This window comes from Indicator indicator, chromosome 1, assembly GCF_027791375.1.
Source record: "Indicator indicator isolate 239-I01 chromosome 1, UM_Iind_1.1, whole genome shotgun sequence".
NCBI lineage: Eukaryota > Metazoa > Chordata > Aves > Piciformes > Indicatoridae > Indicator > Indicator indicator.
The window spans coordinates 75,011,533-75,155,711 of NC_072010.1; positions in this window are offsets into that span (position 1 = coordinate 75,011,533).

Consider the following 144,179-nt stretch of genomic DNA (forward strand, 5'->3'; position numbering starts at 1 on the left):
TAGTACAGAAAAATAATAATTTCCAGTTTGGCAGAGTCTTAGAAGGATGACAAAACTAACAGTAATTATTAGTGTTCCCTACAGCATGAAAAGAAAGTTTACCATAAATCCATTCTTGTAACTGATGCATATTTTAATCACTGAACTGTTCAAAAAAACGCACACCGTACAGTTTGTGCCTGAGTTTGAAGTTGGCATACTTGAGGAGACGTGTCTTTCCCTAGTTTGAATAAATTTGGTTTTGAAATAACAATGATCTGGAGGAGTGAAAAAAATCCACTTAAAGCTAATAAACCTCGAGAGTATGCAGAGATGTCTCATAAGCACATTCTGTATGCCTAGCAGAACTTGTTGTTCTACTCCCACGTGATTAGTTGTTCTCATGGGAATAAAGGCAGCGAAATAAATGGTTCTCCCTCCCTATCCCTCCTTCCCCAGTGTATGAGACTTGGAGACGTGTTTTAAAATGTAGCAGACAAAGTAAGAAAAGTGAGAAGATCACAAGACTAGGCCAAAATAGCATAGTGACCTTTGAATCTTTTCAGATCTATTGAAGAACTTCCCACCAGACTGGTGACTATGTATAGCTTTCAAAAGCTGAGTTTATGCCACTTAGCAAATTTCAACTGTATGATAAAACAGTAAAGACATGATTTTCAAGACAGGGGTATGAAGCAACAATAAAATCATTTGAAGAGTGGTAGAATTAAATACTCTTCAGAGCTTCTGAGATTCAAATGTTCAGATCACAGGGTCACAGGATGTTAGGGGTTGAAACGGACCTCAGGAGATCATCAAGTCCCACCCCCTTGCCAGAGCAGGACCATAGAATCTAGCACAGGTCACACAAGAATACATCCAGATGGGTCTTGAAAGTCTTCACAGAAGGAGACTCCACAACCTCTCTGGGGAACCTGTCCCAGTGCTCTGTGACCCTCACAGTGAAGAAGTTCCCGCTCACTGTGAGGGTCACAGAGCACTCTGGTTTTCTTGTGATCTCCAGAAGCAGAGCTTGCAGGGTGGAAACTGCAGTGGAATAAGTGGTGTCTGGGAGACACTTTGTGGCTGTGTATTATACTGTGTCTTCGTGTGAAGCCATAGCTGCCTCCAGGCAGGGATATGGTCTCTGTAGTCACTGCATGAATTCAAACCCACTTCTGGTTTTAGCACTAACAGTTTCATTTTTCAAACTAAATTTTTAATGTAATCTAAAGATGAGCATTTTGAAGCTTCAGCTGACACAGCAGTTTTGTTTCTGGAGTACTGTAAAATACCTGCAAGAAAAACAATTAACTGTATTGCTTGAATTTAGTGTTTGTTAAAGACAGGGAGTTCTAACCCTGATTTGCACTAACACACAGTGCAGCCAGATGTCTACAAATACCTTCACACTGCTGGTCTACAGATGCTTCAGTACAGGCAACTATGGAGTGTCAGGGAATGACACATACCAGCATGCAGGGAAAGTTCAGGCTCCATACTAGGAAGATTAGGAGTGAGTACAAACAACAAACGAATACAGGACTCTTTCAACAGGGTCAGTGATAGCCACTAATCTTGATCTTAACTGGAGACATTTTTGCACCCATCTTTCTGCTCTGCTATCAATCAGTTATTTATGATCCATGTTAGTTCAGTGGAAATAACCAGTCATCCACAGTGAATTATTTGATTAGTTTTAATACATTTTTTAGACAATCAGCTCGAATATCTCTAAGACTTGAAATCTACTAGTAAAGTAAAAGAGTATTAAGAATTTTATATTTGACCCAGAGAATTATAGGAAATACAGGTACAGATTTAAGAGCCCTAAAGAGTTCCAAAAAGTGAAATAACTGTCATTGGACTTCATAAGGTAAATAACAAGATCCCACAATGTATGTATGATTAATATGAATATTAATAATTAATGCAGAAGATACTTGATATTCATAAAAATCAGAGTGTAGGTAGGGAGATATTGGTGAATTAAACTTTATCTAGTTAAGTAATTTGGAGAACAAATTGCCTTTTTTTCTGCCCTCATTTTGGCTGTCACAATGGGTCTGCTACCCATTTTAGCCTTCTATCTTTCCACAGACAGTTGTTAGTCAGATAAGCTCTCACCATGCTTCTTGTTTCCCACCCTCAACTGAGACAGGGAGAGCCCTGCAGTTCCTTCGCATTCAACAACAGCATCAAGTTAGCACAAATGAAGGGAGCAGGTCTTATTTATGCTCTTGTGACATTTTCAGGAGCCTCTTTGTGAATCTGCATTGTACCTTCAGACAAAACCTGCTTCCAGGGCTCTGACGGTGATGACTTTTTCAGTTGAGTTGCACTAGAAAGGCATTATAGGATTGTGGCACTTAGAATTTACATTGGAATATAAAGATGAAAGAAAGGAAAGTTACAAAAAGTCAGTGTGGTGTTTGTAAGAACGCAAAACCCCCTAAGAAATGGATTAAAGATAATGAGAATGAAAATTGAAAAGAATTACTTTCTTTTGGAGAATTACCGAAGACAAGTTTTCCTAAATCCTATGCAGCCATTCAAAAATGGTTTCCAAGCAACCAGATCATGTAGATAGTCCCAGATTTAAGAGTTATTATGAATGCTTGGTGACATAAAGAAGAAACAAAAGATAAAACAGAGCTGGAATCAGTCTGAAAGATGCTGGAGTGGAGGACTCTACTCACACAGCACCAGCACTGCAGCTGGTGTGGCAGAGGCTGAAATGCTTCCTCCTGAGAAGGTCCACCAAAAGAAGGAAAATGAAGGGAAGAAAGCATACAGGGAATGTAAGAATCTAGAAAGCAGATGCTTTCTTTCGTTCTTTCAGACCCCCCCATTAAAACAAATAGGCAAGAACACATATCCTGCTGGATATAAATATCTGTGTTTTGTGGAAGACCAACATTTACAGTTCCTCTGTAGAGCATAGTTCTGGGTACTCTGAATTATTGATAAACACACTGCAAACCTCTATATGTCATCCTCGTGGGGAAAACTTGGCCTTGAGCACACATCTTACAGGGAACAGCCAAAGAAACTGGGTTGTTTAGTCTTCAGAAGAGGAGGCTGAGAGAAGACCTCATTGCCTGCTACAACTGCCTCAGGGTAGGTTGTAGTGAGGTGAAGGTCAGTTTCTTCTCACATGCAGCAAGTGACAGGATAAGAGGAAATGGCCTCACGTTGTGCAGGGAAGGTTCAGATTGGATACTAGGAAAAAACTTACAGAAAGGATTATTGAGCATTGGAACAGGCTGCCCAAGAAGACACATGGATGTGGTGCTTAGGGACAGAGTTTAGCGGTGGTGATTTGGCAGTAGTGGTGGGACTGTGAGCTCTAGGTGAGTGGCTGGACTTGGTGATCTCAAAGGTCTCTTCCAGCCTCAACAGTCATAGAATCATAGAATCAATCAGGGTTGGAAGGGACCACAAGGATCATCTAGTCCTATGATTCTATGACAAAAGCCTCTCCAAAGCTGCCCTCAGCTGAATCCAGTGGCAATACAGCTAACCACTTTTTCCACATCTCTTCCTTGATGCATCAATCAAACTCAGAACCTACCTTTGTTCTTGAGTTAAAACTGGTGTTATCCATGCATGTACTTACCTAAGTACATTTTCAGCCAATTTTATTATGGCAAATTTCTCCAATCCACTCGATGTTATATAAATCCTCACTGTAAATAAAGTAAGTACTGTATGTCTCAATACTGGTGCACTGAACATCACCCACACAAATCTAAGGACTGCCTATTTTCTCACATTTGTAGGAATAAAATATTGCTGTGTCTGCTGTGTCTAAATCACTTTCCTTTAATATAGGAAAAGTAGTTACTAGGGAAAAGGACGATCTGACATACTGCACACAAGCTATGTGAGTGAGAGTTTATTCTCATTTCTTCATGAAGTGAGGATAAATGATGGTTTTATGGGAAACGGAAACTTGTGACATTTTTTTTTTTCGTTTTCTTTTCTTTTTTGTTTTTCTTGGAATGCAGTTTAGAGCTGGGTAATCACCACAAGCAATTTACATTTCAGTCCTTATGAAAAGGGGTAGGAGCCAGAGGAAAATGTCTTCCAGCCTCAGAGGAGTCCTTGTAAAATGTCTGCTAATTACTCAGGCCACTGCTACAAAGACTAAGACCAACAAATTGTATCTGAATGAAGAACTACCTCAGAGAGGATGGAAACTTCTCTACAGCATTCATTATCTTGTGCTTTACATGATACCTTGTCAAATGTCTCAGGACATGTTCCTAACATGGAAAAAATGTAGTTATTCTTTAGTTAATATTTTTCAGCAAAATGCCATTTTTGAAGCTTGTTATTAGTTAAGAGCCCTAGATAACTCTCACTTTATGGGTAAGTTTCCCATGTCTACCTGTCTCAGAGCCCTAACACTCTTACTTAGTAAAACTGTTCTGAAAAATTAACGTTTTCCTCTTTTCTAGTGTCCAAATAAGGAACTGCATTGGAAGAGGTTCAGAAAGTTAAAAGAATAGACAGGTTTAATTTATTAAAGAGGCAGATAGCACCGATTTGGGGTTGCTGGTGATAAATGTACTAACTGCAAGTGATTGAACTGGAGTTGATAAATTCCAGAGACATAAATCTTTGCAATAGCATTAATATATAATAGTAATAGTAGCAAAAATTATGCTGTATACTGAATGCATAATTCTTACCAAGAAGTCATCCCTGGCTTGGGTAGAGGAAAAGGAGCACAGCCTGTCAACTGTCCTTGTCTCTGCTAAATCCACAGTCTTTCCTCCTGTAGAGAGCTGCTCCTCTCATGTTCTTTTATATCTTAACCCCAGCTGTCTCTGCCTTCTAGATGTTTGGCATGATTTGAGTGGAGAATTGAGTAATATAGTCATATATGTTTAGCAGGTACTCCATTTAGCTCATCATCATTCTGAGGGGTGTCAACTTTAATATTAAAATTGCAGATAATTAGGCAAAGGTCTTATCTTAGGCAGTACAGCCTTCAAAATCTCCTTTGAAGCTGCATGTTTTCCTTTTTTAGCCTTGTTTCATTAATTTTAACAGAAATGGAGCATCTTCACAAGACTCTCTCCTTTAGCCACTTGGCAGGTGAATTCCACATTCATTTCAAGAGATAACATAAACATCTCTTGGTTGTAAGCATCTTGACTCTTCTCCTGAAGTGCACTAAAGTAAACTATATTCATGTCCTACAATGAGCTAGGCATTTATCCCACAATAATGAAAAAAACCATGCAACAAAACCCAGCAACCCTAAAAAGAAACCCCAGAATATTCTAATGGAGTTATATTGACTATACTAAAATTGAATGTCTTTGAATTAGTGAAATTATGCACAGCTGAAAAAGATTTCAGATCTTGCACTATGTGTTTGCAATCAGAAAAAAGTGAGTAGGGAATTCAGTAATTCAGTAGGGAAAAACATAGATGAAATTCTTCATCATCCAGATTTCTTTTTGAAGTCATGTATTCCTTGTATCTTTCATGAAAAGAACAACACAAGGCACATGCAGTATCAAATTGGTATCCAGAAGCCACCTTTTACCTGAAGAAATGTCAACATGATCATCTTTGAGGCTTTCTTATGATTCCTGGCACAGCAGCAGAATTTAACCTTAAGTAAATCAATGTGACTGTAAATCACAGAGTCATGGAACCATTTATGTTGGAAAAGACCTTTAAGATCATCAAATCTGACCATTAACCTAGCATTGCCAAGTCTAGCACTAAACTATGTTCCTGAGCATCACATCTACACATCTTGCAAATCACCCCAGGGATGGTGACTGCACCATTTATCTGAGCAACATGTTCCAATGCTTTACAACCCTTTCCATGAATTTTTTTTTCCCTAATGTTATCTCTAAACCTCCCCTGGTGCAATGTGAGGCCATTTTCTCTCATATTGTTGCTTGCTACTAGGAGAGGAGAAGACGACCCATCTTTCTATCTACCTTCTTCTTCTTTTCTTCTGGAGAGAACTATCCTGAAGAAGGTAGCTGTAGAGAGAGAAAGTCTCCCCTGAGCCTTCTTTTCTCCAGACAAAACAATCCCAGTTCCTTCAGCTGCTCTTCACAGGACTTGTTCTCTAGACCCTTCACTATCTTTAGACAGAGTCCAACATCTGAATGTCCTTCTTGTATTGAGAGGCCCAAAACTGAACACAATATTCTAGATGAGGCCTCCCCAGTGCTGAGTACAGGGGGGGCACAATCACTTCCCTACTCTTGCTGGCTACACTATTCCTGATACAGGCCAGGATGCTGATGACCAGCTGAGAACTCTACTGGCTCATATCCATCCAGCTACTGACCAACAATCCCAGATCCTTTTCTGCAAGGCAGCTTTCCAGCCACTCTTCCTGTGGCATTGCATGGGGTTGCTGTGACCCAAGTGCAGGACCCAGCACTTGGCCTTGTTAAATCTCATACAGCTGACCTCAGCCCATCGATCCAGCCTGTCCAGATTACTCTGTACAACCTCTACCCTCAAGCAGGGTAGAGATTTACTGCTTAACTCGATTTCATCTGTAAATTTACTGTGGGTGCACTCCATCCCCAGATTCAGATCACTGGTAAAGATACTAAACAATACTGAGCCCTTGGGTACATGATTTGTGACTGACCATCAACTATATTTAACTCTATTCACTACCACTTTTTAGGCCCAGCCATCCAAACATTTTTTAATCCAGTAAAGAGTGTACTCTGCAGCACTTTTATTTACTTATAAGTTTTCCTGTCAGTGGCCAAGAACCATTTGAACAGCTAATGGAAAACATAAATCACATCCTTCTTTGATGTATCTGTAATGTGTATCTAGACAATTATTTAATTACCAAAAAAGCACTCTGAGCCTCTGATTCATCTCTAACTTGTTTTTCAAAGTCCTAGGATTTTTTACTAGATACTCTTGAGTAAATGAGTGTTGATCAGCTGTGACTTACATAGGCTGTTAACCTGTTAATGTAGTTTGACTTCCATATCAATTTCATGGTAGTTACTCAACAATGAGTAAGAAACTTCATACAACCACTTCAGCTTATATAACTCTGTTTCTGTCTGTCCAAAAGATTTTTCTCCATTCTGGGAGTAATGCACCACAGGCATTTCTCTAAAATGCTGCAGGAGCACGGAAGTGGCTGAGACATTTACAAGGTATCCTGCTTCTAATATTTCAGTTGCAGGTTCTAAATTTGAGATAATAATTTGGGAGAAAAGAAATGCTGAACACCTTGAAGTAAGTTAGAAAAAGATTTGGCTTTGCAAAACAAAAATTAATATAGTCCCTATTCTCCAATCTGTCATCCCATTTTTTTTTATCAGTGTAACCTCATAGACTGGCATGGAGTTAAACCAATATGTAGCTAAGACAAGGGAGATGAAAGATGGGATCTTGTGAGTTTTGGGAAGTGCATTGCAGTGCAGTGCCTGATATGCAGTGTTAAATTCAACATGTAACAGAAAAAGCACTCAAGGTAAACTGCCTAATCCCACACCCTCATCATCTTTTTACACTAAGGAGAATACTTTGATCAGGAAATTTGAGGAAGGAACATTTCAACTGAGGACAAGTTACAGAAGATGTCCCATTTCTGTTGGGAGCAAATGTACTTAGTTTTGAACTGCTAAGGATTAAAACAGATTGAGAAGATGTTGGATTAGTTTTTTTCATTATTATGAAAAAAAAAAAAAGGAAATTTAAGTAGGAAAACTAGCTGTTTGGGAGAAAACCAGAAAACTAAGGAGGCTGGGAAAATAGGCAGTAAACTACCCATGAGAAAAGAGCAGTCAGATTAAGGGGGAAAAAAAGGCACAACCCCCCCACCCCAACCTTAGCACACAGTTATTTTTTTTCCTTTGATAAGTAACAGTGGAAAATTAGGAACTGGACCAGAGGATGCAGATCCAGGGAAAGCTGCAGATCTTTGCAATGATGTGAAATGTACAGATTACAGAGAGGCTCTGCATAGTTACTATAATTTGCTCTGGCAAATCTGATTGCAGGGTGAGCCCTACATGTGGGTATTCACAGAATACTGAACCAGGACAATGGTGATGTGCATTATAAAGTTTGTGGTGTGATCGGGAGAACTGTGGGCCTTGTGCTTAATGCCAGGCTACTGTAAGGACACCAGGTAGAGGGAGCACTCTGTTCCTTTTACTTATGTTTTTCAAAGGTGTGTTGTTTCCTAAGACATTTGGGAAGAAGGGGTTTGTGGGCAGAAATAATTCAGCATGAGAAGGAAGATCCTAGTGAGAAACTATTTTTATATGGGCAGATGGATTTGAAGCTGCAGTTGGCTCAGTGCTGTTCCTAATCTATTATAAGAAACTGTTGTTCTGTGTGATATTCTGGCCATATGCTAAAGCCAGAGGATAGTCTATTATAAAAGAGTGAAGAAGAGTTTATCCTTCTGAATTTGTTGATACACTCTATGGTTCATGTCTCTTCATCAGACAAGGAAAACTCAGAGGATGGAAGCAGATATTCCCCTTGATTCTCATCTTTATCATAATTGGAGCATTCTCCATTTCTCCTGAAATATATTGCTTTCAAAAGAGGCAAGAAGGCACTGACCTTTCAGGTCTCTCAGACCTGTACTCTCTTTTATGCCATGATAGTGGGAGGGGGCATGAAACACTTTAGTTAGATGTAAAATGTGCAGGTGGCCATGGATAAAAGAAAAACCACAGGGTGTTTCCTCTTCATGTAGGTACATCAGACCTTTTCACATGTACTGTCCTAGAAAGCTGTCACTCTCTTGTCCACTCCTTCCCAAGAAACAGTCTTGATTTACAGCCTTTTTTTACCTTGGAATACAGAATCAATCCAGACACAAGAATGAGGTCAATGAATGAGAGAATATTGGTACCTCTCATTGAGGAAAACAGCAGGACGAAAGCAAAAACTGGATTTGTTAGAGTCAAGGGAAAAGACCAAGATCATGCACAATTATGTCATCCTTGCAGGATAAGAAGCTTCTACTATTTAGCAAGTAGAAAAAAAAATACAGGAAAACATCATAGACTCAATCCTTCTTTGAAAGATACTACACAGAGCCTGGAAACCGAATTGGTATGTAAAAGTGAGTATACAGATGACTGAAAGAAAGATGTAACATAAAAGGGCGCTCAACAGAAACTCCTTATAGTCCTTCTGGTTTGTTAAGGAGACTACTTGTAGAAGAGAAATTTGTACATCACCAGTCCCTCACTATTAGAGTCTGTAAATAAGTCAAGGAGATCACAAAGTTGACACCTATTGACAGCCTATGTACAAAAGTGGACACTGTTCCCTTAGCTAAGGACACTTGCAGAGCAGTGTGGTCAATGTGACATTGCAAGGAATATGGCAGAGTACCTCCATTTCTGTGTATTACCACTGCTTTCACATTTTTGTAGTTGCAAATTGCTTATTGAGATGGAGTGATTTCTAGAAGCTGCAGATGCCATAGTTGGTAGACAGTATGGTTAATATGTCTTTACATATATTTATTTATCTTGTTTGGTACTGTCATGGCTGTTTTTATGGAAGGGAGACTAGATCCTTAAGAAGAGTAAGAAAATCTTAGGTAGGATGGAACTGCTACTCCCTGCATCAGATATCTTCTCAGATTTCCCAATAGTAATGCTAAATGTCCTTCTTAGCCAAACGATAAACTTTAGGAAAAGGTATGAATATTGCCAAGACATGCCAGGAGGAACATAGAACTGGTTGAAGTATTTCCTTTGAGCTATAAAATCTATGCTTTTTGCTTGTGTTTTGCTGGTTTAACATCCATTTTCAAAGTGATATATTTATTGAAACATATCTTAAGAATCAGAAATGCATATACAAGTTCAGATGATCTAGGACTTACTAGAGTTCTGATATCACATCACTGCTCTGAGATTCAAGTGAGATGGCTGAATGTATGTATTTCAAAAGGTAGGCAGCTCTAGACATAGATTGGCACATGCCTATTCTGTCCAGAAACACATCTCATTAGAATTTCCAAGCCAGCTGCAAGCTAAGTAGTGCATCCACACTCTGCAGGACAATGCACTGCAGGTGTCAGGACCAGTCCCAAGGGTAGAGGAGCTAGCACAGTGCTGACCGTGGGCTAATTCACCCTATTTCTCAGGACAGCTTATTTGTTTAGGCAGCACATCTCACGGACAGTGTTATTCTCCTTCCAGGCCAGTAGCTGACTTAAGAAACTCAGTGTCCTTCTCTGTTTTTCAGGGCACACAAGTGTTCTGCAATTGCCAGTTTGGTTTGACCTTACCATGTTTTACTGAATCTCTTATGAACACCAAACAACACTTAGTCAAACAAGTTTTTTTTAAAAGGGTAATGTATATCCTTGTCACGGACCTAAGAATGGTTTGATTTTCTTGACAAAATCTGTTCTTCACTTTCTAGGAATAACCATTTTCAGTGAAAATGCAGGAACTTTATAATAATACCTGGCCTACCTTTCAGGCCGTTTTGTCTGTAATGTGAGGTTTTTTTGCATAACGAGTGTGATTTGCATTTATAAAGGCTGAGGAATCCACCATATTCTAAATGAAATTGTTCATACACAAATAAGAATTAGCTGTGATAGTGGATTACAAAGAATGCCTCTTTATTGCCTAAGGTCCAGAGGAAGCTCTATCTAGCAAAAAAAAAAAAAAAAATAGAGGAAAGTGGTTGTGAATATCCATAATTTTTTTTATTCCAGGAGTCTGCAAAATGGTTGCTTAAACAACTACAGCTTTCCATTGTGATTTTACAGAAGCTGATTTGTTTTCCAGACCCATTTCTACTCTCCTCCTTGCCTGCCTGTTTCTTTAGTACTTTGCTGAAAAAAATACGCTGCAAGAGAGTCAAATGACAAATTCAGTTTTTGTGTTTTCATTTTCTTGGGAACATGTGACATAGAAATTTTTACTTTAATGTGAATATAATGTAATGTAAATGAAGTGCAACTACCTTCAGAAACAGTAAAGAGCTAGCTAGTGAAAACTGCCCCAACTTTGGTTTGCAGTGAGGTAACACACCATTGCATGAAATTACTCATTTAGTGGGCTGTAAGAAACAAAGGCTGAATATCTCTGCTCTTGTCAGACTGTTGTGCCAGAGATCTTGAGTGCCATTTTGTTCCCAAATGAGACTCAAGATATTGTGAGATCTCGTCTTGAAAGGCAACACATGAAGCTTATTATGTTAAAGCAAGGAGAAAAGACATAAAATTAAAAGTATTTGGAGGAGGTGGAGGATGAGGGTGGGTGGTGGTTTGCTCAGAAAGAGGTGTGCGCTTCATTGACAGTAACCAATGAAAAGGTAGAACCAAATTAAAGTCAAGTAGGTACGAACTGCCTACAGCTCTGAAACAACAGGAAGGGTTCTTTGATGTGATGCTGTATATAATTGGTTAGATATAATTAAGAGAGATGCAATACAATCTAGAAGTTATCCTAAATCTAGAAAAGACGAAATTGGCTAATGGCCTATTTATAGTGTAGAGAGTAACGAATACATCATCAGACTGTGCAGAAATGGAAGAAACACTTAAGAAACAAAAGCCTGAAAGGGATGAATTGGAGTAAACCCCATAGATAAAAAATAGGTGGTCTGACTTTTATGTTTCTGTCTTGGATGTGAAGCCATAATCCTTTTGTATGAACTATTCCTGACCAGACCTATCAGGTTTTTGATGGAAGACTATCAGTCTTTTGCAAGATCTGGTAGAGAACAGTTTCGAGAGAGTAACTTGAACGCTTATGGAAATGAATAAAAGATAAGTTGACATCCAAACCAGACATTATCATTCTGTCAGAGGAAAAGTCTTAAGATTAGAGAACGTGAGAGTTACATGTAGAAAGGCTTCAGCTCTGGAGGACTGAAAAATATCAGTTGTATTCTGTAGGAGAAATGTTTATTGTGGTAATCATACCGGACCAGGAATTCAGCTATATAAAAGACACTTCTAATGAAAACAGTAAACAAAGAAACATTTTTAACTTGGGAGAAATAATTTTGAGGCATTGCCCTCACATAGACATCCAGGTACCTGAAAATACTGAATATTTCTGGCAAGAACTGTTTATCCCTTTCACAGATAAAAAAGAAAAAGAAGTCACATAACAATAACTATACCTTGACAATAACTTTAATCATATGGTTATGTTATTCTGAAAAGAAAAACTTATGTGTTGATTGCCAGAAAAGCCACTGTTTTTATGACTCTAAGTCAAGGATGCTCATGAAACCAGGATGATCTTAGGAGATGGTGGTAGTGAGAGCACCACAAAAGCAATCACAAATTCCCTAGTCTGACTACAGTGTAGAAGCAGTTACACATTTATTAGTCTGACCCAGAGAAGGATAAAGTGCTCTAGAAAAAAGATGAGATTAGATTCAGTGATCAAAAATATAAAAGAATATATTCAAAGAAAACAGTTAAGTCAATACAGTGTTTTCCCAAAATTTTAAATTACTTTCCTGCACCTGAAGCAGTGTTTGCTTATTTACATAGTTGAAATTGCCAGCATAGATGAGACAAGACATCACTTTAAACTGATTCTCCTTACTGTAAATCCTTAGGGCTGGACACAGATATGCTTAATTAAATGGGTCATGATTTCTCTTTCCTAGTTTTACCATTTAAAATGTGTTTTTATGATGGGAGCTATTTCCAGAACTGAGTATACCTCTACAGCATTTGAAAATGTCCATGAAATGTAGAGGGAAAAGAAGCATGAGAAATGTTCAATTGCATAAGTTTTCCATATTTTCCTTCTTCTTCCTTTTTTTTTTTTTTTTTGTGTGCGTGTGTGTTTCTTTGATTTGTTTCGTTTCTTATGGAAATTCATCATATTTCTCTTTTCTGCACAGCGTAATACTTCTATTCCCTATTTAAACATTCCTTCCTCAGCTCTCTCCTCTTTGTAAACTGCAATTAAAAAAAATATCTAACCTTCTGTTCTTGCATTGATATTTTCAAACGTGCCTAAGACAACCTGAACTAGTTTCTGAATGGAGGCTAGTAAAACCTCAGGCATAATTTACAAGATGGGAGCAAATAAGAAAATTCATTAAAAATTAGTCTGGTGATGAATTCTGTGAGAGCTAGATTTTTTTTTCTTAATGATGTGAAAGGAAGAAGAAGAAAAGTACTATTCAGAAGAAAAGAAGTAAAAAGAATATAAATTCAATATTTTTATTAACTTAAAATAATAGTGCAACAGATGGAAGCATTGGTTGAACTACTTAATCAGCCATGCTATATACTGTACCAGGGAGAAATAAATGCAAGCAGATATGCCCAGATTCTTACTTCTTGCCATTAGAGCTTAATCTCAAGTCTTCCATTGTTTCATGTATCTGCTTGCTGGGAACCTAGTCATTCAGCAGGTGTACTTGTTGGTCTTCTACAGCAATTTGTTATGTGTCTCCTTTTGCTTGCCCACAGCTTCTCAGCAAATACCTCTGAAAACCTCCATACTGGACTGCTGTTTAGCATGTCCTGGGGGCAAACACAGATTTACAGGCTCAGAAAACTGTGGCTGCAGAAAGCATGGGCACGCAGACACTCTGCCTCTTCTGTCAACACACTCATATTCCTACTGCAGCTGGGTTCTACTGTTTTGAAATAATATTGTTTCAGCCTTCCGATGGGGCCAGTATCCAGCAGAAGTTGTTCCTGAGGGTCATCCTGTCCTTCCCCCCTCCAAGTAAAAGTAAGCACAGGGGAATCAGCTCTAAAAGCAGATGGTGAAAGTGTGGACAGTGTGGATATTGGTTCAGTAAAGGTTGATGTGACAAGGAATGAGAGGGGATGGGTGTCTCATACCTCCTCTTTTTCAGACACTCAGGAATTGGGCTTATGTCAGGAGCTTTATTCAGACATTATTTATCTTAAACATTGCCCTTCCCTGTTACTAATCATGCAGTGACACTTCATCTGTCATGTCTTAGCAAGCTGTGACACATTTCTCAAGAACACTGAAAAAATTATTTGTAAGACTGTATTTTCAGATTCATCATAGTGTTTTCACTGATTAACATACAGACTGACTGCTATAGATTTTGTAGCCTAACATGTATCATCTTTATCTCATTATCTGTCTCCACATAGTATTTATCATCTCAGACATACTAACAGTTTACAAAACGATGAAATATGCTTTTAAATGAACACAAATTATATGAAAAGTATTACAAGCCTTTTATCACCTTGGTTATTTATCAGCTCTCTTGTAGTTATTATGAACACATTTACCCTTCAGACAAGATACCTCCTATGACATATCAAAGCCAATGCCTGCAACTACTTCAATAAAATCAGCCATTAATCCCAGTCAATTTTTCTGTCTTTCCCTATGTAAAATCCATACAGTAACCTCTGGGAAGAAAATGGCAGTGCAGATGCATTAGAATCTTTCCAACACTTGCCAGTTGTCAGATCCTGTGCTCTTACCACACTTTGATGAATCCTTTTCCTGCTGGGTACAGATAAGAAGGAAAATCTTGGAGGAGCCAGTCAGCTCTACCTTACTCACAAGCCCATCCCAGGCAGAGAGCAGGAGAGGCTGTACCAACAGGGCAATATAAAGTTAAACACTGCTGCTTCTGACGGCCAGAGGAACCGTATGGCAATATGCCAGAGCACCGTTTCCCTTCCTCTCTTTTCCTCTTTGAGGAAACTGTGATAATAAAAGCAAGAAAAAGTTCTTGCTCTCTCTCTCTGCAGGTACACTTGCTTGTTTCAGAGGAACCCTCACCAGAGCACTTCAAACACCTCTCTTCTTTGCACTGATCTAAAGAAGATGAAGTCAGCAGTAGATCTATGTTATAACGGCTAGAAATTTTCTTTTTTTTTTCCTTCCTTCTTCTATTTTTGTTGTTATATGACAATGAATCAATACCACCAAGCTGCAAATTCCTTCCTTTTGTTTTGCTTTCTATTTTTCTCTTGAGTGGAAGTGATGGCTCATTGGTGCAAGGCTAACAATTAACAATAATTTGTCCCTGAAGCATTTTAAGATCATATTCTTTAGAGATGAAGCTTTTAATTTTATGGCTTTAAAGCTGTGTTTTCTTGGTTGTTGATTTTCTTTTTTTAATTAAAGGCTTCAACCCTTAAATTTCATCTTAAATTTGAGCCATTGTAGCATGTGTTAGAAGCTTGCAAACTAAAGTACAGAGAGCCTGTCTCTACTCCCTTTGAAGTCATGACAAATCTCCTGTTGATTGCAGAGAGGGAAACTGTACCAAAAGTACAAAGCACATTTATTTCCTTCTGATTTCAGTTACCCTGCTATTGTACCATGTATCAGAAGAGCTGCAGACTTTAGTGGGCAAACCAGATATATCATTAAAACAACTTCCCTAGCAGCAGATTATTAAATTGCTACTTAAGTACAGTTGAGGGTCATTCAGTGACAACTTTTTGTTTTGTGAGTCTCTTTTCAATATGACAAAGGAGGAAGGCGCACCGAGGGACTGACATTTCCTGAATGTTCTGTGCTACATACTGACATGACTCCTGGTTAAGTTCCTCAAAATGCATGCTTCTAAAGTTGTACCAGTCTTACTGAAGTGCTTGATAAATTATTTTCATCTGTGTGTCACTCCTTTTTCCTATATTCTCAGGTCTTCATATTGCTGACATTCCTTATCTCTTTTTGTCAGATGAAAGTGCAAAAAAATTGTCCTGATGGGAGAGAATAAAGAGACTGTGCAGTCAGGAATGTGTCACTGGGGTAGTGACTGCCATTAGTGGTTGACTTATGAGGGAGTTATGGATTTCCAGGAGCTAGTCTGGCAGTACTCCACATGGGAGAGAGAAAGGCGCAGCATCTTATCAAGACTGTATGATATTTGTCAGGAATATAAAACTCTATTTTAAATCTAATTCTGGTAAAGAAGGATGGCTATAATTTATCAAAGATGCCATAGATGGGGTCCTTCTCACCTGACAAAACTGAGCCATGCACACTAAACTTCCTTAATTGCGGAAGAAGTAGGAACATCCTATTGTATGATTCCTTTGACCTAGGGAATTTTGGTTGGTTTAGGATAATTTCCTTTCATTATCTTTAGGATAAGATTGGTTGCAATCTAGTTCCTACTCTCTGTTGGTTATAAATTTGCAGAAAGTGATCTGCATCTACACAAGCAGAATCAGGCATTACCAGCTGACAGTGCAGCCACATTGATCGAACCCAACAGCCATGATCAAGAAGTGAAAAAAACAGGCCTGGAAATTGCTTAAGATGTTAGAATTAACAAAGGGATCTATCTTCAACAGATGCTCCAGGCCAGATTTGAGCATGGTTCAAAGCAAATCTCTAATATGAGTATTTGCTTGAAGACAATTGCGTAGGATAAGACGTTTGAAGCCAGTCAGTTTATAACTAATTCTGTATATGCTGAATTCTAGAGTGGTTACTACTGGCTATGGGCTGTAAATGGTAACCTTTGTTGTGTAAAGCAAAGAAGGAAGCAGCATCAGACAAATAGCAAAGTCACACGATGGTTTGGTTTGGTTTGGTTTTTTGTTCAGTGACCTCCATTACTGACATCTGATTTCTGTTTATTGAAAAGAAAATTCTTTCCTTAAAACCTAAAAATTCTGTGGAAAATAATATATGTATTATAAATTCTGCTATGACGTCAGAAGTGTTTCGATGTATGTATGCTACAGAAGAATTTTCACCAACATATAACTTCCTGGGCACATGTACAGAGTTCCAGCAGCATTTTTCATTCAGCTCTTTAAGAAGGATGTGTGGTCCAGTTATTAACAAGAGAGAGTATGAGACAAGTGCCTGGTTTGTACTCAGCTTTGCATGCAACACTAAGCAAATCCTACATTGTCTCTGTGGCTTAGTGTTCCTGTCTGTAGAACAAGAGTGATAGCACTCGTTTATTTCACAGGAGTGAGTCTTACTTACTGCTTTTAGAACACCTACTAAGCTGTATGTGAATTCCTTTTTCTGCTGAAGCCAGTGCAGGTTTTGCTTTGTGCAGTAATGAAGAAAGTTTCTGAGATGCATTTGGAAACTCTTCTCATAGATACCTCAACAATTCTGTGATAGTACACTAACTCAATTTATGAATTTATACTAGAGAACCATTTAAAATTAGGAATAACAAATGAGTTTTCTGGTTTATGGTTTTCATTTCTGTTTTCAACAGGGCTGACTAAAGATGGCTTATCAACCCTGAATTTTTTTAAGCTCTCAAGAAAACTGACTTTTAGGAACCACAGAAGATTTGTTATCAGTAAGACATTAAAACTCCCTTCCCCGCTGCTGCTGATCCTGTCATTAACAGCTGCATCCTTCCGGCTTTGTCTATCATTCAAGATACATTATTCCACAAAGAGTAATGGGAAACTCAAAATTAAGGAATTTGATTATCATATCACCTGTTTCCTCAAATCCTTTATAAAAATTTAAGGAGGCAAAGCTGTCAGTCATCTTTTATGCATCTAAGATGACTGGGCAGAGAAGATTTACAGTTGTCATGGAGAGAAAATCACAGTCATATAAAACATCAGGAAAAGACAAGCATTGAGAAAATATCCAATGACATAGATTTTAAGTAGACTTTAAAAATATATGAGGTATTAACTCATAAAAATTGAGAAACACCTAGATCAAAATATTTCAAGGAAGAATTTGAAAATTAGCATCTTACCAAGAAGATAGGAAGAACCATCAAGCAGTAAAGAAGGGCCATTAGAATAATGCATGGCAATTTCTTTTGATGCTGAAGGAACTGTGAGAAGGAAAAATTAAAAACTGATGATTTTCTTCCAGAAGAGAGGATTACTGGGATTTTTAAAGCTTAGGTCTCTCTTTACTCCATTAAAGCTTAAATATCAAGTAAGCTCACCAGCAGACCCTGTCTTCCAGCTCTTAGTGAATCCTGCTACTGCAGAAGGCATTATCTACTGCTTCCCAAAGATTGGCAGCATCTTGTCCCACTGGCAAGCAGCATCTCCCAGCACTCAGGGAAACAAATCTCCTTGGAGCAGTGAAATAGACTTCCTGCATGCAGGTTAGAAGTGAGAAGGCAAAGGTTCTGAATTTTTATTTGAAAAAGAGAATTTTTACTTCCTGAGCAATTTCTGAAATCCCACCAAAATGTAATGAAGAATCACTATTGGCCAAGAAACCAACCAACCAACCAACCAACCAACCAACCAACCAACCAAAACTTTCTATAAACGTTGCAAAACAGCTTCCATCTTCTAAAAAGTATTGCAAGGAAATAAGGCAAAGCAAGCCCTCTCTCTTCTTGATGACTTATTTATAGGGGTTTTATAGAATTCCTCATCTTTACATTCTAGTGTGGGAATGAAGGTGGCACAGAGAAAAGACGTTTCACATCTTGACCTGAAGGAAACTTTAATTTTTCTATTCATAAGCTGGGGGAAATAAAATAAAATTAAATTAAAAAAAAAAAAAACAAAAAAAAAAACCACAAAGAAGCAGAGAAGCAGCCCTGGGCTTTTAAACTGCTGTTTCACCAATGTTAACATATTTGCAAAATGGTGATTATAACCTTTTTTTAAGAAAAAAATACTTCAACTGTTTTAACCCAACCACATCAGATTCATTCCTCACAAAAGGCCTGGACTAAACCATACGCTGATGAATGATAGAGAATTTCATATTTGTCCTGCAAATCAAGATGCAGTCAATTAATTTGAAAAAAAGTAGTTGTTTTGATGGGAATAAGCTATGTTAACTCTAGTTTGTAAAAATCTGGGCTAAGATTTATTGTTTTAATTGCTTTCATTATCAAAAAGCTATTACATTTAAATCACAATTTAAAAATTGTAACAAATATAAAAATATTTCCATATTGCATTTGAAAAATTAGACAAGAATATCCATTACATTAAGTCACCATGAAAGCATTTAAAAGATCTGAAGAAAAAGTCATCAGTTCAGACAACACATCTGATTTTATATTCAGGTAAGATTTTCCTACTTCTAATAAATCTGGATCAATTATTTCAAATATCTTATAAATAATAATTAGCTTTGGCAACTTCTCCAAATAAAAGACAGATCATGGTGAATTAGAAGTGGTGCAGTTTGTTAGAGACAGAAGAGAAACATTCAGAATGCAGAATACAAGACAAACATCTAATATTTAGACATCCTATTCCCCTTAGGAGCAGGAACAGCCAAGGTTAATGCAATCCTAGCAACTGCATATTTAGCAAATGAAATAAGTATATGGCAGGTACTCATATTTCCTTTTGGGAGAAAATAAGCATATTTAAAAAGAACCGTCTCTAGCTTGATGTTTATTCTGAATATTGCTATTATCCCACATTCTTACTTTTAATGGTAATTTTAAAATGCTCTCTATTGAAACGTTTATTGGACAGAGGGGTCTTACAAAACCAGAATTTCCTTGCAACAATGCAAATATCCAAGTATAGGAACTATTTATGGGTTTCAGTAGTTCTACATGTTCCTGACAAACAGTTTTAATTCTGGGCACGCAAACCCCTAATTTAATGTCCCAGGTCATAAAGTGACAGACCTGCTGTAACAGACTTGTCTTTACTACACGGGGAGCTCAGCCTGTCACCAAAACCCTGCAGTGGAAGGTCAGCCTCAAGAAGCAATGTGGTCGCCATTATCTTAAAAAATCTTCTATTTCTGTCTGTGATGGTTTTAAGACTGTCTTTTTATTTTTTTCTTCACAAAGTTCATAAGCAGAGAAAGTGAAAGAATGTAAATAAATCACTATTGGATGTAAGAAAGCAAAATAATGATTATTCTAAACACTTCCATTGGAGAGAGAGAAATGTCCAAGAATCTCTACTCAAAACAAGATTGGGGAGTTTGGGCAGTTCTTAGCTTGCTTGAATGACTTTTATCTGCTGTTTCTTCTTTTCTGGCTGAAGATAACACACTGACCTTGGCAAGCTAAGTGTAACAGCCTCTCTGCTTCTTGACTCTCTGCCTTCTGCCAGGGAGGCCTGGGGGGATTCCTTCTGCTTGAGGGGGAAGCCCCTTGGGGGAAGCAAATGGGGCTTGGTTGTGCTTTTCTGTTGATCGTACATACTTGTAAATGTTGTGAATATTGTATATTTGTACATATTCATTGCATTTCATCATAGATTGTAGATTTGCTTGTAAATACAGCTTTCATTTGCTTCCAGACCAGGCTAGCCTGATCATTGTCGGTGTGGGAGGGGGATTTCAGCTCTTACACTGTTACAATTCATTCTGCGAAAGCAGAATGGAGAGTGGCGTCTGACAGTTGATTTCTGTGCCTTGAATGAAGTAACTCCGCACATGAGTGCAGCTGTACCAGACATGATGGAGCTCCAGTATGAGCTGGAATCCAAGCAGGCCAAATGGTAGGCTACCACAGACATTTGCAATGCTTTCTTCTCTATTCCCATAGCAAAGGAATGCAGGCCTCAGTTTGCCTTCACCTGGAGAGGCCTACACTGTCTGTTAGGGCAAGCTTAAGTCTGTATAGGAGGTGAAAGTGCCTTTTGTCTTATGAAGATCCATTGTTCAATGAAATTGAACAGAGCAATTGCTAAGCAATGTATTGGAAAATATGTCTTCCATTTGGAACAGTAAAGGAAAGATTCTATCCAGAGAATAGCAAGAAATAGCAATATATCCAACAGAACTAGGGTGTCATGTTTTCAATAGCCCTGACACTTGGATTGTCACAGTGTCCTCCAAAATGACCTTTGCCATCCACTACAACCCATCACATGGGTTACCATGGTGTGCAATAAAATCACACATTGCTCAGCAGAAAATTTGAATTAAATACAGATTTTGTAAAAACAACATTTGGGAGAAGAATTGCTAACACCCCAAAACTGTTGGAAACACATTTTCACATGAGCTCTCACCATTCTTTGGAGCTTTGCTTAAGAGTAATTCAGCAGAAAATTGCTTGCAAAATTGTATGAAGCTCCCTATTGACTATTTAAAACAGGTGGTGCTAATCACACTGAGGCTAATGCTGTGAGTTGGCAGGTGCTAAGCTGCTATAAGATCTCTTTGCTAAAAGTGGAGCTGCATGACAGGTTTATATTTTCACAGTGACAACAATGGTATTGCAGTACTGCTATACATCCCACTAAATTGAAGTTAAACAAGAGAAGAGCTGGGCTTTTTGTGTTTTGTTGGTGTTCTCTTTTTAGCAAATAAATTATTTAATCCTGTCCTTTTATCAACAGCATGCATTTTCTCTGGAGAGCACAGATTTTGGCATTAATGCCTCAAACTGAGAATGACCACAGCTTCTGAATCCATGTGTGTGGAAGTAAATGAGCATGCACAAGAAACTGAAAGATGCTACCACTTTCTGAATGAAGTATGGCAATTTTCTTCTACACTGGACAGCTTGGCCTCATGATTAGCTGCAAGAACTGACTTGTCAAACTACACCTATGCTTTCCTGTAAAGGTGCAGATTCAAATTAGACAATGGGAAATCCCAGATTTTTTTTGGAGGGGTGGTGAATAATCAAATTCTGAGAGCAGAAAAATTGGTATCCTTATCTGGAAAGATGCAGGAAAACAGAACAGGAGATGACTACCTAGTTGTCTGCTAGACGAGGATTTGGATAGATGGCACAGGTTCAAAAGGTCTGGATGTCCTGGGAATATGTTGTGAAATCAGGCTGTCTCTTGCCCAGCGAATACTGAATCAGCCTCAATAAAAAAATATTAAAAGAGAACTCTGGCATATCCAATTAGTGGTATAAGAAAACCAGTAGGATGGGAAATCAAGGTGCTGTGTCATCTAGATTTACATTCCCTAATAAAAGTGTTATACTGCTATGAGGAGAAAGGAAAACTGTTCCATTATTAGGTAAGATTTATACATGGCAGTAGTTACAAGAACTCTTGCCGTTACATTTGTGGCATAGCTCTTCTGTGGGATGTGTAAGTAATGCTAGACATCATGGAAGGATCCAGGGGTATAACGAATAATGTTATAGTCATTGTTGATATAAAAAAGAAAATACAGCAACAAGAAGTGTCAGTAAACAGAGAGCAGAGAATAAGAAAGTCCTAAACAATTTGTCTTTGATGAGAAAGCAATCAATTCTTGTTCTTGGTGGGCTAATGTTCTATTTCTGAAGTTTCTGCCTGTAGTCAGGAAATGTTTTAGTTGTAGTAGATGATTGCAATAGAAGTAGATGACTAAGGGTGTCAAAATGACCCAGTGATGGAGCCTGTGCTCTGCTGCCTGTGGACCTGTTGTTCTGCACTTAGAATCATAGAATAGAATCATAGAATCAACCAGGTTGGAAGAGACCTCCAAGATCATCCAGTCCAACCATTCACCCAGTCCTAAGCAATCAACTAGACCATGGCACTAAGTGCCTCATCCAGTCTTCTCTCAAACATATCCAGTGATGGCAACTCCACCACCTCTCTGGGCAGCCCATTCCAATGAGCAATCACACTCTCTGTGAAGAACTTCCTCCTAACATCCAGCCTATAGCTCCTCTGACACAACTTGAGACTACGTCCTCTTTTTTCTGCTGCTGGTTGCCTGGGAGAAGAGACCATTCCCCACCTGCCTACAACCTCCCCTCAGGTAGCTGTAGACAGCAATGAGGTCACCCCTGAGCCTCCTCTTCTCCAGGCTAAACAACCCCAGCTCCCTCAGCCTCTCCTCATAGGGTTTGTGTTCTAGGCCCGTCATCATCTTCGTTGTCCTTCTCTGGACATGTTCCAGTACCTCAACGTAATTGCCACTATCCCTCCCTCTGTGGGACTGCATTTTGCAGGTTGCATGCATTTTATTCTGTTGTCCTGCAGCTGGACTCTAGCCTGTTGGCCTGCTGGAATCTTCAGAAGGGAGATCCTATATTTCCATGGACATCTCCACACTCAAGTCGCCCACTTTCCTTGCCTCAAGATTTCCCTCTGTTTCAAAGCTCATAGCATGGGATTCAGGGTGTGTTTCTCCAAGGGAAAGGTTTCAGAGGAGGAGGACTTCTGATAAATGACCTCCACTTAAATTCTTGGAGAAGGGGGGTACAGGAAGAAGAAAATCTTGTAAAAAGGAATATAGCAATAGGTATAGAGGAGAAAGTGGAAACAGAGTGCTGGTACTGGTGCAAAGATGTATACCTGTGACCAGGGAAGTGAATATGATGTATCATGGAGGATGAAGACCTGATTAAGCCAAAGGAAAAAGCTGACATAAATATAGAACAGCAAGTTAAGTCATGGGGAAAAAAAAATCCCGCCTACTCATTTATGGGAAGAGAGTTTCTGTGTACCAGAATGTTAAGTTGTGGGAGGTGAGCTTCAAACTGGCAAAGTTTGTGTGTGGTGCCAGTCTCAGTGAGTCCTCAGCCATCTCCCCTTCAGCTGAGTGGACACAATCTCAAAGGCCCCTGCTCCTTGGAGGCAATGGAGGATGGATGACCGTTCCCACCCGCCACAGTAAGTGACTTGTGCCAGAACAAAAACTCTAAGATGAGAAATAAAGGATAAATAACATCTTGTACTTAAACAAGAGGGTTCAACGGCTAAAGTATAGATTAAAAAGCCGAAGCATTCAAAGCCAGAAGGGTAATGCAAATAAGATGAATCTAATGTATATCTATAATTCCTAATAACATTGGTTTTAACCAAGAGACTGGACAAATGCCAGTGTGTCTTGACAGCAGGGATGGTTGGTGATAAAGAAATGTACCTCCTAGAAAGGAAATGGTATAATTTGCCTGGTCTTCATTAGAAGTGTGTGGTGGTTTGAGGCTCTAAACCAGGACAAAGTGAGAGGTGATTTTGAACTGTGCTTGCTTCTTACTATAATAGTATTGTGCTGATCTCTGATGATGAATTAATTTGAATATGCATTTTCCATTTCAAAGGAAAACCAAACATCTTCTCATCTGTTTTACTGCATTTTTCTATGAACTCTTCCTCTTAATAATAGTTTATTTTATCATTATTTAGGCAATGTAAAAATAAAATAATTTATGGATGTAGTTGCATATTTCATACTATTGTTGGTCTTATTTTTCATATCTTCATAATAAAAAGACATGGAATACTGCATATGTTGACAATAATGTATTTTTTTCTTTTATGCATCATACTTCCTTTTGCATTTGCTGAAAAAGATATTTTTACTTTTCTTTCATGGAATATCCAATGTTCTTTTAAAATTCATTTAGCAGCAGATCTCTATGGAGTTATTAAGAGTATATACATAGGACAAATAGTCTATTGTGAATAATGTCTAAATATTTCTCTTCTTTCATAGACTTTTTACAGCTGGGGTGTTTTATACATATACGTATATGTATTTTACATATAAGCTTCTAAAATATATCAACTCCAAAGTAACTTCCAGTATATTTTTAAATTGTTGGGGAAAATAAAACAGAGACATTTTTGTGATGCAATTCAACATTTTCCAGAAAATTGTAAACCAAACTGCTACATGAAACTGCCCATAAAAATTTAGTAAGCTCTCCAGAGCATTTAAAGTTCTGTACAGTATTATTTTTTGTTGCAGAATTGAGAATAGTATAATATCTGTATTGCCATCTCAGCCAAGTTCTTCAACACTTTTCATAGTTTTATGATCAAAAAAACTTACTCCAAAAGTCCCAGATAATAAAGGTATCACCACTGATATTTTGATGTGGTGTCATAGATTCTCCCCACTCCCAGCATGAGATACATTTTTGTCCTGACTTTGCCAAGCTATGGCAACCTAGTAGATTTCTGTTAATTAAGGGAAACATTATATATTTCATTAGTGTGGCCTCTTGAAAGGTATGCTGTTGCTCAGTAAAGGAGTAGCACCACTAAGTAACTTCCCCATCCATGCTAAAACTGAATGAAGCTCTTCTTTCCCATCCACAGAAAATATCTCAGATCCACTGGAACTCTCTTAACCGCTCACAAAGTCCTTAGAACTTGTGCACAGAATATAGCTGCTACCTGTGAGGTAAATAAAGTGTTGGAAAGATCAGCTGATTTTTTAAAACTTTTTTTTTTTTTTTTTTGTCCTGCCAGCTATAAATGACATCATTGCAACATGGCTTTGAATCTCTGGGAAAACTAGCTACCTCTGAGTGCACAATACAGCACTATAGGTACAGACAGAAATACTGCCTACTCACATCAGGTGACTGCAGGTCCAGCATGATTTCCACATAAGCCTGCTTTCACTCATCCCAGAAAGTTTGCTTTCACTCATCCCAGAAAACTTGCTTGCTGCAGTGGCACTCCTAGTTTCTGTCTTTCCTTTTAAATCCACTTTCACATTGTCTCTTCCCAGGTACATAGTAGTGTACCTATGTATTCATCTTCCTGGGAGAAAGAGATAAAAATGGACATTCTTTCATGTGCTTATTATGACTCAGGGATGTCTTACAATTGAGGTCTGATTGTGAGCTGCCTGAGCACTGCTCACCAACATCTCTGATCTTTCCATCTAGCCCAGGTGGAAGAAGAGGGCAAAAAATGTTCAACAGATACGAAGAGGAGGAGATCATTCCTTCTTTTCTGTGAAGAGGCCAGACATCAGCATCAGCATGAAACCAGACTATGCTTTTTTGACTAATCAAATCCTAGACTCCTTTATTAATATGACTTATTTCCCCATTCTTTCAACAACTCTGGCAGCCAATATACCAGACATACCCTTTCTGCAGATTCTAAAAGTTAGAAATTTGCATTTAATTTTGCCAAACATCTACTCTTAATTCATGACAGCTTCAGGCATGCTGAGGGTCATTCAAAAATGAAACATGAAAGTACATGTTGTACAACAGAAGCTTTGGAATAAATGTAATATAATATCACGTCATCTTTGAAGAGAAATTATATAAGTTATGTGACAATGACACAATTTATTCTGCCATTATTTTCTTGTTACTCTTCAACTGTTGACATTGAGCTGACCTTGCTGATGCCAGCGTTGTATAACATTCTTCAGCATGCTCTTATGTTTTACTGTACTTTTACTTACATGCAATAAATGATGTCTCTTGTAACAACAAGAGTTGAAGAAGCGACGCTATGTCACAAAGCCATAAAATGGATTTGTAGTTTGATAGAAGAGGTTAGTAAATAGCCAACATTTTGTAGACTTGTATTTCTGCAGTGAAAATGCTGAATTTGTTCAGAATAAATTTAATTACTTCTCTGACATCCTGAGTACTCATTCTCCAGAGAGAATATGCTCTTCCTGCATATGGTACCTTCTACTATAAATCTTTTTCATCATGTCTTCATTACATGTCATCTCTCCCCCTCTCTTAAATCCAATAAACATATGAGTGGTAAACATGAATATTCTTTTTAAAGGAGATGCAATCTAAGCATCAGAGGACTCTTGTGCTGTCAGCTACAAAAAGGGCAAAATAAGCTTTTGTATAACTATCTTATTTCCACTTTCTGAATGGGTTTGTTCTGATGAGATAATTGAACTTCTTAAGGTAAAGCACACTGGAAGACTGAAGAAAAAATACAGAGATCTTTTAGAAGCATATATTTTGAATAAGCACTTTCATCAAGGAATTCTTACCCTTTTAAGTTGTGGCCTATCTCCTGGATAATTCCCTCAATTAATGATTCATTTGAAATCAAATCAGCCTTATCTGACACATGAACAAGGTAAGTTTTCAATTCTTCACTACACAGGTGGTTTTTTTTATAATGGCATTAAGGTTGGGTAGCTTAGGTTGAGTAGCTTAAATATAATGGTATTGAGGTCAGGTAGCTTAAAAGGATCCCTCTGCACTTTATAGCTGTGCTGCAGTTGTTCTGCATACCTCACCTCGGTATTCGTGCTTGTCAGCATGGAGAACTTAGTGCACAAATAGATCCATAGCCACACTCTTTGCTGATTCATTCTGTGGACCATAAGTGCACATCAAGCACATGGAAGCATTATCCTGTCTTTGAGAGAGCAATATACCTTATAAAAATCATTATTTGGGTATCTTGTAAAAGACCTTGACAAGGACAGTGCCCAGACTCTCCTATTGGATATTATTCCTGACAAGAATTGAAATCAAAGGACCAGATTTGCTTTGGTCAGTTTTTCATTATAATTAAGGCCATAATCAAGGACAAGATTCAGCTTTTTGGTGAGCTGTGGAGATGTAATAGTCTTCAGGAGGGCAAGCAGATACACAGAAGACTGCAACATTTATACTTAACATACATTTTCAACATTCTTGCGAAGTGTTAAATACCCAAAGAACAAAGGTATGAGATCTTCACAACTCTATAGAAATATTTTAACAATTTCCTAGCTGTTCTATAATTATTACTGCAGTCCTAATGTTCCTAAGGTTCAGTAGCAGCTTACAACATCATTTCTTCAGCATTAGGGGAATCTGGTTTTCATTTGATGGCAGAAAAAGAAATTTAATTCTTACTGTAGGCTAATATATATTTCATACACCATTAGGTAACAATCCACATGGAGACTTGGTGCTGAGTTATTAATTTGCTTTGAGTTGCATTCTAATTTACTCTGTGGTAATAAGAACAGTGTTATGTAGACAAGCCTCATATAGCTTCAGGAGTGGAAAGTCCTGGTTGTAAGGTTATATGCATCCTGTATATAAACTGCAACACAATTTAGCATAGCCCTTAGCAGAAGTTTACAATAAAAATACAATAAAGCTAATCATAGAATTACTAACACTTGTTTCCTTTCCAGGAGCATACCTTTAGGAAAACATAGACTAAAGTTCTTTTATTTATTATTTTTGCTATTCATGTTTTATAGTTCCACTGAGACAAGGAATGAAGCTTTTTTCCTGGAGCACTTACATTGCCTAAGAAAAAAGAAGCTGTGTGTAGAAATACTATCAGTTGGCAGTGGAACACAGGCAAAGCTGGTATGGGTTTTTATTGTTAGTGAGCCTTACCAACAGCTGAGGCTTCATATCAGAATTCACCATTTATACTCATCTTCACAGAATCACAGAATCACAGAAGACATCCAGTTGGAAGAGTCCAACCCTCGACCCAGTATTGAAGGGTCAACACTGTAAGCTTGCCATGGGTGTAGGACCTGGCCATTGTCCATGTTAAACTTCATACAATTGCCTTGACCCATCAATCTAACCTGTGCAGATCCCATTAGATGAAACCCAACTTGGTGCCATCTGCACATTTGCTGAGGATGCACTCAATCCCCTCATCCAGATCACTGATAAAGATATTAAAGAGGAAGGCACAGTATTGAACCCTGGGGAACACCACTAGTGACTGGGCACCAGCCAGACTTAACTCCATTCACCACCACTCTTTGGACAGTTTTTTATCCAGCACAGAGCGCACTTATCCAAGCTGTGTGCCCTGAGTTTCTGAAGGAGAATGCTGTGGGAGACAGTGTCAAAGGCTTTACTAAAGTCTGGGTGGACAATGTCCATAGCACTTCCCTCATCCAGTAGGCAGGTCACCATAGAAGGAGATTAGATTAGTCAGACAGGACCTGCCTTTCATAAACCCTGTTTATGCTGACTGGGCCTGTTTGCTTGGTTGTCTTGTAAGTGCTGTGTGATGGCACTCTGGATGACCTTTCCTGGCACCGAGGTCCGACCGACGGGCCTGTAGTTCCCTGGATCTTCCTTCCAGCCCTTCTTGCAGGTGGGTGTCACATTTGCCAGCCTCCAGTCAACTGGGACCTGCCTGGTTAGCCAGGACTGTTGATAAATAATGGTGAGTGGCTTGGTGAGCACATCTGCCAGCTCCTTAAACACCCTTGGGTGGAATCCATCTGGTCCCATAGACTTTTGCACATTTAAGTGGCGCAATAGGTCATTGATCATTTTCTCCTGCTTTGTAGGGATTGCTTTCTGCTTCCCATTCCTGTCTTCCAGAAACATCTCCAAACTTAAATCATATGGTATTTTCATGCTAGCCTTCTGACCTTAACAATGGTCTCTTGGAATGTGAAGAAGGTTTATGTATGAATCGCCTGTCTTCCTCCCTAGGACAAGGCTTATAAGCTCAGAGGTATATGTGATATTTTTATTAGTTGGAGAGATGTATTTACAGGTAGGAATAAATAGCCTTTTGTTAGCTGATTTGTCTTCCTTTATTTGTTACTGCAAAGTGTTGTTGGAGAAGGGCTTATGAGGAAATAAAACACAGTTCTGCTGAAAGGGTATTTATTTTTTTAAAAGATCATATAAACAATCATTTTTAGGATTTTCAATTGCTTATCTACCTGGTTCAGTGAGCTTCCCCAAAGTGTCAGGCATGTGGCTATGAACAAATGCCTCTTGGGCTCAAACATCTGCCCAAGCACAAGACCCTCATCAGTAGGGGTGAGATGTGGGTGTGGAAGGCTGAAGTGAGAATGGGCAGTGCATCTCTGAACTCATGTAGGTGAAGCTTACTTATCCTTAGAGAGTGCTAGCGGTGTTTTAATTAGGGTGATAAACACTTGACTTACTATTATTCCCTCTAGACCTCCTGTTTGCAGGACATGGATCCAACAGCTATCAGCAAATAGGTGCCTACTCTAGCTGCACCTCCCATGGGTAGGGTCATTTGAGTTTAGAATATGTGGGAAAAGCAGATCTAAGTTACCAAGGTATTTTCTCTTCACAAGTGCTTTCAGTCTTCCTCCTACGCATGAAAATACTTCTCTGTAGCTCTGTGCCAGAGTTTTTTTCCGGTCTTCTTGCACTACACATCAAGGCTTACCAGTACATCTGCTCCATTCTGCTATGCCCTAGCAACTTGTGTAATAAGCCATTATATGACTCAGGATGACACCAGCAGCTGTGGCTTGTTCTCCCAGATTGTTTTTAAAGGATTTATTTGATTTACCAAATTAAATGGGTTTTATCTCGCTTATTCTACTGTTTACCTGGGAAATACTTTTAAAGTTTATCCACCTTTACCCTGCTCATTGCTGCATTTTTTTTTTTATTTGATTCAGAAATTTAGAGAATTCTGCATGAGTAGTTCTGACTTCCTAGAGAGATTTTAATAAGCATACAAATTTATGTTTATGTATTTATGTTACTATAAACCTTAGTCACAATGAGTTCTAAGTGTAGATCTCTTCTCAATTTTTCTTACCACTCTCTTCCTGTTACTATTCTTCTTCAGTAACATTAATCCTTTGACATAGGCATCATTAGTTTGCAGGACCTGTAAGAACATTTCCTTTATGTCTCTGTGCTAAGCAAGACTAATTCATCTATTGGTCTGATTGTCAGGGTTAATATGTTAGTATGAAAAATGCTTTCTGAGAAACATCTGCATTATTAAAGATTATGAATAAACTGAAATGAGGGCAATTTATCTGATGAAGAATAGCAGCGCGGTCTGTGGAACAGCTTTCCTTTTGAGTTAAGACCTGAAAAGGAGACACTGCTGGTCAGCCATAGTAAAGACTCCCATGGAAACTTGCTGAGAGCAGTTGGAGAATTGGGGCTTTCTGGGTCCCTGACATACACTCTTACTCTGAAAATTTTCCTCAGGCTGTTTCAGACCCCAAAGCATTAGACCTGGCAGTTCATCCTGATATTTACTTGCCATTTCCAGAGCAAGCAGGCTACCCGGGCAACTGTGTTGCTTGAAATCTAGGGTCATGGGGTCCTGGGAAAGCCCCTGCTGCATCAGCTCAGTGAGACAAGCTCTGCAGGAATGCCTGACCATCACCTGTCCTGTTTCCAGTACATGAAAATTTTTAAATACATCTACATAGCCCTATGCCCTGGAAACACACACTGAGAAAAATCTTTTAAATGTGATGATAAGGAATGAACTTGAAGATGTAGGGGCCAAGGGGGACAACTTCTATCTGTTTGACTGATAATGGCCAGCAGAGCATTCTGTGAATGTTGCACACTGTGTCCTGGCCTGGCACAGCCAGGTACTTGACTGAATTCTTAGTCTGGACATCTCTCCTTTCTCAGGGACATGTCAGTCTGTCTTATACAGTAAGAGTGAATAATTATACTTTTTATTGAAGACCAACTGAGTACTTAAAAAAATAATTAGGTAGGCAGTCAGGTAAATGGATCTGGGACTTTGCCAGGGTTGACTACTGGTATATTTTTACAAAATAATCTGCAAGCTCAGTCAGACCAATTACTACGTGAATGTTTTACTGAACACATCATGATTGAATTTCCCACTCATTTTCCATATCGTCTTATATGCTTCCCATGGGAGTCAGCATGAACCATTGTTAACATCAGGTAAATGCAAGATAATGAGAACATAAATGTAATCTATGTTTGCCCATGTATACACTGTATTCTGTAAATAGAACACAGAATACAGCCTATTATTTCATTACAGCCTACTGAGTATATTTTATAAGCCTAGAGCCCAAAGGGGTAGCATAGGATTAAAAAGATTTATTCTATCACCTTATATTTGTTCTCTTCTAATCCTGATGTATTTTAAATTGTCTGCTATGCTCCATGATAAGCCATTATTTTCATCCTCTATTTTTTTCCTGCTTTGCCATTATGCATTTCAGTCTCTTCTACATTCTACTTGTGTTTCTCATGAACTTCATTGGTCAAAATTTTCAGTGGTGGAATTTAACTGATATCAATGGATTCATGTCAGCATGTAATTTTTTCCCAATATCAGACTAGAATCAAAGAGCCTTACAAAATCAAAGTTAACACAGAGCAGGCTTTGTTTTTATCTGTTCTGCAATTACTATGCACATGAAGTTATTTTGCAATTGTGTGGTGAATACCCATGACAGCCAGAAGTTCAGACTTTTCTTTCAAGCTGTGTTTTTGTTTTTTTTCTAATGTACAATTTAAAAAAAATAGTTTTTAGAAAAACTAAACAAGTATTTTTCTAGTTGTCTCAGCTATTGTTGATAACTACACAGAACAGACTGATTTTAACTCTAACTTTGGGTAACTACAAGAAGATCATGTCACATGCCAAGATTTCAAATGTCAAACTCAAAGGTTTTGAGTGGAATTGAGTTCTCAACAGAAAATCAGGTTGTTACTTAAAGAACTCAGGTAACTTGCTAGTATCAGATAGATCAAGACTCCCAGTATTCTCCATCTCAGTGAAATTTCTGCTTCCCTTTCAAATATAACAAACCAAAGATGTTCACAGCATTAACAGCTAGATTTATTTTTTTTTTCCCTGGCAATGTAAGTAGCAGATTTTAGTGCAAAACTGCTCTAATTATACATCTAGCAACTATTCACATACCTCTGTATCACTGGCAGTGCTTTAACAATGCTTTAACTAGTATTATCTGACTGGACACTGCCTATTTACATAGTCTTTTTTTAGTCATGCAGTGGAAGCTTTTCAAAACCTAGCAGTCTTGCTAATATTCTGTCAAGTAATTGTGTAAGGCCTCAAGAACAAATAACACAATGAGACAAAGGTTATCAGGCATCTCACAGTCACAAATGACACTTATGGATGCATTTTTCCATTTTATGATTACTTCTGCATTATGTCCTTACAAGGTGACCCCTGACTTCAGGTAGTTCCCAGCTATTACAGATAGCAGCATCATTTAGTTTTATATCTTCCTAATTGAGGGCTGAAGCACTGGTTCAGCAGTATGTGGTTTACTACTTCATGCCAGCTCCAGAATTCACACCCCTCAGAGCAGGTGCCCAAAGAGCTAATGGACCTGGAGATTTTTGAAGTGCCCAAACAGAGCCATATGCTGTTGAACAATTTGTCTCAGATCCATTTTAGCAGGATGATGAAAGCCAAGACATATTATTTGAGAGACTCTCTCCAAATGATAGAGTGTGTTGCAATCTTTGCAGAAAGGCCTGGATGAACTGCCACAGCCACAGTGGATGAGAACGGTGGAAAACCACATAAATGGCTTACTTTACATTAAAAAAAAAAAAAAAAAGAAAAAAAAAGAAAAAAGCCTCCTAAACCCATAGCTTTACACTGTTTGATTCTCTGGAATTAGCTTTCTGTAACGGTACCAGACTCAGTCCTCAGATACAAAGAGAGAAACTGGTGCATTTCTAGGAAGTCTTTCTGCCAGACTTCTCCTGACATTGCACCAAACACAGCAGCTTGACCAAGCTCTAAAAATATTTTGAACACAGGTGCTGGTTGAGTCCTTCCACTTTCCTGTCTCGGAAAGCACTTTGTACTGTAGAATACTGCAGGTGTCAGCGAACAGGTTTTAAATGTACTATCATTACTGTCAGAAAACAAAGACTAATTTTCTTTAGAGCATAGCATCTTAGGAGACATAGTCTTGTAGTGCAGTTCAATCAATGCTCTGAATTATGAATCTATACAGATTCATAATAAAGAAACTGTACTTTTCCTTTTTTTTGTTTTTTTTTTTTTTTTAACGGAGAAGCCACTTTCTGCTACCAAGTAGCCTGAGGATATGCAATCAAGCAACTACAACTGTTCCTGAGAGAGGATGCTATAAAACATGTTACACATCCAAATTTAAGAGCGACTGCTTAAGAGAACACCTTGAGATGTGTGAAATTCAAACATTTCTGAAAAGGCATGTTTGAATAGAGCAGAAAAAAATAAAATGTTGATTTCTACTGGAAAAGGATATATTCAAATAGGGGATTACATGGTGCTGCTCCTTTCTAATAAGGCAACAAACAGAAAACATTAACTGAGATGTAACACCTGCCTGCACAAAGCCCCTTAAGTACTGAATTTGCTTAGCAATGTTTTCTTTGCCTTATTGCCACACGTTAGGACTAACTTAAGAATATTTATTTTTTCCTTGAGCTAGAGAAAAGAGAGAGTTATCCCATGAGCTTCTTTCCAGAAGGATTTTCCACTGATTCTCTGGGATTTTTAGGTGCATAGAGAGGAATGCTTGTATGAAATTGTATTCTCAAGTGACTCTGATATAGAATATGGTTAGAGAAACAAAGTTTTGTTTTGTGCATCAGATAACTTGATAATGGGAAAGTATTGATCACACTTAACTAACTCTTCCTGTATAAGAGTTTATCCAAGTTCTGTATATGAAGCAAGAATGTATTCTGTACACATGGCAAGGTGGAAAAGGCTTTTCACATAAAAGATTACCAGACTGCAGGGTAAGAACTGCTCAGAAAGGACAGTCAAGGATAGAGGGTCAGAGAAGTTGCCCTCTGTGCTGAAGAAGGGATTGACTGAACAGAGCTGCTTTGAGAAACTAGTGACAACTGAAATGGAGAAGGTTAAGGTACTCAGCAATGATTTTGTTCCGTTTTCAGGGGTAATCTCTCTCTCAACATATTTTAAGACCCTGAACCTCAAGACAGGGACTAGGGCAATGAAGTCCCATCCATTACAGATGTATCTAAGATTCAAGGCCAACTGAGGAACCTTAACATACGCAAGGTCATGGCACACAGGTCCTGAGAAAATTTGGTGATGTTCTTCTCAAGCCATACTTGAAAAGTTATAGCAGTCAGGTGAAGTCTCCAGTGACCAGAATAAGGGAAACATCAAACCTATTTTTGAAAAGGGTAAAAAAAGAGGACACTGGGAACTACTGACCGGTACACCTAAACACCTTTCCCGGTAAGATCATGGAGCATGTACTAGAGTTAAATCCCCAAAGAAATCAGAGATACAGATATGTAAGGGAAGGACTCAACATTTATCTTGTATTCTGGAGCAAATAAATTACCAATCATCTTTTCGTCTTCTGCTACACACATACCATGCATTAAAGAATAGTTTCTAGGAGTTTAGGATTGGGGATACACAGAATTTAAAATCAAATTACTTTCAGTGAAGTTCCACCCTTCCTTTTCCCCCCAAAATTATAATATGCCAAAATTACACACTTTTTTTTTTCCTTTTTAAGGCATACTATGCACAGTACTTTCTATCCCCAAGTCAGAAGAAAGAAAGAAACTTCAAAGGCATCATACTTCAGTGAGTGCCAGAATTAAACATTTCCTACCATGATCTTGCACTTTCATTTTCTTTTCCTTTGAGAATATGAGTGTGTGCCCTCAAGGCAATGAAAATACATAAAGAAAGTTGATCAGAGTAAATTACTTTCAACAGGACTCATCTGTTATAATCTTAGGTCTACATTTGAGTTATCTAACCTGGGTTCACTTTATAGTAAATGAAGGTAGATTTTCAAGTGCATTAAAAAGATATTTAATACAGGGTAGATGATTGCACACAAGAAGTGCCACTTTCAACTGCCTTGAAGGGGAGCTTAGCTCATATGTATCTTTGCTATCCCTGCAACAGACAGTAACTGTTTTCATGGCATCTACAGCAATAATAGCTCTCCAGAGGCCACTCTGGAGGCGTTTTAAGACAAGTTCATACTCCAGCTAGAATGAGACAATCAAAATTGCCTTAATTTTATGGAATGGTATGAACACAGTCTTTGTCTTACAGTCTTTACAGTCCTTGCCCCAGGAAGCATGCCCTCATCCTATCTCAACTGTGAGAGTTGATGAAACCCAAATGTGTTTAGATATTTTGCCTGTTACAATTCCTGTTAGAATAAACTTGTATGCTCCCAGGGTGTGCTTCACAATGGTTCTCTGTTATGGCTGATCAGGGAACCGGGGATGCACAATGAAATTCAATGTATGCACAGCTAGGTATGTTGCTATTAAAAAAAAAAAAAAGTAGCTCTTTGAATGTATGAAGAGAAAGAAATAGGAATATTAGTGACATCCTACCATTTGTGACGCTGACACCAGAATACCACATATGAGTGTAGTGCCACAATCCCATAAAAGAGATTTTCAAAACTGGAGAAAGCCCTGGTGGAGGCATAAATGGCATCTTACAGAGACCGTCATATATCAGCTGTTAAAAATAAGACTGCAAGTTGCAAGTCACATTAATTCTATTAAATCAATATTTGATAAGGAAAAAAGAAGTCAGGCAATAAGAACTCTCTGTCTGAGAAGGCAAGGCATTGAAACAGACAGTGGCCCTTTTGAGAAGTGCCAGCCTTGTTTTTAAAAGTGCACTAACATGATAAACTACTGAAACTCTGAGGTCAGTGACTGGTTCCTTCTCATCATGCCTTCAAAGACTTTCTGGAAGACTTTGTAAACTTTGTCTTATATTGAGACTAGAGAGTCTAGTGGTCCTCTCTAGCCTTAGAATCAGTGAGCCCATTAATGACTTAATGTGTCAGAGTTGACATGTCATCCTGCCATCAAGCTCCAGAATCATGCACTGCAATCTAAGTCCCTGCCTCTAATTTCAGGTTATCTCCCTGACGAGCCAGGCTACTTTTTCTGCTCACAGAACAACTCAGTACCAGCAAACAGCAACTGTTGGTCATGTGCTTCAGCTGGTATTAACCAAAAAGGAGAGTCTGAGTGGCAGCGAATCTCTAATCTGATATTTCCTGGAGATGCTGTCTCCATTAATGAACCTTTATTATTTACATTTTTTTTAGCTCAAAACTGAAATAGTTATTAGGTTTCCTGTTCATTGCAGTGGAAGAAGAATTGCCTTTCTGTTAAGGAAACCGAAACAATTATGCAAGGACTGTTCACAATCAGCAATATACCCTGACCATCCGGACCTTTGTCTGTCATCTCCTGTTTTTCATACCACTTTCCCATTAATTACACATTTCTATTAATTACAAATAATGTCCTCTGAAGACCTACACTGCCAGCCATGAGAATTTGCATATGTATGAAGTTTTGCCCAGTCATATTTTCAGTGAAGGAGAAGGTCTGAAATGAAAAATCTTAAGGGCAAAATCAAATTCTAGGTTCTTGAATCTCATTAAACGAAGGAGAGATCCAGCTGCTATGGAGTTATTCAGATCATGCTAAATCAGGTATGTATGTACATGGAGATATCAACATCATGGACACCTAATCTGAATCGCACCCTTACTGTCATTTTCCTGTTGGCATTTTCTTTGAATTCTTTACACAATGGCTTGGATTTCAACAGGTTTGAAAACTACCTTCATTCAGACTCGTCTTGATGACAGACACCTCTGGTAGGAAGGGAAAGAAATTGGAATAGAGTTGCTCAAGATAAAGATGGTGATAGATTCAAGTTTTTCACTTTCTGGGTAAGAACTCAGACCATTATTTTGTAATAAGAGAGATATAATACCACCATCTCTGCTTTTAAAGAAAGCTCCATTTTGCTAGTGCTGTGATTCTGCTGATGTATGTTAGGTACATGAATTCAGCAGGCTCTTCAGTTGACAGATAATTGGAAACAGCATGCTCTTTGGAGATACATGCTGTGTTTGTCTTAGGCACTGAGCTTGCAAAGATGGATACTAAACCTATTTTAGCATCTAAAACATGAAGTCAGTTTAAACTGGTCCTGCACCAGAAGCTAGCTCAGTGCAAGGATCCAGAAACTATTCTCTTCTATAGATTGTACCTATTGATGTCTCAGTTTCATGCCCCTCTTTTTTGTCACATTGCTATGAGTCTGAGTCAGTAGCATATTATCTTACTCATGAAGGGAAACTACTTTTATGCATTCTGCAGAGAACTATTACAATGTTACGTGTTTTAGGACACAAATCACAGAATAACAGAATGCCTGAGGTTGGAAGGCATCTCTGGAGGTTATCTTGTCCACTTTCCCTCCTCAAGCAGGGACACACAAAGCCAGTTATTCAGGACTATGTCTAGACAAATTTTAAATATCTCTAAGCTAAGAGACTCTACAACATCCTTGGGCATCCTGTGCCAGTGCTCAGTCACCCTCACAGTGAAAAAAAATCTACTCGTGTTCAGACAGAACCGCCTGTGTTTCAGTTTGTTCCCATTGCTTCTGGTCCTATTACTGTGCACCACTGTGAAGAGTCTGGCTCCATCCTCTTTGCAGTCTTCCTTCAGGTATTTATTTCCATTAATAAGATTCTCCCCTGAGCCCTATCTTCAGGCTTAACAGTCCCAGTGCTCTCAGCCTTTCCTCACATGTGATGTATTCCAGTCTCTCAATCATCTTTGCAGGACTTTGTTGAAATCTATCAACTATGTCCTCATCTGTCCCAGAAGAGGAGCCACTAAATGATAGGTTCTCAGTCATGCTATAGTGGCACAACTCTGGAGGACTCAGCTGTCATCCATTACAACTTATTCCCTGGAAAGTTTCAGGTCTTTGGTTCCAGAATTTACTGAGGTAGCATTTGCCAAGCATTATTCCACTTTAGTTTAGTTCAGCTTTGTTCAATCACTGCTCTGCTGAATGGTGCATCAATGTCGGAAGAGGTTTATGAATGTAGTGGCAAACTGCACATTGGTTAATGAAAGGGAATGAATAGATAATCAGGTTATAAATCAAGTCAGAATTTTAGACAAAAATAAAACTGTGAGAATAAAGCCTGGATGGTTAGTCACAGCTTCAAAAACTCATCTGTAGCTATCACTTTTTCAAAAATTCAGTTATTGTTCTTTGGACAGACTTGTGCTTGTGTTTGTGTGTATGGGCTGATATTTTCTGGCCAGATTCCAATCTAAATAATTGTATTTGCATACATCAAATTTCCTTCAATGTTTCACATTGTTCTGCGTTTCCCTCTTCAAAGTTTTCATTATCATGAGAAAATGACAAAGTGCTCTTGTATTGCTAATGCAGTCTAGCAGCTGTAGTTCAAAGATGAACAAATCATGTTTTCTGATGGGTATAGACATAGACATAGATATAGATCTACCATTACATTCTGTATACCTTGCTGGTGAAAAGTATATAGAGTCTGGTCATTATTAACACATACTTATGTAATTATTGAATTATAGGACAAGTCAGTATATCCTAGCCTTTGATTGCCATCTTCACATTTTGCCCACTGATTTATTTCCCAAAGATGTATTTTAACAGTTGATGCTAGTCTGACACAGTGGAATCTTAAGGTCTAATATTAATATTTCTATTTTTAGAATTTATTCTTTTTTGGCAATATTTTAAAGTTAAAGTCTTACCATCAAGGAATATATTACCTCCTATCCTACCACTAGTGCCAGCTATGTTCCATGTATCTCCTAAAGGTAGGTAAGATTTGTTCATCTGTGATATAAAATATATGACTAGGATTTATGGATATGGGAAATCTCCCTGACCATAACAGGACTGAAATAATCATCATTGGTGCAAACATTTAGGATTTGTTCATTTTTCCATGGAAGTAAATTGAGCTACATTCCAAGTGATTTCATAAATATATCAAGTACTAGAGACAGGATTTTCATGGTGGGGTTTTTTTGCTTGCTGGCTTTGTTTTGGGTTTTGTTTTCTTTGTTTTTGTTTTATTTTGGTTGGTTAGTTGGTTTTCAGTTTGCTTTGGTTTGTTCACAGAATCACAAAATTATGGAGGCTGGAGTAGACCTCTGAGATCATCAAGTCCAGCCTATGACCTAACACCACCACATCAACTAGATCATATCACCTAAGTGCCACATCCAATCTTTCCTTAAAGACCTTGAGGGACATCAACTCCACATCACCTCCCTGGGCAGTCCATTCCAGTGTCTAATTACCCTTTCCATGAGGAAGTGCTTCCTAATATCCAACCTAAACTTTCCCTGGTGCACCTTCAGGCCATGCCCTCCTGTCTTGTCACAAGTTGCCTGGGAGAAGAGCCTGACCCCCACCTTACTACAACTTCCCTTTAGGTAGTTGTAGAGTGTGATAAGGTCCCCCCTGAGTCTCCTCCAGGCTAAACAACCCCAGCTCCTTCAGCATCATCTCATAAGACTTTCCCTCCAGCACCCTCACCCTCGCTCTCCTTTGGACCAGCTCCAGCCCCTCAATATCTTTCTTGAAGTGAGGGCCCCAGAACTGCACACAGAACTGGAGGTGAGGCCTCACCAGTGCAGTACAGGGGCAGAATTACATCCCTGGTCCTGCTGGCCAAATATTCCTGATACAAGCCAAGATGCCCTTGGCCTTCCATGCCACCTGGGCACACTGCTGGCTCATGTTCAGCCAGTTGTCAACCAGCACTCCCAGGTCCCTCTCAGCCAGGCTGCTCTCCAGCCACTCTCCCCCAGTCTGCAGTGCTTCATGGAGTTATTGTGGCCAAAGTGTAGGATCCTGCACTTGGCCTTGTTAAACCTCGTGCTATTGGCCTCAGCCCATCACTGACCCAGCCTGTCCAGGTCTCTCTGAAGTGTCTTCCCACCTTCCAGCAGATCCACATTCCCCCTCCAACTTGGTGTCATTTGTGAGTTTACTAATGGTAGACTTGATTCCCTCATCCAAGTAATCAATAAAGATGCTGGTTTTGTTTTTGTTTTCACAGCACATGATGTAATCTGTAAAAAATTTATTTCCTTGTGTTAATTAATTTGATTTTGCCAACCAAATGTCTTAAAAAAAAGAAATCATATCCTTATAGAACATCAAGATTCCCACCAAGATTCCCACTTTCTGTTTCAAACAGCTATTTGCCTCTTTCCACATGGTTTTGCCTGTATCTCAAACACATCTTCATTGAGTATGAATAAATTGCCTTTACTTTGCCTCTAGTGTAATGCTGTGACTCATCCCTGCACGGAGAGATGAGACAGCCATCCAGACTTCCTTCAGAGAACTTCTGATTCATTCTTTGGAAATGTCATATCTGAAGGTTCACTGGATTTGTTGGCAAAGACGTCTATCTTGTCATTAGATTTCACGTGAGGGTGAAAGTGTGGTACTCTTGCTATTGTGGTACAGGTTTGAGGAAGACAGGACCCCTTCTCTTTCGTGGAGCATGCTAACATGGGGCAGACAAATTTTTTCAGATCTTTTCTGTGTTAAAAGGGATAAAAGAGTGAAAGGAAAAGGGGAATAATTTTCATGCCCAACACAGTATGCCAAAAAGGCTCTTAAATCAAAACAAAGTTGTTGTAGATAACATTTTTCCTTCCTGGTTCAGAGTTAAAGAAAGGGAACTGGAAATCAGTGATCCATGGAAAAAATAGATATTTTTAGAATTGTATTAAATTAAAGGAAAACAAAATTCTGCTGAGATCTGAAATGCTGGAACAACAACTGATTTTCAATTGAATAAAAAACATTCCTTCTGCCTCTTTGTCTTGCAACAGAGATGTGTAATATTTTTATACCTAAATTTAAAGACAGTTTGAGTTTATTTGTTGCAATGTAGAAAAGTTAAAGAAAGACTGAGGTTATCCCTCTATCCATTTATTGATTTAAATTCTGTAGTCAAAGTGCTGTTGTGGTTGAGGAGGGAAATTATTGATTAATTACACTCACAACAATAATAAACAGTATGGCAAATGGGTATTAATAAAAATATTAACCCTTTATAAATGAAAATTGCCAAAACTCTTTGAATAGAGTCATTATACAGTTGGAATATATATTTACTATGGGAATATGAAGTCTTAGGGCAAATATACAAAATTCAATGCAAACTAGGAGGCAATAACTTGGAAAGAGAAGGTCCCCAAGAGCAAATAGCACTTGATTACAACAGGGGGGAGGCTCGATAAGAACCTTTATACCCAAAGGGCGGTGAATTAATTACTCACAGCTGGTTTTACCCACATGGGAGATGTTACTGCTACTTTGTTAGAGTTTACTGCGTGGTCCCAGGCTGATCTGGCTTCAGTGGACAGCAGGCAGTTAACAACACTCTTCACAACTGGCACTTGCTTGGTTCCTGGGTAAACTGAGGCACGGCATGATTCTAGTAACAAGGGGAAGCAGGCTAGATGGATCCAGCTTCTAGGCTTGTGGCTTCTCCAGCTTGCATGTGTATGGCTCATGGCTATATCCCAGGCTCTGGACCTGGCACTCGAGGTAGGGCAGGGCAACTCGAGGCATCTTCTACGAGACAGGTCCAAGTAGGCTTGAAGCAAGGTTTAAAGCAAGGTTTGAGCAAGGCAAGGGTGACTACCAAGTCACTTGTATATATACACAAATTGCCAGAGATCAGTTGGTCCACTGGGGCACTGAAGCTAACCTGTAGCTGCCCAATGGAAAGGCGTTCTGCCAGGCTATAACCATAAAAGGCAGAAACAAGGACCTTGTATCTGGGGGAATGGCAGTCAGCTTACCTGCTCCCACCCCAGATAAACATCTTGTTTACCAGACAGGCAGGAGTCCTGTCCCCTTTGTTCTTTTTCCTGCATTACCCTGTTTTTCTGCAGGAAGGAGGGGAGAGAAAGGGACCTTGTCTAGACATCCTAAGGCCTGTCTGGGTCTGTACTGGGCCATGTCATGGCCCTACCATGACAAGTGTCTTGCAAATAATACAATACACAGGACCATTTCCTTGCCAGCTGGAGTATATCTCAGCAGAGATTTAATCTCAACTGGATCAGCCATCCAAGAATTGTAATTCAGATTCTGAAAAGGTATTTTGACATCCGTCCATATCAACATCTCAGCATGGAAAAGTTTTGTACTGACTAGTTTTTCAGCATCAGTTTGTGCAGACAAACTTCACCAGAAGAGGTGGGCTGTATCAGCACTCTCTATGGAACATGGATCTCTCCATTTGAGGAAGCTCAGGAGATCTTCATCAAAGATCATGAGACATTCATGAAACCAAGTGAGTAGAAAGGACAGATACTTTTTTTTTTTTCAATTTATCTTCATCCCAATTAGAATATTTTATTGACAACAGCTTTGGAGTGGGTGTATTTTTATTTCTTTATTCTGCTTTTCTGGAAACTGCATAATACTATACATGATATTGCCTGGTCCAGAGTTTTTGGAGTTTCTTCCTCTCTACTAGGAAAACTTTACCTGATCACATTTGATGCTTTCACAGCCATGATTCGTTAGCCATTCACCGTCATTTTTATTTTCGTGACTAGTATATCAAAGTTTTCTTTTCCTCTACAAAATTCCAAATGATGGAATTTGACTTCTCATTATTAGTTCTTAAATGCAGGACCTCCTATCCCATTGCTAAAATTTCCAGAATCATATAAAACTTCTTTTATTACCTTCCAGTCTTTGTGTGCATTAATGTCTCCCTACTTTTTGTTAGTAGCAGCTTCTCTTAGCAGAGTCCTGACCTTTTGCTCTATTTAATTATAATAATTCTAAATAAGTTCAAGCTTGGCTCGTAGCATCTCTTTCCAATTTAAACACTGTGTGCAAACAATTTGTGTCTTCTCATTTGGCAATATGTTCTATTGAAGTCCACGTTCAAAATGATCACCATATTAAAACACAGACAGGTATTTGACTCAAATCAGATTTGTCTTATACAGAACAGGTGCTTCATATCAGCCACAATGATTTCAACAAAATGTTTCAAAGTTTTTAAAAACATGAGTGGAAACTATTTTCAATTCTTTTTCTGGTCTCTTTGCCTAAGGAAATGAGTGCATAAGTTACTATGAAAGCAATTCACTAAAACATTTGACACTGTCTCCCAAAGCATCCTTGCAGCAAAATTGAGGAAGTAGTGATCAGGTAGTGAGGTGGTTGAAGAAATGGAGTCAGAGCATTGTGGTCAATAGGACGGAGTCTAGTTGGAGGCCTGTGTCTAGTGGAGTCCCTCAGGGATCTGTACTGGGATCAGTGCTATTCAGTATATTCATCAGTGTCCTGGATGAGGGTACAGAGAGCACTGTCAGCACGTTTACTGATGACACCAAACTCAGTGGAGTGGCTGACACATCAGAAGGTTGTGCTGCCATTTAGCAAGATTTGGACAGGCTGGAGAGTTGGGCAGGGAGAAATTTAGTGAAATTCAACAAGGGCAAGTATAGTCTTGCACCTGGGAAAGAACAATGCCATGGATAAGTATTGTTTGGGGGCTGATCTGTTGGAAAGCAATGAAGGGGAAAAGGACCTGGGGGTCCTGGTAGGTGGAAGGTTGACCATGAGCCATCATTGTGCACTTGTGGTCAAGAAGACACAATTCTGGGGTGTATTAGAAGGGATGTGGTCAGTAGATAAGGAGAGGTTCTTCTCCTCCTCTGCTCTGACCTGGTGAGGCCACATCTGGAATATTATGTCCAGTTCTGGGCCCCTCAGTTCAAGAAGGACAGGGAACTGCTTGAAAGAGTCCAGTGCATGGCCATAAAAGTGATTCAGGGAGTGGAACATCTTCCTTATGAGGAGAGACTGAGGGAGCTGGGGCTCTTTAGTTTAGAGAGGAGGAGACTAAGGGGTGACCTCATTAATGTTGATAAATATGTTAAGGGTGAGTGCTGAGAGGATGGAGTCAGGCTCTTCTTGGTGATGCCCAATGACAGGACAAGGGGCAGTGGGTGGAAATTGAGGCATAAGAAGGTCCATGGAAACATGAGGAAAAAAATTTTCACTGTGAGGGTGATGGAACACTGGAACAGGCTGCCCAGGGGGGTTGTGGAGTCTCCTTCTCTGGCGATGTTAAAAACCTTCCTGGATGCATTCCTGTGTGATCGGGTTTGGTGATCCTGCTTTGTCAGGGGGGTTGGGCTAGATGATCATTTGCAGTCCCTTCTAACCACTAACATTATGTGATTCTGTGATTCTGTAATTGCCAAGGTTTCTGAGGGAAAGGAAAATTAAAATAATAAATATAAAAAATGATCCAGATAAACTCCCAGTACTTAAAATTGCTTCAGTTTTAACTCCCAGTGTCCTGGTATCTCATAGCACTCCTCTCACAGAATACCACTTTTCTCTTGAGAATTTTCTTTTCCTTAATCTCACTGATTGCATTTATGATCTTGTTATTTATGGTGTTTGCAATTGCTCTGAAAGTATAAACCATGATTGAATTTTTGCGACATCCATCTGAAAGTTATTTCTCATGACAGACACCAGGCTATTTGATATTATAAAGAACCATGGTAGAACCTCAGTTGTAAAATGAACAGTGATGTATCTTCAATGTGAAAAGGATGTATAATGTCTGTTAACGAAGCAGTTAAAAAAAACCACAAAACCACCAAAAACTAGAAAATTCTCGATAATTTGGTAGTTCACCCTGTATTAAATAAATAACAAAAAAAAATCATAGATATTTTAATGAGAAGAGATATTAGAAGACTTAAAACCATCTCTGCTATTTACTATTTAAAAAAAAAACCCAAAACATTTCAGAACTATGTGGTTCTAACAAAGCTAATGATGGACTGAGATGTATGTAGCATTAACTAGCAGAATAATAAGGTGCAGGCATGTTGCAAAGATGTAGAGGAGGTGTTTTTACAGAGACTGTTTAAAAAAGAAAGCTGACATCTTAGTTTATCTAATTCTTACCAAATAAGAGGTGCAGTCTGTATAAAAGTTACCACAGTTCCACTTTATTAAAATTCTACATTGTTTTAGTAATAATGTTAATGACATGTTTTTCTGTACTTAATGTGCATGTATACTATATTTCCTATAGTTTCAAAAACTTTCCTACCACTGTTTTAGAGAGATGAGCCTCCTTGAAAAACAGATATAATTGATCTGTCTCTTTCTAATCCTCAAGAGCTCTGCAACCAGGTAAGATTTGGTTATTATTGCATCTATTTAAAACTGCAATATTTGATACACATAAATCTTGTACTATTAGAAATGAGTCTTAAGGAACAGGGCACACATTTCACATTCAGAGGAGAAAGGAGTAATTTCTCTGAGAGGCTGATGCATTTAAAAAGTAATAAATTATTTTAATAACTGCCTAATGGTAGGCATTACAGAGTGTTCTCTAATTACTAATCCACTGTAGACATGTTCACTGCTCTGAGAAAGTCTTTCTGGTGCATAACTTCCTGCAGTTTTATAAGGCCAAGATTTATTGCTATTTCTGATCGAAATCTGGCATCAAAGAGGTTCTTTCTTGCCTTTGCTGTCTTCATCTGCTGGTTGGAAAAAAGGCCTGTCAGAAAGGTGTATCCCTTGCTGGCAAACCTGAGATGACTGTTACCACACTGCACCTTCTCTGAAAATTCTCCTTTTCCTCCTCACATCCATTGTTGCCCAGAGCCCTGTCAAGCCTGGCCTTGAATATCTCCAAGGATACAGCCTACAGCCCCAACTGCATTCCTGGGCAACCTGTTCCAATGTTCCACTACCTTCATGGTAAATAGCTTGTTCCTAAAATCCAATCAAAATCTCCTCTTCTTTCACCTGAAGCTGTTGCATTTTACCCTATCACTACAGGCCTTTGCAAACAGTCTCTCTCCATCCTTGTATGACCACTACAGGTCCTACAGAAGATTGTGATTAGATTTCCCTTGAATCTTCTCCAGGCAGAACAAGCCCAGCTCTCTCAGTTTGTCTTCCCAGCAGAGGTGTCCAAGCCCCCCAGTCATTTTTGTGGTCCTCCTCTGATGCTTTATTTCTCCTTTCCTGTCAAGTCTTCTTGGCTTGTGAGCACTTTTGGTCTTAAGAGCTGGGCTAGAGGGGCGGTGATAGAATTGAACCAGCGTAGTGTTGTGAAGAAGCTGAAAGTTGATGCAGCGCTGTGCATGAGCTATGTAATTCTCCTACTAGCTTACAAGAGAAAGTCAAGTAGAGAAGTAAAGTTCCAGCACAGAATTATGCTGATATGCCTGTGATATTTCCAATTCCTGAACTAGCTTGGATATATTTTAGAAGGTATGTATCTTCACCTTAGTTCACTGTGCAGTAAGTTAGATGCCAGACACTGATTTTTCAGATCTGTCGCTCTTCAAAACTCTGGTACATCAATAATTCCTTTTTGCTTTCTTATCTATAGTTCCTTTTCCTTCTAGGCTGCTCCAGGATTCAATCTTTTGTCTTTAGCACATGTATTTTTGTAGCATGTATTCAAACTTTTGAAAGATAACTTGTTCCTTACAAAGATTTTTTTATTCCTTTCAAACCTTTTGTTAAGGGTCAAACACTCTATAATATCTTCCTAATTCCCAATGTAAAACATAATCAGAATTTATGTCTGGGATTTGGATGGACTACAAAAGACATCAATAAAGATGTCTAAATGCTGTATGATTCTCAGCTGCAGAGCTGCATTTTATATCAACTTAAATCTTTCAGATTTGTTTTGTTAGGTTCCATGTTTCTCCATCTCCCTTGTTATGACAATATTTTCTTTTATACTCCCAGAGGAAGCCAGGACTTACACATAAGAAGAAAACAGGGAAATAGAATATAGCAAATATGAGTGTCCAATTATTGTTTATACTTTTCTTATTTATTCTCTAAAGAGGTTTGTTTTTCTGCTTCTCACTGCTCATTTTCTTTGTAAGTTGATCAAGACCATAGGTTTTCCTGTACCAACAATCACAATGGATTTTACTGTCTGTGCATCATTGTGCATATATCTATTATATAACAAACTATGTTGACTTAAGGCATTCCAGAGAAAAGCTATGAAGCTTTTTCTTCTGCTTTTTCTTCTGCTTATTGACATAGACAATCTCATTCTTTGGAATGAAGAAATTCTCAGGAAAATTGCAGTTTTGATCTCAAGGATTCCACTTTGAATTTATCTTTGGAAAAGTTGCGAAATATTCTCCTGTAGACAGCTTGCAAACTAAGGAATATATGAGTTCTAAAGCAGTGAGCTCAGATTTGCAAAATGAACCTGAGATTTAGAAAATTTGCTGCTGATAATTTTAGGAAAAGTAGAGAGGAAGCAAACTAGAAATTTGTCAAAATCAGTGCAAATATTTAATTGCTGTCATAAATGGATTGGCTGATTACCAGAGGACAAAACAAAGTAATCATATACTAAACTAGAGAGTCATCTGTAAGATTTATCTGGGGCAAAATTCTGTGAATAAACATCAGATTTTGGACTTAACATCAGATTTTGGACTTAACATCAGAGATGCTAATCAGGCTTTAACTTCCTTCTCTGCATAGCATAAGATGAACTCTGAACTCCAACTTTTAGTCCTTATTGTTTAAATTTGATAAATAAATCTGAAACAAAATTTTGGTTGAAAGTAGAAGGATCAAATCACATTTTTCCTGTAGTCCCTGAGAAGTTAATGTAGTAGAGATATATTCAATGTAGTTATTAGAAACAGACCTTCCTCCTGTCCCCTAATTATTTCTATAAAGTGGACATAATTAAAGCTTAACCTGGATATACACTTCCTTGATTTATGAGGTATGATGGGTAAAGCATTTGAGTAAATACAAGAATTAGTAGGGTTATTCATTTTGCATGCTGACTGCCAGGATATGTAAAAGGCTGTTGGTCTTCTTTTCAGTGAAAATACAGATCTTAAGAGGTAGAGGAAGGAGAAGAAACCAGAGTAGAGTTGCAAATGAAAATTCCAGGGGAAAAGGGAAAATACAGGGAGAATGGAGGCAAAATTAGTCTTTTTTTTTTTTAATCCTATATAACTATTTAAAAATCTAAGTTACAAAAGGTGGGTGAAAAAAGGCAAAAATCCATCCATTTTACCTAAATTAGTTCACCCATCCTGTTAATGCTACTATATGCATTATTGCAGCTATTAATCTATTAATGACACTATACTTATTGTAAAGCCACACTTGTTACATAGCCCTCAGGGAAAATGTCAAGTGCTCTTATTTAAAAGATTAATTAGGGAAATTACTGAGTTCAATTGGTATGTGTATGTGAGGGAAGAATTAAAATTGGGCTTTATGAATTTGAAGACTCAGTTGATATTCCTTCATTCTTCCTAAATTCCTTTCTACCACTTCCAAGAATATTGGGAGACAGCCAGCAAATATAATATATATATTAAGTCACGTTATTGGTGCTGTGTTGAATTCCAGAAGATATCTATTGGGAAAATTTTTACCAGGCACTGCCACAAACCCAGACTGATCTGACTATGACTGCTTGTGTGGTAATGGAATTGTGCCTTACTTCTAGCTAACAAGAACTCTCTAACTCATCTGCCTTTTAGTCCTGAAATGTGTGCTTCAGATGTTAAATCCTCTACTGTGAAAGTGCATAGAACTTATGCCTTTAGAGCACCTCCTGTTGCCCAGAAGAATACCTCTAACTAAGGAAATTCACCCTGGTACCGTCATCTCAGTATCTGTGCAGCAGGCCAGCAGTAGTGCTTCTGTGCTGCAGGTAGATTGCTGGTGGAATCTTAGCTAGAAAGCAATGGCATTAAGAAGGCAATATTTGTATAGAGTGCTGTTAACTTGGATAAGAGCATTAAGATCCCCAGCTTGAGAATAAGGCTTCCCGTACAGACTTATCTAAAATGTGTTTAATTCTATGAACTGAATCAAGGAAATTATTTTACTGAAATGCAGAAAATTCCTGCCTTTCCCTAGAAAATTTCCCCCCATATCAGTCCTTACATTAGGTTCATAAGGAGTACCAAAGAAACCTCTGGGCAAAACCGAAGGCAGCCTCCTCACCTAAGGGCTAAAGAAGGAGACAGAACATGGTCAGAACAGTAGGGCTGCCTAATGGTAAACATTGCCAAGAGTTTGGACCCCTACCATGTATATTATACTGATATAAGCAATAGTTTTGAACTAGCATTTTATCTGTATCCTCAGAGGGTGAGGCTATTGGCCTGTCCAGCTACACAAGCTCCATTCCTGGTCTAACAGAGCCTGGCAAGGAGCGTACTGAGACTGCGAGCCACAGAGCTGGATCAGCCCTGAGCTGCAGCAGCATGCACCCTGCAACTCGCACCCTGCAGTGCAGCTGGAGCAGAGTGCTGCAATGTGGCACAAGCAGGCACAGCTAAATGGCTGCTGCTTGGAAGTAAAAGCAGGGAGAACATATGTCAGTCTGCAAAAGACCATGTAGACAGCCTCAGTGGGGTGTGAAACTCACAGCGAGTAGTGTCAACTCCTGCTGCATATCAACAGCTAGAATTTCAGGCTAGATCATAAAGAGCACATTATAGATTTTATTTTTTGGCCAATATTTCTCTGCATGTTTCTCCAAACATGTATACATCATCCTGACATTATCTATCAAAGGCACTCACTGAAGATAAGCATTTTATTTATACTGTAACCATCCCTTAGTTTGAATGAGTGTATTAAATAAACCATCAGAAAATTACTATCATGCAAGAATACTTTTTACTAAAAGTCCACATTGTTTTATAACTAATCCCCGCTCCATCTGTTGTCACACTTAAACTGAAGAATGCCTCAGAAATGATGAAATATCCTTTCCCCTTGTTCTCTGTATAAAACCTGTTCCTGCCAACTTGACCCATTAGGAAATCAGGAGCTTTTAATTCTGCAAGAAGCCCTCTGAGCTGGTGGGGAGGGGTTTACTGCTGGAGCAAAGCAGAAGTCGACATGAGCAAGTGTGACAGAATTAGGTTGTAAACAACTTGTACAAGTGTCTTTTTTGGAGACATATGGTCATTTAGTAGCATAGTAATAGTGGTCCTTTGGAGCTGGCAGTAAGTCGTGGTTTTTCAGGACTGGATTTAGAAAGACTAAGCACCCTATATAGTTACTACTACAAAGAAGAAGTCTTTTATTTCTTGCTAAGTGTCTTTCATAACTTTTTGCCTTTCAGAAACTAAGAAAAGGAGGAATTTCTGGGAATGATAGGCAGAGGCATTAATAACTCTGAAAACTTGGGTTTGCTCCAGGGCTGCCTTACCACTGTGGTGCCTCTGGCTGTAACTGCAGAGTACTGAGCCATCTTCTGGTTTTGGCCCTCCATCTTTGCTGGAATGCTATGGATACCAACAGAGCACTTGATGAACGTGTTATGTCCCTTGACTGTCCTTCACAGAAGGGCTCAGAGCAACACTGGGGAACAGATGACATTAAACCACACTCTCAGAAGAATTCTCTGGCTGCATGGGTCTCTGTTTACCAGTTTTCATATAAACCATGCCCACCAAGTACAACACAGATAGCAATCACACAATGTCTTATCCACCAGAAACAGCCCCAGAGAAGGAGCTTATCCCAACATGTTTTATTCACAGGGAGTCAGAATCAGCACAAGGGCATGCTATTGCTTTGTTTTATGCTTAAAGCAGTAGTTCTCATGCTAGAGTTTAAAAAATCTCAACAGCCTGAATCTATGCTGAAGGCACTGCACAACAGTCAATGAAGGGTAGTTCAGCACAAGATTTAGATCATCATAGATTTAGATCATCATAAGCCAGTATTTCTGGCAAAATCCCCAACCCAGCTACTCGTTTCTGTCCCCAGATTACCTTTTGCAATGTTCTGGCACAAATGTTTGTGTGGTTACTTGCTAAGCCAGAATGAGGAGCTGCCCTGAATGATTTGCTTTAGGCAGGTTGCTTTTCAGCCAGATTGGTGCTCTGGTCCAGTTCACTAAACAGTTATAAAAATGGACATGTTGACTTAAATTATTTATCACGGAGCAGACAAGGTAAAGGCAGCCTAGCACCAGTATATTTAAACTCACCAAATATAAATTCAGATATGCATTTAGGATCTGCAAATGGAAAAGTATTGAAGATCATGCACATATAAATCCTCATGGGCAATCATTTGCAGTCAGTGTTGAGATAGAGGACGTGCTCCCAGCAAGGAATGTGGGAGCCTATGGCAGTCACAGAGGAGCAGATTACTGCCTGACACACCAGTTCTGTCCCACAGGCTGTTCTCTAAGAGAAGCAAAATTAGTCACTAAGTAGGAGCCAAGGCTGCCTGTAGTTAGACAGCCCCATCCATTGTCTCTTTAAGCCTTCCAAGTGACTCTCTATAGAGGTAGGATGTCATCTGGTGTCCTGGTTGGAGGCTTGTCACATGCACTACTCAACTCTATAGGCCATCAAGGCATTCAGGTCAGTCTTATCATGGAGCCTTTAACTTAAACATTAACGAGTACATTTAACGGGTCATCAGAAAATCTCCATTTTGGTCCATAACAGCTGCCAGCCCCCTGGGGTTGTGCCAAAAGAGAGATGTGCAGGGAGAGCCCTCTGAGTACCTGGGCTATGGGTTCAGCTGTCACCTTCTTGGTACACAGGAATCAAGATTTTGAAACCATTCACTCTGGAGTCAGCCACAGTTGTGTCCCTGCAAATGACTTTCATAGTAGCTTTTTTCTTTTGCTTTCTTGGAGTAGTCTTTTATGGAGAGAACACAGTTGAGATGCGATTCCCTGATGCCTGAATTGTGAGTGGGAATACTAACATTACCTTTCTGGAGTTACTTCATTTCCTTCTCCCTTCCCTGTTGATTAAATGTCAGTTTCTCTCTTTGTTCTCTTCCAAAGGAAGCTAATTCTCTTCTCCAGTTGCAGCAGATCCCTTTAGCAGCACAAAGCAGGGCTGCCCACTTGTTTTAAAAATCTTTCCAGCACATTGCTTCTTCCCCTGCTGCCTTTGCAGCTCTGCATGTGGCAGTATGGAGAAAATGCCAGGCACTTCTCTTTTATGATATACCATGTATATGCCATCACAGGACCCAGATGGCTAAACAGATGAGAAAAGTGCAGCAATGACTGCCCAGAAAAATTTGGTATAATACTGCCTGAGCAGCAGGGGCCAAACTAAGCATTAAACGTGATAGTGCATGTAAAAATGATAGTGCATATAAAAGCCTGCAGCTTCTTAAAAGTGTAATTTATAAAACCGTCATTTTGTTGAAAATCTCCCATTTTATAGTGCACTTCTCCTACTGTGTTTTTAGTGAAATTTTCTAAAGCTAATGTTGGTAAATAATTTACAGTTAGCAATTTCACTTTAATTTCGCTCCTGTGCTATGTGAACCAGCTGAGGCAAGGTCCAAACAGCACCTAGTAGATTCCAGAAACATGTGAGAGAAATTTAGGCACCTGAGGGATCCCAAATATTCCACTTACCTCATCTGAGTATCTCAGATATCCTCCTGAGACACTAAAACATTACTTAAGCGATTAAAGCATTGCATTTGCAAATGGAAGAAATGTTTTCTTGCATGAGCTAACCAAGTACAGGGCAGCACTCTCAAGTGTCTATCTGGTACTGTGGCTAAATCTTCATTTTACTTTAGGAATAATCATTTGAAGCACACCTTGCTGTCTCAAGTCACCTATTGAGTAGAAGATGCACACTTCCCAGATCATAGTTTACTGTGCAAAGCCCTGCTACAGGATCTGGGGGCAGGGCCTGGCTTAACTATAACCACAATAGCAACCAGTAGGAATGCTTCTTACCCCAAGGTTGAAAGATGGAAAACTATGTTCTAGCATTTCCACTGGAGTCTGAGCATGTTGCAAAGAGAGTCATAGGTCTGGAAAGAGAAAAGATGAGTTGTGGAGAAGATTCTAATTAACAGACTAGACACTGATCTAGGAGTATAAACAGCTTACCTAGGTTTTGTTTCAAATCTCATAAAAAACAGCAACCATCATCATCTGCTTAACAGATCAACTTTAGTCTCTGTAACCTAGTATCTCCCTGGGAACACAAACACAGCCAAAAAAAAAAAATTGGAATTAGGAGAAGTTTTAATAAATGGAGGTAACATTGTATAATTGGAGCACTTTAGAATTACAAATGATGAGTTTCAGTAGGCATAGGACCCGCAGAAGAATTATCACATCTCATGCTGTTAAAATCTCTGTGGATTTTCTCAGGAGGGTAACGTATCTGGCATTCTAATTCAATCATTTTATGTAAGATGGCTTCAGAAGGGAAATTAAAAATAGCTTCTTTAATTGAAACAATAAGGGTGGAGATGAATTTTTACTAATTAGGCAAGCTGTTATTTGGTAAGGGTTTAGCATTTATATACCTCACAGAGATACGGGATACAGTAGATGACTTAAGCATTCCACTTGGACTACTCTTGTACATCATTTATACATTTATATCCTTGAAATTTGTAGTATCATCCAAATAGAAGGAGTTTTCATTGAACTGCTTCAGTGTTTCATACAGCATATGCAAGGACTCACAGTGGAATATGTGTGATACAAACCAAAAACAGGGAAGGCAGAACACTGTGGCAACACTGACACATGAAATAATTACAAGGTCCTACTTGCTACTTCAGCTGTGAGTTGTATGGAAAACTTGACTTCTTGCAATAATAAACATAGGAAGTCATCAGCAAAAGGGCTGTATGTTGTTATTTTCATCAACTTTGCTTTGAATCCTCAGGTGTTCCTTTGCAGAGAGAAAAAAACCAAAAAACCAAACCTAGTTCTGGAAGAATAAAGTTGAGATGAAATAAGGAAAGATCTTGGAGATATTGATAGGAGGTCAATGCAATATATTTATCATGTCAAGAAAATGTGTGGTGGTAGGGATCCACTTAACATAAAGATTGTTCCTCATAGCAATTATGATGGAGAAACCAAAGTAATTCCATGTCTAGGTACTCATTGCTTGCACTGTGTTTTTTAAAAGTGACTCAGCCAGTAACCTGTCATTTACTAACTACTGCAGCCATTTATTCTCACTGATATTTTGTTTGTTGTTACATCTTTGAAAAATACCTAACAGCGGCTCATCAAATTTGCATTTTCCTATTTCTTTACCTCAAAATCCTGAGCCTGACAACTTCAGGGAATGATTTTACATTGTCTGAAACAAAACTAAGAACTTACAGCTGTGACTTCGAAAGTCAAAAAGACTTCTGAATTACATAAACTAAAGAATCATATCCCACAGGCCTTGAAGTGGAAATTTTCACTCCTTACAAAGCAATTAATCACTTCTGGGTTCAAGAGCTATGGTTCAGATAGAACATCTTTTCTATAGTAAAACACAGTGTTGCCACTAGGAAGACTCAGAATAACCTTGAATGTATCTATGTCATTGTAAGACCTTGGATATGCTTTTTATTTTACTACTTTGTGTAAAACTGCATAAAGCAGTAAAACACTTTCTCCATTAAAAAAATTGTCCAAAGTTATATACATGCACATGTACATATGTACACATGTTCCATTTTGTAGAGCAGGTAAATATGGCTTAGGAGGCCATTTTTACCTTTATATCCAGTTCAAAATAATTGTGTGCAAACAAAGCAAGAATCTTTCCCCACAATAACACTCACATGTACCTTGGCGTGATCCCTCACTGGGTAAGTTGTATGGTTAAGTACCTCATCTTGAAACACACACTGGCATGCTCCTGACTAGATGATCTTCCCACCATCAGATGCATTCACAATGTAGTTTTCATTTTAATACCATCAGAAATGCCAGAAACAGGATCAATGATTGCAAGGAATTTGTTTTGTAGCATTGTGAGGTGTTAAAATGCAAACCAATGGGACTTGAATGGCACAGTCAAGTTCCAATGAATTTCACAGAAAGAGATATGCATTATGGCAGGAAAATACATTGAAATTACTAGGATTTAAATGGAGCATGACGTGTACATAGCCAAGTGCCAATAAAACATTATTCACTGTACAGTCACACAGGTGCTGTTACAGGCAAAACATTGTGGTCCTTCGTCTCTACCACACACATTTTTGCAGCTTGTTTTTACATACGCTCCATCTTATACAATAAATCCAGAGAGAACTAATTTCCTTTTTCCTAGTCACCACTGAGGCTGGCCAAGGTCCCCTCAGGTCTGGGTCCAGTTTCTATAAGTTTACATACCAAGTGTTTTGCAGACAAAGGAGTATTGCCAGTTCTGTCTTCTCAAGAAGCGTGTTGGGTAGCCTGTCATCTAAAACACAGAGAGTAAACCTTGATCAAGACAACAAGGCATAGGCTCAGTTAATAACATGCAATACTGAAGAAGTGAAAATCACATACTTTAAGTTAGGGAGTGATTATTTTACAACAGTGATAATTAGAGAGTCTTAGTAACTGAATGACATCAAACTTCTTGCTAAACACATTTCCTTAGAAATTCTTTTTAAAGTAAGAGAGAAAAGATGAGATTGTGTAGAATTACTTTTTGTCTGAATATGAAACTGCAAGACATTAGGCTCTACCCATTATTTTTTTTTTTATTTATAACATGTTTTTATTGGAAATAAAGATTCTAATCGATTGAACAAATACCATGATAAAACATTCTTGAAAATATAATTGAAAAAGATAGTTGAAATTGTATCTAGAAATGTGCAAATCTGTGAATTATTTTGCATGGCTTTTGGTCCTAATGAAGCCAATATTTTAAAAATTTAAAAATCAGCTAAGTAAAATCAATTCAACTAAATTTAGCTTTGGACTACAAAGAAAACTTGAAAACTTTGTAAATATATAGTACCCTTTGGTTGTACAATCTTCCTGGGCATCAATGGTCAGAATCCCGCAGTCCTATTTAGATGTTGAATTATAATACTAAAAACAAGCAAACAAGTTGTCTACTCATTTTCCAAGGTAAAATAATGATTCTGATATAAGGAAGGTAACCCTGAGACCAAGTTTAGGTCTGCTTCTATTGTATGGAATGGTGGTTGTATCCATCAAAAGTTAGTGAGCTTAGTCTCTGCTTTTTAAGAAATACAACAGTGCAGTAGATCAGTGCAATGCATTGAATAATCTCAAACATAGAAAAGTTTTGATTGCTTCAAATTTATAGATATAATTTCATCTTTCTGAAAAGCATTCATCACAGTCTAAAGCCAGTGCTTTCAACATATAATGAAGTATATTGTCTATTTGTCTTTATTTTTTTTTTAATAATTGCAGTTGTTTGCAGAGGGTAATGTTCACTGTGTATATAAAACTCAGAGTATTAAACCAGAGTACATTAAAAGTAAACTGTGTATTCATATATAAGAAGGGAGTCTGTCTATTCTGAATAAACTTCAAAAGGTATATTCACTGCATAATTGATAATAATCTTATGATTTCCCATTAGATTTTAGTCTTGGCTCAGTTAATAATTCATGTTCCCCTGGGTTTCTAGGATGAGTTATTTCATAATTGAAAAAATGCAGATGAGCTTAACAAACAGCAAGGGCAGGTGCTGTCATTTTTGTATTTCCTTAGGAAGGAGACTATCACATTAAATAGAGAACAAGGGCTTCAGTTATATCCAAGTAGCTAATCTCCATGATCCATCCATTCAGTTTACCTTCCTCTCTTTAAATTAAAGCAGCCAACAACATGGCATGAGCTTTTGAGCACTTACAGGAGAGATTTAAAATGTATCAACATTTTAAAGATGTCATTCACAGATCTTGTTTTCTTAAGTTTATAATTTAATGTCATGCAGAAAATAACAGAAATTGGAAATGTTTTCAAGGACATAAGAGAGAGAAGCTGGGTTAATGACTTGTTGGTTAAAAGCCAGGCTCTGTCACTCCCTGTGCTCATTTTTGATGGGATAGAGTTAATTTTCTTCATAGTACCCGGTATGGGGCTATGTTTTGGATTTGTTCTGAGAACAATGTTGGTAACATGCAAATGTTCTACTTACTGCTGAGCAGTGCTTATACAGAGTTTAGGCCTTTCCTGCTTCTCACCCCAACCCACCAGTGAGTAGGCTGGAGGTGTACAAGAAGCTGGGAGGGGGCACAGCTGTAATAGCTGACCTCAACTGACCCAAGAGCTATTCTATACCTATGAAATCATGCTTAACATATAAATCTGGGGGAAGGAAGATGGCATTTGTCTTCCCAATAACTGTTCCACATGTGATGGAACATTGCTTTCTTGGAGAAGCTTGACCACCTGCCTGCTGATGGGAAGTGATGAATGAATTTCTCATTTTGCTTTGCTAACACACACAGTGTTTTGCTTTATGTATTAAAGTGTCTTTATCTCAATCCATGGGTTTTCTCACTTTTGCTTTTCTGGTTCTCTCTCCTATTCCACCAAGAGGGAGTGAGCTAGCATCTGAGTGGAGCTAATCTGCTTCCTGGGGTATGACTATGGTTCACAAAGCACACAGAGAAGAACAGCCACCAACACTTAAATAGCCAATAATTCTAGGTAATAAAATACCATTTATTAATGCTCTATTCAGTAAAGTACATATAAAACCAACTTCATAGAAGTTGTTGGATGAATTTATTTACAATTTCACCAGCAGTCTATACCATAGAAAAGGTTATGAAAGTAATAGCAATAAGCTGTTAAACTACAAAAAAGACAGAAACAAGGAAAGAATGAAAACTTGGTTTACAATTGTGATGGTTTGAAACTGTCTTTTTTTTCTGCAATTTAACCCAAAGGTTTCCACTGACACTTCCTTCCTGTTTCTAGTGATTTTTCTGAAGAGCTGTTGGGCCCCAGTGAGTCACAAGCAGAATATTTCAGATCAGGTTGTGGACTTGCTGTCGTATGTAGACCTGTAATTATCAACATCTTTCTAAATTTATACAGAAAGACTGACAGGTCTTACAAAGTGATGTAAATCCTATGGGAGGTAGCATTTACAATCCCACATAATTTAAGGCATTCTAGCTTATTTCCATAGCTAAGATACTTATCTGTTTTACAGTCTTTCTCTAAACAATAAAGGAGAAATACATTGCTGAAGCAGGTCTGTCAGAAACAAAAAAAAAAGTCATTCAGAAGCAATGAGAAGTCAGTACACAATTTAAGGCCTTTTGATACTAGAAAGTTTTAATAGCAGCATTACTGTTGGCATCTATTTTCTGAGTACATCTATTTAGTATATATATTCTTTGAAAATCTTCAGAATATTCACTTCCCTTTGTGTAGTGCACCATCGTAGCAGTCACTCATTTCACAAAGTGGAACAAGGCAAAAGAAACTGTAGGAAAGTGGAAAATTATCATTGTTTACTAATTTCTGTAACTGTTCTGTGCTCTCAATTCAAGTAATACTGCTCCCTGGGACAGAAGTGCATACAAAAATACTGAAGATAAATACTTGCAGGCTTTCTTAACCTTGAAATAGTTAAAAATACATTTGCAGAGGAGCTGAGATTATTTCATTCACAAGCAGTACTTTGAAATGGATCCTTTCAGCCAGATCCTGTGGAGCAACTCTCCACATTGATGGACTTTTACTAGGATGCTGTGGGGGCGTATGTCAAATGCTGTGACATGGTGCATGCTTCTGACTTGTATGCTCACTGAATGATTTTTATAAAGTTGAGATTCAACTGTATTTGGCACAGGAACTACTCAGTGCTAAGGAAAAACTAAGATTAGAAGGCTGAAAAAGGATACCTCTGTATCTCTAATGCAATGCAACACTATGCAGAAAATCTTAAGCTGAACCAGTTACCCTGTTACTAATTCCTATGCTGACATAGCCTTCCCCTTACATTAATTATCCTTTCTGATGTACTACAGAGTGAGAAAGACCCTTAAGATTACAGAGCAGCAAAAAAAATTAAAAAGCTAGGGAAGACAGTAGCACAGTGAGGTGACTGCACAGTGAGATGATTTCCACCAAGATCTCTTATGAAGTTATGAAGTGACTGGAAAAGATAAATATATAATACTTTTAGAAACTACTGTATCAATTGGAGTGCAGCAGCATGCCATTAATTAAGAAATTAGGCTGTTCTCTTTTTCTTGAAATAATGTAATAATGAAAATTGCCTTGTGACCTTGTTTTACTTTTCTGAATGACAGATCACCTTTGGGAAAGGTTGTTAATACCATGTGCATACCAAAAAAGTTATGAGCATCAATATTACACTGAAGCCAAGTCAAGCCCTAGTTCTGGGGCTGTTAAATGTGACTTAACTCTGCAATACCAGAAAATGATGCTTTTATGTCTGCTGCATACTATTAAGGATATAGTCAAATTGCAAGTCATCCATGTGAGCAGGATTTCTTTAATTAAATGTAGACATTATTAAAGAGTTAATAGGTTATAACTGTCCCATGTAATTCAGAGTCTTCACAGTTAAAATTACATTCCCATTATAATCAGTGGAGAGAAATAGGCTTTGACTAACCTTTGACTACAAGAGAGGTTGAGATGACTAAGCTTGAAGGACATACCTGTGTTGCAGATCTGAATTCAAAAGATCTGCAGAGTTCATCAGCTGAATCCTCTCTGGTCTGCCTGTCCTTCCCTATTCTCTTGTTTTACGTTGTGTAACAACCTTTTCTACTACTGCAATATTTACATCTACAATGTATTTGTTACGTTCTGCAAGCTAATCTTCATCTTTACATCTTCAACACTCTAAGAAAGAATAGATTGAAAGATATAAAGGAAGCTTGTTTTCATTGAACATCACTACTTCTCTTTAAAGATAGCTTTTTCTTTCTGACCATGATTATCCACTCATGTGAAACAGCAAACACCCTATCAACCCAACACAAATGGTCATAGCTGTATGTTCACGAGTCATGTGAGCAGATAACCAGAGTCAAAAAGAAAGAGCTCTCTTTAAAGCTGTCAGTTGCCACTGTGCAGATGCAAATGGGATCATATCCGTAGTGCTCTTGCCAATCCCTTCTCCCCCTGCAGCTAATGATACACATATTCATAAACACTCCAGAGGATTTATCAGTTCATACTGTGAATTTCCCCAGAATTCATAAAGGAGCTATAAAGTTTTTACTTAAGAGAATAAACCTGTTTTTCTTGTTTCTTTTTCTCAGAGTGCATCAGATATAAAGAAGGTTTCAACAATCCATGCTTAACAATAAAGCCACCTAATGTGGTCCTCTTAATGTGAAATTACTTCACAGAGAAGCACTGCAGAGCAATGAGGCTGTGTTTGTTAAGGTAGATGTGCAATGTGAAATGACTGTTCCCTATGCAAGTATTGGTTCTAAACCAGTATAGTGCAATGGTATGAAACCAGGAGACCTCAAAAATGCAGAGTGACAGAGGGAGCAATTTCATGTTCCTGGGATGAACTCAGGAATGGGTGCAAGCTTTATTTGCCACTAACTTCATCTAAAAAGGATTTGTATTTGTCTTAAATTATGTCTGCTTTCTGGTTTGATTTTTCAAATATGTTTCTATGTGACTTATTATCCCAGTCTTTTCAACAAACTCTTTAAATGTATTGGGTGAAATTACAATTCTCAAAAAAGACTATGTAAGAAATTAATTTGATTTTATGTAATTCAAATTCAACCCCCATAAGCCTGAACATTTACGACAGTTCAAATTAAAGTCATTGCAGTTTTAATTCCTTCATCTTACTTCCTGTCACAACAAATTAAGTTAGATTTGCTGTTTTGAGAGTTTTATGGCTTTCTGTGTTCTTGCTACTTCAATTAAAGACCCTTCTAATCTGTGACATGATGTCTAACAACCTCAGGAATGTTATGACATCAATAGGATTATGCTTTTATGAAAATGATTGCAAGTCACAATCAATAAGGCATTCCACAATCTTATCAGCAAAAAAGGAAAAAAACTATAAGCAAGATTTGAGAAATCAAATGAGAGAAGTATGTATATATATACATATGTATATTTTCACTTGGTATTTTGTAGGTTGTAATTATAATTAAAATCTAATAAATTATCAATGGATCAATATATTCAACACTCTAAACTTCTTTTGATCACAAAAAGACATATGGCATCAGAAATATTTATTATTCAATTTATACTATGTGTCTGGTTCTGAGGTTGATTTATGTATCACTTAGATGTAACAGGTCAGAGAGGACACATGTTATGATTCCTACTGTTTACCCAGGTAATCAGTGTCCCAAAGCTTCTGAACAATACATTTGAACTTGGTAACAGAAAATGTGTTTTCTACGATTACTTCCAAAATTAAAAAAAAAAATATTTTTTTGCAATGTGTTTGAAGAAAAGAAAAACAAACAAATAACTGTTTGAATAACTAACTGTGTCACTAAAATTTATTTTTTCTTCTTCTTTTGCTCACATTTAGTGTGCTAATATCCCTGCCACAGAAAAAAACTGCCAGGACTTCATCTGACATTTTTGTGATGTGTACAACCCTACTATGTTTCATCAGCAAGTACCATGAGAGATCAGGTGTCCTCTGCTTGTACTTACGTGTCACAGCTCAAGTGATAGATAATTACCAGTGACAGACCCAAGACTGGAAAGGGAGACATCAAGGGTCAGGAGAAGAGATGGAAGTGACAGTGCAGAACACTCAAGGCAGTAGGCATAGGGACAGGCAGCAAAAACAAAAATCTGTAGATAAGCCACATTATTTATTTTTTTTCCAGGCAATGCAGTATCATAACCTAGAAGCTGCTTGTTTCGCTCAAATTTGTGGTTTGTCGTTCAGAAATACTTGACAAGGGGAAATTATCACTTTCTTCTTGCCTAACTGGCAACAATTAGCTAGAGCTGAGGGAGGCATTTCTGTAACCACAGGCAATGGGAGTTAGAAAACTTGTCAGGGAGATTTTTTCACCGATAGTAGAGGAAGGAGTAGCACTTTCCAGTTCAAGGAATATAATAACATCAGGATTACAACTTACTCATAAGGACAGACAAAATTTGTGGTATAAACGTTGTCTTTAAACAGAGTGTCAGCAAAAAGTGAATTGTGTATTGTTCCCCATGAAAGTGCTGTGAAGTAACCCTGCCTGATCAACTAGCAAGCAGAGCTATAAATGCACTTGTGGCCACATTACTGTAATGTGCATTAATATGTAATGAAACTCTGAAAAAAAATACTTGTTCCAGGACCTGTTGACTTTGAGCTGAATGAATAACCCATTCAGCTGATTGAAAGCACAGAGCTGTCTTTACTGAGAATTCCTAAAGAAATATGACTAGGTTACTTGATAGGTTACTTGGGTTACTTGATCCTGCACATAGGCACTAAAGTTACTATTTGGAAGAGAAACTGTTGAGAAAACTGTGTTTTGTACTCAATACCTGTATCACACCTGTGCACTTGATGGGCACAGAGAGAGACTGCTTCTGGCAAGCAGAGCTTGTCAGTAGTTTGCACACAGTGTCAAGTAGAAGTAAAATCTTATCCTTACCCTGCTTTAGTGATCTAATTTGTCAAAGTTGACTAAGTAGGAACTTCTGCTTTGATCTGAAAAAATGAAGGCGGTTCTGATGTTTGTATGCTCTGTGCATTCCCAAGAGGATCCAGTTTGTTGGGAAATTCACATGCATATGTGCTATGCAGATGGCTGGTTAAAGATGTCATGATTTATGTCTAATACAAAAAAAAGAAGACCTAGCTAGCAGAGTTTCTCAGAAAAAATATTGTTACATCCCATAATGTAAAGCATAAATGGAGAGAGTGGATCTCATAACCTCCCAAAAATCTACCCCTACTGGTAAATGTGAAGACTCTTCACTACAAAGCTCCATGAATATCAAGCATTACCTCAGCAATAAAGCTAGCAGCTGTCTCCCTGCAGACAAGTGCCACCATTTACCAGCTGAACAAGAAGTGGAAGAAGGTTTGTGAGAATGGTGATGTCCACTGTGACTTTGCAGTTTTCTCCATGTGTATTCCTCTACTTCTTATATCCTTGCTCTGTCACCATCACCTCATGATGTTAGAAAAAACATCTGCCTTTAACCTCTGTGTAGAGGGAGAATGGAACCCAAAAGACCCTGGACTATCAAAGCTGTGAAACCAGAGGAAATTCCTCTCTTGACTAGATTCCCTTCTTGTTTCCTCCTGAGAGTCTGACACGGGACACAGCCTGAACATCTGCAGCTCATGGGCTGCCTTGGGGCTGGGAGACCCCCAAGCTGGGGTTGCCTACTGCATCTGCTCCATGCATGCATCTGCCGAACAACAGCCTGCAATATAGCCACATGTGCCTCTCCATAGGGTTGGTTGATTGCAGGCTGTGGTTGCTGCTGCTTAGCAGAGAGATGGATACATCTTTGAAGTTAGTGAACGGGAAGGAGAAAAGCTTTGACAGTGTCATACAGCAGAATGGAAAACAAAATGTAACTCAAACAACAGCTTTCAAGGTAGGAGTGCTAAGGAGGGACCATCCTTTATATTTGTGGCATAAACACATAACATAGAATTGGTGAGATAAGTATTATCACTATGCTGAGGGATAGAGACAGCTACCATTAAAGAGAAGTAAAACATAAAGGAAAATATAAAATGGTATTAAAATTTAGAGTATCTATTAATTAGTGCTACTCCAACGGCAAAGTATTTCAGATAGCCTCTTCTAGAAACCCTAAAAAATAACTGGGGAGTATTTCAGATATTTGACTCTCCATAACACAGATTAAAAGGGATATTCTTAATGTTATTCCTCTCATATGTGTGGTGAGTACTTTTGTTTCTCTTAATTTTACTAGCTTGTGTTTATATCTTCTTGCCTTGTATTGATTTCATTCTCAGAATTTAATTTGCCTGAGAGGATTTATAGTGTCACTCTTGTACATGCACTGTATCTTATTCATCATTGTTAGTATTGGATTGTACTACTGTGAATGCTCATTATCACCTGATGTATAAAGTTGTAAGGCAGAAGTTTCTTTGCATGTTTTGAGATACTTTTAAAAACATTATTTCTTTGTTTGCACAATTGCATAAATTCTTGGAGATAGGGTTTCCTTCACATTGTTAAATTTCCTTTGGCCCAGTGCTTGTCTTTGTTAAATTAAATTCACAAGGTTCAAAATCAGATAAATATTTAATTGGTTTACTTTCATGAATTTCTTCGTGACTCCTAGGATACTTTTTTCACCCTCATCTATGCAAAGTGGATTCCAACTATGTTGTGTTTTCCTAAAATCATAATAATTTAATTCTTTCAGAAGACTGTAATAAAATACATATATTTATATGTTTTATGTTCAGTATTTTCTGGTAGTGGTATCTTCAAACACTGTCATAACTTATTTACACAGTATATTTACAGGTTCTGTTATTCAGTTGTGAGTAATACACTCCACATATGAAGACAGTTAAACAATTTAAGCACAAATCTGGGAATTTCTAATCCAGTAATTTAAACTGGAATTAAAGGTGCTGCGATCTGCAGTTTCCCACAAGGGGGATTCTGTAGCAAATTAGCCAGACACTCACAGATTGCTTCTCTAACTGTTATCTCCCCAGACACTGTGACTATAATTCAAGTCACTATTGGCTTGGAGAGGGCTAAAGGTCTCTCTCTTCTAGAGCCTGGTTCATGGCCAGGATCTTTTCCTTGGCTCAGAAAGGGCTAAGAGACCTCTCTCTTCTCTTGTGTTCTGTCACCAGGCTGTAGGAGTGTTGGTTGCCTCGGTCCAGGTGCAAGGCCCAGGTGTAGTTTGTTGCCTGTTAGAACAAGCTCTTCAGCTGCAACTCTGGCATCATGTGGCTCTTGTGCAGGTGGGATGCAGTGAGATCGAAACTAGAAGTCCAAAAGCAATCAAAAGGGACTTCAAGGCACTGGGAAAACAGTTTGGGAGCAGGTGTCAATCTGTTAGAGGGTAGGAGGGCTCTGCAGAGGGACCTTGACTGGCTGGATAGATGGGCAGAGTCCAACAGCGTGAGATTCAACATGTGTAAATGCTGGGTTCTACACATTGGCCACAACAACCCCATGCAGCACTACAGGCTGGGGACAGAGTGGCTGGAGAGCAACCAGGCAGAAAGCCTGGTTGACAGTAGTCTGAACATGAGCCAGCAGTGTGCCCAGGTGGCCAATAAGGCCAATGGCATCCTGGCCTGTATCAGGAATAGTGTGGCCAACAGGACAAGGGAAGTCATTGTGCCCCTGTACTCAGCACTGCTTAGACCACACCTTGAGTGCTGTGTCAAGTTCTGGGCCCCTCACTGTAAGAAAGATTTTGAGTTGCTGGAACATGTCCAGAGAAGGGCAACAAAGCTGGTGAGGGGTCTGGAGCACAAGCCCTGTGAGGAGAGGCTGAGGGAGCTGGGGGTGTTTAGCCTGGAGAAGAGGAGGTTCAGGGGAGATCTTATTTCCGTGTACAACTACTTGAAGGGTGGCTGTGGCCAGGTGGGGATTGGTCTCTTCTCCCAGGCAACCAGTGACAGAACAAGAGGACACAGTCTCAAGCTGTGCCAGGGGAGGCTTGGGCTGGATGTGAGGAAAGAATTCTTCCCAGAAAGAGTGAATGGCCATTGGAATGGGCTGCCCAGGGAGATGGTGGAGTCACCATCCCTGGAAGTGTTTAAAATAAGACTGGATGAGGCACTTAGTTCCATGGTTTAGTTGATTAGATGGTGTTGGGTGATAGGTTGGACTTGATGATCTCGAAGGTCTTTTCCAACTTGGTTAATTCTGTGATTCTGATTCTGTGATTCTTGTTGCTTCCTTGGTGAGAACAAGGCAAGTTGCCTACCTTCTCAGCTGGTTTAAATACTGTCCAAAGACAATTAATGCCCTGTGGTAACAGAGAAACCTGACAGCTGAACCTATAGGATGGGGCATATCCAAACATGACCAGGGGCACACATAGTTCATAGGTGTGTTACAAGGTTAATTATACATGCTACACATTTGCCTGGACCATCTGGACCCTAGGGGTGTCCAGGTTTGCACATCCACAGGTGCTTAGCCCACTGTCTGGGTTAGGGCACGTTTTGGGGCTCGTCCCTTCAAGACAAAGACAAAACCAGAACTTAACAAGCTCTATGCATAAGTGAGTTTCTCATTGCTGGGAAAAAAAGATGTTCAAAGAACTCTTTTCTTGACAACAGAAACTTCAGGCAGAATAAAGTACATGCAGCATGTTAATTTTGTGATCTTAAGGAAAGGCTGATTACATCTAGTGATAAAGCATGAACATGAACATAAGTAAGGGCGTGAGAAGCTGAGCTTTTGGTCCAACAGCTCTGAAGATGAAAGCTCCCTACATTTTGGACTAGAATTCAGGTCCAAAATCTTCTAACTGGGAGGACTTTCTCCCAGGCTTAAAGATAAAATATTCTGTTGTGAAAATCTTCCACTCATTTTTCTATTAACATAACATCGCAAAGTGATTTTCTTCTGTTTGATATTCTATTTTATCTTATTTTGATTACTTGTCATCCTATTTTCTCTTGATTACAGTGTCCTCTGCTGCTCTTCTGGGACTCCTGTAGTTCTCCAAAGGTGAAAGAAATCAAATTGAATTTCACATCCCACCGAACAATTTTCACTTGTAGTTAGAAGAAACATATTCTCCTTTTAATGCATATATAAATCAAACTAGAAAAGTATTGAGTTACAGAATGCCCACAATCCTATACTGCTATTTGACAGAATCTTTTTTCAGAATAGAAGAATATTTCATCTCTACAGAAATTATGACACATTTATGATTTACTTAAAACTTGGTCCTGATAGCCTTACTAACCTTCATGTAAAACTCAAGTACACATTCATTTTCATTAGTCCCTGTAAGATTTTGACAGGCTCTTGCATTTGAGAAACAATTTCAGCCTTGAATACTGCTTGAGAAAATGTTTATTCTGAAGTGCTCCAAACACTTATTACATCATTAAAATAAAAAGAATAAAGATCTCGTAGTTGAGTTTGACCTAATGTCCTCAGGAGTGCCATACCCCTAACAATTTCTAAACATCTCTCTTTCCTGGATACCATTTAGGAGAAAATTCCTCTCTATGGCATCAAAATGGGGAGCCAGATCAAGGAGGGAGGGCTGGCGTGCTTGGGCCTATCACCTGCCCCAGATGAGGGGCAGAAATGTGTGCTGACACTGTTGGCCCCCCTGCCCTGCCTCACCATGTAGAAATACACTTGTGGGTTTCTTAGTATATCCTTCATATCTTTTCAGTTACATGCAGCATATGGTCATAGTTTCTAATGTAGTATCAACAGTTAGAGAAAATCCAACATCTGGAAATTTGTTTTTAATATATATTCCAGGTTCCATATTTTCCTTTCAAAAAGGTCATATTAGTGTTTACTGAATATGCCTGGTTGGAATATAATTATTTCTGGATTTCTTCATACACAGAACTACAGATTTGATGTTTTCTAAGCAGAAAGATTTTGGTGTATGGCTTTTACTCTAAAGAAACCGTCCCCCCCAAAAAAAAATGTTTTAAGAATGTCACTCAGTTTCTTGAGACAAATTTGACTTAGAGTTTGTCCATAAGGTGAGTGGCTTAGGTGGTTTCTTGTTGCCTTTTTATTTGGTGGTTTGGTCTGGGTTGGGTTTTTTGGTCTGCCTTTTTTATTTTTTTTTCTGATTTATTATCACTCAAAACATTGGTAGCCTATGCATGTATTTTCACATTTTGAAAACTACAAGAGATAAAAGAGAGTAGAAGTCATTGTAATCAATGGGATATGGGACAATATTTAACACATTAGGCATTTTCTGAAATGACATAATTTCCATTTTTTCTGACTTTTTTTTTTTTAAAGACAGACTTGAATTAAATAATATGTGAATGGGTAGCAGCCCTGCATGCAACAGCAATTGCATTTGTTTAAGTTAAGGACGAATTTAGTTGGCTCACTACCATTTACAGGCCAGCACCGTGCATGCAGAAAAGAAAAAAAAAAACATCCCTTTATCCCAGTGTATCACCTTTCAGATGTGAGAAAAGTTTTTATTTGGAGAACTTCATATTTCCAGGTTATGAATTATTCATGCATATGCACTGATTTCAGTGGACATTCATTTTATGCTTTTATTGGGGAAAAGCATTTCAGTCTTCCTGTTGTTCACAAATCCTTTGCCTCGTCTGTATAACAAATGTTCTTACATGATCAGGATTTAAATGCTGCCACATTTTCAGTGTTAGCTCTTTTACAAGCTGTTTTCTTTATTGCATTCATTTGCCCACATAATTCAGACTCTAAATTGCAATGTATTCGGATCAGGGACTGACCTGACAGTTAGGAATCACGGTTCAGACCATTAGATATTTTTTTGTCCAATATTCATTTCAGCATTTAACAAAATCCTTTTTTTGTAAGTAGACATTTAAAACCCTTTCACTTACTGATTTGCTTTTGGCTTTTTATACAGATTCATACTGATCTAGCTCACTTAATCAATAATTCATTATGCTGTGAGTGGAATTCTTTCTGTTTTTTTCTCCAATATGTTGTGATTACAAAAACAAAACAAAATAAGAGAAAGTCAGATTTACAGGCCCAGACACATTAATTGAAATTGAATTGTATTTTATTGAAAATGTTCTAATTAGAATTGCAGGGATTCCCATGACAATTTAAATGGCCATACCTTTAAATTATGCATGACTATCATCTGTTTTAAAGTAGAGTTGGCACTCAAGTTACAAAGTGGGGTTGCAATTTGGCTCCTGTAGTTTGAGGAGATCGTGCAGTTTTGGGACTCTGATATGAGAGACTCTGTGTGATCTTCATGTAATCAAAAATTTCATTTGGGGGAAAATGTAGGTCTATTTGCTTCCCCCATGTCATGGTCTTTCTCCAGTGGAAGGCTGAAAAATCAAGTTGCCTGTATGACATCATGCTTATGTAAGGATCTCTCGGGTCTGATTTCCAGAGGGCAGGCAGGCATGCCCAGAAAGTCCAGCCATGTATCTCATGACAAAGGACATAGACATCAGGGCATCTCAGAACAGTTAGAAGAAACAGAGCAGAAGGAAAACAGTTGCACATAAGGCAGTGAGAGTCCATGTTTTGATGAGATTTCAGCACCTATACGTATTTTTGATATTTGCTTGCTTCAATTATGCCATGTCTGAATTTTGAACCCAAAACTCCCATAATACTTTCAAGATCTCTGAAAAGACATTCTTGGGCTTCAGGGCAGCCCACACAGATCCTGGATACCCTAAGCTGGTAAGGCACAGGACCTAATGGCTGCTCTCCCCCTCTGCCCCTCTACCCCATGGTGCTTGTCCAACAGCAGGGGAGCCAAAGGTAAGAGACCTCTACCTGTCTTGCACTGTAGTCTGCAGCCTGGCATAAGTAGGGCAACTGTACGCAGCCAGAAAACCATGTGCCACAGAGACCTAGGGAGCATTGTGAGTAGGGAAGAGATGAAAGGCTGAAACCTTGCTATTGGAGTCAGTACACCACATGTCAATGCACTTTTTATTGTATAATATAACAGAGGTTGCATCTCCACTCAGCCCACACTATTGCTACTGCAGGGTGATGACTGGCCTGGATATTTTTTATAGATTTTGTAAGAGAGAATCATGCTTTAAAATGCCTCCTTGGCAGGCACATCCATCATCCTGCGAGTTGTTTCTCTTCTTCTTACCACGGAGATATTGAGAGGGATTCATCAAGTATTAATAAGTCCTCTAGGTTGCCTGCCATGAGCTATAAAACTGCAGTCTGTAATTCCATGCTTTGAGAAGAACATACCTTTCTGTCTCATTATATGTTAAAGGTGAAATAATTAAAAATTCTAATGTCCTCTGATAAATAGACTTGTAAAAAAAAAAAGGAAAAGAAAAAAGTATTATTAATTCAAAACTCTATTTAACATATGTGTATGCTCATGTGTGCCCTCACATATCACAGCACAGATGAAGAGAGAATGTCTGAATAAGAAGCATCAGACACCTTAATGTCTCAGAGGCTGGAAAATCAAATGGAGGACAGCAAGGACAGCAGAGGTAGTTTCTGTGTGCATCTGAACACAATGTGGGGTTTAGAAATGGGATCAGAGCCACAGGGTGCTCTGGGGAAAATAAATGCATTAGAGTTCTCCTGTAACATTATTCAAGATCTTCCTGTTTCATTTCATTTGCACATATTAAACATTGCAGGCATATCAAACAAAGCATTATTTGGTTTACTGTCTTTATTCCTTTACTCCCAGTAAACCTTCTTATCACAGTGAAATTGCTGTACAGACAGCCTGCCCATTAGGAGCAAATCAGCCTTCAGAGGGATGCACAGAACACAAGTTCTAGCTTTTACTAGAATAGCTGGTACTGCTACTGTGTCATATTGCCAAAAAAACTAAGGTAGCCTAACTATCCAGATTTTACCCCAGGGCCAGAGAGAAGGCTAGAGTTAATAGAAATATTTCACAAGCTTTATATTTCTTAACAGTGATTAGATTAATGCTCATGTAATTTGATTACGTCTCAGACTGGTTTTGCTTTCTTTGAGTACTCTGGTAGCACTTTCATTTTGAAACTTTCATTTGAAGTGAAGTCTTCACAGAATAGGTGCAAAATAATCTTCTCCTTAGGATCCAGTCACTGCTATGAATAACCCATTATTGTAATAGCAACATGAGAGGAGTCTTAATAAAATAAAAACACTTTGAGGATGCTTAGTAAAATAAAAGCATCCTATTTCTTGGAAAGAAATATAATAAATCTCTTGGAAAGAATATAGTAAATCAGCCTGAATTACATGGCTGGAACCTTACTTTATGTTACTGAATTGTGCTCGGGAGCAAAAATCACAGGTTTTTCTTCATGTTTGCATGTTTCACAGCTTATTAGCAGTAGTTAAAAAAAATCACAAAATAAGGTAATAAAATCTTTAAACCATCATATTGATCATTTAATAAAGTCTCAGAATTCTACAACACAAGCATGACTTTGGATTAGATATTGGTTATTCATCACATTTTATGGCCCTTTATGTGGATAAATGACAACAATATTCTAAAGGTCCAATGTGAAACGTAAGAGGCAAAAAGCACCAAATATTTTGTTGGTTTTGAGCATTTTGTTTGTGCTGTGCATAAGTTGCCCTAAGGATTTCTTGCTGTCCTCAGAAAGTCAACAAGCAAACAACTTGAAAATTATTAATATTGATTTTACAAAACACACTGCAGCTCCATGGGAATTCTTGTGCTGCAGCAGAAAGATGTATTTATTGAACAGGGGACAATTAATATAGTAGAAGTGAACCCAGAAATATTGGTCTAGACTATTTCCCTTTTTTAAATGGCTCCAGCTACTTCTGTTCAATTGGGAGTAACTGTTACAATTGGCAATCTCATTAGGGATTCAGTCAAAATTTAGTCAGAGGAACACATAAAGGAGCAATGTGCAGAGAGTACCAGGTGCTCCTGAGGTGGATGCTGATGCCTCTCGCTGCACCTTGTGCAGCTGGTGTTTGGCTGCAGTGATACAGATACTGGACCTGCTGTTACACAATTGCAGAATGGCTCTAAATATGCTCCCAGGGGATGTCTTTTGCAAGGAGAGAGATGCTAGCTGAGGATAAATTATTTCCTAATTCAGGGCAGGAAGTGCAAAACTTAGGTGGATACTCTCTCTGTAACTGGGAAAGCCATAGATCAGCTTTCTACTGACACAGTTGCCATTGCCAGCAAGTGCTGGTGCCCTGGTGCCGAGGAGGGAGAACTGACAAACACTAACTGAACCAGGGCTACAAATAGCTTGCTGCTCTTCCATTAGCACAAGGGATGCTAACAAGGACCTACCTCATGGACATGAAACCTCTGTGTGGCCATGGGCACCAGGGTGTTTTAGAACATGCTTCACCTTCCCTAATCCTGATAGCTGAGAAGCTTTGAAAGATATCGCAAAATCCTGATGTAACTTCCTGCAAAATCTTGATGTAGCTTCCTGCAAAATCTTTTTCTTTTTTTCCTCAGGAATGCTGATGAGCACCTAATAGCCTACAGTTTATTTTGGCTAATCCTTCTTTCTGCTAAAATTCTTTCAAAAGATCAACAGCTGTTCATTGCTTAATTTAAAGAGGGTTTGGCTCAAACTCTTACATTTCATGGAAGCTCCTTCTTGTGCCTCAGGAATGGACTCCTGACATTACCAACATCCATCAGTTATTTTTGTCATCAGAGAAAGGAAGGGGCATGGATCCAGTGCTAAATCAAAGTAAAGAGAATCATCCACCAGCTCAACAATTTTTTTCCCCATAGAAGTCTATTTTATCTCTGGGAATTTCCAATGTAATTGTAGATTTACACACCTATAGCTCAAGAACCAATAGCCACAGGTAAGCTTATTGTAATTTTACAGTGACTACTCAAAAAATCATACTTCCTGTGAAGGAATTATCCAACCTTTTTGGCTGCTTTCTGTTGATTTCTGATCTGCTTCCTTCAGGAAGGATATATAAAAGACAATATTGATTATATAATATTTTTATAAAATAGTTCAAATAATTTGTGTTCTCAGAGCTATAAATTCACCTTTTGAATGTAAACACCTTTTGAAATCTGTTCTGTTCAAAGACTGTGAACAGAAGATAGTATTCAGTGGTTAAAAAAACCCAAAATTTTACTTCATCACAGAGTGACAGTTTCTTGTTTCATACAGTCATTATTTTGGTAAAAGCAGAGCAAAAATTTTGTCTCTCCGTTCCCCCTCCCTTACTCTGAATTAAAGTCTAACATAGCCAGTTAAGGAATCAAGACTATGTCATCTGTCCTGCCTTCCCTATCCCTGTCACATACATGCAACCTTTTTCTTTCCATTTAATTGTCTCGTAAGTTTGCACCACTATTTTCTACATGTCAAGACACTAACAGTGTTTCAAAATATGTCATAATATTCAAGGCAGTTTAATAAAAGTGTTATCTATGCATTTGTCTACTGCCTTCAAAGAGAAGGAACAAGGTCTCATACAATGCTAAATAATGACCACACTAAACTGGAAATTAACAAGACATTTGATTTCTGCCCAAAGAACTATTTTTTTTTTCAAACCAATAGTATTATCATCTTGAAACTAGCAATATTTAAAACATCAGAGCATTTAAGCAATATTTCTGGGGACTGATGCACTGTTTTTTAATTTGTGAGAAATTATTTATTTAAATACCCTGGAACTTAGGTTAAACATTCCAACTTTAATATTGCCATCATTGATAATACCAGATGTCACTGTGACATATTGGTGTCCTAATTCTTTTTGAAGACAAATCTTGAATCTTGGGAACTGAAGGATTCCTGGAAGAATCTTCCAGGCTGGAAGTTGCTGTCTATCTTTGCTTTTGTACATCGTGTTATGGAAAGTACAAGACATCATTTTTTAAAAAGAAGCTGCATAAACAACAGTTGACTCTGGTAACACTTCATTCTTCTGCCAGGGACTTAAGCATTGAAATAACACAACCAGAGATACTGAAAAAGGGCTTATAAGTAGCATTTACCCATCTCTGTTCCTGGAACATGTATCTCTGATAGGAAAGTTATAAATAGAATACGTCCACACTCTCATAATTTCTCCTCCACTGCACATTGCTTTTTGCTTGACTAAGCTGACAGTCCAGCGCAGACATTCACCATGCTGAGAAAACGAGGCAAATGCCATCAGTGTACCTATGATCTTCTTTAAGCAGAATTGTGTACAGTGCAGTACCACAAAAAGTTGTTTTTCCTGGTGTGTCCAGCTAAGAATTATTATTATGCACAGTCAGGATGGGCAGGACACTGCCGTGCCATTCACCCATGGAAACTGAGGGAAGCTGCCATTTAGTTATCATTTATCCAAACAGAGCTTTTGGTTCCTTCATTCCTTTACAGTATTATTTCATCTGTATTACTTCCTTGGGATTTTGAGTCACTACCTCAGGTCTCCTAAGGCTTGCTTCCTCAGAAAACATCTGTAACAGGGGAACCTAGGCAAAGGGAAAACACCTGCTTTAAATCCACAAAAAGTATTCTAACTCTGCCTCTAGGTACACTGCTGACTGAGGCATGAATACAGAAGCAAAGGCACTCAGTGTAGTTAACAAAAGAACCAGGCTTCTGTGAATCCTGTGTAAACCCTGCACTTCATTTTTGAGCAGAACTTTAGCTGAGGGGTAGGAAAGACAGTACCCACTGAACTTAAAAGCCTTTGCAGACAAATGAAAGTCACCTGCCACTAGTAGTGATCTTACCAGCTCTGATACAGTATTTCTGGGAGGAGGTTGTGATCTCATGTTCTTTCTGGATGATGAAAGTTTCCTGCTCACATGGGAAGCAGGATTATATGATTAAGTTGCTTCAAAGTGATTTTTTTCACTGACCCAGTAGATCTTGCAGTCTGCCACTTTGACTATCACAGATAGGTTAATAAAATTCACTTTTAATTAATTAAATCAGTTTAATAAAAGCTACAGAATTTGTCTGCCTTTAAGATGGACTCTAAGTTGAACACAATCTTTTCTGAGCAATAAATTGACAGTATTCTAAACCTGAAACCAGATGACCTTTCTTTCTTTGTTAATAAACATCATTGGCCACACTTACCATCTGGCAGACACTTGCTTACAATAGCTGCTGCAAAAATCATAAGTGATGTTCGATAGATTTACTGGGAACTTGACAGCACAGGTGGTCTGAAATAATACTGTAAAAATACCAAAAGAAACTAAGAATTCAGACACTGGGAATGTCAAAAAGCAGCTTGACTCTAATACGATCTCTCTATTTAAATCTGTTACTTTACCTACCAGAATATCAAGATTTGGCAAGCTTCTTTTACCAGCAGAAAGTTGCCACTAGTATGATTTTTTCTGTCTATCCATAAACTAAAGTCTGTCAATCTCCAATGACTTCTAAGGACCAACAGCAATCGAAACACAACTGTTCAAATTGGTTCCAACACTCTTGATGGAAACTGAGGTAATGGGAAGATGTATCATTGTATCCATGGGAAATATGAATCACAAAACCTGCTCTCTCTGTCTATCCTTCTTCATGTTGGGTTTCTCCAGTGTAACTGTCTGGATGCTTTAATCACTTTCTTATGCACCTATTAGTATAATTCAATGTAATGATCATAGAATCATAGAATCACAGAATGGCTTAAGGTGGAAGGGACCTTAGAGATCATCTACTCCAACCTCCCTGGAGGGAAGCCTCCTAACTAGGCTTGGTTGCTCAAGGCCCCATTCAACCTGGTCTTGAACACTTCCAACTAGGGGGCATCCACAGCCTCACTGGACAATCTATTCCACACAACTGGTATTTCCATGCATCACTAACAGTAACTGCCAGATGTTGACAAATAGATGGCAGTCTGTATTGACAACCTGAATCTTAACAGAAAGACATTCACAGTGTTCTGAACTGACCCCGTTTGGTCTGAAATCAAGCGCTGATGAGTGCTGTAGGGTTATACTGTAAGTAAACAGTCCCTCTAAACATACAACAAACCCCAAATAACATTTTTGTCATGAAAAAAAAGTAGAGCAGCCTACTGAAATGACCTGTTGAAGAGGCCTACAAACAGAAATTATTGACTATTCCATTGAGTTTCTCTTATTAACCAGTAGTTTTCACCTGTTGTTAGACAGATTTGTTTCAACTGGTTCTGATGAAATTTGGAACTCTCAAAGTGTTAGTAAAAAATCTTTCTTGAAAGATTGTAATTGACAGACTGACAAGAATTGGAAGTACTTGCATCATGTTAAAAGTAATGTCTAAACATTAGTGCTTTTAGGCACTGAGCAAACTGGCAGGAAGTCCAAAATTGTGAGGGCCAAGCTCATGTGCATTTTCATGTCATGCATTCATTTTATACTCACAGCATAAGCTATCCAGTCTATGTTGGCTTCCACACCTTTTAGAGTCTTTTAAATCTAAATTTCATAGCCTTACTGTAATCATAGGTTATAAAAACATAAGTGTTTTCTCAATCAGCTTTTCATCATTTCTAGGCCACAGTACTTCAGTTCAAGCTTTTTACCTAATAAGTAAGATGGTAGCAGGTGTTCTGACGAAAGGCAGCCCAAACATCAGTTTTATGTTTTGTGACTAATGTGCTTTTATCAGAATGATCTGTTCACAAAATCTTCTTGATCATTTTCCCCTTTAGTAAAAACTCTTGGCCACTTCAGGTACAAGACCAGCAGTTTGGTGGCAGTGGTGTTTGACAGATATATTGTCTGAATATTATGTCATCAGTCATATCTTAAGGGCTGGAATCAAGGTACAGAAAGTACATTTCTTTTGTCAGATCAAAAAACTGACTATGTTCAAGGTGATTTATTTTAGTTTTATTTGACTTTTTAATGCTATTATTTCATTCATATACCAGCATTGCCAGTCAGAGATGTATGAGACATTAGGTTCTTATAATCATGTCTCCAGTAAAGAACTAGGGATAGCAGAACTGGAGATACAGTGAATGCAATTAATTTTATTTGTAAATAAATATTAGTAATGGAACATAGATTATTAGTTTCCATCCTGGGAATTCATCCTTTCAGGAATTTCAGCACAGTATTAGAACAGTGTTGCACAAAAAGCAGTGGTAACTAGAGGCCACTAGGCTCACAGCCAAGATAACATTTCACAAAACACCATTATTTTGTCAAGTTCATGTTAAATAATTGGAGAAGTATTTTATTTTTATGGGACTTTTGCATGCAACTGATATTTAGTTAATTCAATGGGATTAAAATAAAAGCCAACTGAACAAAAGCAAACAAGTAATCAGATCTGAATAGATGGAAAAGGGTACTTTTTGGACCTCTGTGTTTCTAGAACCCAGACTTTCAAGCAAGTTAGCTGTTCACCACTATTTTTTATTTCTTTCTAGTGAATTATCTTTGGTAAAAGCATAGTGTGAAACACTGTGGCAATTAGTTTTATTGTATTTGCAAAACAAGGTATTAACTGATATTTTAGTACTTAAATAATATCTTATTTTGACAGTGAAAGTCCCATTAATCCATGAAATATAGCATGTGGTCAACTAGTTTCTGTTTAATCTGAAAAGGTGTTTTTCCCAAGAAGATATTAATATGCCTGATATTGTACCTGTCTGTTTTCACTCTGTTCTCCTCTTTGTTTAATTTTAATACTTTGTAGATACATATGGTGATATGTCTTTTTGCTCTTTGCAACAATGCAACAATTGACACTTACTTAAAAAAAAAAAAAAAGAAAAAGAAAAAAGAAAAAAGTCCAGGCTGTTCCTTGACAAAAGGAGTGTGACTAGTAAAATAAGCTCTTGGTTTCCCATTTGGGATCAGCATATAATTTTTGCTCGTTTACCATACTTCTTGTTTCTTAACAAAAAGTTAACCTTGGTTTCTAGTTTTCCAGACTGTAATTTCCTTTCCCAAATTTATCTACATTTCTATGCACAATTCATTAATAATGTCTTTCAGATCCTGCTATGCAAATCAGAATAGGTAAGTCCAAATTTAGCATCTTTAGTAACTAGTGGTATAGGTCTGACTGAAGAATGCCAAAAATCCCTTTTTCTCCACTAGATGATTTTAGTCCATCTCTCTGCGTTCCTCCTGCTTGGAGCCTGGGATGTGTCCCTAGATGATGACCATTTTTAACATATAAGCTATTCTTGTGTTGAGTATTGCAAATATGCTTTGTGCAGCCACAGCTGCTAGTGTAATACCTTTGAATGAATAATTCTCCATGAGCTGTGAAAGTACCACGGTGACTCCAAAACAGGGACTTGAATGGTCTCCCTGCCAGTAGAAAGAGGATGGCCTGCTGAAAGATGTGTAAGACTCTTGCAGGAAGAACAGAGGTTCTCCCTACTTTTGCTCCAGATCTGTGCCATTTCTTTGCTTCATCATCCTGCTGTCGTTCCCATCATTGGCTTTCCCCCACCATTTATGCATCTTGCCATGAGTTTCTATTCTGTATTTTACCTCTTTTCTGAACTTTGGCACAGATCTCTGACTCGACTTTCTGCTGCAAAGCATCGCACGGGATTATGACTTTGCCTGAGTCCTAAAACTATAATTTTAAAAGCTTTCTTCTGCAAAAATAATGTCATTTGATAGAAAGATCACATAAATCGGTATGTGAGCTTGCTTTGGCTGCACATTTACATGGTTTCCAAAATTAAATTAAAAAACACATCTGACCTGCCTTTGTTAGATTTATTTTGCACATTGTAGGTTCAAGAAAATAAAAATATTTAGATGATATTTAGATATAGTCTATAATTTAAACATACTTACACAAGATGACTCCACTGAGCCACTACAGCTCTCATTGGCAGTCCTATCATCCTTCTCAGATATGGATCTATTATATCTTTTCATCACAATTTTGCCTGGAGAGTTTTCTTCAGAGCAGTAGTTCTTGCCAGATCTAATATGAAGCCAGCAAACAGAAATATGCTTGTGAAACCTAATCTGCAGCAAAATTACTCAAAGAAATATTCCGATGCAATTGCAACTTATTGTTTTAAACCTATTCCTAATATCCTGGCAAGTACATTCTTAAATAATATAAAATACAATTTTTCCCAAAATTTTTAACTAGAATCTGTGTAGTGCTGAGACACTGCAGCATGTTGATGACGATAAACAAGTCAGGCTATGAAGGAAGATCAACTTTTTGCATAATCAATATGCATATTCAGTTTAACATTTTTGTTATCAAATTTAATACTGTCAAGTAAATCACTGTATCAGTCTTCACAACTTCTTGAACTGAATATTACTCACTCACATTTCCTAATCAAAAAATGGAAAGTTTTGTTCTCAAAAGGAAAAAACGTATAGCCAAACGTGATTCACTAAGTTCCTAAGAAAGCAAATTATTATCCCCAGCTGCTTCATCTTTCACCAGCAATGTAAACTAAGAAATAACTCAAATGCATGGGTGGTACTGTAATATTAAAGAAAAAAAAAAAGATACAGATGCACAACAACTTTTGAGGTAAATAAGAGTAAATTCATTCTTTATAGTATACACAACCATGGAGAATAATGACTCCATAAGCAGAGATTAGGCAAACATTACTGTGGCAGTTCAGCCTTCCCTGATATTAGTCAGTTTCCCCTGCAGCTGGGATCATCAAGGCTTGTAGGGACACAATGATATTTAAGTTTCTTTGGTGAATCAGTCCTGAAGATGCCTGGTGCTGTACTGTTTCAGTAATGTATCATCTGCCTGTTCACAAGAGTTTGGATAAAGCCCACTAACAACTTCTGTACGAGATACTGAATGCTTAACAGCAAAGATTACTCAGTCCAAGCCGTACTGTGCTTGGATACTTGGATACTTGGATGTGGGTGCACACAGAGAGAACAAGCAGTGCAAATCTAGGGGAACCATTGCTTGATTGTTACCCATTTGCAGTGTTGTTCAGCAGAGTTCACTGAAGACCTGTCTCTTCACTGCAGTCTGACAGTCCTAAAAATTTAAAGCACTCACTGAACAAAATTAATTTTCCTTGTCAGTTCACACTAGAAAGCATCCATCCAAGAAGCATTCTTTTGATGTCTGCATTTTTGCAAATGATTGCCCTGTAGCCAGTATTAATTTTTTGGGAAAAGATGGTTAAGGCTACCTTACTATCTAGAAAATAAATTATTTTATGCACATGGTTAATTTTACTTCTGAGAACTGGCAGCAATTACATTAGTGATGATCATGTACCTGTTATGGTGAAAATGAGTAATTTTTTAGACAGACTATAAGCTTTATTTGTCTCTGTGTGTCTCTCTACCCCTCCCAACGCTGCACTGTTCACATCACAGGAATATCAGCATTTGTCTACCTCCCCCTCCACCCTTTGCACAATGGGTCTGTGCAAGTTACTCCCAGGAAATAGTCCTCTAGGGACTGGATTGCCAAACCTCATGTATCACATACATAAAAGGCTGCTACAGGAGTCAATACAGCATTGCTAGCTGCATTGCAGCTCACAGAGTCTTGCAGAGTGGAGCAGAAGATCAAAGTTAGAAATGGAATGAATTTTCAAAAAAAAGCTCTCTATGTTCAGTCTATATCAGAGTGAGATAGACAAGGTATTTACAGTTTTCATTTGGAAAGACTTGACAAGTTATTTTTGACACATTTCTGTCATAATATGATATTTCTATCATATTTTCACTCCCATTTTTTCCTTATTTAAAAATTATTTAAATACATCTAAATTCCTTCACATAAACATATTTCATGGATTTTAAACTGAGATAAAGACTACTCTTGTTCTTACTGAGGTCTCTGAGGACAGTGTGAGGCAGATATTTCACAGTCTAAAAAGGCACAGTCAGACTTGACAATGATCTGTGGCAGAACAGAACACTAATCTGAGACACAAGAGACTGTGAAGTGTATCTGCAGCAAATTAAAAATGAAAATGTAAAGTGAAGACAAATATATCCATAAAGATTTAACAGAATTATTATTAGCATTAGGAGCTGCTAGCTTAATGAAATTGCTATTAACTATACCAACCAAATACAGTATCCCTGAAGGAGTTACTGTAAGCAACATTGCTGGAAGATAAGCAACAATGGATTAATTAACAAAGTAATTTCCCTCCCCCCCAATAACCCTGACTTTTCCTTGTCAGCCCCATTAGAGAGGATATTGGTCTTGCAACATTTTCATCTCTAATAGACAGAAAAGGGTAGACAGGGTAAGGTAGTGCTTTGATATCATTTATTCCCTCATAGTCCACAAGAGCATGTTGTACGTCCTTGCTCATAATTTGAAAGAACAAAGTGTTTGAGTTTTTAACCTAGCCAGAGCATAAAGGATGCCAGGGTTCTGGCCACTGGCATGGACAGCAACAAGTTTATTTGCCTTGGTAAGCTACCTCAGTGATTCAGAAGAAATCATTTTGACACTATCTTGCTAGGCATCTATCACACCTAAAAAGTATGACAGAGCTGCCCTTGCCAAGTCCACTCAGCCATAGAGGCACTCTGCTGTGGTTATTGTTTCTGCTTTTTATCTGACCCCAATGAAAGCTGCAGGCTGTGAGGTGCCTCTGCCTGAGTCTCCAGCACCTGGAGATGTCCTGTCCATCCCTGCTGCCAGTAGTGCCAATCCTGAGCTACATCTTGAAATCTGGCATAGGTTTTCACAGCCCTTTATAATTTCAGATGTTAATAAGTGCTGCACTTGAGTTGTCAAGAGCAAACCTGTCCACTATCTGGTTTACCTTTCTGTCATCTACCAGAGAGGCAAATGTAATTTCTTTTCACCTGTTCATGTGGCAAATCATCTCTCAGTCAACACCACAGAGTTCAAAGTGCTTTGACATGCCTAAATTCATGTTCCTTGAAGATGTGTTAAACAAGAGTAACACTTGCTGGCCATCACTGTATCTGTTCTGCCCAAAACATGCAGGACACAATGGGCTTAAATCAAACAGTCCGAAACATTCCTTTCTAAAATGTTGATGATAAAGACAATTTAGCTACTTAAGTGTCAGATTAATGACACTTTCATATAGATTAGATTTAACTCAGTTTGTCATGTATACTCAATGAGAATTCTCTTTGGTATTCAGATCAAGCCTTCACTTCTGAGTGATAGGAATTGTTTAGAACATCTGACAAAAGTCTCATCTCTCTGATCAAAGAAAATTAAGAAATCAGACTTAAAATGTATATTATTCATAATGAATATTACTTTGATTGCTCATTCTTTATTAATTGTTTTTTATTAGTTAATGACCTAGACATCCGGTTTATTTATGTTTGCAATCCATACCTGTCATAAAATGTGTTAGTGCGTAACATATCTAACACAAAAACATGCTTGAAGGAACAGTGCATAATTTAATTCAATAAAATCTTCATTTCAGTACTTAGCAGTCACCCTGTACAAAGTGGTGGAGTTTGCCAGGGGTGGAGTTAACTTTCTTCACATCAACCTAGTACAGTACTGTTTTTTGGATCTGTGGACAAAACCAGCGTTGATAACCCAGACATGTTTTAGTTGTCACTGAGCAGTGCTTACAGTCAAGCCTTTTTCTGCTTCTCACCCCACCCCACCAGCAAGTAGGCTGGGGGTGCACAAGAATTTCAGAGAGGACATGGCTAAAACAGCTGACCCCAACTGACCAAAGGGATATCCTATACCATATGGGACGTCATGCTTAACATATAAAGATGGGGGAAGAAGGAAAGGAAGGATGTTTGGAGTGGTGGCATTTATCTTCCCAAGAAACCATTCCATGTAATAGGCTCCTGTTTCCTTGGGCTGAACACCTGCTTGCTATAGGAAGAAGTGACTGAATTCTTTGTTTTGCCTTGCTGTGTGTGCAGCTTTTGCTTTGCCTTTTAAACTGTCTTTCTATCAAACCATGAGTTTTTCCACTTTTCCTCTTCTGATTCTCTCCCTCATCCCACTTAGGGGGAGTGAGTGAGTAGCTGGTTGCCAATGAAACACCTACTAAGGTTAAACCACAGCACACATTAAAAATCTTTCATAAACTACATTTGTTTTTTGCGTTGATTTGGAGTGGAACTACCTTTAAAATTTCATGGTTTATCTATTCATGTGCTCTTACACCCATCATGGGGCTTCAAAAGCACAACATTTTTCCTTCTGGTGAGGGTGTCCCATGGGATAGAAGCCTTATGAAATATAAGAATAAAATTTGTCTGAGCTCAGGACTTACTGGGAAACTTATTGCTTTAGAAGTCTAGGTTTGGAAAGGAGTCAGAGGACCCTTACCTCAGATTCTCAATATCTAATTTTCAATATCATTATTTTAAATCTAAATTTTAATACCTTATTCCGATTCAGAGTCCCTGAACAGCAACACAAGATGAGAAATCCACAACATACTTCTTAAGCACAAATATCTGTGTCAGTAACTAATCATAAAACTTTTAAAGAATAATGACTGTTGTGGCAAATACAGTGCCAGAGAGGACTACTGAGTATTGTTGTATCTTCTTGTAAACTTTCTATATGTAAATTGTTTTCAGAGGTTAAAGTGAACCTGAACGGGTTAACCTGTTTGTTTTCCCCAACACAGAAGTGAGGGAAAAGATAAGAGTTTACTGAATCAATGAGGTAATAATAATAGTGCACAATTACCTTAGTCTCTTTGCGGAAAAAGCACAGCAAAAAGCAGCAGCAAGCAGAAGCAAGTGAGCTAAAAACCCAAGCCAAGGAGCTACTCCCCCGTTTGTCACTGTCCTGCTGCCATCTCTGTGGAACAGCCAACACCCAAAACACAGAACCCATCAGCAGCAACCAGAACAAAAAGCCTTCCATGTTATAATCTGAACTTCAAACCCAATAGTACTTTACTCCAGCCAGCACTTTCGTTTTGAAGCTGGCACGATGGCAGTGTGGTATGAACAACAGCAGCAAATACTCAACCCATGACAGTTATCTGCAAAGACAGATCTGCCTTCAACTGAAGGGTATTCATGGTGGTGCCATTCAGTATCATGCTATCCTGCTATCTGGACCTTATCTCAAGCATGTTTATTCCTAAAAATTTAACACAACAAATATGAATAAAATAATTTAATTATAGGTTATTATCTTCAAGCATTATTTAGACTCAGGATTTTTTTTTTTTTAACCAGGAACAACTTAGCTGTTAAAATTTCTTTGTTAAAAACTCTTCACTCTAATTTCATTATGAAGAAGAAAAGTCTGACACAGATGGTCATTCTCTTAGAAAACTAATTTTCATGTATAAGTTAGCAATAAGTGGATAGTAAAATAATTGTTTACATATAAACCACATCTTTAGGAAGAAGGATGAACAATGTTTTACACATGATGGAAAAAAGAAAATAGGTATTGAAGCACTGCTTTGAGTACAACATATTGTATCTGAAGAATCAGAATCAATACTACCATGTGTGCTTCTGATAGCAGTGACTTATAAGTTACACTCTACCAAAAATATTTTGTTCTTTTTCTGTTATTTCAAATTTGGTATTTGATAAATCTTCATCTGAAGTTAAAAAAGTTTTTCATAGGTATTATTTGCATCTTTTTATTCTGGTGTGTGAATTCCAGTACTCAGAATCTAAAACTCTATTTAAATCTTCAGTTTAAGGAGTGAGTCAGATGCTCTTTTATGCCTCCCAAAGTGGTGTAAAAGAAAACATTCCACACGGGATTAGAAAGAATTGGAAATTTAAATGGAAGCACTATTCATAACTGATACAACAGTACAAAAGCAGGAAAAAATACCCAACAATTTATATTCAGCCCTGCTCTTCAGTCTGAGCTACTCCAAAAACCTCACGACCATCACCTTCCCAAAACCTTCCCTTAAACCCGGCCAAAACCCAGGCCTCAAATATGGACCCTCCCCTCCCACAGTACCTCCCTAAACCACCCTACCCAGGCCCAAATGATGCAGCTAAAAATTCAGCACCAGGCCCCACTCCCCTGCATTGCCAGAGATAGCAGTTTGCGTCGGGATGGGTGAAGGGGTGAACAGTTTGTGCTGTTCCTTTATAAAGGGGAGATAAAGATACAGTATAATGGGATGGAATAACATAGTTACCAGTGTCCACCCACCAGGGCTGGCCTGTTCAGCTCCTTGTACCCTCTGGTACTCTGGAGGAATCATCTCTTTGGTAAGGACATAGTCCTCAAGCTATCACAATTTACTACTGAATATTTCCTGGGTGCTAATGTTTCTGGATATTGTAAATAATCGTTTGCAAGTTTTCTATTCAAATGGCATGCAAACAGTTCTAGTTGCAGACAGCCTTAGTATGTTCATTTTAATGAGTCTTTAGATTTCAAACAATTTTATTAAAAGATATAAAATGTTAATGATTAGGTTCATTACATTGAGTATTGAAATACAGTATGTTCCTAGACCTGGAGGCTTAGCCAGAGACTCAGCTTCATCACTGACTTTCTCTTGATGTGGAACCAGAGGGAACTTCCTGTCTAGGTCACCTGAAATATATAAATGGCCGGAGTGCAGAAGAGCTCCTCTCAATGGATATGATGGGGAAGGAAAGCAGCACTCTTTTGAAAAATATATTTTTCACCAGCATGACAGCATCATGTACATATCTATGAGTAGAAACTAAAAGGCCTGTAGCCCTATTGTACAAGTCCTTCTACTGATAAGTGGCTTAGATGGCAGTGGATGCAGGAAATCCTGGTCAGCACTATCCTCCCCCAGCAACAGCATCTCACACCAGTGGTCTTTTCCATTCACTGACATGGCAGTGTAGTTCTACAGTCTACAAAAACGTCTTGGTGATGCAGCTTGCCTACCTTGCTATGAAGCAGCAAACTTATTAACTAATACCTAACACTTCATGACAACTAAACCATGTCTCCAAGTGCCACATCCAATTTTTTTTTTTAACACCTCCAGGGATGGTGACTCCACCATCTCCCTGGGCAGCCCATTCGACTGTGAAGAATTTTCTCCTCAAACTCCAGCCTAAACTTCCCCTGGCACAACTTGAGACTGTGTCCTCTTTTTCTGTCACTGATTGTCTGGGAGAAGAGACCAACCCCCACCTGGCTACAACCACCCTTCAAGTAGTTGTAGACAGCAATAAGGTCTTCCCTGAGCCTCGTCTTCTCCAGGCACCTGCAGCTCGTCTTCTCCAGCTCCCTCAGCCTCTCCTCACAGGGCTTGTGCTCCAGACCCCTCACCAGCTTTGTTGCCCTTCTCTGGACATGTTCCAGCAACTCAACATCTTTCTTACAGTGAGGGGCCCAGAACTGGACACAGTACTCAAGGTGTGGTCTGACCAGAGCTGAGCACAGGGGCACAATGATTTCCCTGTTCCTGCTGGCCACACTATTTCTGATACAGGCCAGGATGCCATTGGCCTTCTTGGTGACCCAGGCACACTGCTGGCTCATGTTCAGCCTACTGTCAACCAGTACCCCCAGGTCCCTTTACTGCCTGGCTGCTCTCCAGCCACTCTGTCTCCAGCCTGTAGAGCTGCATGGGGTTGTTGTGGCCAAATTGCAATACCCAACACTTGGACTTGTTAAATGCCGTAGTATATTGATAGTATATTGCAGCTGAATGTCAATGTCATGCATTTTGGTGGTGCCTGAACCTTGGATATCCAGACCAACATTTATATACCCGAATTTTCCATCAATCTCATGATTGATTTCCAGATAAATTCAGCTTTTAGTGATTGTGTCTATGCTGTGGAAACTGGGAGCACTCCCAACCCCTAGGCCCAGGTGGGAGCACTGGCGAGATACCACAGTTATGTCAGGACAAGATCAAGTTAAGCCCTTTTCCCTTCTCAGACCACACCTTGTTTATCTCGAGGAGGAAACCTGGGACATGAACACCTCCTGTGAGATCCCTGCTCCAGACATTCAGGGCACCAGAAAAACAAAATTATGTATTTTGTGTAACACTAGCCACTCAAAACTGCATAGCCTACTAATGCCTCTTCCATGTGCTAGAAAATTAGTGTGGCGCTTTCCAGGTGTATCTCCATGCCACAGAAACCACCCCCTCTATGACAGACTCTTCTGAGAGGCAACCATCCAGATAGAAACTGTAGCATGACTATCAAGGAACCAGGATGTGTCCTCTCTCTTTCCCACCAGGCAAGTGGGATTGTACTATATGTGCTATGCAAACTAAATGTCTCAAATTTCTGGAGGCTTCACAGAACACTGAATACAGTTTAAAAACTAAAGGCAGCTAGCATGAAGAAGGAGCTGGAGCTGAAGGTTTTAATTGTTCTCTGCCTGTCATGCTTCCTTCCTTCAAGACAAACATGTCAGCTCTGGCTGTTGTGTGAACTGAATGGAATCCAGACACGGTGCTTGAGTTCAGTGAGAGCTTGAAACAATCACTCTAAGTAGTGACTACCCATCCAATAGCTGCTGGATCAGAAACCAGGGACCATCATTGCTGGCAGTACTATCAGTATCTGTCATATTTTCTAGGAACAAAAGACACAAGTCCCAAAGCTGCAAGACACAAAGTCTTGCATTCAAAAGAGCACATAAAAAGACATTTCTAGGTGTTGTGGTAGTTATGAAAGGCTTGAAGGTGTAAAACAATAGTTTTCTAAATACTCTAAAGCTAAAAAGTGAAGTCAAAGAATTGCTGATATTTTGGCAAGGGATTAGGAAGGAGATCAGTTGAGAATTGAGGAAAAACTGGGTAGGACCTCCTTGGCTACATTGTAAGCTATTTCATTGTCACTTGCAGTGGTTCTGAGAAGTGAGAAAAGCTTTTATATCCTCATAGCAAGACTTTGTAAGGAACACAAGTAGTTTCATTTTCCTGCACGATTCAATATTCAAATTTTGAAACCTAAAGCTTTCATTCTCTTCCTGCAAGTAATGAGGTAACAAGCAATGAAACTCCAGCTCATCTAAACTTTCCTCTTCACCTGTTTTTGAGATTTCTCTTCATTTTCACTGCTTTTCCCAGTGTTTTTTCCTCTGAAAACTGTGCAAATAACTCCTGCTTTCCTTGGATTTCATTGCTCAATGCTCAGCCTTGCTGCATTTCATCAGTGGTCAGTGCTGAAAGGAGAAGGATTACTTGAAATGTTTTGTTAGCTATGACAGTTTATTAATCATTGTGGGTGATTAATCATATGGGGTTTGCCTTTACACAATCCTCTTGATTCCTGTTGAAGCTATGATTCACAGCATTTCTAAATATACTCCTGCAGAGCTGTAACTTAGCCCTTTGTTCCTTTTTCTATATTTGTGCAGTTAATTGTTCTTGGTCTGACATTTGCCCTCATTAAAGAGTTTCTTTTCTTTTTCATGAAACATGAAACAGATGAACTCTAATCCTGTTTTGTAATGTGCACTATCAGCTTATTGGTGTTTTCAGATGTAATCAGTACATTTTCTACTCAGTCCTCTAGATCATTAAAGAAAATGCCTGGTAGTACTACTCCCTTAGAACTGCTTTCTTAGGAGCATTCCTCAGTCCTTTTCAGGATATACTTGAACCAGTGTTAATGAATTCCCAAATAAACATTTCCCTGACTTTGGCATCTGCTTATTTAGTTGGTTGGTTGGTTAGTGTTTTTTTGTTGTCTAAATATTCCTTACTTTGGTTAGTGGAACTCTATACAATATAACATCAGAAGTCTTACATAAGCCAAGGTATATAGCATGTGTTGCTTCCCTGTTACTTGTGGTAGAAGGAGACTGATTTAATTTGATATGATGAGTTTTTATAAAATTCACTCCTGTTATAGCTCCTCTCCATTTTTTTTTTTTTTAGGTACTTAGAAGTGATCTGTACACTGATTTGTCATATTGGTTCTGGTTCACTGGTAGGAACTATCAGGATCTATGAATTTCTATATAATTATTTCCAGTGCTTGGTACGTGGCAGCAGGCATGCAAACACTTCTATCAGTGCAGGCAGTGGAACCTAGTGGAAACCACAAGCTTAGGCTGTGCACCATTAAAATTGTTACCAATAAAGCAAATAATGCTGGTTATTAGTGTAGAAATAAGTGTGTACTCAACATGACTGCATCAGCAAAGGTTTTGTTGTGAGCAGAACTGTAACAACAACAAAAAAAGAATAAGCAGGTTGCACCTAAAACTTCATTATCTTTTGTTCAAATCAGAAGAAATCCTCAGTCTTTGAGAATGAGCCTGGCCCAGTCCTCTGTCCTTATCTGTGCTCTGTATGTGTCCTATTCAATTTTCCTCTCCAGTGACTTATGGCTATTGCTCTTTCGCTAGCAAATAGATATTCGAGCTATTTAAAAAATGAATGGCAACACCTTCTAAGATTGGTGTGTCAACAAAAATTGTTTCTGCTTCTAGCCATTCTCTTAGCCCATGTGGTGAATATAGATCATACAACCTTAAGACTGAGCCCTGGTGATCATTTTCCTTTCTGACTTCATGTAGCAAAACATTTTGCAGTAATCTTTAAAATAAATATTAGGGTGCTTATTCAGAAATACAAAACTTATCACATGTTTCAACTAATTTTGTTTGTATTTCCTTTTTAAGATGCAGGTTTGACTAAAGTTGGAAGAAATAGTTTGCCTGGAAGTATTCCCTATTCACTGTAATGTAAGGACAGTGAATGTGAGAGATATGACAGAAAAGAGATACATTCTTGCTTCAGGAGTCTGGGATAGGATGTAAAAAGGATTGGATTCTTTCAATACCAAGTTTATGTCTAATGTCAAGCACAGTTATTACCACACAAAGAGAAAATATCAGTCAATGCTGGCATTTCCTATCTGTGAGTTTATTATTTGAACACAGTAAGGTTTCTCAAAACAGCTATAGATTTCTTCCTGCATTTGTGAGACTACTGAGATTTTAAATATATATTTTTTTTATTTTCCCTTGTAGATACAGAGAGGTTTTGTTTATAAAATATGAAGCAGTATAGGTTAGAGAAACATTTTATGGACTCAAATATTATAAGCATTTCTATTCTCTGTCTCAACTGTAAGAAAAGAATAAGATCATTTTCAATAGCTAATAATATTTGAAAAGGGCGCTCTATCAAGTCAAGATATGCCATGGGACCTGACAGTCAAGATCCAAAGTTAATCTTAATGTCTTATGATATCCATGAGCAACTGCATCAAGACTCACTGCATGTATTTATTTTTTATTTTTCAAATACTTCTAGATGGGGAAAAAATTATTTCTGTACTTTTGATACTGCCAAATATAGGTTTTTAAATATTTTAAAATATTATGTTGCAAAATACAGAGATAGAATTTGATACTCACAAATGATACTTTGTTCGTTTAATATAAATATAATTTCTAAAACAAAAATGACATTGAGAAAATTAATTCTAAGGAGTTTCACATCATATGCAGTAGAATGATATTTATGGCTTGTGCAAATGTTCAATGTATGAATTCAACTTAATGTTCAAATATGCTGATATGAGAAAACATGACATGAGAATGGACACTTTTAGCTATCAGTATTTAGTTACTAGGTTAGGTTTATTTTAGGTCAATATGAATAGAAAATGATGCCTGTTGTACTGTCTTTATAGGACTTGTCCCAGTATTAAAATATATTGGTTGCTCTCTAATAATTTCAAAAAGCTGTTAGGAGGTTGCCTGTGTGGCAGGAGCCTTCTCAGCCTTTGTCATCATGGCTGTACTTCAGCCAGCCAAAGCATTGTTTAGATCTACAGCTATGGCTGTTCCTGCAGCTTTTCTTGGTTTAAAGGGATGACATGACAAGCTTATTCTTCCTGATGCCTTCAAGAACAAATTGTCTACAGGAGCAGAGAGTATTCCAGTGCAAAAAGAAGAGAAAGCCATTTTGGTTTAACTCGCCTTCCTCAGTCAGCTCAGTTCTGTAACATACAAGAGCCCTCTTCCCATTAATGTAAGGATGTCTTTCCAACAAACTGATTATATGAATTGCAGCTATTCTCATTGGTTCTTACATTTTGATGGTTGTTTGAAGGCTACAAGAGAACTTCAGCCCACTTCTGTATTCTCAGATGTTTCAAAGGACCAATGGAGGACAGCAGAAATGCTGCTGAGCTGAGCTAAGAAATTATCTTCCCGAGCTCATGCCAAAGTAAGATTAACTTATACCTGTACCACTGGAAAGAAGGAAAAGGTATGTGGGGAGCACATGCAAAAACCCTTCTGCCATAGGTAGGGTGTGTATGTGGGGAGTTATAATGCTACTCTCAGTGTAAAAGATACTGCTGTTGCAGGCTGACAAAATTCAACCCGAGCTGTTGCTGTATCTACATGGATGGCTGAAACAACTTTCCTTACACAGTTTTCTGAGGTGAGAAAACATAAGGCTCTTCCAGTCTAGCCATAGGAGCACAGTGCTGCACTTACCCTCTTGCTGGTATTTGGCTAGGCAAAGCCATGCCTGCTCTCTACAAGTGCCTTTACTTGTTCAGCAAAGGATGCCTCTAAATGCCCTTCAGCTAAACACACAGCTTAGCTGAACTCTGAGTGTTCAGTGGCTCAGTAAAGACTTCAACCCAGATTCAATATCAAGCTTGGAAGATAAGCAAAAATTAATAATGTTGAGGGTGAGGGTACGGTTTTTCTAACAGCTAGCATACTGGAGTATTTATATACTTTACAATTTTGTTTTGGCAGTTACCCTGAATTTATGACATTCTTCATTTTCCTTTGTCCTGATGGCTTATTCCAGGCAGTTTTTCACATTGGAAGCAACTAAACAAACATATCTGTGTCCACTGTGATGCAGAAAGAAATAAGGTGTCAGAGACGGTTGTACAAAAACAATCTCCTTATTTAAAAATGAGCCTGCTCCCTAGCACAGCCCATGAGCAGAATACCACACTCCTGCAACTCAGTGCAGCTGCATGGGCATGAAACAGAACTTGTTCTCCTACTTTGTTTCCAGAGCAATTATGTTGGCTTCAACGTCCTTCAGTACTTTAAAAGCTGTGTCACAGCTGTATTCAGCTGAGGAAAGTAGTGCCTAAAGAATGGTGGTGCAGGACAAAGGAACACACAGAAGGTAGAGACCATCGAGATTAAAACTGTCTCTGCAACTAAGGACACTAAACTGACACCAGGCTCTGGCATTTCCTTGAGTGTCAAGTCTTGCCAGTACAAGATGTCCATTATTTGAAGAAAACCATTTTTGCAGTTCCCTAGGTTAAAACAACTGGGGAACCACAGAATCACAGAATTATTGATGCTGGAATAGAGCTCTGAGATCATCAAGTCCAGCCTATGACCTAACACCACCACATCGACTAGACCACATCATTAAGTGCCACATCCAGTCTTTCCTTAAAGACCTCGAGAGACATCAACGCCACACCACCTCCCTGGGCAGTCCATTCCAGTGTCTAATTACCCTTTCCATGAGGAAGTACTTCCTAATATCCAACCTAAACCTCTCCTGGTGCAACTTCAGGCCATGCCCTCCTGTCTTGTCACAAGTTGCCTGGGAGAAGAGCCTGAACCCCACCTTACTACAACTTCCCTTTAGGTAGTTGTAGAGTGTGATAAGGTCCCCCCTGAGTCTCCTCCAGGCTAAACAACCCCAGATCCTTCAGCATCATCTCATAAGACTTTCCCTCCAGCACCCTCACCCTCGCTCTCCTTTGGACCAGCTCCAGCCCCTCAATATCTTTCTTGAAGTGAGGGCCCCAGAACTGCACACAGAACTGGAGGTGAGGCCTCACCAGTGCGGTACAGGGGCAGAATTACATCCCTGGTCCTGCTGGCCAAATATTCCTGATACAAGCCAAGATGCCCTTGGCCTTCCATGCCACCTGGGCACACTGCTGGCTCATGTTCAGCCAGTTGTCAACAGCACTCCCAGATGCCCCTCAGCCAGGCTGCTCTCCAGCCACTCTCCCCCAGTCTGTAGCGCTTCATGGAGTTATTGTGGCCAAAGTGTAGGATCCTGCACTTGGCCTTGTTAAACCTCGTGCTATTGGCCTCAACCCGTCATTGACCCAGCCTGTCCAGGTCTCTTTGAAGTGTCTTCCCACCTTCCAGCAGATCAACACTCCCCCCACAACTTGGTGTCATCTGCAAATTTACTAACAGTGGACTCAATCCCCTCATTCAAGTAATCAATAAAGATGCTGAATAGAACTGGACCCAGTACTGATCACCACTGGTCACCAGACACCAACTGGATGCTGCACCATTCACTATCACTGCCCAGTCATTCAGCCAATTTTTAACCCAGCAAGTTTTTAACCCAGGTGCACCTGTCCAAGCCATGAGCTGCCAACTTTTCCAGGAGGATGCTGTGGGAGACTGTGTCAAAGGCTTTGCTGAAGTCTAGGCAGATCACATCCAACAGCCCTCCCCTCATCTACCAGGTAGGTCACTCAGTCATAGAATGAGATCAGATTGGTTAGCAAGACCTTCCTTTCCTAAACCCATGTTGGCTGGGCCTGATTCCCTGGCTGCCTTGTACATGCTGCTTGATGGCACTCAGTATGATCTGAGGACTGGAGGAAAGGAAATGTCATTCCAGTCTTCAAAAAGGCCAAGAAAGAGGTTCCAGGAAGCTGTAGACCAGTCAGCCTCACTTCCATTCCCAGAAAAATGATGGAGTGGCTCATTCTGGAGGTCATCTCTAGGCACAGAGAAGAGAAGAAGATGATCAGGTGTAGTCATCATGGATTTACCAAGAGGAAATCATGCTTGACTAATCTGATAGCCTTCTATGATGCTGTAACTGAATGGGTAGATGCAGGGAGACCAGTGGTTGTAGTCTACCTTGACTTTAGTAAGGCTTTTGACACTGTCTCCCATAACATCCTTGTGAGCAAGCACAGGAAGGGTGGGATAGAAGAACAAACAGTGAGATGAATTAGGCACTGGTTACACAGCAGAGTGCAAAGAGTGGTAGTCAATGGTGTGAAGTCCAGCTAGAGACCTGTAACTAATGGAGTCTCCCAGGGAGCAGTGTTGGGGCCAGTCCTGTTCAACATCTTCATCAATGACATTGAAGAGGAGACATACATATAGAGTGTCTGCTCAGCAAGTTTGCTGATGATACTAAACTGGGAGGCTTGGCTGAGACACCTGAAGGCCTTCAGCAAGACTTGGACAGACTGGAGAGCTGGTCACAGATGAACCTAGTGAGGTTCAGCAGGGATAAGTGCAGAGTCCTGCATTGGGGAAGGAATAATAAACTGCATCAGTACAGGTTAGGAGGTGATCTGCTAGAAAGCCTCGTCATGGAAAAGGACCTGAGAGTCCTGGTGGACAAGAAGTTATCCATTGACGGCAATGTGCTCTTGTGGACAAGCAGACCAATGGGATCCTGGATTGCATTTAGAGGAGTGTGTCCAGCAGATACAGGGAGGTTCTTCTCCCTCTCTGCTCTGCCCTGCTGAGGCCCCACCTGGAATGCTGCATCCAGTTTCAGGCTCTCCAGTTCAAGAGGGACAGGGATCTACTTGAGAGAGTCCAACAGAGGGCTACAAGGATGACTAAGGGACTGGAGTACGTGCCTTATGAGGAAAGGCTGAGAGACCTGAGTCTGGAGAGGAGAAGATCGAGAGGGGGTCTAATAAATGTATATAAATATCTGAGGGCCGGGTGTCAGGAAGGAAGGGACAGCTTTTTCTCACTTGTGCCCTGTGATAGGACAAAGGGAAATGGATGTAAAGTACAGCACAGAAGTTTCCACCTCAACATGGGAAAGTACTTCTTTACTGTAAGGGTCACAGAGCCCTGGAACAGGCTGCACAGAGAGGTTGTGGAGTTTCCTTCTCTGAAGACTTTCAAGACCCATCTGGATGTGTTCCTGCACGATCTACTCTGGATTCTATGGTCCTGCTCTGGCAGGGGTGTTGGACTTGATGATCTCCTGCGGTCCCTTCCAACGGCTAACATCTTGTGATCCTGTGCTCCATAACCTTGCCAGGCACTGAGGTGAGGCTGACAGGCTTATAGTTCCCCCAGTCCTCCTTCCGGCCCTTCTTGTGGATGGGTGTCACATTGGCCAAACTCCAGTCACTTGGGACCTCCCCAGTTAGCCAGGACTGGTGATAAATGATGAAAAGCAGCTTAGCCAGCTCTTGTGCCAGCTCCCTCAGTACCCTAAGATGAATCCCATCTAGACCCATTGACTTTATTAGGTTGTAAGTGTCACAACAGATAAGTAGGTGCTCCCTCCTGGATTACTGGAGGGATATTTTGCTCTCCATCCCGGTCTACCAACTCAGGAGCCCAGCTGACTTCAATCTATCAATCTTTTTCTTAAAGACTTTTAGTTAAAGAGTAAAATGCAGCTCAAAAACTTACTCAGATGCGTGCTTACAAATATGGAGAGATTTCTGCCTGGTAGCATATCAGTTTGGCTCAGTTGCATGCATTACTCCAAGACAGTTCCTGAAAAGTGTATGACACAAGCTCAAGACAAGACAAGCTCTCAGGAAAAATTCCCTCCTTAGGAAAAATTTGTTTATCCAAAGGGTTGTAAAGCATTGGAAAAGGCTGCCCAGATAAGTGGTGGAGTCACTGCCCCTGGAGGCATTTACAAGATGTATAGATGTGGTGCTCAGGGACGCAGGTTAGAGGGGACCTAGCAGTGTTGAGTTAATGTTGGACTTGGTAATTTCAAATATGTCTTCCAACCAAAACTGTTCTGTGATTCCATGATTCTTGTGCTGATGCAGATTGTCTGTCAGTGGCTTCAGCAGAGACTTGCTGTGCATGTAAAAGTCTGAAGCCAGGCCCAGGCAACAACAGCAGCAGACTTTCCTCTGCCTTCTCAAGTTTCTTCTCTTGGCAGTGTCGGCAGTACTCCAACAACAAAGCCTAAAACACAGCTGACTTTTTCAATGTGTGTCTCTCCATGATCCCTCTCCCAGTGCTGCCATCCAGCTCTGCCATGCATTGTTGCCTTGGCAGCTGTTGGGATGCTCACAGCATTCAGATGCCTCATCGGCATAGAGAGTTTGTATTTGTGCAAGGTTTCCTTCTGTGTGAGAAAGCATTATTTTCTGTTTTCATCAAGGAGGATTTTTCAAAACAGTCTCACTCCATGGGCTTACAGAGTTATCAATTAGAAATATCTTTGCTGTACTCAGGGTTTAGGTACTGTATGTCTGCACTTACTCTCTAAGCAGGCACTTCTATCTCTGTACTGTGTATAAAATAATAGATGGAAAATCTATTATATTGCTTTTACATTGCTTAACAGGTTCTAACACTGTCTCATTTCTAGAAATACTAAAATGTTACTTCACTCCTACTTATTGGTAATAGAATATGTGCACTGTTTCAGTAAATGTTATTACTTTGTGTCCTTAGTCTGCTGAATGCTATTGGATTTTTGTGTGTGTGTAGGAAATTCAACATCCTCTCCTATATGTCATCTTCAGAGCTAGACAGGCCTGTGCATTTCTGCAAGTAAGTGATCACTAAGTGGCTAAATATGAAAATGTCAAGGTATGAAAAGCCAAATCAGAAGATTATTATGGGTTACAAGAACACAACAAAAAATATTATTTCCTATACTGTAGTTATTAAACAAGAAAAGAATATTCATTTGCATCATATGGTTAGGAAGGGTAACATTCCCTCGACTTTGTTCTTTATGACACGTTCTGGACTATTCCATTTAGAAGAGAAAAGATACTGTAAAAGTGAGTGTTGCACCTGTCATTCAGTATGAATACACTGGAATTTCAGCAAGTGTAAGGGAACAGTAAATGAACCATTTATAATAAGAGGCAGATGTTCAGTTTTGTTTGCTGTCATAATTCCAAAGATTTCAATGAGTTTATTTTAATTTTAACCTGGAGAGGTTCTTCTTCATTATTCTAACATCAGAGTGCTCAACTAAGTCTTCTCTTTAATACCCTCTGCCTTCTATGGTTGAACTCTGAAGCAGCAAGCCTCACCATGAGGGTAGTGGAACACTGGAGCAGGTTGCCTTGGGAGGTTGTTTGGGCCCCATCCCAGGACATATTCAAGGTGAGGCTTGGCAAGGTTATGGATAACCTGATCTAGTTGAGGATGCCCCTCTTACTGCAGAGAGGGTTGGATTAAAAGACCTTTGGTGGTCCCTTCTGATCCAGACCATTCTATGATTCTATGATTTGCCTCTCTGGCCTACTTCTCACTTTCTATTTCTATTTTCTTTATTGAAGTCCCTTTTAGAGAAGAAAAAGAAAGGAAAAAGTGTGCAGGTGGTGGTTTTATGTAGCCAAAGATGAGTGAAGCTTCAGAGAGTGTCATGGCCTTCCAAGGCATTCTGGGATTCATATGAGTCTATGAGTTAAAGAGCATCCTCAGAAAACAATTGAAAGAAAGCATGAGTCTGCAGGCAAGCTGATTTTATTTTTTCTTTTTTTTCCATTATGTATGCTCTCATGAGGAGGGAACAATTTGGTCTACTGAAAAAAGAGAAATACTAGTTTACTATCACCTACTCAATAAATATTTAAATACAAATTTTTCACCAAGATGCAACACACAAAATTTCAGGAATGATCACTTATTCAGATCAGGTTCTTTACAGCCAGGACCAGTGAGTGTATATATTTAACATAAAATTAAATTCCTCATGTAAGATGTTGCTGTACACCACCAATTTAACTTACATAATGTTTATAGATAAAGAAGCAAACAACATGAAAAAGAGGTGAACAGCAATAATGGTTTCAATCGAATTTTAATATTTGGGGTTTTTTTCTATCTGTATAATTAAGTTTTATGTAATAAGACCTCAGACTCTGCCTTAAGCTATCTTTTCTACCCGATCTTTGTGTTTCCCATTGTCCTTTTCCTTTGGTCTGACTGATGTGTAGTTAATTTTCCCTATAGCAGCTCTGTAATGCTTTAAATCAGAACAAAGTGGGTCAAACTAAACCAGTGAGTTAGCCTGACTATTTTCCCAACACAGAAGTGAGGGAAAAGTAGCACACAAAGAGTTGGGATTGAGACAAAAACAAAGTGAGATAAGAATAGAGTTTACTGAGTGAAATCAGATAAGCATAGTACAAAATGCATAATTAACTTAGACTGTTTGCAGAAGAATCACAGCGCAAAGCAGCAGCAAGCAGAAGCAACCAAGCCAAAAGCCCAAGCCAGAAAACTACTGCCCATCCCTCCTTGTCCAGCCATCATCTCAGCAAAAAAAACAGCACCCAAGAACCTGGAACCCAGAAGCAGTAACTGGAACAGGAAGCCTCCCATGCTGGACTCTGAACTTCAAGCCCTATAATACTTTTCTCCAGTTAGCACTTTCATTTTTTGAGGCTGTCATGACTGCAGCAAGGTATGAATAACAGCAGCAGATACAACTCAATCCATGAGAAGCTCTCATAGTGCTGTCCTTTGTATTGGTAACCAGGAAAGTGATGGTAACACACCAGTGTTTCTACTGCTACTGAGTAGTCCTCTAATGGCATCAAGGTTCTCTCTCCAACATTCCCCCTTAACCAGTAGACTGGAGATAGGCCACATCCTGGGAGGGGACAAGGCTAGGACATCTGACCCAAACTGACCAAAGGGATATTGCATACATTATGATGTCTGCCCCAGAATAACAGCTGAAAGAAAGGAGGTGGAAAGAGGTGAGGAGTTTGTTATTTACATTTGCCTTCTGGAGCAACCACTATGTATACTGAAGCCTTGCTTCCTGGAAAGTGGTCAGATGTTGTGGATGTTGCATGCTGATGAGAAAAAGGAAGTCAACATTTTGTTTTTCTTTGCTTCCACCCACCACCTTTATTTTTGCTTTATTAAATTCTCTGTATCTTGATGAGCCCCTCACATTTTTCTCTCTGTTCAGCTGAGGATTTGCTGGGCACCTGGCATCCATTCAGGGTCAAATCATCACAGTGCAAGATTCAAACCACTGTGGTTTTAAGATTTATAGTCCATACTGAAAATGTGTCTTTACTTTTACATTAAGCTTTGTCAGATATTCTTTATAGCATTAAGTTTAATGAAACTTCAGTTTAAAAAACGAAGATTTGAAGAGAACTTTCTAGATATTTGTGCTGAAAAGGGGTAATATTAATATCTCACACAAAAGCAACCTTATTATTTCTATGGGGACTCTCATTTAGAGGAGTAATTTTCAAATCATGTGGGAGTGTTTGATCTCTTTATGTGAAGAAGTGTAGGACTCTGTTAACTTCAAGCAGAGTCAGTCACATAATTAGTTTACCCAGCAGCAGGAAAACAGTTCATTGAGCAAGTGTGCCTAGAGGTCTTAGTGCCAGGGAATGACCTCTTACAACTGATTTTGCACTGTAATATCTAATGGCACAGCTGTCTGCAATTACATCTTTGTTCATCAAACTTAAAAAAAAAGCACTTTCCATACCTTTAAGCACAGATTCTCTTTTGCTCCCTCCAGTAATATGTGCCACAGTGTGAGCATGGAACTGTCCAGACAGGAATGTTTTCTCCCTCAAAATTTTTTTTTTGGTTTCGTTTTTTTTTGGTAGACTGCTTCTTCAGGAATTATATTGAGGAAAAGTGGTTACTTTTTTTTCTTCCTCATTTCCTCAGGAATCATGTCACATTTTCTTCCCACGTGCTGTTCTCTGGGAAGTAAATTCTTGCAAGTAATTCTAATCCCACATCATTTTGTCCTCAAAAGTCTGCATTTATTAGGTGCAGAGATCATCTTGACAGGAACACTAGGTAAGAATAGAGCTGCTTCCTGTCACTACAGTTTGCATTAGGTGCTCAAAATCTTGACATAACCGGATGACACTGCTTGTCCTGATCTTTGTCATACACTTTTTATTTTCAGAACCATTTACAAAAATCATACTGGGGCTACGCACAGCTAGGCGATAGCTGTGACAAATGATCAACTCAAATTTCCACCTTGGTTGGTGTATTTACTTCATCTCCTCTAAACCTGTCAGTACAAAGTCTGCTGATCGGGGTGACATGGTTTAGTGGCCATGAGATCTTGGGTGACAGGTTGGACTTTGATGATCCTTGAGGTTTTTTCCAACCTTATTGATTCTGTGATTCTGTGATTCTGTGTTATGAGTTTAATCTCATATAGGGCGGTTTCTAGAATAGAATACTTTTACATGTTCAGAACAATGCCAATCCCTACACAGAGGTGGGAAAGAGTGTTCCTCCTCAGAGACATAAGGTTCTCACACATATGATACGCATTGTTATGCAATACAATAAGCAGAAACCAAACCAAACCAACCAACCAACCAAAATCCAAAACCAAACCAAAACAATGCAGCATGAATTTCTAGATAAAATAGTGCCAGAGGATATTCTCAGACACTGAAACCTGAAAATCACTCTCTCAGACAGTCCCCAGGTGTGACTGGGGAGTTAGTGTAGAACAAAGAGCCAATAGGATGTTTGACATCATCTTTAAAAGAGGGAGAGAGTTGAACGGTATGGACACGGGCCACCCTTTTGTAGTTGTTTCCAGTGCCACATTTAATCCATTGCTCTTTAAGTAATCTGGAGACATGTATGTCATCTTGGGCTGTTTTGCTATTGGTTTGCAGGATATTTATAAGTATTTAGGAAAAATTTCCTCCTGCTCTGACAGACAGACACAGCCTTTCAGCCTTCTCACTACAAGTACCATTCCTCTCTCTCCTGCCTGCTAGCCACCACAGGCCTGACACATATTGCAGAATCCTTCTGGCCCTGTTCTAGGGCCCAAATCATGTGTTTGAGTCCAAGCATTCACATCACCCATTCTGCTTAGATGTAAGCCTGAGCTGAAACCAGGTCAAACAGGACCAAAATTTGAAAGGAGAAAATTAATGTAGAGCAAGCCCAAGCTGTCAGTCACACAGTCTGGGTGGATCGGGCACCAGCAATAGTACAAGTTACAGCACAGCCTAAGCACCACCTAATCACAGCAGCTCCAAATATAAGCAAATCTTCAGCCTTCAGCAGACCTCCAAGTATTAGAAAGCCATAACTGTGATAAATCTGTCTGTCAGTTTAAGCCTTTACTTCTAATCCACAGGAGTAACCCTGCACACACGTTTGCACATTCACATAGAAAAGAAAAGCTATGAAAGATGAAGGCAAATTTAATTGGAATATCCATGCCTCTATCCAAGGGACAAGATCTGACCTTTTTTTTTCTTCTGTAGGTCTAACAAAATGGGAATTGATAAAAGCTGACAGCAACATAGGGAGGGGTATCTACTCTTCTCAGCATATTCATGCCTGTAAGCTTTTCTTCTATAGGAGAGTACCACATAGATAGCAACAGCAATGGAAATGGATGAAGAGCAAAAATATATCCTTTTAACTTCCTTTTAATTAAAAAATGCAGTACAGGCCCATCACTGGCCATTAGCCTTCTCATTCTGATCTCACTTTTGGGATGGCTTGAAGGTATTCTTTCCACAGGTATTGAAGATTGTATCAGAAGGCTGGTTGGATGAGGCTTTCAGTGAGACTTAACATCCACATGGAAACGACAGATTGAAGCAGCAAGCTCGTATCAGTAGCTTAGGAGATAGGGAAATGAAATCTCTCCTGAAAACAGACTGCAGAAAGCCATTCTGCTGAATTCTGCTGATGCCATGGGATGACCTCCACATCTGATTCCCCACCAGTGAAGGCAGATGGAGCTATGTGGTGTGCTGCCATAGGCTTCTTCTCTTGTGTGATCAAATGCAAGGGTTAAAGCAATGACCAGGAAAGCTAATTGTATGACACTGCTACTCCTACCTGTAAAATGTCTACAGAGGATCTTATGAAATAGAACTGATCAGGAAGAAACAGAAATGTATACATCAATATGATGATGCAGATTTCTTTTGTAAAGTGTTTTCAGTTAGCAGATAAAAGCAACAAGCAAATGTTAAACATAGCATTATTAGTCATCCCACTTGGCAAAATAAATGGATTACAAAATTTTGAACAAGGAAATTTAGAGTGATTGAATCTTTGAAAAGGAAATAAAAACTCCCAAGAGACAGACACAGAGTTGCCCTTATTTGCAGAAATAGCACTAGATAGTGCTTCAGAATTTTGCTTAACATGTTCTTCAACATCACATTAACTCGATTGCTTTTCACATTTTCTCTTCTCATTGTAAAGTCATCTTTGAAAGTGAGGTCATGTCTACATCAACTGGAGAATGGCACAAAGTGTACTGAAACCAGAGTGACAGACTGCAGGGAAGCTGTAATTAATAAATGGCTTGCCCTGCCAGGTACGAAGCAATTGGGTATTGACCCACCAAAGAGAAGGAGCTTTCCCTTGGTTAATATAGTGCTAATCAAAGTGGTATATGTGTTTTTTGGGAAAGTACATAGCAGGGGGCTGTCTGGAAGAAGGAAGGTTTATTGGGGCTTTGCTTCTTGGTTTACTGCTTCTTCCTTTCTTCCTTTGCTGTGCGCTTTTCAGTCTGAAACTGAAAGGGTGGCTAATAGGGAGCTGTTCTTCTACAGCAGCAAAGGACTCCACCACAGCCCTCGTTGCTATCATGCCCTCACTCTCTGTGTGCACTCACTTAGGGGAAAAACCAGCACAGATAACTGCTGAAGCAAAAAAGTCTTGCATGAGGTTACAGGCACTTCCCGAAGGAGTATGTATGTACTTCATTGCATGATTTGTCATTAGAAAGGTTCATTTATGACGACCCTATGCAGTCCTCTCTTAAAGTGAACCATAAAAGGTAAATATAGGTTTTATTCCATTCTGTGTATGCTCATAACTTCCTATACCTGCAGGTAGCCATTATGCAAGGTGATACGTGTCAAGTGTGTTTTCTTTCTCTTGTGCAGCCACTTCTTTCTATGTTGCTAAAATATCTTTGGGCATCACTAGGACTTCTGCTCTGGGGGAAGTACACAACTGTCTAAATTCATAAATAGGGCTGATTAGAAATGGGGAGTGACTGGCATTAGGCTTGATGGCAGCTGGGAGGCAGGGATGCTTTAACCATTGCAAAGTGCAATACCAACAGGCTTGGTTTCAAGCCTGATGTGTATTGGTTGATGGCTCTTGGGGGTCTCTGAGGCTGGAAAGCCAGACATCTACATTGTGTAAGCATTGGGATACTAATTCTCAGAGATTCCTTAGAATTTGCATGTTTTCTAGCCACTGTTTCTTTCAAAAAAATTCATGAAGCTGACTGAATTCCCCATAGCAATATGGGCCATTTTAAGTTCTATATGGGCCTTTAAGCTCCTGACAGATCGTGCACACTCTGAAGCTTTTAGCTTGGCTGTTGTAATCACATAGCCTTATGGCAGGACTGTGTTGGCTTCCTCAAAAGTCCTGTATCCACACCTGTCAAACACACAAGTGGTACAGCAATATTCCTTTCTGTGTCTCTCCTCTGGCTGGTCTGATTTGGAGGTTGCTTGTTTCTAGGAGACACAACAACAGAGGCAAATTGATGTAAGCACTGGTAAGAGATTTTCAATACAAAACGTCTTGTGTAAATAAAGATCAGGTAAAATCATCATCATCATCCTCTGTATATTGATCCTCTTCTCTTTTTATTTATGACTAAAGTATTCATTGTGGTTTTGTGGTGGGTTGAAAATTCCCCCCAACATAAAATTGCCAGACCAGATCAGTTGGAAGCAAATGAGCTGTATTTACAAGGAAAACTACAATCTAAAATGAAATGCAATGAATATGTACAAAATATACAATATTTGCTTATATTTACATGTTTTTACAGTTTATAAACAGCACAAGAACACACCTGAACAAACCAGAGAGGGCTACTAATAGCTTCCCCTTCCCTGCTCCCTACCCCTCTGTACACAAGAGAGGAGAGAAAAGAGCAGAGGATTGTTTGTTAGATACTCAGCCACAACAAAGCAATGCAGCCAAGGTCAGCAAAAACCAGCAGAAGCACCAGCCAGAGCAAAGGAAGCGAAAAAAGAGAAAGTTAGTTTACCTTACTAGCCTTATGTTTATTATCTGTCCAATGGGATTATTTATAGCTTATCATTATTTTCCTTTTTGCACCCAATAGTGATTTATTTATATTCTACCACCTTCTGTTCGAGATCTGTGGACAATTTTCAAGGCATAGCGTGAAAATACCACAGGTTTGATCAGTAATCTTTAATGATTTCTGATCCTCTTGCTACCAGTTTCCATTTCCTATTATCTGTGTGCACAAATTACAAAGGATTTTATCGTCTAGATCCCTCAAACTCATCTTGGATTTCAACAGCTCTTCTGTGTTTTTTCCAGTTCATGCACCGGTACCTCTGCAGGTTCTTAGTCAGCAAATAGGGTTACAAAGGGAATCCTTATATGCAGTGGCAAGATAACAGTTGCACAGACACAACGAGATCTGTTTTCCTTTACAGAGGATTCATGAGATGCCAAGCACATTGCCCAGGATAAGGTGTATCAATTAAGAAAGCAAGGCAAAATTGACAGAAGTAGCACTTATCATGTACACAACACAGTTTTTCCTATGACTGTATTTTATTATAGAAGTTATTTCTGTATATACTTAGAATTAAATAGAAGACTTTTAATGTAAAAATATATTGACATTTAATTTTTTTTAGATTTATTACTAAAGAAATACAGATTTGACATTTGACAAGCATTTACCTATTGCTGAACCTCCCGGGCATGTGTTGAATATTCTGCTGGTACTGAGGCATGGTATAAATCTTTTAATTAGAAGAGACTCAACGCCAAAGGTGTTAACTTAATACCAAACTACAGAAAAGCAAAGCAAAACAACAGCAAAAAAAGACCCAACACCCAAAAACCAAAACCCAGCAATAATAAAACCAAAGCAAACCGAACCAAACCAAAACAATCCACCACTCAGAAAACTTTCATCTGCTATGAAAAAAGTCAGACTTTGAGAACAAAGAAACAGTTTAATACTTGCACAACATTTTCGTACCAATATTGCTAATAAATTTTTAGTTGTCACTCCAAAGACCCACACTGCTGTCACGAAGTCTGCTCTTGTACCCTGTGCCTCAAGTGCCCTTGTTTCAGAGTTACTATGTGAAAACACTGAGAATGCAGAGAGCTCATTTACTAGGAAAATGCCATGGCAATTTCTACTACACAAATTATTTGGTGCATATATCCATCACAAGCCTTGTGATAGATCAGTAAGTCTAATTCCTTGCCAGACTATATATGCTAGGAAAGCGTGGCATGCAGTAGCAAGTAGTGCAACAAAATAGGAATCGATTTCAGGAGTATCAGTTGCTGCTGAAGACCTAAAATACAAACTATATGCAGTTCAAGAGGTCTTTTCTTTGATGAGGGGACAGAGTGTCTGATCAGCAGGTTTACTGATGATACCAAACTGGGAGGCTTGGCTGAGACACCTGAAGGCTGTGTGGCCGTTCATCAAGACTTGGATAGGATGGAGCGCTGGGCAAAGAGGAACATAATGAAGTTCAAGAAGGATAAGTGCAGAGTCCTGCATTGGGGAAGGAATAATAAACTGCACCAGTACAGGCTAGGAAGTGATCTTATAGAGAGCCTTGCCATGGAGAAGGACCTGGGAGTCCTGGTAGATAACAAGTTATCCATTGACAGCAATGTGCCCTTGTGGCCAAGAAGGCCGGGGGTACAATTAGAGGATTGTGTCCAGCAGATCAAGGGAGGTTCTCCTCCCTCTCTACTCTGTCCTGCAGAGATCACACCTGGAATATTGCATCCTGTTTTGGGCTCTGCAGTTCAAGAGGGACAGGGATATGCTGGAAAGAGTCCAATGGAGGTCTATAAGGATGATTAAGGGTCTGGAGCACATGTCTTACAAGGAAAGACTGAGAGACCTGGGGCTTTTTAGTCTGGAGAAGACTGAGAGGGGATTTAATAAATGTTTATTAAAATATCTGAGGGCTGGGTGTCAAGAGGGAGGGGACAGGCTCTTCTCTGTTGCACCCTGTGATAAGACAAGGGATAATGGATATAAACTACAGTACAAGAGATTCCGCCTTAACATGAGGAGGAACTTCTTCACTGTGAGGGTCACAGAGCACTGGAACAGCTCCCCAGAGACGTTGTGGAGTCTCCTTCTCTGGAGACTTTTGAGAGCTATCTGGATGCATTCCTGCATGATCTGTGCTAGATTCTATGGTCCTGCTCTGGAAAGGGAGTGGGACTTGATGATCTCCCTTCCAACCCCTAATATCCTGTGATCCTGTGAACAACTCTAATTTGGTCATGTTGTCTGAATACTCACTGAAGTGTGCTCTAGGATCCTCTTTCATTTTGGTTTCACCTGACAATGAATCTAAGTGCTGTGGATTATTTCTGGATGAGAACCACCGTGCAGTGGGTAGGGAAATTAGAGGATTCACATTCAAAACTCAAATATAGTTTGAACAAAAACATTGATGCAGGTACACCCAGTAATCAGTGCTCAAAAGGTATAATTTGGCTGATCTCAAACTCCTTCTTCAGTTAGTTGAGTAAAATGGAAATTAAAAATGGTCTTGAGCTTTATTTCTGGCTGTATAAGTAGTAATGTCTCCTCTGTAAGGAGTAGCTGGCACTTATTATAGGATAATCTCTGAGGCATACAAAAGTGACAGAGTAGCTAAATATAAAGCAGCATTTATCTGTTTTCCTGGACTGATCTTAGTTGCATTGTCATAGTCTCTAAGAAAGGATTTTTTCAAAGCCATATGCTGCACGGATGAGCACAGCACATCCCAGTCTCTCTCAGGTTCACAGGAGGTATCTCTCACAGGAGGTATCTCCCACAGAAGTTCAAGATGGACTGGTTCCCAACACAGGCAGGCCCACTATGAGTCAGTCCATAAGGAATCTGAGATCTCTGGCACTGGCAAAAGAGTGGAAGATGTCTTACTCTTTTTCCTTAAGCTCCCAGAAGACCCCCAGTGACTAAGAACAGGGACTATTGAAACTATAGATGAGACAGTTGTCCATTGAAACAGATCTCTCAGGAACGGTATCCTATTTCATAATGATAAAAGTGAAAATAAGATTTGTATTAGTTAAGCTTAGTTAATTTCATTTAGATTGATACATTTTAAATGCACATTAAAAGGCCCTCACACCTACTTTCTTGTTCTATATTATGATTTTTGGCATATATTTTCTGCTTTGGCAGGGCAGTTGGACTAGATGATCTCTCGAGGTCCCTTCCAGCTCCTAGCATTCTGTGATTCCATGATTTTTATCTTAGTGAGACAGAGAAATGTGGGTTTTCCAAACAGAGACACTATGGAAAAAAATTTAGAATTTCAAATTTTGTTTAAATTTAGAAAGGAAACACAATTTGAAATAGATTTCCCATGAGAACAAAATTTTCTTCTCAGTCTATGCCTAGCCCATAGTTCCCTATCCTTCAAATTCTTACAAAAAATACTTTATTATGGCTGTCTCTGTGGAGAGCCTAGTGTGCTGAACCCTGCCTCTTTGTGTTTTATCTACCTCTTACTTCTATTTGCTTATCTGTACTCTGTATGATTTCAGGTTCATCCCACAGCCTTTCAAGGTAACAGTAAGAGATCAACAGGAACAAAGCTAAGGTCTAAGTCTCCTAGTACTTGAGATGACAGCTCATGAACTGATTGATTCATCCTTAAACTACCCTTGGTCTTCAAGGATATTCCATTTAGAGGCAACATGCCTCCTGTGTGCTATCAGTGGCAGGATCGTGGCCATAGGCTTTCTGTAAGTGCTTTAGGCAAGGAAATGTCTCCCTGTATTTGTCTGAAAAGTAGCGTTAAAACCCAAAGATGAGGGAGCAATGAAGTAATAATAATAACGCTGAATTTTAACTAGAGTGCACATTTTGCATCCTTTCTCCTCCAAATTCACTGTATATTTTCAAATGCAGTATGTGCAGTCAGATTCAAGCTCTTAAACCCTGCCCTTCGGAAAAGTCTGCTAATGGTGTAGGTTATCTCAATAAAATATATTTACAGAAATACACATCATAAAGCTGTTGCATTCACTAATGTTTAAATTCCCATGTATGATGGATTTTAATGCACCTATTTTTACACCATTGACTTATTTAATTTTAATATTTTGCAATATTAATCACATTGATTTGAGAGTGCTGAAAACATGCTGCATTACTTCATGGTTACTTATACCTCCAGCTCACATAAATCCACAGTTTATTTTAAAATCGGTAATAAAAAACAGACTTGCATCTAAATTTTTTTGTTGTTGTTGTTCTGGAGTAATGGTTGGATGTGTAGTGCATTTTTACCAGGATCATATATACCTACCAACACTGCAGGTTTTATCACTGTACAGACTACTTATAAGCAAAAACTTTAGTAGGAATTGAATTATTAGAAAAATTCAAAAATTATTTTCATGCCTGGACTGAGCCCACAAAGATTTTCAGATCATGAGTAAGAGAAGAAGCAGCATTTGGAATGTTCAATGAGGCGTGCAGATGCGAAGATGTGTCATGGTCCTTTCACTTGGCTTACCCTGCAAAACAAATGTTTCTTAATCTCCCCATAGTAAAATTGTTATCTAACAACCTCTCAGTAAATTCTAAAGCATGGTCTTTGAAGGCAATCATTTCCTTAATAAAGGAGGCTAAGAAGCCTGACAGAAGGGACCCATAAATGTTACTGTAATTATCTCCTATAAAAGGAAAGGAAAGGAAAGGAAAGGAAAGGAAAGGAAAGGAAAGGAAAGGAAAGGAAAGGAAAGGAAAGGAAAGGAAAGGAAAGGAAAGGAAAGGAAAGGAAAGGAAAGGAAAGGAAAGGAAAGGAAAGGAAAGGAAAGGAAAGGAAAGGAAAGGAAAGGAAAGGAAAGGAAAGGAAAGGAAAAGGAAAGGAAAGGAAAGGAAAGGAAAGGAAAGGAAAGGAAAGGAAAGGAAAGGAAAGGAAAGGAAAGGAAAGGAAAGGAAAGGAAAGGAAAGGAAAGGAAAGGAAAGGAAAGGAAAGGAAAGGAAAGGAAAGGAAAAGGAAAAGAAAAGAAAAAGAAAAAAAGTTATTGCTATCAATAAAGGTACTATTATATAAAGAGATAAAAATGCCTGCTGGATTTTAGCATGTTTGAAGACTAAGTTGTATGTGACACTTTTCTCATGGCACACAGGTATAAAATATATTATCTGCATCAGCAGCCTAATGTTCCAAAATCTAAGCATTAAACAGTATTAAAAAATTAAATTAAAAATGCAAATATCTACTTCCAATTATTTTTATGAATGCCAAAATTCAAACTACATTAGCTGGTCAGCTGGAGACTGGAAAACTGCAATAGGAACACAAAGCTGGAAGCGCGCAAAGCCTTATTCAGCAGATCTGGAAATGATAACTCATTAAGCACAAACAGAGACCTGAATGTTAGTATTCAACTCCACAGCCTTTAAACACTGTGACACTGGACACTGCTGAGACCTTTCTCTTTGTAGTAGGTCCTGTTTGGTTTAGAATGGACTGCAGAACCAAATACTGAAACTATTTTTTTCTCATGAGGGCAACTGCTCCATGTAATTTTTTTTAATAAAAACTGCTGCCTGCATATTAGCCTGAGAAACATCTGCTCACAAGAGCTTTGTGTGCTCTGAATTGCCCTCAGGAGGAAACTATTTCTCTCCATCAGCTATGCTGGCCAGAGTGATGATGTTTGGAAAATTGAAGTAGTCTTTTAATTGAGCTCATAAGAAGCTTCACTTGCTAATCTTTTTTTCCTAGTTTCATTTTGCAGAGGGTATCTCCTGGGACACATTCTTAGTTACTATTGGAGCCCTATGACATAAATAGTTGATTCCAATAGAATCTACACTATTAGAAGTATCTCATGCAGCTCAATTTCCTCATAATATCTATGCACTCAACTGTCTCTAGGTAGTGCTATTTAAGGGACAGTGTGGCTAGAAATGAGAGAACAATATTTTAAGAGCGATTCAGAAATGTCTGCTTTAATTTTCAAATTAATTTACTTTGGCAGTCTCACTTTTCTTCTGTGTTTTGTGTATGAATATTCCAAACCCCAAGACAGCAGAAATGATGGCCAAAAAAAAAAAAAAGGCAGATTGGAAAAAAATAGTAAAATATGGAAGAAAATTGTGATAATATTTTATTAAAAAGTTCTTGCCCTGGAAATCCTATAAGGTATACTTAGTTATAAATATAAATTTTTGACCTGATCAGTGGAGACAAACAGCACATATGATACTGAATATTTAATACACCAAGTGATTCTTCAGTTCAGGAATCTCTTCCAGAAATTACTTCACTGTAGTCACTAAAAATGTACATATATATGTCAGGTCAAACAGACTCTCTTTACTAGCCCTAGTCAGGGGGTAGAAATAGCTGCTCTAGAGAGCAAATCCCCACTGTAAGACATTTGTATGAGAAGAAGATGATAAGCTTTATAGACAGAGGCTGTGGTGAGTAGTTTACATTCAGAGTTTTTAGAGACCTAAATAAAGGTGTCACCAGTGATTGACTTCCAGCAGCACGCTCATAGAAGTCTTAAAACCTGTAATCTAATAATCATAGAATTGTCAGGGTTGGAAGGGACCTCAAGAATCATCTAGTCCCAAGCCCCCTGCCATGGGCACAGACACTTTCCACTAGATCAGGTTGTCCTCAGCCACACCCAGCCTGGTCTTACAAACATCCAGGGATGGGGCTTCCACCACCTCCCTGGATAACCTGTCCCAGTGTCTCACCACCTTTATGGTGAAAGTCAGCAAGCTACAGCTCAAATAGAAGACCCAATTCTTCCATAGAGAATGTTAAGCAGAGAGCAAGAAGCAAGGAAGGTCATTACTATAGATCACTACTACACAAGATAGTATTGATGGTGGGAACTATCATCTGACATTGCATGATAATTAAACGGACTGTGGCAATGTGACAGCAAAACATTTTTTTACATATTATTTGGAACATCTACTATTTAAATGAGAAGAAACTTACCATTTACTTCTCTGAAACCAGATTTAGGACCTAACAGCAATGATCTATAAATAATACAGTACATGGCAACTTTGTTACAGCTGTTCATGCTGATATCCTTGGCCACTCATGCATCACTTCACCATGAATCTTCAACACCATTTCATGTACTTGATAGACTTAAATTTTCATAACTTGCAGCATAACTACGTATTAATACAGATGAAATTTTCGAACAGAACATTTGTTCTGCCAAAAAAACAGTAAGCTATCAGAGCTAGAAGTTTTGTGAAGAATTTTTCTAATTTCATTTACAAATTCTGTGTCCCTGTGATGGTTCTTCTGACAAAGTTCGAGCAGAAAAGTGAAAGAATGTAAATAAATCACTACTGGGTGTAAGAAAGCAAAATAATGATTGTTCTAAACACTTCCATTGGAGAGAGAGAAATGTTTAGGAGTCAATACTCAAAACAAGGTACAGTCTCGCAGTCACTCTCAGTTTGTCTGCCTGTTTCTTTTCTCCTCTGGCTGAAGATAACACACACCCGCATGCTGACCTTGACAAGTTAAGTTTAACAAACCTCTCTCTGCTTCTTGGCCTTCTTCCCTTTTGCCTGCTCTGGTGTAACAGTGTGAGAGCTGAAATCTCCCTCCCACGCTGACAATGACCAGACAATGACAAATATGTACAATCAACAGAAAAGCACAACCAAGCCCCTTTGCTTCCCCCAAGGGGCCTCCTCCCCAGCCAGAAGGAATCCCCCCAGACCCTCCTGGCAGAAGGCAGAGAGTCAAGAAGCAGAGAGGCTGTTAGACTTAGCTTGTCAAGGTCAGTGTGTTATCTTCAGCCAGAAAAGAAGAAGCAGGCAGACAGAAGCTGAGCGAGCTCAGAGTGCCCAACTCCCCAACCTTGTTTTGAGTAGAGATTCTTAAACATTTCTCTCTCTCCAGTGGAAGTGTTTAGAATAATCATTATTTTGCTTTCTTACACCCAATAGTGATTTATTTACATTCTTTCACTTTCTCTGTTTGAACTTTGTAAAGAAAAATTAAAAAGATAGTCTTAAAACCATCACATCTGGGAAAAGGGAGGGGGAAGAAGCACAGCCCCTTCCTTTTGGGGGATCAGAAGACTTTGTTGTGTTTTTCTGTTAATTGTACACATTTGTAAATGTTGTGAATAGTGTATATTTGTACATATTCATTGCATTTCATCATAGATTATAGTTTTGCCTGTAAATACAGCTTCATTTGCTTCCAGACTGAGTTATTGTCAGTGTGGGAGGAAGATTCCAGCTCTCCACTGTAACAGTCCCCTATTAAAAAACAAACAAACAAAAACCAAACAGCAAAGGTTAAGATTTTCCAGGTACAGACCAGAAATCTTTTCATAGATGCAGGTCTAACCACAGCATAGCAAATTGTACTGAGTTATGGCATGCATGTGAAACCCTGGGAGTGGAATGGAAGAGATGTGAATATGGGCCTCTCATATGTGGTTGTCCTAAGCTACTGGCCAATGTGTGGTGCCTTTGCTTGTCTTTCTGCGCTCTTCCAGCTCACCCTTCGCTTTCATCAGGCTCTGGGGCTGCTTCAAACAGGACACAGATTTGTCATCTGTATTTTTGGTAGGTGCTTAGCTTTTGAATATTTAATTTGCCCTTTTCAAGCAATACTTATTCTGATCCTTTCTTGTATTTCAAAAGATTATTCTGGAATGGATTCAGAACATGAATAAAACATACAAGCACAGCGGACAAGGTATTGCCAGTTGGGAAGCATGTTGCCCTTGACACAGGCAGACAATGGGATCAGTCTGAAAAAGTATCCTCACAACTTTGACTGCTGCTATTACTTTACTGAATTAAAATTGACAATTAGTTGTTCAAAATGAAGTCAAGGGATCATTTTTCTTGTATCGCTTCCTGCACACATTTGTTTTTATTTTATCAGGAAGTGTTAAAACATGTGTAAGCATTCAGGATTTAACTTCACAGCTTCTATGTGCAATACCATTAGATCAGACAGTGATAAGCGACAGATGTTTTATATGAATGTCCAATAATAAAGTCCACAAAATGGATATTTTGTTTGTTCACAGGAGAAGTCCTTTCCCAATTTCTAATGACTGGAGTTTTATTAATATCTCAAATATTTCCATTTCAGTCAGCCCATCCATTATAGTACTTCTCCAAGTTCAACTGCTACACTCACCCCATACAAAACCCAGTGTTAATTTCTCCCCACCCACATCCTTCCATAACAGCCCTGGGGTGCTGACTCTGGCAGCCTTACTGATATGGACAACAACCTCACTGCTCAAGTAGTCTTCTTGCCTGACCACAAATCAGTTTTGATACAAAAGAAATACGTCTACAAACAATCCAGTCAAATCTGTAAATGTTAAAAAAAAAAAGGCCACATTACTTTTCCTCTTTTCAGGAAAAAGAACAAAGCCATAAAGGCTGAAGTTGTGCAATCACAAGTGACACAGTGTATACAGTGATAACATCCATTACAATGTTTACTGATGTACTGTGAAATTTCAAATTACCTTTTTTTTCTTTTTTTTTTTTTCATTAAAAACTTGATAGCTCCACTGGAAGCAATGAGAACTACAATCTAGTTTTACAAATATTTCTTCTCATTACTGCAAGACAATTTTTTCATACTTTTGTTTGAAGCAACAGAGCAGAAATATAATTTTAAACCTCATAGCCATTGATCTCCATTAATTGCTAATATGTCATGCCATTGACACATCTCAAATCAACCAAAAAATATTCTGAATAGCAATAAAAGGATCAACACCTTTCAAAATAATTGTTTGATCCAGTATGAAGCTTTTCTCTTTCATGCAATGTCTTTACATTAATGACTGGGTTTAATTAGTCTGGTTATAAGTCAGAAAGAAGCAATTCATTGTTGGCATAGCAAACAAATAATTACTAACTACACAAAAGAAGGTCATGGGTAAAGAGGACCTTTGCTTTTAAGGCACATAGCAGAACAACTTCCATTCCACTCTCATTTCCTGCATTTCTTGCAAACAATTGCAAGACTCTTTTCGAGACTTATTGATCTCTCTCCTACTACACTACTCTAAGATAAAGAAATAGCTTTAATACCAACACTGTCATTTCCATTTGTGTAGCTAGTGTAGAGGTATTTTAAGCCACACTCTCAAGACCAGTGATTATAGGACATTAGAATCTCTATTTTAGTAGTTTCACAGAATCACGGAAGGGCCTGGAAGGGACATCGAGAGATCATCTAGTCCAACACCTCTGCCAAAGCAGGATCACCTACTTTGTTGTGTTTTCTTTTGTTTTGTTCTCATCTAGAAACCAAATAACAGACAATTCTAAAACTCCTGTCAAAATGGCATTTACAATCATTGTTTGGAAAATACTCTGATTTCAGCTCTGATTTAAACTCAAAGAGGGAGATTTAAACTAGATTGAAGGAAGAAATTTTTGACACTGACTGAGGGTGGTGAGACCTTGGCTCAGATTGCCCAGAGAGGTCGTAAATGCTCCATCCCTGGAACCATTCCAAGTCTGGTTGTTTGAAGTTCTGAGCAACCTACGCTAGTTGCAGATGTCCCTGTTGACTGCAAGGAGAAGTGGACCAGATGACCTTTAAAGATCCCTTCCCACCCAAACCAGTCTATGATGCTATTTGGAGTTAGTAACAATCATAGAATCATAGAATCAACCAGGTTGGAAGAGACCTCCAAGATCATCCAGTTCAACCTATCACCCAGCCCTATCCAATCAACTAGACCATGGCACTAAGTGCCTCATCCAGTCTTCTCTTGAACATCTCCAGTGATGGCAACTCCACCACCTCCCTGGGCAGCCCATTCCAATAGGCAATCACCCTCTCTGTGAAGAACTTCCTCCTAATATCCAGCCTATACCTCCCTGCACAGCTTGAGACTGTGTCCTCTTGTTCTGCTGCTGGTTGCCTGGGAGAAGAGACCAAACCCCTCCTGGCTACAACCTCCCCTCAGGTAGTTGTAGACAGCAATGAGGTCACCCCTGAGCCTCCTCTTCACCAAAAAACTATCATTTTATGAGAACCTGGTATTGGCAAAAATTCACAGTTCATCAAGCCATATTCCTAATTTGACGAAGGTAAGCAGACCATCCTTGTCCTTCCTGCCTGCTTGCATCTCAGCTTGTCAGTGATATGGCCTTCTCTACCTGTGGGATAATTCAGGCTGAGAGGAGCCTCAGCAGATCTCTAATTCAACCCACTGCTCAAAACTGGTCCAGCTCTGCGGTCAGACCAAGCTGCTGAGGTCTTGGTCCAATCACACCTTGAAACCTTCAAAGGACAAAGAGCGGCCTCTCGGGACAATATGCTCCTATGGCTCATAGCAGAAAGTTTTCCTTTATATTCATTCTGAATTTCTCTCGTTTAAATCTCTGCCCATTGTCTCTTGCCCTCCCATTACGTAGCACTGTGAGGAACCTCTCATCTGTCATCTCAGACAGCTCCCCTCAGACATCAGAAAGTTGTCATTCGATCCTACCCCAAGCCTAAGTACCTAATGGAGGACATGGCTCTAGTGAAATGGAGTCCACATGTTATCTGCTATTAAGTCCCTTCAAAAATGTTGATTTCAAATACTAGGAGATGGCAGTATGTCCAGCAGAGCTCTCTCTCAAAGCACTTATTGAAATGGCAGTTCTAAAATTAAGTCATAGCATGCATGGGAATTCTTGATACAGAAATTCCTAACTGACGTTAGGAAGAGCACTGTGTGGCTGTAGAAAATGTGTTTCCTGTGTCTCATTCTTCATGCTAAGATACTTTAACAGGTTTGGTTTTTTTTTCCAGATGTCCACAAGAAGTTCAATTATTTTGATCCTAATCACAGGTAATTTCAAAATAGCACAATGAATGCAGAAGCATTATTGATTTTTCATGACTTTAGACTGATTATTCTGTGTAGCATTATTTTGTGTTCAGACAAAAGGCACAAATAAGTAGTACATTACCTTTTCAAAATTATTTTAATACTGACACAAAAAAATGCATTTCAAGTTATTACTATTGCAAAGAATCTATCCAAGACCTGACTTTACCTGGCCTCTCAGATCCTGAGCAGAGAAGCTTTACATGTTTTTGCCTTCACTTGGTGTTGACTTTAGATACTAGAACATCCCATGGCATAGAAGATTCTATCTGAAGTTCATTGCTCTGGATAGATTACCTGAACACAGCAAGCTCCAACTCTCTTCAGCTTTCATGATTCTCCATTCAAGTAGGCTGTCATACCACAGAGAAATTCTCCTAAACAGAAGAATTCCAGGTATTCCCCCTTTTGACAGTAAAAGATTTTGTTGTGCCACTCCACTAGTTGCAAGCAACTACAGCTTCTAACTGGATCAGATTAGGTTTCCATTAGGAAACCTGCAACCCTGGGACTTACTATGTCTTCTTGCTGAGAGCTCCTTTGGGCAAAGGATTCTCCAAGCTTTCTGAACAGCAGTCAGTTGGATCCTAAGCATTGTGTTTTACTATATTTAACTAAGACAGTGGTTCACAATTCACCTTCTTAAGTTACCATCTGATTCAGATCTGAAATTATCAGAAAGACCACGATGAAAAATTTTTCAGTTCCTGATATTACCATGATTTAAGCATATCTTCTCCAGAAACCACTTTCATCTCTTTGTCTTTATTAAATACATTGTTTCATTTAAAATATACTCTTCCACCTCTTACTGTAGTAACAAAAGCTGGAGGGTGGGAGAGTAAAGGAATAACTCCTTTACTCTCTCTTTAGTTCTTTGTTTTCCCACCAAACCATAGTATATAGTCACATTGAAATCAATTATATAAACTCCACTAGCACATTGCAGGTTTTATAGGTCTCTCTCTCCCATGCAGTGTTAAAAATACATCCTATTACAAAACATCTGTGATTTTGCAGCTAAAAGCAATAATTAATGAGGCCTGTAGCGAAGAACACTAAGTGTCTAAAATGAACAGGAACTGATTAGGTTGTTGTTGTATAGGTGTTTTCATTGACTGTGCCATACTAATAGTACTTTCTGGAGGACTCTACACTCCTGCTCTCACTGCAGCAAATCAAGAAGACAGCCTTGCCACCCATGTGATTTCACTCGTCTTATTTTTCAATCCTAATGTCAAAAACGATTCTCCATGAGAGTGACACAGGTTTTAGAAATACAATAAGCAGGCTGACAGGTGGATAGAGAGGAAGCATTTATAGTTTTGTGCTGAAACCACTGGGCAAACAGGAAAATGTTTGATAGCTAGTTAGAAGGCCAGACTGGTTGTCCACACCGGAGAAGGCAGAAAATATTCTGGATGTCAAAATTTGGACAGCTGCCTAATCTCTTTACATGTTTCAACCAAAAAATACAGCATGTCTGGAAAATTTTGCTGCAGTGAGTTGTAACTGAAATCATTGACCAAAGTTCCATGTAGTGAAGGAAAATCTTTCAACATAGTATACCTGCTGTAGTCCTCATTAATCCATATGTTTTTAACACTGAGGTGGCCAGATGACGAGGCTGAGCTCCTTTACAGCAAAGGAGGAATTCAACCCTCTGTCTTAAGAGAACCATGCAAAGATAAACAGATTTCCCCCATTACACCCCTGTGAACTTGTTTAATATGCACCAGCGTCACTTTCAGTCAAAGAAGAAGAGCTGATACACAGACTTGCTAACGCCTCAGCCCATCACAAGCCACAAAGGCTCATAAGGCTCAACTTCCAGGCAAAGCGATGGCTGTTGTGGACTTCCTTTACAGATGTTATAGCAATGCACTTAGACTGAACTGGCCATTTAAAAAGAAGTACAAGTAGATTGTTTCATATGGATATACATACTTTTATGTATATACATATGTACAAACACACATCCACATAACATGTACAGATTTTTTTTGTACAAATACGTGAAAGCCACCTTTCTCTCTCTAAATAAATATTTGTGAGAATTATTTCCTCATATCTCTGCGTTGCATTTAAATGTCTTTAAATAGTGAAGCCTGTGAAGAGTTATGCTGTATAAAATGTTTTAGTTCAAAGTTTACACAGTAGAACTTGCCTCTCTATTATGCAACATCAAAATTAAAATTCATATTGTCCTTTCCTTATAGGATTGTTGAGTGTTGGGGATTTCTTACCTTCCAATGTCAAGACATTCTCCCATGAGAGAACTGTTTCTGCACCTTTGCAACCCCTCTGAAGTCATGGTGATTCACACTGAGGCAGCATGTCCTGAGAGGAATACCTCCTGTTAAAAAGGCAACTTCTTCCAGCCAAACTTCATAAAGCGGGCAACATGGATCTTTTCTTTCAAAATACAGATATTTTGTGAACTTTAGAATATAACTGCTGCATGTAGAGTCCTAAAATAGCTCTTCACTGGGTTTGAGGCTCACCCCACTGGGCCATAAATTTTGAGACTTCTGTACCAAATAGAGCTCAGTCTCAGTGTGCAAATCTTGTAAGCACAACTGCAGTTTGAAGATTGTGACTACTGCAGAAGTGAGACACCTCCCAGGATCCTGTTTGAAGAAGCACAGCTGCTGCGGGTTCTGGGCAAGACACCTCAACTTTTCAGGGAATTGCCATAGGAAATTTTTCATGTTTTGTTGACAGTTTAGACCAAGACTTTAAAACACCCTTACTCCTTCCTTAGCAATGGGAGATAGAGAAATGTACAAACTTCTCATGTAACCTCTATCCCTCTGTCTCTGCTCTCTAGTGACCAAAGACTTGTTGATTCATTGTCCTCTTGATGTCCAGGTCGCCATCCAGTAGACCATCTCTCAACTTCTGAGCTCCAAAGGTCTGGTTATCTGCTTTGGGATGCTTTGAGTTGTTAATAACAGCTGTGCAGTCATACTAGCTAGCGTTCTCTCCACACACTCTTCTTCTTTGTGGCTTTGTGGCTCTTTATCTATAAATGTTGTACTTCATGAAAATGTGAGAAATTATAATTTGCTATCAGTTGTCAAGTACAGACCATACCATGTATTAATGAATGAAAAGCAAGAAGAATGGGAACAGATACCAAGAGCAAGACAAACACAAACAGACAAATGTGATTCTATGATTCTGTGAAATGGGTTCATATCAGAAAAATCACTGAGTGTGCTAACCATCCTTTTCTTCAAGAGGTCTGATTTTAGATTCATGAAGTTTATGTCTTCAGTCCAGGTCCCACAGAGATTAACAATGAATTCCTATTCACCAAAGCACAAGTTGATTTAATTTTTGAAGATGGCTGTGTTGTTTATGCTTCAGAAGAATTTCAGGCAATTATTTTATTTTATAGTTGTTCTTGATGATGTTTTTACAGAGTGAAAATTATTCTTTACAACTGCTTGCATCAACTGTAAAAGTCAGCAGATTTCTGGGCCTCCTCAAATACCTCTAATCTGAAAGCCGTTCCTCATTATCCTTACTTGGTTTCTAGTTTCACTGCAGTTAATGAATAAAATAAAATACCAAACCCCTCACGTCTTCATAAATGAAAATGTCTTTCTGAAGTATGATCAGTTAAAGAAAAATGCACTTTGCAACTCAATATTATTTTCCAAACTATTTTTTCTTTAACCTAAGCACACATTAGTTATCTATTTCTTCTTCTCCAGAGTTTTACACATAAGAACAGTAAAAGCAAAACAAAACAAAATTAAAGTCACCAAGGAAAATAGAGAACTAGTCTCTGAAAAAAAAATTTAAAAAAAAATCTGAGTATCTGTTGCTTCCTGCATAACCTTTGCCTTCTGTAGAAATCGACATGAATTCTTCCAATAGAAAATAATCCTAGGAAGTTCATCTCCCATTTCTGGAGTAGACTTCAGTTCTTCAAATTTCTTAAATTGAAGAAAAACAATTCACATCACATAAAGGGCAGAGTGTAAAGAGTGTTTTGGGCATGTCATCCCTTAGTGAAATAAAGACAAATAAAGGAGACGGGTGGATTTATTGATTTCTTTCTTTCTTTTTTTTTTTTTTTAACTCCTTTTCCGTTAACTTTTTCACATGAAGAAGGTTAACAATATTCTGAGTTACATTACAAAGAGTGTGGCCAGCAGGTTGAGGGAGGTTCTCTTCCTCCTTTACTCTGCCCTGATGAGGCCAAACCTATTGTATTGCAATAGGTTCCCCAGTCCATGAGGGACAGAGAACTACTGGACAGAGACCAACAGAGGGCTGTGAAGATGACAGAGGACTGGAGCATCTCTCTTATAAGAAAAGACTGAGAAACCTGGGACTTTTTAGCCTGGAATAGAGAAGACCAAGAGGGGATCTTATCAGTGCATATAAATATCTAAAGGATGGAGGTCATGAGGATGGGGCTGGGGTCTTTCCAGTGCTGCCCATTGATAGGACAAAAGGCAATGGGCACAAATTAGAACCCAGAAAATTCACTTAAACATAAGGAGAAACTTCTTTACTTTGAGGGTTATGGAGCACTGGAACAGGCTCCCAGAGAGCTGTGGAGTCTCCCTCTCTGGAGAGGTGAACCTGCTTTGGCAGGGGGGTTGGACTAGATGACCTCCAGAGGTTCCCTTCCAACACCTACCATCATATGATTTTGTGTGGTTCTGTGAAAATGGAGACTTGAATGTTCTTAAATAACAGTGGAATATTAGGCATCAGAAATTTCATCCCAGTCTATCTAACCTACTGCTCAATGTTAATTACAGCCAACTATACTCTGCTTCTTTCTTTCAGATTCAATAGACAGATGTTGTCGTAAAAGTTATTTGCTGTATAAAGATTACGCTATGGCCAGGTATAGATTATTTCAGTTCAGAAAGGCAGTAACGTGAACTGTTTCAGATGTTATTAACCTGCCTGTTCCTTTTATACAAAGTAAGAAAATCACAGAATAGAATCATAGAACCATAGAATCAGCCAGGTTGGAAGAGACCTCCAAGATCATCCAGTACAACCTATCACCCAGCCAATGTATAAAAATCAACCCTCTAGCTACAGGCAATGTGGCTACATAATTTGAAGTGCAGTGTAAAGAAGTACATTCAGGTGTTTTGAAAGGCCCAGAGGCTTGAATCTATGCCATAAATGAGAATAAATTTTGCTACAGAAAATAGATCTCTTCTTAAGCTCAAGTAACACTCAAACCTTTAAAATTTATACCTCCATTCTCAAAATGACAACAGAAGATGGTTGGGCATAGCTTGTCATTACAGGTCTGGTGAGTGGGCCACAAAGTTAATCATCGTTTCACACTAATATAACCTGGCAACAGTGGACACATTTCCATTTTCCACATGACACTGTTTTTCTGTAACCCGACAGACCAAATTCATCTGATAAAATACTGTTATTCATGACGACTTTATAGAACAAGTATTTTTTTGGTATGTAGCACAGTGCACTCTATGTATTATGGATGAATTTGCTGTTAATCAACAGATTTTCAGTTTGTCAGAGAAGTCAAAATTGACATATGGTAGAAAAACCACAGGAGCCCTTTCATCAGGCAAAGCTTAGCACATCAGAAATTGTTTCTTTTCCCAAAGAGACTAGTGAATTGTCAAAGGCAATACTAGCTGTTCCAGAGAGCCAGTCATCCAGGGAAAATTATTTACAGCACTTATTGATTGTAAAAGAGTTGTAAATTTTTGCTGCCCCAGGATGACTGAAACCACGCAAGATCAGTTTGACAAAGAGCCACAGTAGAGTATAAATTCAACAACAACCATCTCCTAATTTATCTTTGCCATATTTTAAAATATAGGCTCAATTTTTACATTTTTCCAGTTCCATTTATAATGTATTCAACAAAAAAAAATCATAAGAAGAGTTAGGGCAATAAAAGTCTAGCCAGCCCTCTATTCTCCAGCAGTGCCCAGGAGGGCTGCCAACATAAAAGTAGTACAAAAAGTGAACTATATTTATGAATTATTTAACAATATCAACATACTTTCTCAAAATACTTTTACAGTCTTCTGCAGCTCGTGCCTCAGAGACTTCCTGGGCAGGGACATGATCTTTGCCTTTGGTAGTCACTAATGCATTTTTTTACCTCCTTGATTTGTCCTGCTGCTTCTTGACCTCCCACAAAGTTTTAATTCCACCGCATCCATTTGTAAGATTTGTGGTTTATGCACACAATGTGTGAAAAGCTTCATCCGGTTTTAAACATGCTACTGATTATTTTCACTAGATGCTCCTTGCTTCATTCACTTTAAACAGACACCATTCATGGAGATACCATCCACTTCCTCTTGATGTTCAGGTCAATCAGCATATTACCTGTGCTGTGTGCTCCTCAGTTTCCCATCTGGTGAGCTCTTAGTCTAGTTAGTCATTCTTCATTTATAACCATTTTGCTCCTTCCAGCCTTCACATTGCCTTCACCGAATCTTTCCTACTTCCATTTTATCACCTCTGAGATGGAGAACTGAGATTTCTATTAAGCATTCAAGATGCAAACACTTTATAGATCTATGCTGGTTTGCTTCTTCTGCTTTCCTGATACTTCCCAGCACTTGAAGCGCCTTCTTGAAAATTGCTGCCTGCTGTCCTGATGTCATCAGACAGCTGACCCTGCTGCACCAGCCCTCTGGCCTGGAGTATGGCAGCACTTTAAAGAAGCCAGAGTCTATGGCCATTTTGGTATTTAGGCAAGGATCTAATGAGTGGTATCAATAAAATCTCAAAATCTAGGACTTTGTTGAAGATTCATGAAAATTGATGGCAGTTTTTCCCATGATGGGATTAATCTTTCCATTGTACAGTTTTACCTGGAGTAAGGCATGGACTGTATTTTTATTCAGTTTTTGGCCATGTCATTAAACTTCTTCCATCTTTATCATCACATTTAGACTGAGAGCAGTCCAGTCTACATCACAATGCTCTGCCAGAGATGTTGTTGCAGTTTTAACTTAAAATGTTTTATATTGGAGACAAGTTTCGTGTTTTATGCCCTAATTACACTAGTGGAAGTGCTGTTGAGCGTAGTGTGATGCCTGTTATTATATATTAGGTCCCATTTGGGAGCTAAACTGTATGCAGTCAATGTGAGTTTTTATCTCTTAGATTCAGTTTTTCCACCTGCTTTAGGAGGATGAAAGGTTTTGATGAAACAACCTGTGCAGAGAACACTATAATGGGTACTAGTAGCACGATGCTGTCCCCTCTCAGGGGGCCATGGGGCTGTTTTTCCTTTTTCATCTAAAGAAACACATTTATAGAGCTTATGCTCTGCTTGCAGGCATTTTCCACATGCACAAGTATCTGTTTGCAATGTGAGAATCTAATCAAATTCCCTTTAGAAAGCATTTGGCAGGAGACTCAATATTGCTTTATTACTTCTATATAAGTGGAGAGAGTACACCAACTTAAAAGAACTGACTTAAGGGATTGAGTGAGGAATCCACAAACTACTAATTACTGTGCTTGACTGGCAGGGAAGGTGTTAAATAAATACAAGGAAAATGGCAAAGAGAGGAATGAGGTTTGCTCTTGTATATAATTCTAAGGATACTTGAATTTTTGAATGACAATTGTTACCTTTGTTGCTTGGCTCAAATGCATTACTTCATAGCTCTGATGAAGATGCTTGAACAGAAGCATAGTAGTCTTTGACAAAGGCATTTAAATCCAGCCACAACTAAGCAGAGCTTGTTGTTATTTCCAAAACACCATTCCATATTTTTAATTTATATTTTCTTCTTGACATCCCTTCAGTTTTAATTTTAATAAACTTGACCATGGGCAAGGAGGTAGAAGCCTACACCTGGAGGCAGGACTTTCAGCAGTCAGAATCAAAACTTGTTATGGAAAAGGAAGGCTGACACCATCAATCACTTGCCATTGCACCATTCACTCACAACTTCAGATTTGCTCACCTTATATAGAGGAAATTGGGGCAGAGCAAACAGTACTTTGGCTTAGCATATTAAGTGTGGTAAAGAAACTATTAATTTGGGAAAAAAATATTAGCAGAGCATTTTGGTTGCAAAACAAAATATGCATTAGATTGGTGAGCTGTTTTTATTTTCTACAGTAGCATTAGGAAATCAGATGGAATAAAATATAATAGCTTTCTTGACAGCTGTAACTTCACATCTTGACAGTGAATAAAATAACAATTCATTTAAATATGAATTTTTGGTTGAAATATTTATGAGTAAGAGCAACCTGGTATGGCAGAAAAACAACAGTAAATGATCAGGGAGAGTTTGATGCACTCTCAACATGAAACCAAAATTAGTATCTTACTTTGCTCTCACTTTAAAATCTCTTTCCTCTGTCAGTCCTAAGGCTTAATAATTATGCACCCAAGGCAGCTGAAGGCTCTCCAATAGTTTCTAAAACTAGAACACCTTACCAACTCTATGACTGTCATTATGAAGAGGAGATACTCATGGAACTAGGCTACCTGTTGACCTTACCAAAGATTTATATTGAAAATAATGATGTTAGAAGCAGGTAGACAACCTAATAACATTTTTAGAAAGCTAAAATTATTCCCATGTAAGGAGCGGATTTTTGAAAGTTAATGCATGTGTATTTTGCTTCAGCCTATGCATGTGTACACACAATTTGGATATTTCCATAAGTCCATGGGAAGAAAGCCAACAGGTATTTGCAAATGGGAAAGTCCCTGTTTTTGGCTTAACAGAGAGGAAGCTGTGGTACTCAGGAGAGCTGTCAGCAAGGCAGCATCTTTACCATTGGGACCATAGTATTGTGACACATCTCAGCAGCAAGGCTAGTTCAAGGAGCTCTTCCTCCAGCCCCTCTCTCTCCTCATTGTTCTGTCCTTCTCCAGGCAGTCCCTTAAGCTGAATCTGCATAAATAAAGTTTAAGTTTGTTAAAACACTGCACTACTATGGAACTCCCCAGTAAATATGCAATTTGTACTCTTCTTGCAATGCTGTGCTGTTCATCAGCGAGGCAAAGAATAGCATTGGTTATTAACTGCCATCTTGGAGGCATTGTGAAGGCCACTTTTCATGTGAGAAGAGTGGGGAAAAGGTTGGGGAAAAATATTCACCAGCAGAAAAAAAAACAAAAACCAACAAAAAAACCAACCAACCAAACAAAAAAACCATCCAAAGCACTACTATTAGCTTTAGGGAAGAGTTGTATATTATCTATTTATTTGTTGATGCCATTGTAGTATTTCTGTTGTAGGCATAAAGACCTTACTGGTTTTATAACATTATACACAGATTACCTGTGTTGTGTTACACCTGTATGTGCCCCAGAAAAAGCTCAACTGTGTGCCATGTTGACACCAGTTACTTTCCCAGAAAATAATTTGTTTAATTATTAAAGCAGCTTGTCATTCCCAGCTCGTCATTCCCAGCTCATGCTGGAGGCCTGAGGAGGCTGGCTAGGACTTGACATGAAGACTGTTGTGGTCTCACTTCAAGTTTCCCCTAACAGTTTTTTGTCCTGACTCCAGGGCAGGACAAGCCTGTAGGGATGCATATGGTAGAGAAGATGAAGAGCAAGCCTGCCTGTCTGTGTGTGTCTTACCACCCATTTTCTTACACTTTTAGAACATATGCACACAGTAGAGTAAAAGCTGAGCATGGCTGCTGGTGGTATTGGATAAAATTCAAGCTTCTTTCTACTACACATCATAAAGTTTCCACACACACTTGAAATATCAGCGTGGTTTCTTTATTGACAAATGTTCCCGTGATTTTTTTTTTCTAATGGTACTGTATAATTTAATCCTTTGTCTTTATTTATTAATACAATGCATTTTTATAAGAATGTCATTGTGATCCTCAAATTACTCCTGAGATAGTTATTCACAATTTATGTGTCATTTCAGACAAAATTCTGGCTTTAATTTTTTACTTTCTACTAAATTTGAAGAATTTAGTTTTTCAGCATTTATATCTTCTCTGAGGTAAAAACAAAACTTAAATAAGAGAAGAAAAGCAGCTCCTGCTTCTTAGGTTATTTTACAGTTTCGAGAACTTACCAAGAAACTGTAGTGTCCTTGATGTATGAACTCAACTCCTGCCTTTGTTCTGTCAGAAGATTTGGCACCAACAATGAAACTGGGATCTAGTGTTCACATTGTCAATAAAAATTGTCTTTTTGGAGTTGAAAACAGAACTATGTCAGTCCTTCCAGTCTGACAATGAAGGAGTTTTATTGTTCAGTTAATTTAAGGACAAAAGTATGAAGCAAATCAGAGCAGCTTAAACCTGCGTATTTTCAAGTAGCACTGTTGCATGACATCTTTAATTAAAACACAGCAGTTGTGGTGGGACAGTGCAGTGGAGCATTAATCACTGCACTCTGAAAACAAAGCTCTATTTCACAATTATTTATTACCTTTTGTTCAGTGTGTAGTGCTAAGAAAAGTATGCTGCAAGAGCACTAGTTCTCTGCTGTTAATCAGAGACAAGATTTGGAGTGCTATAGATCTTACTAACTTGGATTTTGAATAAAGTCTGTTTTCTGCTATTGTTTATCAGTGTCTGCTGGCATAGTTTAGCACCTGGAATTAAGAGCAATAAATACTACCTCAGAAGCTGTTCACATCTTGTCTCTGACAGTATCCGTTTTAGAGGGCAAAATCAGTCTATTTCTCCCTCCCTCTTTTTGCATTTGCAATATCCACATTAATTGAGATCTCCAAAGGAGATTCAATTTTGCATGTTTTGACAAGAGAAGATTTATCTCATTGCCTTTTATTGCCTTTTTGTCTGACCCCTCCTTTTTTTTTTCCTTCTTCTTCTTATTTTAATTCACACTGAGTCTTTATCTCAAAGGTTATCCTAACATTCATCTTTTGTATTTGTCACTGGAACAACTTGTTCTTGTCTGCTGTATGAATATAACACTCAGATCTCCTTGAAGATCTCCTTCTACAACATACTCCTTAACAAGAGGAAAGAATTATTTCTGCAGTGTCCCTTTGAACACAAAAAACCCAAACAAAATTAAACAAAAAAGGAAAACAGAACAAATCCCCATCATTCAACAGAGATGAGATCACAGCCAGGAATAGCTTCAGAAGGTGATTGAATCGGACTCACTAAATCTGCACAGGGTTGTGGTGAATAAAACTTATGGAAGCCTACTGTGTTCTCCATGTATAATTGTTAAGTTCACTGTGGAAGATAGCACCATAAAGAACGTAAGTTGCCCCACGCTAATGACAATTGATGATAAAAAATCCTCAAATGACATATTTCCTGTTGAGGTTGTAGATGAGGAAGAACTTAGTTCCACTTAATGGCTTTAAATTAAATAATTCAAAACATCTATATGAATTTTTATTAAACCTTAGAATTACTGTATGAGAAGAAAGATTACCTATATAAAAAGTATGCATTGCTGAAATTGGTCAAAGGTTTCATTTTTTCACAGAGGTTAGAAGCCATCTTCACAGACACCTAAAAATACTTAGTTTTTTTTTCCTGTTCAGTAAATACTAATAATTGTTAAGTGGTGAATGGAAAAGTATAAGCAGGGACAGCTATTTCCATCATCCTGCCTTTACCGTTAAGGTGCTCAAGTACCCAGACAATTCACTTCATTGCTCACAAATCCATATCAAGGCACCTTGAAGTCTGCAAAATACATGTCGAAAGAAAGTAGGGAAACCTGCCCTTCAGAGGTAACAATGTTTCTCCATTGACTCTAGAGGGAGCCTAGAAACTAACTTTGACTTGATGTCTAACATGCTTAGAAAGGTGGAGGTGCAATCCCTCTTGTTTTCATGTACAGCCATGCATACCGAAAACAGTCAGAGCTGGATATAATCTCAAATGGAAGAGGACACCTATGGCCTTTTCTGTCTTTTCTTCTTTTCTGTGTTTTGAATAGTTCTACTCAGCAAACATCCATCTTCACATTTCTTTTTACTGCCATTGCAGGACTATCTTGTTCCAGCTCCTAAATGATCCTTCTCAGTAAAGATTTTCCTAACAGGAAAAAAATGAAAAGCTACATGAAGCTTGTAGCGGGGCGCATGCCTGCTGTTAAGTGGTAAAGAAGTCTGTAATACAAACACAGGATTTCTTCTCTCCTTTTACTCCTCAAACATAAACAAATGGGGAGAGGGAAGGAAATATTTTTATTTTTAATGTGCAGTAAATTTTTCTTGCTTATCATCTATTTTGAATTATTATTTTTTATCAAAAATATTCTTGTGACCAGGCTGCAAAATATGCAAGTACAAAAACGCAATAGCAGATGTTAGTCTTGCAAATATGCTGATCAAAACACGTGGAAAATGGGAAGATTTCTCTTTCTTGCCATGTACTTGACAGTTGCTTTAGGGGGGAAAAGAAAAAGTATTAATCTGTATTGGAACAATTTAGCAGACTACAGAGTTTGATGCATTTTACTGCCTGAAATTGATTCTTACCCTTTTGACAACTCGCTGGTTGTATCTAACATGGTACAAGAATGGAATTGGGAAACACTGATTAACAGATTATGTCTTTTCTTGTCTGCAGGCCTTCTCAAGGCCATTATTATGAGCTACACTTTTAGAAAGTGAAACATGGTGCCCATGCAGAATGATACTTTCAATGATGAAGGACAAGATAGAATTGATTCATTCCCAGTATTTCAACCTTCTAGAAACACCCTGTAACTTTAGCAATTGTTTATGGGCTGATAAGAGACACTTCATTTTAAGAAGTGAAAACAAAATATTTCAGTTTCTCTTCAGGTGCAAGGAGCAAAATCACCTCTCATTTTTACCCAGGATGTGTCGGTTTATTGCTCAATGATGACTTCTCTCCTAAATAAGGCTCCTACTGTAGGCTCCTTTAGGTCCTACAGCAACCCTTTCAGCAGCTGCAGTGGAGCCTGACATTTTTCAGCAGCTGGAGTGAAGCTTGATGTCTTGTGCAGCCAGGGCTTAAGTCAGGTCTGCAATAAGCTTTGAACACAAGGTATTAAGATGTCTCTCTGCTTTCAATGCAGAAAACAAAATATGCACACATGTCCACGCTGGCAGCATTACTCACATCTCTGGCTCACCACCCCAGGATTCATTCACTCCCTGCACCAGGCAAACATCTTCCTAATAAGGCATCCAGAGACCTCCATCCTTGGTTTGAAACTAGTCACGGCATTTGCACATGCTCAGGCCCCCTTGGATGCCAGTTGTTAAGAAGTTAACATCCAGTTGCTAACTGTCATTGTTATCTCCAAGAGAGCATCACTTACCGTCAGTCTCCTGGTAGGCTTGTCTAGACAGGTAGGAGCACACTCCAGTCAGCACACAGACTTTCACTCTTCTTGCCCAAAGAAGACATGAGTCACATGCAATGTCAAACACATGGCAAACAAGCTGCACGCACTGTCCCCCCTCTTTAAAACTAACATATGTTTAACAATGGCATTGTTTCAATACAAACAAAAAAAGAGAAATGTTTTCAAAAGGTGTTTCTTGAAAATCTAAACTTTTACCAGATTTGACTTTTCATCAAAATACATCAGATGTTTATCATTTGTCCTCTTAAAAACAAAATAAAAAAATCAATCGCACAAACAAACAACAAAAAAGACCCCAACAAACCAAGACCAAAACCAAAAACCAAGCTAAGCCACCAAATAACCCAACAGGCTCTGAATATATTTTACTAGATCCCTCTCTTGTTTCTTTGTGCAGGTGGATGGGAAGAGACACATTCTGCTTCTGACACTTTCAGAGGAAGAACTCTGCATATGCCCATAGCACATCTGAATGTACAAGGATTCAAGAGGGGCAGGGAAGGACCATATGGTTCCACAGCTCTGGGAGGGATCACTCGATCATGGCTCCCTAAAAGCTGCTAGGCAATCACCCACTGACTGTTCCAACAAACACAGGGATACTGAACTAGACATATAACTCTGCTACTGATGTTATGAGGGAGGCAAAAAAAAAGAAAAGTATTTCTGACTCCAAACACCTAAGATTGGCCTCTTCCAGAAAATTAGCTGCAAAACATTTGACTGAATAAACTTTAGTACCAACAGGCACACAACTGTATGCATCCACTACCTCCTGCAACATTATCAGACAGTTTGTAGGATTGTGTCCATAGTATCACATCCAGAACCTGTCTTGGTTCTTGTCTTTTGCCATCCCAGCCTTAAACCTTACCAAAAGTGAACTATCCATCTTGACCTTCATAATTCCTGGTAAGAGGAAGTTACTTGGTTTCAGCCATAGCAATTCTTTGGAAGCTATCCGCACTGGGATCTTGTCTCTGACACTATTTTATACCCTGAGAATTTGCACACTGGTTCTCAGTTCACCCAGGCAAGATAATATAGTGCTAACTAAGGTAAGGAAGTCAGACAATGCTCTCATTTTTGCAGAGGTTCTGGAAAGACAAAAACAGTGGTTAAGAGGTAAACAATCTATACAGTGCCTTGACATCAACTATACTATGATTAAATCATAGCTCTAGTTGTATGGATATTTATTTTTCAAAGTAATTCAAATGAGTCAGTCTCTTTGCATGCACAGTTGGAAACCTTGAAAGAGTTTTGTTTCTCAGACTTCATCACTCTAAATTGCTGCCTTTCCAGGGTAGTACACAAAGTCACCAGGCACCTTTCAAAGGCTTGATAGGTGTGTCCTATCACATCAGTTAAACCCATGCAAGAAAACCCTTGGCTAGGAAACCTGCAGCCAAGTACAGTAGCAGCACAGCAGTTAACTCCTTCCCTGCATCTCTGGCCTCATATTCACCTGTAACAATCAACACGGTAATACACTGATTAAGCATAGAATATTTTGATGGGCAGAAATACAAACAGAGGGAACACTGAAAACTAATCACCAGATAGTGCTGACATTTTATTCTCCAGAGCTGATTTTCTTCTCTAGGATTGCTCAGTCACCCTTACAGCACAAGCACTGCAGCATTGTATAACGAAAAACTGGCTGTAGGGTGACTTGTGTTCCTTCTCTGTGTTCTGCTTCACTCTTTCTGTGCATTACAGAGAACAGGGCTGTATATGCCTCATAAAGAACATCATTCACTTGTTTAGAAAGGAAATAGCAATCTCACATTTAATTGCTTCTCCTGTTTAAGGAATATCCTTGCCTCTCTACTGCAGTTAGTACCATGGTTTAGCTTAAGGCAGACTTTCTAGATTCAGGGACAGACTGTACAGTGTGCTTTGCAGACAAGATATGAGCATCTCCTGCCCAAGCTAACACAATATTAGAAAGTCCTACCTCTGTGTAACCAGGGTAGCTTGGTTCTGTCAATGCTGTGCAGGGACCGTTCAGGCTGTCATAAGGAGGGGAACAGCAGCTTGTGCCTTCTGTAACATTTTTGTGATACCCCTGTCCATAGAATATCACTACGACCATGAAATGTAAGTTTTCAGTTAAAAAACCCAGGTATAGTCAACATAGCAACCAGTGTGGGGTGGATAAGCCACTTGTGTCTCAGGCTATGCAGAGTGTAACTAATCTACAAGAATTTTATCTACACTGTAGATGCAAATCATCTTGCCCTTTGAATTGGCATCATTCAAACCAACCATTCAGATATTCTGAATTTCAGCCAGAACTTGGTTAGAAGCCAATCTCAGGGCCAGGGCATGTGAAAGGAGGCTTAGATCCAAAACCAGGAGCTTGCAAAAAGAATTAATTATTTTCAAGCGTCGTGATCATTATAGCTGTTCCCTCTGAGACATCTGTGAGGGAGTTAATTTGTAATGGATAACTTTCTAGTCCTCTTTGGAAATGGAGACACCATATGCCAGAGCTGGTTTTCTGAGAAGTTGCTTCTTTGGATGACTTTTTCAAAGTTTCTGTTTCCTTTTTTGCTTTGTTGTTGCTGTTGTTTAGGGGTTTGTTTGGTTTTTTCGGTTTTGGTTTTGGTTTTGGTTTTTGTGGGGTGAGTGTTTGGGTTTTATGTGTGTATAATGAACTGAAACTCAGTTTGGCTACATTCAGGAATTGAGACCTATATCCCTGTTTAATGAGGATCAAGTTTTCTTTTTCTTGGTCCATTTCATTATTCTTGAGTTGTGAACATTCCTTTTCTCAGATATAACATCAAATCAGGATAACTGTACAGATACACCACCTCTGAGTGATGCAATATATCTTTAGATATGGAAAATATTACATAGATTTTTCACTTTCTAAATGATCCTGCAATTTATGGTTTAGGCAGTGAAGAGTTTCACTATGCTGTTTCTTTGCCTGCTCCCTTTTTCCCCTTTTGCCACTACTTAAAGTGCAGGAGAGATTACCTAATGGAGATTTAAGCAAGTTTTTATCATTAAATTTCTCAGGAGTATCAGCGACACCAGGAGTCTTTGAGCATGTGCTTGAGTATTTTGGTCATTTTTAAAGAAGTGGTAAAATATGTACTACAAAACATATTTTCTCAGTTTCTTAATTTTATCAAGCAATCTTTTCTCTTCATTATTCTGTCAAACAAAATAAGGTGTATCACCAGAGATGGAAACTACCTGCAAACAAAAAATAGCAACAAAAGCTACCACACTGCCCCAGAACACCAAGGGAAACATTCAGTCCAAAACCAAAACACCTGGGCTTACTAGTGCAAAAATTAAGAAAACAGGAAGACAAAATCTACTTAAATATCAGGAATGCTTCAGATTGTGCATTGTTGCATTGCATCAGTTTCTGTGGCGTTATGTAGTGCTACAGAATCTTTCTTAACTTAATTGCACATAAAATCATTTATGACATCTCACATTTTATTCAGAAGTTGAGAACATTTTAGCTTAAATTTTCTCCTAAGAGGAATTAATTCCAACAAGAGCTGGAAGAAAATGAGTAGGCAAAATATTCTGTCTAATCTCAGAGAATATAATTTAATTTTTTTCAATTTGATTTATGCTTTGAGGTATACATTTCTCATCTCTTCAGGGTGGAATAAGTGGAATTTCAGAATGTGAAGCAGAAGAACCAAGGACTGACCACAGTATGTTGTACTGATGGATGGCAGATGGCCGCAACAGCTCAAGTCTGGCATGATCTCAAGGATGGAGCCAGGAGGCCTTTCAAATCTTTTTTCTATGTTGAGAATGTAGGTTCCATTTTTAATACTTAAGTATTAAAGATCACTCTTTTCAATACTCTCCTTCTATAAAGAAAAAATAATCTTCAAGATTTCTGAGGCCTTTTATTTTTTTCATAAGTGAATTTCTGCTTAAAATTTTCAGGGCACAAGTATCATAATTCCCTTATCTAGCAGAATACTTAAACCTTCCTGAACCCTGAGGAATTTCACCTTAAGCAGATAAGCTACTGAATTTTCTTTCTATGCTGGGAAACTTTTGACAATACCAGTCCTCAGCTTCAACAGTAAATACGCTAAACTTTAAAGATTACTAAATTAGGTACAAAACCACAGGGGATTTCCTATTACCTCCATAAATGTAAGTATCTCCTGCTGATTAAGTGTCCTGTAAACATTCTTAGACAGTTACTCATGCAGGTTGATTGTACAGTAGGACTAAAGAGAAACACCTGCTTACTTGAATAAGATATTCTAGAAACATCTTTAAAGTAATAAGCTAGCTATAGAAAATACTGCAATTTTAACACTGAGGGGAAAAGAATAGCTAGAAGCTGTTGGAGAGGTTCTCTTTCTGCTTCCTCATCCAATAGTACTGTACCTCAAATTACCTAGATCCTGTCCCCACTCCCAGATGTTTGAGCCCAAATTATAGGGTAAAAAGCAGCATTGTTTCACTACTGAGTATTTTAAAAGTAAAATGTTTGTATTGGTTTGAACTACATAATATTCAGATATTCAGAATCATGAATTTACAGCTGTGGCATTTATGGCTGTACTGTGTTATGACCTTAAAAAAAAACCCTCAAGAGTCTCAGTCTCTCCCTGGCCTTCCTGGTCCTTGAGCAGGTGGCTGTGTTTTGCCTGTTATGGGATTCAGATGGGTATTCCTTTCCCTTTTTCATCTGTTCTCTATACTGATGTAATCTGATAACTTTTTAGCAGAGGATTAAAAATATTCTGTGTAAATTAACTGAAACTCTTCCTCTGTCTTTTTTTCCCCCTCCCCTTCTTATCTCCTGGTAAGGAGAGAGAGGAGAGAGGAGACGGGAGGGGAAGTGAGGGAGTTTAGCACTAACCATTTGCAATATTTCATCTAAAATACATAGAAACAGATACATTTGAATGGATATGGTTTTAAAAAGGGCATATATCTGTATGTGAAATTACCTTTTTATTTTATTCTATCATCAAACTTTCACCATAAAATTTAGCATAGAATTAAAATTACAGAATCACAGAATATACTGGTTGGAAGAGACCTCAAAGATAATCCAGTCCAACCTTCAACTCAGTACTGAAGGGTCAACACTAAACCATGTCCCTAAGCACCAGGTTCACGCACTAGCTGAACACCCCCAGGGATGGTAACTCCACCACTGTCCTGGGCAGACCATTCCAATGTTTGATAACCCTCTCAGGGAAGAAGTATTTCCTAACATCCTAAACCTCCCCTGGCACAGCTTGTAACCATTTTCTCTAGTCCTGTCACTTGCCATCAAAGAGAAGAGGCTGGCCCCCTCCTCACTCCCTTTAGGCAGTTGTAGAGAGTGATGAGGTCTCCCTTCAGCCTTCTCTTCTCCAGAATGAACAAACTCAGCTTCAGCTCCTCCTTCCTATACTGAGGGGTCCTGAACTAAACACAAGATGTGGCTTCATCAGTGCTCAGTACAGAGGGATAATCACCTCCCTGTTTCTGCTGGCCACCATGTTTCTAATACAAGTCAGGATGCTGTTGGCTCCCTTGGCCACCTGGGCACACTGCTGACTCATATTCACTTGACTATCAACCAATACCCTCAGGTCCTTCTTCAGGTTGCAGCTTTCCAACCACACATAACCAAGTCTGTAACTTACCACGGGGTTGTTGAGACCCAGGTGCAGGACCTGGTACTAGCCTTGTTAAACTTCATACAATTAGCCTTGGCCCATTGGTCTAACCTGCCCAGATCCCTCTCTAAAGCTTTCCTACACTCTAGCAGATTGACACAGCCACCCAGCTTGGAGTCATCTGCAAACTTACTGAGGATGCACTCAATCCCCTCATCCAGATCATGAATAAAGATATTAAAGAGGACAGGCTCCAGACCTGAACCCTGGGGAACACCACTAGTGACTGTACACCACCCAGATTTAACTCCATTCACCACCACTCTTTGGGCCCAGCCAGTGCAGAGTGCACCTATCCAATCCTTGTGCCCTGAGTTTCTGAAGGAGAATGCTGTGAGAGACAGTGTCAAAGGCTTTAGTGAAGCCCAGGCAGACAATGTTCACAGTCCTTCCCTCATCCACTAGGCAGGTCACCTTATTGTAGAAGGAGATTAGATTAGTCAGACAGGACCTTTCTTTCATAAACCCATGCTGACTGGGCCTGTTTGCCTGGTTGTCTTGTATGTGCCATGTGATGGCACTCAGGATGACCTGCTCCATGACCTACCCTGGCACCAAAGTCAGAATGGCAGAACATTGTCACATAAATGTGCTAATAGCTCATCCTGGGTTCAGGATAGATTTCCTTCCTAGTAGGTAGCACAGTGCCATGTTTTGGATTTAGCATGAGAATAATGCTGATAACACACTAATGTTTTAGTTGCTGCTGAGTTTACCCAGCAGGAATACTGGGTATGATCTCAAATACGGATATCTCTTCAGGAAGTTCATATGATTTCTGAATTGTCTTCCAGTTCCTACTCTGGGACAGTGAACAGTGGGATGGTATAGCTCAAACTCCATTTGGCTGCTCTTTCTCCTTCAGCCACAGTTTTCTCCTTGTCCTCAGTCTACCCTCAGGGGACTGTCCATCTAGACTTTAGCTAAATGTTCATACAGACAAGGGCACTTTGTTCTTTTATGATTCATGAAGATGTACTGGTCCATTAACATCAGCAAGGATAAAATCCACTTTTTCTTTCATTTAAATATATCTCTTGCATCTGTATGACTGCATCAGTCTGACAGCCATAATGTTGGGGTACCTTTCTTTAAGTATATGCAAAATCAAAGCCAGAGGACAAAACGTACAGTAAACAGGGATGTCTGTGATTCTTCTAGCTACAGAACAGAAAATGAAACAGACTGACATTACAGAAGGTGTTGGCATATTTAGATTTGTGTAAGGCATCTGAAATGTTGTACTGCACTAAATCATTTAGCAGACTGAGTTATATCAAAGCATGTCTTTCATTAGAAGGCTTATTGGTATGTCTCTGTCTGTAATCATAAGCAGTAAATCACTTTAAAGGGATGGGTTTCTTAAATGAGATCCTTCTAGCCTTTGGAAGAAAACAGAAAAACTGTTCTCTTATATTATACAATTTCCTGATATTCAAAGACTGCAAATTGGAACTATAATGAGAACACGGGGGTTTGGGGGGTGTGCTCAGTAAAGCGGAAATTTCAGCACCAACAGAACAGTACAACCAAAACCAAAAAAAAGAATAAGATGGTAGGACAACCAGAAAAGCAGCTGCTAGCCTAGGAAGAAACACGAAAATAGATATTTAGATTAATATAATTTCTCATGCAATGTTATGATCAAGAGATTAACATGCTAGAGCACATGTATGCATTAGCTGATGAACCATATTTAGCCACACTGTAGGAAAAACTCAGCTGCCTGGATGGGTCTCCAGAGCTATATGAAATGCTGTTCAGTACCCAAACCACCAGGGATGTTGCACAGATAGGACAAAGAATCTACCAAAGATGAGTTTTAGTACCAGTGTAGCCACAACCAGTACATGGTATTGTGTTCTACTATCAAGTGCAGAAGACAGAGTGTGAAGACAACCCAGAGACACCTAAGAAGGATGCAATGAGTAAAGTGGTACATTTTATCATGATTGCTGCAGGGAACTCAACGGATTTTTAGGAGACTTAAAGGAAAATACAACTGACCATAGCCTAGAGTTTCTATATGGGAAATGCAAGTCTGAAAATACTTGGGGTTTTCGGTCTAAAAGATTAAATTCTGCTAACTGCACATCAGAGTTAGATACATTCTCAGCAAAAAATTAAATGAGAATTTTCAGCAAGATGTCAAGGTTCACAGCCTAGAAGTTTTGTTGGTTTATTTTCACTTACTACTGGAAAATGGCAATTATATTTGAATACATCTCTGAAAGAACAGCTTCATATTAAACAACATTTCTGTCTTTGTAATGAATATGGACTGGGTTTGTTCCTTTTTTGTTTTTATTTATTCTGAGTTCATAAACTTGCTTCATTATACATAAAAATTACCTAGAAAGCAAATTACAGCCCTGAGTTCATGTGGATAGTGACACTCAGAGGATGAAGAAATGAGTCAACCAGAGCCTCATGATGTTCAACACAGTGGTCAATATCACCATCCTTGTGTAGTGAGAGCTGGCCTCAAATTGCCAAACTTTTCTGCATTGCCTCTAGTGGTGTTTGTCTCATACCATTCACTTAAGACCAATGTTAATTAACTGCTTGGAAGTATAAAAACCATGTTGTTCATTCCAGCTACAAGTAATTTGCTGTGCAACAGATATATACGTGCACTGTGCCTGGATACAAGTGTTTATTTTAGAATTAACTTTCTGCTTGGTCAGGGGGAAGATGTTTTCATTGGTACTTTTAGAGTAAGGGAAGGAGAATGCAAAATCACTGAGATGTTTCACATGTCAGAGAGGAAGAATACTGCCTTATGAATGGAGTAAAGTAATCAATACAGCTATCCTTTCCCCATCAGTTTCATATTCTCTGGCATAAATTAGGGATAGTCAAATGGTTTGAATAAAATAAAAATAAATATGTGCAAAAACATAATTATATTTTAGATTAACTAATTCAGAAATGTAAAAAGTATTATGAGTCTTTGATTTAGATTGCTTTTTTAATTATGTGAATTTCCTTCAGGTTGTGTAATTCTGTAGGAGGTATATTATTAGAACTTCATGCTGTGGGCAGTCCTCACTCAGATGAGACTGAATCCACAAATATGTAGGTTCTTATCAGATTATTCTGAGGTTTGCCCTTTTATTTATGAAAGCTGTGGGAGGAGGAGAGGGTGAAGTTAAGAGAGGGAAGCCAAAAAAATATCAAGGATTTTGGAGACAGGTTCTTGTATTTGGTGACCACTTTTTATTCTCTTGATAATTTTGCCAGTTCCTGCAATAATGGGAGATGTACTCTGAAACAGGGTTTGCTGCTCCTCTTGCTCTGTGCCTCTGGAAGAAAGTCTTGGGTTCATTGACATATGATTATCAACTTTGTGCAGTTTAAGGGAAGGGATGTCTATAAAAAGATTTCCAACTTGCAAAATGCTCAGGGGGTAAAAGGTGTCAAAGGTGTTAAATTGAGTGCATGGGGTTGATTATTTCAGTAATATGCTCTATGGAATATAAACGGAAGCTGTGGATGGATTTGATGTATACAGCTGGTTCTCATATACCATATCCTCTCATAAAACACCATTTTTTTTAATCTAAGGTAATACTGTTTGACACCATGGTTACACTGTTGTATCATTTTGTTGTAGAAGACTGAAAACCCTTTATTTTAAAACATATTTGGCATTTATGCTCAGCAACGAAGCTGGCACGATTCCACAACAAACATGTTACCTCTAACAGTTTAAAAGATTGGATTTATAATGGGATTTATGATTAAGCTGTTTTCTCATTTTTTTTGTTTTCTAAACCAATGAACTGACATGCTGTAGAGGGTTAACATTAATCCTGGCCAGCAACCAAGCACCAACCAGCCACTTGCTCACTCTCCCCCAGGGAAACAATAAGAAGAGAAAAAGAAAAAACCCTCGTGGCTTGAATTAAAGACAGTCACACTGAAGTGAAGAGGAGAACAAAAGACAAACAAGTGATGCAAAGACCATCACTCACTACCTCCCACTGGCAGAACAATGCCCACCCAATCTCTGAGCAGCAACTACTTTGGAAAATCTTCCCTCTCCTTCCTAGTCTTTACTGATGAGAATAGCAGTATATGACATGGGCTATCACTTTGGTCAGTTGGGTTCAGCTGTCCTGCCTGTCTCCACTCCCAGATGTTTACCTTCTCCCAGCCTGCTCATTGTGGGGGGCAAAATAGAGAAACAGAGAAAGCCTTGATAGTACACAGCCTTCCAGATCAGAAACAGATAAGACACAGTGTAATTCACACTGGTTTTGTCCTAAATCCAAATGACCACTATACAGCTGCCAGTAAGAAAGTGGGTCCCATACAGACCCACTACACTTCTATAAATTATTTGAGTTGCATCCTGCTTTCTTAAGATTTTCAGCCACATTGCTCTCTCACATGTTAAAGCATGCAAACCAAGTATTAAGTCAGAATGCAGTGCAGAGTAAAAATTATTTAGTGTTTGATCACCTCCACTTGTATTGACTAGTTCAGTTTCTTGCTTAACTGCTGTTTGCTACTTACCAAGGCTTAACCCTATTACAATGAACTGGTGTGGTGTATATTTGTCTAATTATGGAAAGCTACATTTTATGTTCTCTCTTCCACTCCAGTTGTTAAGTACCTCATGTGAGTCACAACTGTAGCAGCTAGAAGCTGAGCCTCCTCTCTAAAGAGGCTTAGGAATAAGTATTTTTAAGGCTATGTCTTTGCAAGAACTCAGCAAATAACTTGTATCTCATAAAGACTTTTAAAATTTTCAGTTTGGGATTTGATAACAGCAAGTAGGAGGCTAAGGACGGGCTGCAGGATGCATCAAGATCCCAAAGCAGATATTTATGCAGGCCATATCAAACTAGCTCAGATGTAAAGTATAAAAGAAAAAAGCTTGAGTAGATGATGCTCTGTCATAACTTTTCTTCCTGGAAAGCTGTACTGGAGGACAAATGTAACAAAGCAACAAATTTAATATAACTGAAAAAAATTTCTTATCTTGGGTATATAATCAAAGAATTGGTATCTGTAGCTAGGAAATGTTGGAAAAAAAAATCAATGAGCAAAGAGTATCTAAGATGACCCTTTTGAGATATACTCAGCAGATGATACATAAGCCTCCAAAACCTTGAAACCAAGCAAAACAGGAATGGTAGGACATGTAAAGGTGTGATTTAACAGATAAAAGAAAATGTTCACAACAGAGTTGTGTTGGCTTATGCCCATCCTTGACAGGGGGGGTCTGAACCCAGCCCCCAGGTGGACAAAAGTAACTTGATCAAGGTGGGCAGAGAGAGACTGGGTCAAAGGTGGTCTATTCCACTCCCCCTTCCTCTCCAGCAAACCTGTTTAAGGAGAGACACATCTCAACTCTCCCTCTTTTTCCCTGCTTCACCTGCTCAAGAGAGGTCACCTACTGCTCCTGCTTCAAGCATCAACCACATGGTGGGGGCCTACCCTCCATGCTGTATCCATGCTTTCTAAAGTACTGAATCTACTTGCATGCAGGGAATCCAATGCCAGCTGGGCCTGGTTTTGTGTATTTTTTCTATTTACCCTTTTCCTAAAGCCTTTGTAACCTTCCCTGTTACTGAGATAGATATATATATAGTTAAAAAAATTACCTTCTTCTACTTCCAAACCAATTCCAGACTATTTCTTTCATGAATTTACCTCTCCTTTCCCCAGCCTGATTTGTTTTACCTTACCAGGAAAGGGAGAGGGGAGGAATCTCAATCTGTTACCATTTGGGCTTTTAGACTCTGGCTAAAGCTCAAACCAGCACAAGAGTCTTTTGTGAAATCCAATATCAGAGGTCCAGAGAATCCAGTTAACTTCCCAGTCCTTCAAATAATTACTTCTAAGAATTCCCACAAACAGTGGGCAAATCATTGTCATGTTACATTGAGAATTATTGCATCTTATTTGTTTCACTTAATCATGCTTAACTCAGAGCGCATACACTAGAGTAGCCATCAGTGTAAGAGTAAACCCACATGCCAGGTACATATTGTATCCTAAGGGTGCATGTCTGGCACCCATTAAATCCCATTGCTAACACAAATTTGGCTGGTAAGGACAGCTTTTCTGTTAAAGGCATGTTTGGGGCCAGGAGGGCTTTAATGCCAGATACGCTGTATTTAGCCTGATTACACTCTTCACAGTTCTGTATCGAAACAGAACAGTTGAGCTTTGGAGAAAAGGTACCTCAGATTTTGCAGTCACCAAAATGTCAAACTGGACTGTTAGGCTTACAGCAATTGCTGAAACATGTTGTACCTGATGGATTAATACCACTAATGGGCACTAGGCAAATACTGAGACAGAGGACCAGAAACAGAGCTTCAAAAACAGGCTAACATCAAAGATAAACTACTATCAGCAGATCCTCTCATTTGATACTTATTATGTGGAAGTTTCTTTCCCATCAGATGGAAATACAACTTCTCTTGGTTTCAGCAATAGAAAGAAATTCCAGAAACCTCTGGCTTCATGAGTGTATCATGCCTGTAGTATCTTACTGCATGGTGATTCTTGGGTTTGTCCTCTCCTCCAAACCACTGCCATAAACACCTGTACAGATCCACATCTAGATGACCTCTATGTATCATTCTGCAGTTGAAGAAAATCATTTATGCAAATGAATGAATATTTCTTTCCTCTATGCACTGAGCCATGTATTGTAAAAAGAAATCAAGCAGTTGTTTATTGGTTGGACATGGATGATCAGAGGGATGGAGCACTGATCCTGTGAAGACAGGCTGAGAGAGTTGGGGCTATTCAGCCTGAAGATGAGAAGGCTCTGCAGACATTTTAGATTAGTCTTCCCTTATATGAAGGGGCCGATAGGATAGCTAGAGAGGGATGGCGCAGAGTCCATTTGGTGAGCTGTAGCTAGTGATGTTTGTTGTGGAAGGGCCATGACATGGCCCAGTACAAACCCAGACAGGCCTTAAGATGTCTAGACAAGGTCCCTTTCTCTCCTGCAGAATGGCAGGGCAACACCGGAAAAAGAACAAAGGGGACAAGACTCCTGCCTATTTGGCAAACAAATTGTTTATCTGGGGTGAGAGCACGTAAGCTGACCACTGCTCCCCCAGAAACAAGGCCTCTGTTTCTGCCTTTTGTGGTTATAGCCTGGCAGAACACCTTTCCATTGGGCAGCCACAGGTTAGCTTTAGTGCCCCACTGGACCAATTGATCACTGATCATATGTACATAGAGGTTGACCTGGTAGTAGCCTTTGCCTTGCTTCAAGCCTTGCTCAAACCTTGCTTCAAACCTTGCTTTAAGCCTTGCTTTCAAGCCTGCTTGGACCCATCTTGTATGAAGCTGCCTCGAGTTGCCCTACTATGATGGTTTGAAACTGTCTTTTAAATTTTTCCTTGCAAAGTTCAAGCAGAGAAAGTGAAAGAATGTAAATAAGTCACTATTGGGTGTAAGAAAGCAAAATAATGATTGTTCTAAACACTTCCATTGGATAGATAGAAATGTTTAAGAACTATTACTCAAAACAAAGTGGAGCACTCTGCATTCTGCAGTCAGGGCAGCTTGCTGGGGTGTCTGGCTGCTGTTTTCTTCTTCTCTTCTGGCTGAAGATAACACACTGACATTGGCGAGCTAAGTTAACAACTTTTCTGCTTTAGCTAACTCTGCTTTCTGCCAGGGGGGTCTCGGGGGAAGCCCCTGGGAGAGAGGCCCCTTGGGAAAGGTCCCCTTTTGGGGGAAGCAAAGGGATCTTGGTTGTGCTTTTCTGTTGATTGTATATATTTGTAAATGTTGTGAAATTTGTATATTTGTACATATTCATTGCATTTTGTCATAGATTGTAGATCTGCTTGTAAATACAGCTTTCATTCGCTTCCAGACTGAGCTAGCCTGGTTATTGTCGGTGGGGGGGGGGGAATTTCAGCTCACACGGACACACCTGCCCTGCCTCGAGTGCCTGGTCCAGAGCCTGGGATAAAGCCACGAGCAATACACAGCAAGCTGGAGAAGCCATAAGCCTAGAAGTTGAATCTGCCTAGCCTGACTCCCCTTGCCACTAGAATCATGCCGTGCCTCAGTTTACCCAGAAACCAAGTGAAGAGCGTTGTTAACTGCCCGCCATCCCCTGAAGCTAGATCAGTCTGGGACCATGTGGTAAACTTCTTGCTGGCAATCTGCCATGCCAGTACTGTACGAGACTGCCCCAAAGCTGGCACAGCAGCAGCAGCATCCGCCATGTGGATAAAACCAGCTGTGAGTAATTAATTCACTGCCCTTTGGGTTTAAAGGTTCTTACCGAGCCTCTCCCTGCTGTAATCAAGCACTATCTGCTCTTGGGGACTTTCTCTTTCCAAGTTATTGCCTCCTAGTTTGCATTAAATTGTTTGTATTTTGCCCTAAGACTGCATATTCCCATTGTAAATATATATGCCAACCGTACAACGATCCTCTTTAATGAGTTTTGGCAGTTTTCATTAATAAAGGGTTACTAATATTTTTATTAATACTAATTTGCCATGTCGTTTATTATTATTGTGAGGGTAATTAATAATATCCGTTCGTGACAATGTTCCCCAGGGGTCAAGTGCTGGGTCAAGTCTTGCTCAACATCTTCATCAATGACCTAGATGAAGAGACCAAGAGCTGACGATGCAAAACTGGGAGGAGTGGCTGACAGACCGGAAGGCTGTGCTTGCCACTCAGTGAGACCTGGACAGGCTGAATGGCTGGGCAAAGATGAACCTAATGACGTTCAGCAAGAAAAAGTGTAGAGTCCTGCACCTGGGGAGGAACAACACCATGCATCAGTAGAAGTTAGGGGCTGACTTGCTGGAGAGTAGCTCCACAGAGAAGGACTTTGGAGTCCTGGTTGGTAATAAGTTATCTATGGGACAGCAATGTACCCTGGTAGCCATAATGGCCAATAGTATACTCAAGTGCATTAAAAAGAGTGTGTCCAGCAGGTCAAGGGAGGCTCTCCTCCCTTCCTACTCTGCCCTGCTGAGACCACATCTGGAATATTGTGTTAAAGTTCTGGGCTCCTCATTCAAGAGTGATAGGGAACTATTGGAGAGAATTCAATTGTGGTCTATGAGGATGATTGAGGGACTGGAGCATCTCTCTTACAAGGAAAGACTGAGAGACCTGGGCCTGTTTAGTCTGGAGAAGAGAAGGCTGTGAGAGGATCTTATCAATGTCTACAAATATCTGAAGAGTGGCTGTCAGGAGGGTGGAGCCAGTCCCTTTTCAGTGATACTCAGTGATAGGATGAGGGGCAATGGACATAAACTCAATCACAGGAAATTCCATCTCAACATGAGAAAAAAAATTACTATGAGAGTGACAGGTCACTGGAACAGGCTGTACAGAGAAGTGGTGGAGATTCCTTCTCTAGACATCTTCAAAACCTGCCTGGACATGTACTTGTGTGACCTACCCCTAAATGGTCCTGCTTTGCAGGGTGCTTGGACTTGACAATATCTGGAGGTCCCTTCCAACCCGTAGTTTTCCATGATTCTATGATTCTATGACTTTTTACAAAGGCATGTAGTGACAGCACAAATGGTAATAGCTTCAAACTGAAAGAAACTCAATTTAAATTAGAAATTGGGAAGAAATTCTTCATCACAAGGCTGGTGAGACACTGGAAAAAGTTGCATAGAGAAGTTGTGGGATCTCCAACCCTGGAAGTGTTCGAAGTTACATTGAATGGGGCAACCTGGTCTAACAGGAGGTGTCCCTGCCTATGGCAGGGGGGTTAGAACTAGTTGATCTTAAAAGTCCCTTCCAAGCCAAATCATTCTATAATTCTATGATTCTATGATTCCTAGAACTGGTACATGCCTCCAGACACACCCAATAGACCTAATGGGAACTCC